The 144179-nt window shown below is 43.3% G+C and overlaps 1 protein-coding gene and 1 pseudogene across 1 annotated transcript; both read right to left on the bottom strand.

Annotated features, from left to right (window-relative positions):
- Positions 1-23793: 23793 nt before the first annotated feature.
- LOC138613370 (NT-3 growth factor receptor-like) lies at positions 23794-118912 on the bottom strand. Its single transcript, XM_069687033.1, has 19 exons — positions 118626-118912; positions 100099-100173; positions 98058-98129; positions 89409-89477; positions 77302-77456; positions 76786-76928; positions 76227-76371; positions 73669-73781; positions 70141-70324; positions 70002-70022; positions 69754-69800; positions 61908-62010; positions 48142-48330; positions 41707-41837; positions 39397-39569; positions 35952-36195; positions 32103-32108; positions 29932-30090; positions 23794-24271 (listed from the first exon to the last, which is right to left on the bottom strand). Exons 1-19 carry the CDS (start codon positions 118910-118912, stop codon positions 24086-24088), a joined length of 2502 nt encoding a protein of 833 aa, XP_069543134.1. The 3' UTR covers positions 23794-24085.
- A 13131-nt stretch (positions 118913-132043) lies between these two features.
- The window catches only part of LOC138613369 (piggyBac transposable element-derived protein 4-like), a 13471-nt pseudogene continuing 1335 nt past the window's right edge, over positions 132044-144179 (bottom strand).

Below are 144179 nucleotides of genomic sequence, written 5' to 3'. Positions count from 1 at the left end.
ACAGTTGCAAACAGCTACAGGAACTTATGTATGAAGTAAAGATATGAATCGTTAATGATCCATGTGTTGCTGTCCGTTTAATCGTTCGTTTATAAACTTTTTGGATGCAGAAAGTCTCATTGTCTTGAGCTCATTTAACTCTGTCAGTAAATATTAAGAACAATTAACAGATTTAGAGACATGTGGAAACGATAAACCAGCCTCACCCTCCTGTTCTGTATGAAATACATCTTCTGCTGTTTGACAGCAAGGTGATGAAGATGGAGTTTAAGTATCTGAATGTCTCAGAAGCTCAGTAACAGTTGAGAGAAATCTCTCACAGCTTGTGAGGAGATGTTCAGAGTGGATCATTTAATATGGGTGGGGAAAAACTCCACGACACACCCTGCTGTGGTTCTTCAGGCATCACATTTCTGTACAGAGTCTGCAGGAGGGAGACAGACAGCAGGGGGGTCACAGGGCAGACAGGGGGAGGAGGAGGCTCCTCTGAGGCCAAATATCACCATATCAGGTTTTTAACAAACAAAATATGAAACTGGAGCATGTGGTCTGAAATGTGTACCATGATTGGGATGAGTGAATTATTTAGTAGTCTGAAAGCTCTCCTACCTACGGTAAGAACTATTACCAGGGGGCTCCGTGAGTCATGTTAATGTAATCCTGCCCAACCCCGGTGACACAGACATGGATATGAAGCAGGTTATGAAGTCATACGATGTTATCAGATCAGACTCACTGTTAGAGACACTCCACCATGTTCACGCTCAGAGACATGCCCCCATGTTCACACTCAGAGACACTCCATCATGTTCACGCTCAGAGACACTCCACCATGTTCACGCTCAGAGACATGCCCCCATGTTCACACTCAGAGACACTCCATCATGTTCACGCTCAGAGACACTCCACCATGTTCACGCTCAGAGACATGCCCCCATGTTCACACTCAGAGACACTCCATCATGCTCACGCTCAGAGACACTCCACCATGTTCACGCTCAGAGACATGCCCCCATGTTCACACTCAGAGACACTCCATCATGTTCACGCTCAGAGACACTCCACCATGTTCACGCTCAGAGACACTCCACCATGTTCACACTCAGAGACACTCAACCATGTTCACGCTCAGAGACACTCCATCATGTTCACACTCAGAGACACTCCACCATGTTCACACTGACAATCCACCATGTTCACACTCAGAGACACGCCACCTTGTTCACACTGACACTCCTCCATGGAGTGTCACTGACACTCCACCATGTTTACAATCAGGTTCACTCCATCATGTTCTCATTCAGAGACACGACACCATGTTCACACTAAGAGACACTCCATCATGTTCACACTAATAGACAGCCCACCATGTTTACGTTCAGAGACACTCCACCATTTTCACGCTCAGAGACACGCCACCATGTTCACACTCAGAGACACTCCACCATGTTCACACTAAGAGACACTCCACCATGTTCCCACTCAGAGACACGCCACCATGTTCACACTGACACTCCACCATGTTCACACTAAGAGACACTCCACCATGTTCACACTAAGAGACACTCCACCATGTTCACACTCAGAGACACTCCACCATGTTCACACTCAGAGACACTCCACCATGTTCACACTCAGAGACACTCCACCATGTTCACAGTAAGAGACACTCCATCATGTTCACACTAAGAGACACTCCACCATGTTCACACTCAGAGACACTCCACCATGTTCACACTCAGAGACACTCCACCATGTTCACAGTAAGAGACACTCCACCATGTTCACACTCAGAGACACTCCACCATGTTCACACACAGAGACACTCCATCATGTTCACACTCAGAGACACTCCACCATGTTCACACTCAGAGACACTCCACCATGTTCACACTCAGAGACTCAAATTTGAATGACTATCAGGAACACAGTGTCTGACTGTCTCCAGTAGATGTGTTCATCCTGCAGGAGTGAAAAAGGCTGTAATGGCTGCAACATAATCCTTGATGGGTCAAAGGTCGTCCACTAAAAGTTTTTGTTGTTTCCACTGACAGATTGTTATTCTAAGTGTGTGACAACATTACAGAAAGGATCCCTACAGAGATAGACCTTTTTGTTACAGAGGAAGATGATTGTTTTAACCACAAACAGACGTTACAGCGCTCTCTGCAAACACACCAGACTACATTCATAAAAACAGTGTGATGTAATGTTTCTGGCACATTAATCTGAACATGTCTCCTGTGACAGATCTTCTGCTTGTTCGATCAGACAGCTGAAGCTGCAGACTTTAGTGATGTGTGAATCTTTGGGTGACACTTTTAATGTGTCTAATTGTTGTTTGTGAGGAGCAGTGTCCTCCGCTGACCTGAGCAGCTTCAGCACAGAGTGATGACATGTTACATTAGTGTTAATTGAAGAGTGCTGCTCTGAATGTGTTGCAGACAGCAGTAATTATATCAGATTGAACAGTTGAACCCTCAGAGGGATTTACGCACACAGGAGGAGACACGCTGACACAAACACAGGATCATGATGAAAAGCCACAGTGAGGTCACACTAAACATCCACAGCTTAGTGAAATCATCCGGAACTCTGTGGCATCGGTGTGAGGACTCTCAGGCTAACAGGAGGGCCAGACCAACAGTGTTGAACAGACTGCATGTGTCAATGAAAACATGTGACAGGCAGCAGCTCTGACTGCAGGAGTCAGCTCTAAGGTCTTCGTGTGTGTGTGTGTGTGTGTGTGTGTGTGTGTGTGTGTGCATGTGTGTGTACTTCATGGTGAGATCCCAGGTTGTTTGTTATTGTGATATTAGAGCTCCACTAATGTGTGTGTGAGGAGCTCAGTGATTCTCCTGCAGATCATTTTCCACACTCGGGTCAGTCGGAGTTTCTAATGTTTCATGAGTTCATCTGGATCACTTTCACTGCACCTGTCACCTCTGACAGACACATATACACTCTCTGCAGTGTTGCACAGTATCAAAGGCATCTTGTAAGTGACAGAGAGCCTGATACTGTGTTGGAGCGGAGCAGTAAATAACAGTATCATCCGCACACAAGTGAAAATCTGCGTTGGGAACATTAGACCTGATACTGTGAATATAAATTGTGAATAACAGTGGCCCTAAGACTGAGCCCTGGGGCACACCATTTATTATTTCAAGGGACCTAGGGGTGATGCCTTCAGCCTGCACACACTGTGATCTGTTCGATAAATCATTTTCAAACCAACAGACAGATTCTTCTGACAGTCCAATACTGAGTAGTCTCGGTTTCTTAATTGCATGGTCAACAGAGTCGAAGGCCCTCGACAAGTCAATAAAAGGGCTGCACAGTGTTCCTTACTGTCCAAGGACTCCAAAAAATCATTGACTACCTTTAAAGCCACTGTGGTTGTATTATGTTTCTTCCTAAAACCTGGTTGATAATCACATAAAATATTGTTGGTCAATTTAAGTTGGTCACTTACAAGAGATCCCAGAGTTTTTGCAAAGACAAAAAGTTTGGAAATTGACCTTAAGTGGTTTCAAAGTGTTGGGTCTCCCTGGAAGGAGCAGGCAGCTTCCAGGTGGCCAGGAGTTAAGCAGGGGAGGAGAACTGCTAATCCAGACAGGTGATATCATTCAGTAATGAAAAGAAAACTGTGAGGAACTCTAACCAAAATGTCCACTGGTGTGAAGGCTGAGTTTGAAGCCTTACGTACAGTATATCCCTACCTTACTGAGATAGTGAAGAAGTGCTAGGTGTAGATGTGATTGCCTGGAGATCCTGAAGGCTTTGGACATTGAAAACAACTACAGTCGGACCTTTGGATTACATTTGGGTATTGACAAAGAGTTAGATCAGAGATACTAGCAGCTGAGTGGAGTTTCCTCTGCAGGGTGTCTGGGCTCGGGCTTAAACACAGGGTGAGCAGCTCAGAGTACAGCTGCTGCTTCTCCACTTTGAAAGGAGCCTGTTGAGGTGGTTCAGGCACCTGATCAGGATCCTCCTGTGTGCCTCACTTTGGAGGAGCCCATGGGGTAGACCCAGTGCATGCTGGGATTACATTATCTCGCCTGGCCTGTGAACGCTTCGGTATCTCTAATATGGAGCTGGACAACATGGCTGGGTTGAGAGAGGTATGGACTAATGGACTGTCTTTCTTCGCATGCTGCCACCGGGACACGGCCCTGGATGAGCAGAAGAAAAGGGACGTCTTTACTTCACTTCCAGAAAATGTACACTGGTCCCCAAATGACACACACATACACACAAAGACACACAGACACACACCAAATCCATACTGTGTGTGAACCTGTGACCCTGACTGTGTAGAGTTACTGAGACACACACACACACACACACACTCATGCACACTCTGCTCTGTAACCCCTCAGTATAGAGTTGCAGGGTAAATGCCTGTCCATCAGTGAACACATGGGCCTGCAGTGAACTAAAGCAGCATTAAGGGCCGAGTCCTCAGGTTTGCTTTCATGAATATTTAAAGGGAGACAGCAGACACTGAGCGACCACAGAGCGACCCATACAGCAGATCATTCAGACGCAGCTACAGAGACCTGTTTAAGACTACTGCTGCTGCCTCTGTGTGTGTGTGTGTGTGTGTGTGTGTGTGTGTGCAGTCAGGCAACATGATTCACATCATGCCAATATTTTTCTTATGAATGACATTTAGTGACTGACAAAAATAAACAAGCTGCAAGCGAACAAAAGGACTTGAAATAAAAGAAACGGCTGCAAATTCAGAATCAATGCATCTTAAAAAAAGATGCAATAATCCGAAACAGAAACACATACAAGCACTTTCATCGCGATGACCTGATGTTTTCTGTTGCAGTTGTTGTAAGTGTGTGTGCGTGTTGGGCTGTGCATTAGTGATGTATTTGCATCCTGTTTGATGTGAGTGCACTGGTTTCAGCTCTGCAGAACGACCATGTTCCGCTGATGTTTTTGTTTCAGACTTTTGTGTGTTTTTAAATGTGGTAAGCGCCAACAAACGAAGCTGAGTTCACACAAAGACAGGGAGGATGACTGATGATGACAGAAACAGTGCAGACTTTATGAATGAGACCATGTTCGGTTTTGCAAATGAGCTAAACAATAACATATTTTGTTATTTGTTTGAGCAGCTAAACTAAGCCTACTTTTAACCTCTCCATTAGTCTTCCTATTTCTAACCTCGTTTCTGCTCCTGATTAAAACATGTAAAACTCAAAGATGCTAATCTTTAGTGTATTACTGTTTTTTCACTGTTAGCAGTGATATCTATGACTAAGTGCTGTTTGTACGTGTGTGTGTGTGTGTGTGTGTGTGTGTGTGTGTGTGTGTGTGTGTGTGCGCGTGCGTGCGAGTGTGCGTGTGTGTGTGTGTGTGTGTGTGTGTGTGTGTGCGCGTGTGTCTGGAGGAAAACTTGTAGTGCCTCACACATAACAGACACTACTGGGCCTCCCTGCCATTAAAGCACTGGGACTAATTAAGTGGGTTCACTCTGTTAAAGTCCAGCAGGAGGATTTTAAAGCCCAGTACCCCACAGTGTTTACAGGCTTAAATTAAAGGAGCCTTACAAAATGGAGTAGGAGCCAGGCGCAGTCCCATATGCACTGTCGACCCCACGCAGGACCCTGCTACCACTGGAGATAAGGTGCAAGCAGAGCTGAAACGAATGGAGGACATGGGGGTGATTTCAAAGGCGATGCAACCCACACCCTGGTGTGCTGGCATGGTCGTGGTCAGAAGCTCAGCCTGGAAAGGTACGGCTGTGTGTGGACCTGTGGACGTTGTGTCCAGCGTCACATGTCACAGATGCTGGAGGGGTGTGAGGGAGAAGTGTGTCATGCAGACGACATCGTTCTGTATGGAGAGGACATGCAGCAGCACAACGAGAGACTGCGTCAGGTGCTGAGGAGGAAGAGAGAGAGAGGGGCTGACTCTAAACAGAAAATGTGAGTTCACAAAGGACAGCATGTTTCTGGGCCACCGTGTCACAGCATATACCCAGCCAAGGTCAGAGCTATCATCATACACACTCATCAAAGATCTACTCAGCAAGAAGAATGAATGGTGCTGGGGAGCGCCACTGAGAGAGGCGTTCCAGAGACTTAAAATGGAACTGAGCTCACCACGGGTGTTGGCCCCATACTCCCCGACAGCAGAGACTTGTGTGTCAGCAGATGCACAACCTCAGCCAACAACAGACAGATGGAACATGGAGACCGATAGTGTACATCTCCAGAGGCCTGTCTGAGGCCGAAAAACATTATGCACAGATCTAAAAGGAGGCTCTGGCTGCTACATGGACATGTGAATGACTGACGCCTTATCTCCTGGGGCTGGAATTCAGGTTAGAGACTGACCATAAGATTCTAGTGCCATTGCTGAGTACCAAGGCATTCGACGAGCCTCCTCCCAGAGTGCTCAGGTTCCAGCTAAGGCTGATGAAATTTAACATTGTGCATGTGCCCGGTAAGCAACTAATAACGGCAGACGCCTTATCAAGAGCCCCTGTAAAACACACACTCACACAGGACCAACAAGACCATGGGGCAGAGTTTGTGGATGCAGTTATCCAAAGCCTCCCTGGTACAGAAGCAAGACTGAAGGTCATACAAGAGAAACAGAGAGCTGACCCTGTCTGTGCAAAGCTCATCAGGTGCTGTAAGACAGAGGGGCCAGAGAAACACGCCCTCCCTCCAGAGCTGGGCCACACTGGCCTGAGAGAGAAACCCTCACTGTGGAGGGAGGCTGCTTCTTAGAGGCCAAAGAAGTGTGATTCCTCACTGCATGAGACAAGAAATTCTCAACGTCCTCCACAGTGGCCACCAAGATATCTTGCAGAGCACAGGCCCACCAGTCCGTCAGGTGGCCAGGACTGTCAGTCAGCTGGTGGAGAACTGTAATGAATGCTCACAGCACAGGGCAGAGCACCGAGAGCCCTTGCTGACCACCACAGTACAAGAGCGACCCTGGCAGAGGGTGGGTACAGACATGTTCATCTGGGAGAAGAAGACCTACCTGCTTGTGGTGGATAATTTCTCAAGCTTTATTGAAATAGCTCACCTGAAAATTGCCAGCACTGTCACTGCTGCTCTGAGAGAAACATTCAGCTGCCATGGACCACAATATAGCTGTGAGCTTTTCACAGACTTCATCACAGAGTATGGACTTACACACAGTACCTGCAGCCCAAGATTCCCGCAGGTAAATGGGGAGGTGGAGCGTGCCACACCTCTGGAATGTGGCTACTCCCCTGCACAACTCCTCAAGGTGAGGCACCACCATACCACAGCTCCCAGCATCCCTTCTGCCCAGATGGCCAAACATCAGAGGATTCAGAAGTTTGAGAAACTACAACCTGCGTCACAGATCCCGCCCACAGCCCGGCCAAAATGTGTGGCTACCAAGAGAGAAGACACAAAGGACAGTTATTCATCAGGCTACAACATCCAGATCTTACATCATTCAACAAAGGAAACCGCACACACACGTGCACAGTTAACCATCCACAATCTCAGATGCCACCTGAAACAGGTGTTACAGCCACAGGGCCAAATAACACAGAGACACGTACAGGCATCATCCCTGACACAAAAACATGCACATACTAATGGAGCCTGTCCAGAAATAGAGACAGATCCTTGGAAGCCCCCATGTGTCCCTCACTCAATGACACTTTACGACTTACAGTAAAGAAACCGCCTGTAGCTTCACCAGGTTTGAAAGACCCTCAGCCTGAACAGAAGGCAACAAGGAGAGCTTATAATAAACATAAAAGACCTCCAGACACAAGGGACCTGTTAAAGGATAGAGACAGTCAATAATAATATGTTCAAAAGAACAAACAGGGATAAAAGTGCAGATATTATTTATTAAATAAATAAAATACTGTGGCTATTAAATCATCAAAGGTAACGCCTCAAACTAAAGCCTGCCTTCTTGTTTCTATTTAATCGTCTTCTATTGTGCAGCCTTACATCTTATTGCCTCGTTCCTTCTTCCCTCCTCCTTTCCGTACATCTCCCCTCTTTCTCGTTGCTCTTCTCGCCCACATTTCAGCCTCTTACAGCTTTACGTCTCTGTTCCAGCCTGACGAGCTCTCAGGATGTTGTCACGTTACAGTTCTAACCTCAGGAGAGCAGAGAGATCACGATAAACCTCCCTGTGCTCCTTCTCCTCTTAATTACTGACCAGGCAGATAGTGGCACAGATCTGAATGCTGATTAGAGGGATCCATTACAGTGTGTGTGTGTGTGTGTGTGTGTGTGTGTGTGTGTGTGCCTCATCAGGACAGGTCTGCGTCCCTGCTCATGAGAGTGAACCTGACCTGTGACTGGCAGAAACATGTAAACGTAGCTACCTGATTGGACACTGCTGTTTACTCCCTGTACATCTGCGTGTCTGCCATAGTGGAGCAGTCAAGATCTGTTAGTTTATGATGATGAGGATGATGTGATGATGGTGGTGATGATGATGGTGATGTGATGGTGATGATGATGTTACAGATTAATTGTATCATAAACCAACATGAACACATAAACATTATCCCTCTTCTGTGTGTCTGTTCATCTCTGAAAACATTTAAACAGCTAAATGTGTGTACATAGGATGCTGGACACGCTGGACACACACACACACACACACACACACACACACACACACACACACACACACACACACACACACGCACACACACATGCACACACACACACACACACACAGATTCACAGTGTTTGGGGACTTTAGTTTGACACTTTACATCTTCCAGCTTCCATTGATATTAATTATCATTTAAATGCACTTTAATTGTTTAGTGTTATTTTCTTAAGACTTTACAAACATCATCACTGTTCTTCTGTCAATAATAATTACAGATAAAGTGTGACTGGTCCATTTACAAACTCTGATCTGTAGAGCAGACCGTATAAAGGGCTGAAAGACAGAGATGAAGCTTTGTTTTGAGAGCTCATCTCAAACACAGAGGTCATTCAAAGTGCCTTACATACACCATTCAACAGGACACACCACTTAAAGTCGAGGTGAAATGAAAAATGTAATTTTAATCCTTTTAGATCACATCCCCGGTAATATTGTGCATCTATTTGACAATATAGGCCAAAAAAACTACAGAAAATCAATTTCTTCGTATTCTTATATCAAAATCTGATCATTTTTTCTTCAGGCAAAACTAAATTTCACGCGTGCTTACGTAAGTTAGCACCAAACAATTTCAACCAATTGATCTGCAACATTTAGCCGCAGAGCACCAAGAACGCTCGGTCAGTAAGCTAGCTACTGCGCTGTGGAGAACGTCTGTCTACGCCCACTTCTCAACGATCAAATCAAATCCCTCTAATGATATGTCCCGCCTGCACGTCCTGTTTCACTCGGATACTCTCGAAATGCCGTTTCAGCTCGACTTTAACTGTTCACCAAAACAAACACACTGACTGTGCTATGTGTCTGTACCACAGACTGTATAAAAAGAAGGCCGACATGACAACTCCCTAAAAGTGAAGCCAAACCCTCTCTGTCGCCCCCTGCTGGCTGGCTGCAGTATAGCTCATAAAGCCCGCCTCCTCCATGTTAACAGATGGGACATGAGTCAAACTATAAAATATCAAATACCTTTTTCTCAAACATGGTTTCTGTCATTATAGTTAGTTCTTACCATGCTGATTTACGTCCAAGTGTTCATTTTTCTGACAAGTTTATTTTTAATTAGTTATTTGATGCTGTCAAAATGATGATTGACAGCTCCGTTGACAAATGGGGTAGAGCCGAGTGGAGGACGAACTGCAAGAGAAAACGTAACTAAAACAATCACTACAGTCATTGAAGTTTCCATACCTGTGAACTTTAACCTCAGACCAACACAAGAAGCTGTTCTGCTGTTAAACATGCTGGCGTGTGGGATCCTTGCTGTTTTTTCGGAAAGTTAAGTGTGTGTTTGGGTTAGCGGAAGTGGCTACGGCCGCTTCACTCGCCGATCTCTACTGGGCAGACTCTGGCTCCATATGACGTCACCATCGCGAGATGGAAGCGCCTATCACAGGGATATTTTTGCATCTGTATATCTATATATACAGGCATTGGTCTGTACACATGAGAGGACAGGAGAGAGAGAGGGAGCAAACATTCTGTTAAAGACAGCCTTTTCACTTTACTGAATGGTGGTCTGGTCTGGTTCCAACCTGGTTAATGTTTAAATCACCTTCATGAGACAATACAATAAGAACACACAGGACAAAATCTGCACTGTGCTTTAATAACTTATCTTCCAACGATACAGACTGTCGTCACACATCTGAAACATCCTCCTAGAGTCAGAGCAGTTTGATTCTCTGAGCACCGGAGCTCCATTCCTCAGTCCTTATGAATCCTTCACACCTGTCCTATACCTCATCATGTTTTTCATACAGGTCAAAGACGAGTGTTTGGGAATATAGGAGGTCATTTATTTTAATTTCAAAACACAGCCTGCGTTCCATTTCTCTAAAATACATGTGTCCTCTGTCCTCGTATCTTTTCCTGCACCTGTCCTCCAGACTTCAGTGGGAGGCGCCAAGAACAAACTGAGGGGAAGCCACATTTACATTCAATTAAATGCCCCTTCATTTGGTCCTGCAAAAGGATGTGATGTCACATGTCATGTGGTTATGGCTCATAATAACTATTGATCAGAGCGATCAGAACTATAAACAGTGTTCAGTGAGTTTAACAGTTAAACAACTTCTTCTCTACAGACGTCAGACTGACAACATCCTCACTGACTCGCTCCTCTTTTATTTCCTCCTTCCTACATTCTCTCTCATCCTCTCCTACACACACACACACACACACTTGCACATCTATACACACACACACACACATGCGCATCTATACACACACACACACACACATGCACATCTATACACAAACACACACACACACACACTTGCACATCTATACACACACACACACACACACATGCACATCTACACACACACACACACACACACACACACACATGCACATCTATACACACACACACACACACACACACACACACACACACACACATCTATACACAAACACACAGGCACGCACACACACACATGCACACAAACACACACACAAGGTTCTTTCCTGAGCAAATTGTCCAACCTGCCCTGACAGAGGCTCATTTCCTAGAGGTCACCTCTCGTCTGTGTGTTGTCTGCTAGCTGAACATCCACACATGAACACACACACACACACACACATGCACATCTACACACACACACACACACACACACACACACACACATGCACATCTATACACACACACACACACACACACACACACACACACACACACACACACACACACACACACACACACAGAAAGCTAGTCTCATCCTTCATATCTGATTTTCTGGGGCTGAGTCGTTGCTGGATGAGGAGAGCGAGAGACAGAATTACAGTTTTTCTCGATTGCTTAAACACAATTTTGATCGTTTTGTTTTGTTTTGCAAAACACTACACACAATTAGCACACCCACAAACCCAATTAGCAAAACACCTCAGATCCTTTGCAAAATGAAACTCTTGTAAAAACTATACACTAATTTATCAAAACCATATTTTGTTACCATATGAAACACACACGTTGCATATGACTTAATTCTGTTTGTACCAGTTACACACTGCTGTTGAAAACCTTAAACACTTCTGGCTAATTCTGCTTCTGAGTGAATAGAGTAGTGTAGGTGAAGTACACAGTGAATTTGCAAAACATCGCCCGGCTTTGCACCACTATAAACACAATGTCTGCTCACACTTTTTGCAAATCAAAACACACAGTGATTTGCAAAACACTAAACACACTTGTGAAGACCAATGCTGCAGACTGATGAAAATGTAATTTATTTTTCTCCATATACTCAATTTAGTCAACATGGAGACTAAAAAAAACAACAAAATATGTCCAGTTTTCATGCCTCTGACAAACATAACATTTTATCCAGTACAAAAAAGAGTACAAAAAAAAAAAGAAAACACAGTACAGAAATTGCTACAGGTCGTCTCCTCGCCTAGCTGGATCTGGCCAGAGAATTTCATCGACATCGCAGACAATATCCTCATTCACAAGACAGCGTGGAAAGAATCGTCTTGAGTGCCGAATCCATCCTTGTATGGCTGTGGGCTCAATCTGGTCACAGGCCTCCTCCATGGCCTGAATGAGGGGTACCCGAGCCTGGGGCTGGAGATCATAAACCCTCCACCGCCATGCCGAGAAAAACTCCTCAATTGGGTTCAAAAAAGGAGAATACGGTAGCAGGAATAGGACTGTGAAATGTGGATGTTGCTGAAACCAATTCTGGACCAGAGCAGAGCGGTGGAATGATACATTGTCCCAGATGACAATGTATTGCATCTGAGGATGTTAGGTGTTCTGTATGGACCCATGTTGGCATGACGGTGGAGGACCCCATTCTGGGTAATTGCAGCACAAAGGGTGATGTTACCCCCATGTTGCCCCGGGACACTGATAATTGCCCTCTGGCCAATTATGTTTCTTCCTCTCCTTCTCACCTTTGAGAGGTTGAACCCTGCCTCATCAATATATATGAATTCATGTGGAATTGGCTCAGCATCCATTTGTAAAACTCTCTGAAATACAGTGAAAGACAAGATTGTGTAGTTCAGCATAGATTTAGTGTACAGTACATTTACATGTAAAAAGGTTATGTGTGCAGTATGCAACATCAGAGTGCTAAAGTGAACAATACATACCTCCACATACTCCGTTCAAAAGACACTCGATATATCTGCTTCATCTGCACCTGATGTGTCTTCAGGATGCGTGCTATTGTGGACAGAGAGACCTGATTCACTTTATGAAAAATGGTTTGGTCTCCAATAATGTTGGCCTGGATTTCACGGAGCCTTATGGCATTATTTGCCAAAACCATGTTCACAATCTCTCTCTCCTGCTGTTGTGTAAAAATGGGCGCCCTTCCTCCTTGTCGTACTCGACCCTCAATCCTATGTAGAACAAAATACATGTAACCTACTGTAAAATGTCACAGGAAGGGGTATCAAAGGTGCTGATATGGTGCATACAATAAGCAGCTGTAAACAGGTTATTTTTTACCTGTTTTCTTGTCTAAATGCCCTTATGACAGATGCCACTGTGTATCTGCTGAGATTTGACTGAACTCTCAGTCCAGCCTCCCTCAGCGTCAATCCATGGTTCACTACATGGTCCAGAAGTGTTGCACGAATTTCATTGCTTAAATTTGATCCTCTTCTTCTTTCAGCTTCACCTCCTCCTGCTGCAGGTCTTCCTCTTCCTCTTCCTCTACCTCCACCTCGGCCTCTACCTCTGGCACGGCCTCTGCCTCTTCCTCCTTCTCCTCCTCCTCCTCCTCCTCCGATTCCCCCTCTCACCCTCACTCTTCTCCTTCCTTCCATTTTGGTTGAAGATAGGTGAACTCACCTGCTGCATATTTATATTGCTTAAACCTGATTGGTGTGTCTACAATTAAGCAATCTCGTGTTTGCGCACCTGATGGCTGTGTTTAACCAATTGGCACATAGGTGTGGTAATTTGACAGTCAGTGCTTTAGAATTGCAAGAAAGTGACATCTTGATGTACGTCTGTGTGTAATGCATACAAGTTTGTTTAGTGTTTTGCAAATCACTGTGTGTATTGTTTTGCAAAAAGTGTGAGCTGACTTATTGTGCTTATAGTGGTGCAAATCTGGGCCGAGTTTTGCTCCTTGAGTGTAAGGTTTTGATAATTGTGTAATACTTTTGATTTTAGTGTTTATTCAATCGTAAAAAACTGTAAACACTTTAGGACGACAGGAGAGATGGAGACAAAGCCAGAGACAGTGAAAGAGCTCTTAACTACTGGATTACCAGAAAAATGTCACTAACATTCACCAAAAACAGCTTCACAATATATGTTCTGCATGTTCAGTGAATAACTATCCAGTTATATTACACGACTGTGTTAAATAGTTCTTCTAATTGATGGAGAAATATGGCGCTGCTCCGCTGGCGACATGGAGGAGGGCTCCTTGATCTAATTCTGATTCATTATTTACGGCATACCGAGGTCTGTTATTTCTCAATAACAGACTGTTGTTATGAAGAACAGAGCGTTGCTAGGGATGTGGCTTTAATTGCACAAGTCAAAGGACTGACTGAAGTCATATCACTCCACACAAAGAAGTCTAGTCAATTTGACGTCGGCCTTTTTACAGATGGAAAAAAGAAAGAGACAAAACAGCGGAGAGGAAGCAATAAACGTTAAACAATGCAAAAACTGAAGGCCACGACAGAGAGATCGACGAAACTGAAGACGGCACGTTAACTAAACATTAAACACAATACAGTATGGGATACGGCATGGTTTAAAGACGGTGACCTCAATCAGGTGCTGCTCTGATTCCTGAGGTCCCCTTCACCGTGTCTTACTTCACCATCTGAGGAAATGTTTCAGCTAAGTAAAAACAGCTAGCTTAGCTCATTTTAATGGGAGTAATAACAGCTAGCTTAGCTCATTTTAATGGGAGTAATAACAGCTAGGTTAGCTAGTTAAGATGCAACTCTCATATTTTTAAACGGAAAATGTAACAAATCATTTTTGAATTGAAAATTTCCAAATCAATACTTTTTGTCTTATAATTGATTTCGTAAATAGCTGTGTAATAAGTGAGATAATGTAGTGGCTTGTACGTCTGACGTCACTGTGATGTTACTGTTTCTACACATTTCATTCTAACAGAGCTGTGAGTGTAGCTGTTCTCCCTCGGGTGCTTTCATTAAAAACAGGATATACAAGGTTGAGGTGACCTAGCTGTTAGCAAGCTAGCGAGATGACTTCTACACATGTTATGCCATGTTCTGGTTTATATATTTATAATAAAAACATTCAAGACTGCTATTAATCTGTGCCTCCATGAAAAACAAAGTTTGGGCAGCCAGGTTGTGGAGGGTGAATATCTGACCGTAGCTCAGAGACCGTAGCTCAGATGTGAGCAGGTCTTTTATTGGTGTAAGTTTAGGTGTAAATTATTGTCACTATGTAGCCTCTCCCTGCTCTAGATTCCAGAGCACTTGTAAATAAAAGGTAAATATGTTATCATACGTAATGTAAGCATATAGAAAAAGTTATACCTCTCATCCATTAAGGTTTACACTAGCACAAGATGCTACTAGGGTTGCCACCCGTCCCTTAAAATACAGAATTGTCCCGTATTTGACAATTAAATGGCGTGTCCCGTTTTGAATCAATACGGGACGGGGTTTGTCCTGTATTTCTGAGTTGTTGTGAACGCAGCATCATCCCACCCGCATTCTGTGAAAAATGTGCACTGGGGATAGGGAAAGACCATCAGGGTCAGAGCCAATAAGAGGCAGAGGAAGGCGGGTCTCTTAGCGGAGAGCCAGTGGGAAACAATTTTGTGCCCGCTAAACCTATGCAAATGACATAAAGACTCTGCCTCGTACTCAAACGCACCCCAAAGTGCAGAACAGCGTCTGTGTGCTCTCTGTGCCCGTTTGCGCGTGCTTCAATGAGTCATGTTATGTAAACATTCGGGGCAAATTTGTCCCTTTTTCTAGGCCTCGTGGCAAAAAGCACCTAGTTCACAAACGCCAGCACTGACAGCAGGTGGTGAGAGCTGCGGTGAGGTATTATAAGGGCTGACAGGCTCAGAGTTTACACTGATCATGATAACAACTCGACATTTTGTGTGATCAGAAAAAAGTATTTGTCTGTAAAAACAATCTGCTAATAATGTTTTGTCATTATTATTATAATCGGGAGACCAATCAGTCCATGGCTGTGCGAGGCTCAACCGTGTTACACGGACACACTTTGTCCACATGTCCGGAGCCGTTATGCAGGAAGGGGATTATTATATGGATGGACTGTATACGCTGCTGCTGCGCGCTCGTTTTAAAAACATAAAGCTGCGTTACAGAGAGTAATACTAGTAAACACCTGTCGAGTCTGGACAGTAAGCTGTTCAAAGAGCTGCCCCCTCCTCTCCCGTCTCCTCATCAATCTGTGCATGCAGTTGAGGTCCGTCAGTGTGCGCGCAGCTGAGAGCGCAGCACCACACAGCAGAGAGTGGAGTGAATTCCCCCCTATGTTTACCAGCTGTTCTGCTCGAAAGAACGACCATAACAAACAGGCAGACTTCTAGCGCAGACCTGTAACCTCTCTATATAACCAGGCCATTCCTTTCAGAGAGAGAGGCGCAATGCACCATGGGTGTTGTAGGAATGTAGAATGAGTTTAAACCACAAGCTGTTTGTACAACTTTCTCCACAGCTGAGGCCAATTTTTTTAAATATAATTGCTTCTATTGATTGCAGAGAACACCAGCTTTGACTGACAGTGGCTTTTTCCAGGGGCGAATTAGTCCTTTAAAGTTGAGGTTTACAGTCGCATTTATTTAATACATGAATCAAAATATTGTGTCCATGTGAGAAAAAGAAACAACTATGATATGTTATGATTACCCAATTTGGAAAATTGCTTCCTTAAATACTAATGGATTAACAGTAGACTATATTAAAAAAACTTAATGAATAAATAAATAGATTCACTTACCAATAATGAAAACTGTGTTTTACTTAAATAGTTTTCTAAAATTTAAAAATGTTTCTAGATATTTCTGTGTAGTTTCACTGTTTGGGTGGCGTGACTGCAAACAATGAAATATTTGAGCCAAAACTCGTGTTCACACCACCCTATACAATGATTCAATTTCATTAACAATTTCTTATCCTACTCCTCCCCTATCTGTTCAGCTTATTTCTAATGTCCACTGGTGATAAAGCACATCAAACTTGAAGTATGAATCTTAATACTTTCTTGAAACTATGTTTTAAGTTATGATTTACCACCACTGGCGCATCACCGGACCTGTGGTGGTCGTGGCCCCGAGGAACAGGCCCCAGCTGTGGTTGGCATCCCTTATTTTTCTGCATGAAAGGTGGCAACCCTAGATGCTAGCTTTACCAATCATTTACAAACGAGTTGAACAGAAGTTGTCTGGATGTAGACTTCCTGTTTGGCTTTGTTTTCCACCTATCTTAAAATGTAGGAGTAAATCTGACTCGTGTAATCAGCTGACCTCAGTCTGACACGGTGGATTAACCGATGTGCTCCTGCTGGATCAGAACAACAACCTGTAGACTGGCTGATAAGATAACCCACTCCTGATAAGGCTGAACGTTTCTATAAGGCTTGTTTTTGCTGTGAACCACAGACTGTATAAAAAGCTGTGAACCCACTTCTTCATGTTTGGGTTGCCAAACATTTCTGTGCTTTTAAGCTAAAGTTAGCTAACGGTAGCATCCACCGCTAAAAGCCAAACATTGTTTCGCCTCATAGTTTATCCAGAGCTGCCAAGCGTCACGCTTTGAGTGTGACAGTCACGCAATTTGACCCATTCTCACACCACACGCCACACTTGACATTTCTCACGCTTATATTTCCCCATTCAATACTCTATATTTATTTTTTTCATGATAATAAACTTTGGTTCTCGCGGCATGCCATAGTTCGAGTAACTCTGATTGACTGACCGAGATAACCAATCCCAGACCAATCCACCAGTCCTTTGTGCCTAAATCTAACCAACCACGGAAGGCACCACGCAATATAAACCAATCAGAAGCAACGTAAGGCGGGTCTTGGCGTCTCTAACGATCTTTCACACACAACAGCGCCGACATTTAAAACCCACTCGACGTTCTCCTGCTTGCTAGAAGACGGACGGTAGGTAACTACCCAATTTTGATCACACAAAATTATTGAAAATGGGTTCACTTTTTAAATATTTTTTACTAGTTTGATGTCGACGTAGGACAAATGTTGCTCTTAGTTTTTATCTGTATTATTATTAGACCCCCCTAAAGGAACCCACAGAGTCCCTGGAATCCACTTTGGCTGTGTCCGAAATCACCCCCTACTCAAACAAAACCAAAACCCGAAACAGTTTGGCTCTTGAGGGAACTCTATCGCCCATCATGACTGTGAAGATGGCGAGCCTTGAGCCACAGTGTTTCAAGTGGGAGCCCCCTGCCTCTGTCATCAAGGCATCAAAATCTGCCACAAACGCCTACAACATGAGACATGTCCCCAGCTAAATGATGGACAGTTGGTTGAAATGAAATATTGCAAATAAATGTATTTTGTCAAAATTCTTGTTACAATTTTCATTTCTAATTTCTGGTTAATTAAGACTAGCATTAGGAGGCCACAGTGCAGGGAGAGCAGCTGGCATGGAGGTGAGGACATCAGTCTTAAGGTATAAATCGACGTTAAAACAGGCCAACATTTTTTCATAACACATAACACTAAAGTCTCACTCTTGTGATTTTCTGAAACTTGGCAGCCCTGGTTTATCTATTTTACCATCTGTGACAACAAACCTGTCAGAGACACGTCACAAACACATGGAGATCAATAAAAGACAACTGAAGGTTTAATTAAGACTTAGTTAACACAGAGAGGAAAACAGCACTGCAGCATAGGAGAAGTTGTAGCGGCTTGGACCCGGAAGGTGTGACGTCACCACGGATAGTGAGGAGGTTGGAACCCCCTCAGGGTGAGTCCTCCTCACCGTGTCTGGGTTCCACTCAACATTATTCCTCACATGTTCATCAGAACAGCTTTTATATCAGCATCAGAAACACTTTCATTATTATTTATTTAGAGTCACATTGAGGCCTTATGTCTGTTAAAGAATAATGTAATTTTTTTTATTGGTCTCCTTCACTGTGATGACTCTGTCCTCACTGGTTTCATAGCTGTGAGCAGGAAACGTTCCTCTGTCCACGTCCAACGGACACACTGGAAACAAAGCAGCACATTGGCGGCGGCTGTGGCTCAGTGGTAGAGTCGGTCATCCTTCAATCGGAAGGTTGGAGGTTCAATCCCCAGCTCCCTCAGGCTACATGTCGAAGTGTCCTTGGGCAAGACACTGAACCCTAAATTGCTCCCTGTGGCATAGCATATGAATGTGATATCCGATTGACAGTTGGGCACTTTATGTAGCAGCCTCTGCCATCAGTGTGTGAATGGGTGAATGTGATATGTAGTGTAAAAGCAGCTTTGAGTGGTGGCATAGACTAGAAAAGCGCTATATAAGTACAGTCCATTTACCATTTACCATTTACTTTATACTTAAACCTTTGAACAGCCTGTTCTGACCGAAGCCTGCTGATTTCCTGGATTGGTTGCTCAATTTGGGAAATCCAGTTTAATGACGCCCTGCAATGAGTCACATAGATAACTTCAACCCCTTTTTTTATTAAAACATAAGGAAGTCTCAAAGTCTGTATGTGACAAACTCTGCAGGGTCACAGCAGAGGGGAGGCAGCTGTCACATTAAAAGCCTGTCTGAAGTATGTTTGTCTGATTAATCCATAATTAACCGGTCTAACTAAAGGTTAAAAGGGTCATTCATATTCAGTTAAGATATTCTAAAGATTATTTTTTGGACTTTTGGCCTTTAATCTACGGGACAGCTGAAGATAGACAGGAAACGTTGGGAAGAGAGAGTGGGGGACGACATGCACCAAACGATCGGCAGACCGGGAGACGAACCAGCGATCAGTGCGACGAGGACTGCAGCCTCTGTACATGGGGCGCCTGCTCCACCAACCCGGCCAAACCAGCTCCCCAAGTTATAAAGATATTCTATCAATAACTTTGAGTTTCTGGTTTTAAGACAAACAAAGACAGAGAGCGGAGGATTCAAAGATGAAGAAACTTTAATGAGTCAGAGTCGCACAGAGCCGCCTCAAAAGTTCACACACATCTCAGCTTTCTACAAAGACCGTATATAAGTCGTCAAATGATTCTAGTACACAGAGTTATAAATGATGTATGGAGACAGATACACAACATGTTATTAAAGAGACACTGAGTTATTATTGAGTAATGATGCTTTAACACATTCAGCTTAAATAGGACGTATGACACATGATGCAGGAGGAGTACATGGGAGGCTCAGGGTGAGTACATGTGGATAAACGCAGAGAGGGAGTGTCGAAGGAACAGCATACATGTGAAGAGAGACAAAGCTTCACATGATGTAGTGTAACTCTGAGACTGTAGAAGCTTAAGGCTGTGATCGTACACATTCAGCAGTGACATCAGTTTGAGCGGTTTCTCATTTTATCCTCCAGGAAGTTCAGATCGAGCAGCACAGCAGGCTTCAAATACGTCCTTTAATAAGAGCGGGCATGTTGTTTAAGAGCTCTCTGCCTCATCTACAGTCCTGCAGGTACAGGTGTGTATGTGTGTTCATCGGGTGTGTGTGTTGGACTTTGTTAGATCCTGACTTCCTGGAGCACGTTCAGAAACATTCACAGTGAGACAGAAAGAAGGACAGAGCCACAAAGTGTTTTACATTCACTCTGTCAGCAGAGTAAAGACATGAAGCTGTGGGCTGCACACAGGAGCTATAACCTTAAATATTCATACAGGTGTAATATAACTGTGTAATGTGGTTACAGGTAAATCAGAAAAGAGTCACACTCCTCTGCTGTGAGAGAACTTCATCCTGTCCTCTTGTTGTGATGAAAGCATGAACACGTGTGACTCTGACGTCGCACACAGGTGACAGCAGGACTCGGAGAAGCTCGGGGTGGGATTTGTCTGTTCAGTCCTGGTTTTATCTCCATCACACCTCTGATGGCAGGTTAAATCTGAGGTGTGATTATCATCACACAAAGGTGCTTCTGAGAGAGCAGTGTGTACACATCAACATCTGATTCATGACAATCAAACCTGGGTATAGGGAGCAGCATGACAGTCGCTAACACAGACGTATCTCACAGCTAGCAGAGCATGCTAACAGCTCTCAGTCTCTCCTTCAGACAGTTCGGGCTCTCTGAGGACACAAAATGAACACAGGTTTGATGTCTTGATGTGAGGTTGATGTGTCCACAGTCACATCGATGCAGGTTTAGCTGCTTGTTTTAAGATGTAAGCTAAAAACCCACTCTTTGACTGAGTATCCAACCTATCACAGAGCAGGTCAGGCTAACATTTCTGTATGTTAAACCATAATGAGTCGCAGTCATAAGTATGTGGGGATGGAGACAATATGGACACTCAGTAAGTGATACATTCATACAGGCTGCTGTGACGGCCTTTCAGAGTAAAAGTGCTTCTCTGATCATGACACCTGGTGTCAGGTAGACGATGAATTTAAACATGGACAAAGAACAGAAAGATAAAAGTCAAACTGAGACAGAAATGATCCTAAAATAAAATATAGATTTAAATAACAGTTTAACAGTTGTTAAAGCTTATCTTGTTCGTAAGACTCATAAGGTGTGTTATTTCCCCTGTGTGGGAGCAAGGCAAGCAGTTTCCTTCTGCTTCCACTCTTTATGCTAAGCTAGGCTAAAAACCCCATCATTGAAAACAGAGATGAGACTCAAAGCACTGTTTTTACCTGTCTCCAGGTGTTAACTGTGGACTGTGAGCTCAGAGCAGCACTTTCACTCTGAGCAGCACGAACATTATAACTCTACATCTTCCTCTCCTGTCCGACACATTACCATCTAATGATCAACTAAAGGTACAATGAACAGAACGTATTTAATTCTGAAGACATCTGATGACTGGATGAAGTAAATAATAAAACTAAACAAACTAAAATGTTAATAAAATATCTGCGTTCACTGAGCCGATAACGACACATCAATAAGCTAAAATAACTCAAGATAAAATAAGTTAACACATCTGAAGACGCAGAGATTTACAGTATATACATTCTTACCACCAGCAGCTTGTTGTTCTCTCACTTCCTGTTTTCAGAAAGCTGTTGTTTTTGTTCAGGGCTTCACACCTGATCCAGGTAAACAACCCACACAGAGAGGCTTCTTCCCAGAGGCTGCCTCCATCCTGTCCGTTAGTGGTTCTTTCTACCCAGCGGCAGATTGTTCTGATGGCTTTGGAGCGTGGCAGAGGTCTACTCTTTGTTCAAATAAAAATAAATACAAAATATAGAGAATATGTATTTTCTAAAAAACAAACTTGAGCTGGGGAACTTCGACAATCGTGTCAAGCTGCAAAGGGTACAAAAGGTTTGTTTTTGTACATTTCTTCAGTATTTTTTAAATCTTTTTTTCCTGTTTTTTTTAATACACAGAGTGCTGAGAGGTTTGTAAGAAAGACGAGGAGAGTTACAGCTAGAGTTCATTTGTAAGCAGGTAAACAAAATGTAAAAGTGCTCTTATTTTGAAATACTATTTTTTGAGTTCCTAGTGTTTAGAAAGAAGTAGGAGGCACTTAGGTCCATCTCTATGGCGACAGACAGTCTCTCAGGCTTCCAGGGTCCGGATCTGGTCTGGGTCTGGTTGAATGAAAAGCTCACATGAGGACAGAACGAGCAGGTGAATCTATGAAGGCTGACAGATGAAAACTGCTGATGAATGGATGAAAGCATCCTGTCTCTCTGACCGACTTCCTCCATGTTTGAATAAACAAAATGAAATATGCAGACAGATGGTGGTGTGAACAGTGTTTTCTTCTCATGTTCACACAGAACTGAACGCTCATTCTCTCCCTGATTGCTGTCTGACATGTGTTGGTCTACTACCTCTGACGTCAGTGTCAGAACAACTCTGGAACCATACAGCTGCTTCAGGTGCAGTCCGGCCGACAGAGGTTCCACTATGAACTGATGCAGCAGCAGTTTGGGTCCTGTTTTCTTCCCTATTATTAAAAACTAATCAAAGATTTTGATCTTCACATGGAAATGAATAAAGTCAGACATGTTTTACCCTCAAACTGAAATATAGTTAACTCTGACAGAACCAACAGAAAGGTTTATTTGGGCTGCCTACTAAGAGTTAAATATTTGATTCATCAGTCAAAAAAAACACAAGTCGACTCCTTTTGTCACCTTTTTAGCTGATCATTGTTCTTCAGGAGCAACATGTCAGGCTGTAAGTCTACAAAGTCTCTAAATGAGCCCCAGAGTTCAGGAGTTTACTGGGAGCTGGATTATCCACAGGTAGGAGGGCTGCTCGCTGAGCTAACTTTAGCTCACCGGCTGTCTGAAACCCTTCACCTGTATAAATGACACAGTAGCAGTAAAGAATGAAACAGCTGTGACTCAAAACAGAAAGTAGTCACCTATAAATGTTATAATGTCCGGCCAACATGAGCGATCATTGAATGTTCTCATAAATGTGCATCTTAAAGGTGAAACCTGGGCCTCATGTGGGCCGATGGAGGAGTTTGGTGTGGAGCTGAAGAGAGTAACAAATAGCCAAAGCTTCAAACTGAACATCAAAAAGAGAGTTATCATTATGAGGAACCAAAACATCAGACATAAAGGCTAACATGTTCTCATGGGGGGAATCAAATCCAATCAGGCCAAGCAAGAATGTCAATCCAAAGATCGGTAAGATCGTAGGCAAAGAGACAAACATCAACAGTGAATGATGATTAACTGCACTGACCAGGCCAAACAGGCCTGTTGTAAAATGGCTCTAAGGTTAGGACTGTTGAAACCTTGACCCAAACTAACCCAGGGACGCTGATAAAAACACATGAGGCCCAGGTGATCCTGAATCCACCAGATCAAACCAAAGCTGCACTGACTTAGGGTGAGATGAGGATGCATAGGTAAGGAGATGATGGTACAAACCATACCAGACCAGTACAATCAGGTTAATTCAGTTCAGTCCAGTTTAACACGATCCAGACTCCAAAGTCGAGTCATGAGTTTTTCCAACAAGGAGCAAGACTGGACCACACGAGCCAACTCTTCAGCTCCAAGACATTCCTTTGATTATAAAGAGACACAATGCAGTGTAATCCAGTTAAATCCATCCAGTTTGTCATTCCTCTTCAGTCAGGCAGCTGAGTGCAGGGTACCATCCATCCCTGATCCACAGGTCCAGGTCGGACATCCACCACAGGTAGTCCATCTCCTTCAGATAAGGTGAAATAACTTCTACTCCATCAGGTCCAACCTAAGATACATAATTTCCCTTCCACGCCTCTCCGTCTCTATCCATCCGTACCAGTGTGTCTCTATCCCAGTATGTTCGCACCAGTGTGTCTCTATCCCAGTATGTCCAGATAGACCGGAGTGGCTTTCATTAGAGTAAACAGCATCTTCTGAATGTCCTTGATGTTGAGGCGTTGCTGCGGCTCCCTCTGCCAGCAGCCCAGCATCATGTCGTAGACTTCTTTGGGACACAGCCTGGGGCGCTCCAGGACCCGGCCCTGAGTAATGCACTCGATCACCTGGAAGCACAGAGACACAGAGGTGGTGAAACACAGCTTTAACTCAAGTTTGCATCACCTTTTATTTGGAATGCTTTATTTTAGCAGGGAGGATCCACTGAGATCTCTCGTCCAGGGTCGACAATACAAGTGAAACAGAATAATATATAAACACATATACACAATTGTTGAGCCATGCCCCCACCCGTGTTTGCACTCTTAACAACTATTGCAAGTATTGTCCTTTCACAATATATTATACCAGCGAGGGCAGCTTAGCTTTAGAAAATGATTCCACATAATGGCTGCAGGAATACCAAAGGAGAGTCCGCCTCCTTTCTGTCCTAAACTTCTGAGTGAACTTTTAGAGTGAACAGTTTAAGATCTGGTTGTTAGTAAACATGAGACTAGTTAAGCACAGAGAGAGTTTACTAATGAGTACCAACAGAGCTACTCGGGTCTCAATGGTGAGTTTGGAATCTGCAGTTTTATGTGTCTCCATAGTCACAGACTGTAGTAGTGTAGCTTACTCACCGTCAGGCAGGACTTATCCCTGAAAGAGCTGGTGTGTTTGAGGGTGCAGGTAAATATAATATTGTGTCATCACCATAAAGACGTAAGAAGGTTGCTTCCTGCTTTATTACAGTGCAGACACTTTGCTGCTCGCTCTCTGCTTGGATAACATTCTTTTGCTGATATCATTTTTTGGATCCTGATCATTTTAATGGATATAAGAGGCCTATTGGCATATTTCAGAAATGTTATGGCCTATGCAGGGCTACATGACTGTGGCCTAACAACAGCACAAGCCTGTGCTGCAGCACTTGGAACGTAGTACACAGCTAAGGCTAATTAGCATAAAGATGCCTCCCTTCTCCACGGACGACTACCACAACTCCTACAAGAGATTGCAGTGCTGGAGACCAAAATTCATCGCCTAGTAGTGAATGTGGAGGTGAATGGCCTGTGTGGGAATGACACCACCGTACCGCTAACTCACAACAGTGGACAAGAGCAAGCTAACACACGGCTAAGGAACACGGACAAAACTACCAAGAAACAGGTGGGCTCTGTATTGTGGAACAAACCTTCGAGTGGTAGTCCTCCTTGGAACTATTTTGAGGCAAAGCCCGAGAGTAAATCAATAACAGGCAGAGCACAGCGCGCTGAGATATGTGATGAGACCGGCTGGCCTTCACTACCTCCCAGGCAGAGCGCCTCTTCAACCCTGGTAGTTGGTAAGACACAGCGGTGTACAGTTGCGAAAGTGAGGGTTAGCAACAAACCTCCCCAACAACCGAGTGTGGCAGTGCACAACAAATCTGCTCCACTGTTGCTGGACCCTTGATCTTCATCTGATGACCTAGATAACCCTCCATCCTCAGGCAGCAGGGTAAGGACTGAAAGCATGTCAGAAAGTAGAAGGCTGCAGGGAAAGCTAAAGCCTGGGCCTCAGACTCTGATTGTGGGCGACACTGCTGTGAGAGATGTACAAAGCATGTGCAGTAAACACATCAAAGTACTCTGTTTTCCCAAGGATGTGGTCTCTGACATGGCAGAAAGAATCCTGCATATTGTTGCTGCACATCCCACTGTGAAAAATATCATGCTGCACATAGGGTCAAATGATACTGCAAAGCAACAATCTGAAGTGCTGAAACAGGACTTCATGGGTTCGTTGAACACAGTCAGCTCTCTGGATGCAGATGTGTTTATCAGCTGCCCCATACCACCGGTCAGAAAAGCAGACAAGAGAGCAGGTTGCGGGCACTGAATCAGTGGCTTTCATCTGCTTGTTCTTTTCATTCAGTGCACTTTATTGAAAATTTCAACATTTCCTGGGAACGCAGACATCTTTTTAAATCAGATGGAATTTGCCTCAACAAGTCAGGAGTAAAACTGTTCACCTCTAACCTAGTTTACTCCTTGCGTCACCCGTCAGGGGTTCACTGACCAGATGAAGGAGCTGGTCAATGCTGGAACTAGATGCACCCCTCGGCCCTCTGCCATTTTCTCTCCCATTAACCCTGCATGGCGCCCACCTCCACCAGTTCCGACACAGCCATCACAGCCACGACGCCCTCCCCCTCCTGCTCCTCGGCTGCATCATGCTCTGTCTGCCCAGCCTGATAAGGTTGATATGGTTGCTTGTGTTCAAAATGTACCAAGCTCAAACTGTGGAGTGTCCGGGCTGTAAGGATAATGGCAGTCATGACTCTTTCCAGGATAAGCCCGGGCCCTGTATGACAAGAGGTTCCACAGTTTCTGTCCTGATAGGTAGCAGAAAAAGAAAGGTGAATCTGCTGCGAAACAAGAAGCACTTATGTGATTCTGCAAATTTAGCATCCATTCCTTGTGAGCCACAATCTGTCCCAATCATGTGGGCAGATGAGGCTCCTCAGACATTAAAGCTGGCTTTATTAAACATCAGATCTTTGGCAGGGAAAACATTTTGCCTCTACCTCAAAACTGAGGTAGTTGTTTTTGGAGCTAAGGAGGAGCAGTTAAAAGTCAGCGCACAGCTTCAGTCATTTGTGTTGAAAACCACTGACCAGGCCAGAAATCTGGGTGTGGTCATGGACTCGGACCTGCATTTTCAAAGCCACATTAAAACAATTACAAAGTTGGCCTACTACCACCTCAAGAATATATCCAGGGTTAAAGGACTTATGTCTCAGCAGGATCTAGAAAAACTGTTCCATGCAATTATCTTCAGCCGACTCGATTACTGGAACAGTGTCTTTATAGGTCTCCCTAAAAAATCAATCAGACAACTGCAGCTGATCCAGAACGCTGCTGCTCGAGTCCTCACTCAGACCAGGACAGTAGATCACATCACTCCAGCTCTGAGGTCTTTACACTGGCTCCCTGTCCGTCAGAGAATAGACTTCAAAATACTACTGCTGGTTTACAAAGCGCTGAACGGTCAAGGGCCAAAATACATTTGTGATCTACTGACACAGTAGGAACCATCCCGACCCCTCAGGTCGTCAGGGACAGGTGTGCTTTCTGTCCCCAGAGTCAGAACCAAACATGGAGAAGCAGCATTCAGTTTCTATGCTCCGTATATCTGGAACAAACTCCCAGAAACATGCATGTCTGCTGAAACACTCACTTCTTTTAAATCAAGCCTGAAGACTCACCTGTTCACAGCTGCTTTTTATTAAACTATTTTAATACATTTATTTTAATAACTGCTCTAATTATTTATATCTGCATTTATATAGCTTTAACTCTTATCCTTTTATATTCTGTATTAGCTGTTTTTATTCTATCTTCACTTTGCTCTTTAATGTCTTATATCTGTTTTATTTTATGATGTGTTTCTTTGCTTTTGTCGTTCTGTGTAAAACACGTTGTATTGTCTTGTTGCCGAATTGTGCTGTATAAATAAACTTGACTTGCCTTACTTATGATGTTCTTATTTCGCGGCTATACCAATGTTATCATTTAAAGTGAAACACACTTTCCAGTTGTGTTGAAATGAAACGCTGCATGTTCAGCTCTGTGAGCACAAAGCTCTGTACTTTTTACCTTCTCAGTGAGTAAAATAACTAGACAACCAGAACTTCTGGGCCCTGGTTATTTGGTTGAAATGGCTCCTGCAGTTGAAAATCCCATGTTGTTGTTAGGCCTGCATGGACGGTTGTTATTAAAGCTCATTATATGTTTCATGATGTTAATGATGGTATAACAGCAGTGATGAGTGCAGTAAACTCACTTTATTCCTGCTGTGATATTAACTGTGTTATTCAGTCATGTCTGCTGCTCTGCTATATGAACTCATGCTCAGCACTTCCTCTGTGTTTCCTCTGTGCAGTCTTTCAAACTGTGAATGTTTCCCTCCAGTGTTTCCATCAGGACGTGAGAGCACTTATTGAGATTCAGCAGAGTCGACTGTCAGATTGTTTCAGCATGACGGGGGGCACATTCTCATTCAGGCTCACTGATCTGTTTTTAAAGACAGATTACAATAAACTCAAATTCATTTTCATCTTTTCCTGAGAGAGGCTGTGAGGAGGAGCTTAGAAAGGGGGAGGGGCTTGGTTTGATGCCTGCCGCCAGCTTTATTCCAGCTGTTCATTAAATGAAGAAACACACAGGATCTGTGCAGAGAGCAGAGGACTGTGACAGGAGATCTATGACATTAACATAATGATATTAGTGATGTGCAGAGCGGATTAAGTGGAACGGGTTTCATGAAGTGACTGTTCCACATGAACCACAGAGTCTGAACCAACAACATGACAGAGCACGGATCGGCTCAGTCAGTCACAGCCTCAGGGTTCAGTAACACATCATCCTGCACAGTTTATATATGAATAAAAACAGAGCCACACAGAATACCAGGCCTCACTGTCACTGTTAATGTTCAATCACAGTTTAGTAACACCTGTGTTCTCTGATCTGTGATCAGGGGCCTACACCACGAAGCGAGTTCAACAGACCCAGGCTCTCTTTACCTGATCTGTTTCACTTAACCTGACACAGGAGATCGCGCTGAGCGGTCACACGACGCTGGTTATCACCTCGATAACTTAACCCAGGGTTTCTCTGACAAGCTCACATAAAGGGCCGTTGTTTGGAGCAAAAGACTAAACTAAACACGGGCGAGTCTGACGTCAGCTGATCGGCGTATTTAACAAACTCAGAGCAAACTCTGATTTCAGAAAGTGATGAAGAAGTTTCACATAATGCAGACTGACATCACTCAGCTGCAGCTGCTGGATGCAGGACGGACAAACAGCTAAAACACAGACTGTGTGAATGTGCAGATATAATCACTGCTCCATCATAAGAGCACCATATATTTATTATAGCACTTGTGTGTTACATCAGATTAATACATTGCACAGGTATTGCAGAGGTATTTTTGTTAATGACAGATTTAGACTTATTCTCTCAGACGTAACAAACTATGGAGCAAATAAACATAAAGATAAAACCACAGTTTAAAGCAGAATGTTTACTGTCATATCTGATAAGTACAACAGTACTTCAGGCTTCATTGTTTTTATCAGTCTCTGTTGTAGGTGTATATCAGTAAGCTCCTGCTTCGTAGTATACCCCCTGATCTGTTCATGTTGTCTGTTATTGATAAATAATGCACATTCCCAACCCTGCTCTCCCTCACTGCTCAAGGATGGAGGACGAGCGAGCTGCTGTCAGAACATACTTTCCCTACAAAGACCTGATGAAGGCACACTCCAGGTAAAATGTGAACTGCTCTTTAAGTACTATTTCTATATTTGGTTTGAATCTCTTATAATTTCTAAACTTCCCTGAAGCATAAATTGTGCATCATTTGCCCCCACTGTGTGCACGTTGTTTGCTCTGCAGCACACTTTAGATGCATTCGACCCTCTGTGTGTGCTTAGATAATGAGGCAATGTCTCTTTGTCTCTTTTGCACAGGTTTAGCGGGAACAAAAGCCGAACAGTCCTTTAGTGAATCCCCCCTCAGTGTTCTGTTTCCGTTTCAGTGCTTTCCTCAGCATCGTGCAGACAAAGATCTCAACATGTGACGGGTCAGAGCTTCACAGGCCCATGGACACGAACGATGACTAAAGCTACAATAATGAGATGTACATTAAAACAAACCTATTTTTATGTGATAAATGACTTCATGCACATATACAGTACACTGTATGTATATATACTATATTTAAAGTGAGAGTGCACCTCGTTGTTGGCGAGCTGGAACCAAGGCTGTTTCCCGTAGGTGAAGATCTCCCACAGGATGACTCCGAAGCTCCACACGTCGCTTTCTGTGGTGAACTTCCTGTACATGATGCTCTCGGGGGGCATCCAGCGGATAGGGAGCATGGTGTGACCCCCCACCTGAGAGCGCACGCACACACACACAAACACACACACACACACACACACACACACAGTCAGCATGGAGCATTTAACTCACAGTACTTCTTTGGGAATATAAACAGCGGTGAAAGAGGACTTTTTTTATTAAGGGACAAATCAAACCCACCTGTGGACACCTGCTCATACAATGTCAGTGTTTAGTAATGAACAAGAGAATCAAACCATCTCAGATTAAACATGTGGGATCAACTGAGGTCTTTTGACCTTTGGAGCTTTTATGAAATTTCCTATTAATAACAATATAAATATTTATCTGTCTGCAGCCTGTTCTTATTATATTAAGGGGCAGCTGTGGCTCAGTGGTAGAGTAGGTCGTCTCTCAGTCAGAAGGTTGGGAGTTCTATTCCTGACTGCTACAGTCATATGTCGAAGTGTCCTTGGGCAAGACACTGCCCGCGGTGGCAGAGCCATCAGGTATGAATGTGCATTGATCTGATTGGAGATTTGCACTTTGGCCTCTGCCATCAGTGTGTGAATGTGTGTGTGTGAATGGGTGAATGGGTGAATGTGACATGTAGTGTAAAAGCAGCTTGGAGTGGTCAGGAGACTAGAAAAGCGTCCATTGGCCACAGTCCATTGACCATTTACACATTTACTGCACAACCTGTTAAAATTATAGCTCACACATCTTACAGTTGTTCCTCCGTCTATCACAGCATGTTATGTCATTCAAACAGGATTTAATGACTTGTTTTTATAGATTATTTTCAACGGAGCTTGAAATGTAGTTTTTTCGACCAGCCTCACTGAAACTGTCAATGATCAAGGATGTCTTCATTATCCCCGAGGGGTAAATTGTTTTACAGGCAGCAGTACCACACAACAATCACACCAACAAGAAGAGGTTTAAAATTAGAACCATATCAATGGTTACAAAAAGGCAATGACAACAAATAAATAAATAAACAAACATCACTTTGAGCTATTTAAAAGGCTGATGGCAGTTGGGACAAAAGAGTGTTTCAGTCTGTTTGTTCTACAAGTCGGTACAATGTAACGGCGGCCAGAAGGAAGCAGCAAGAACATATTAAAAAGAGGATGGTCCGGATCGTTCAGGATTGACTGGACTTTTTTAAGAGTCCTGAGTTTGAACACCTCAGTCAGATGTGTAGAAAGAAAGTGTGTGCTGGGTGATAACATGATGATCCTATAGCACTGTGCTGGGTGATAACATGATGATCCTATAACACTGTGCTGGGTGATAACATGATGATCCTATAGCACTGTGCTGGGTGATAACATGATGATCCTATAACACTGTGCTGGGTGATAACATGATGATCCTATAGCACTGTGCTGGGTGATAACATGATGATCCTATAACACTGTGCTGGGTGATAACATGATGATCCTATAGCACTGTGCTGGGTGATAACATGATGATCCTATAACACTGTGCTGGGTGATAACATGATGATCCTATAGCACTGTGCTGGGTGATAACATGATGGTCCTATAACACTGTGCTGAATGACATGATGATGATCCAGTGACACCCAGCTGGATGATAACATGATGATCCTGTAACACTGTGCTGAGTGATAACATGATGATCCTATAACACTGTGCTGGGTGATAACATGATGATCCTATAACACTGTGCTGGGTGATAACATGATGATCCTATAACACTGTGCTGGTTGATAACATGATGATCCTATAACACTGTGCTGGGTGATAACATGATGATCCTATAACACTGTGCTGGGTGATAACATGATGATCCTATAACACTGTGCTGGGTGATAACATGATGATCCTATAACACTGTGCTGGGTGATAACATGATGATCCTATAACACTGTGCTGGGTGATAACATGATGATCCTATAACACTGTGCTAGTTGATAACATGATGATCCTATAACACTGTGCTGGGTGATAACATGATGATCCACTGACACTGCGCTGAGTGATTACATGATGATCCTATAACACTGTGCTGGGTGATAACATGATGATCCAGTGACACCCAGCTGGATGATAACATGATGATCCAGTGACACTGTGCTGAGTGACAACATGTAGCACACTGATACCTGTGTTTCTCTTTTAATAACAGCCGAGTGATGCTGAGGACATGAGACTCCCATAGCGTGTCCTCTGTCATCCTTCATGTTCTCTCTCCTGCTCACACATCACACAGCAGCTTCATCCTGACTCCTCCTCACCTCCTCTACCTATGCTGTCTGACTCCTCCTCACCTCCTCTACCTATGCTGTCTGACTCCTCCTCATCTCCTCTACCTATGCTGTCTGACTCCTCCTCACCTCCTCTACCTATGCTGTCTGACACCTACTCACCTCCTCTACTCCTCATCCCATGATGTATTGACGTGGAGCCAGGAAGCAGGATCTCTGACTCTGTCCCATATCAGACGGATGATTTGAACCTTAGATCTGACTTAAGGAAAATTAAATGTCCCAAAACAAGGGACCATTTTTTGACTTCCAGTGAAGTGCAGGGTCTGAGCTTTATGGCTACTGTTAGCATGTGGCTAATCCAGACAATACACAGTGTAGCATTTAGCTCACAGGTGAAGACAGGGTTCATAGAGTACGTATTCAGTAGGAAGAGCTCAGCAGATGCTTCATGAATGCTTCGCCCATGTTCCACTTCCTGTTTGAACTCAAATGCAATCTTAGCTTTAGCTAGAATGGCTTTGTTAACAGTGACAGCAGTTTGGGAAAATTCAGTTGCTTCTCTGTGGTGATCAGCTGATTTTACAGAACCAGTGACCTGCCATCACTGACTGTGAGGACGACTGTGTCACCTTTGTGTGGACATCAGAGTGAAACACACAGAACAACGTTCAGCACAGACGTCTTTATATCGCTGTCATAATCTCCGCATATAGACGTGACTGACTCCCTCCTCTCACCACACCTCTCTGCTTGGTTTAGAGTAGACGAGTATCCCAGCATGCATTTCACATCAAGCAAACATGAAACTGACTCACAACTGTTCTAATATTCTTCTTTACACTGATATCATGCTACCTGACAAAGACACCTGCTGGAACATGTTCAGGTAAGAAGTTGATTCTTTATCTAACTGAGGTATGAAGATGTTCTCTGTGGCTGTTGGTTCGTTCCTCGTGTAAATCACAGATTGTTATTATATGATTCATCAAATATCTCAGAGGACGACACTTCTATGTTCCAAACTGAACTAGAAGCAAGGAGTTCACAAACTTTGATTCTTTGTTGGCAGAATGTCGCCAGCTATAGTTTTCTGGCAGGATAAAGTGTGTGAATCTCCAGACAGGAGCATTCAGGACAGAGTTGTGAACTGTGTCTGACCCTGAAGACCTGAAATATTCAGCTGAACCGCTGAGTGTGAGCTCTGTGTGACTGCGGGAGGAGAGGTTCTTTCAGGCTGAGCCTCATGTGACACAGACGATGTGTGTAAGTCATTCAGACGCTCAGACAGAGAGCAGCTGGGAGGGTGTGTGAGTCTGTGAGGTGTGTGAAAGTTAGTCTGTGGATCACCTGCCAGGAGATTAAATAAATCACAAACTACAAGGAAAAGGATGGAAATAAGTCATGTGACCTATGTGTATCAATGAGTCAGAGCCATAGACTGTATAAAAAGATGGACGACATGACAGCTCCCTAAAAGTGAGTCCAAACCCCCTCTATCTCCCCCTGTTGACTGGCTGCAGTATAGGTCATAAACCCCGTCTCCTCCATGGAATATGGGTCAAACTATAAAATCCAAATTCACGTCAAATAAGTGGCTACGACGGCGTCACCCGTCAATCTCTGCTGCACAGAGACCATCGCAAGATGGCAACACCTATCACGGGGCTATTTTGGCTTCAATTCCATACAATGAGAGCAGATGGAGACGCGTCGTTCATCTTTATATACAGTCATTGGTCAGAGCTGGATGAACATCAGCACAGGAAACAGCTGCTCATTCAGTGTTTATGAATGCCAACATGTAGGAAAGGTCTCTAAAGTGCACCTTAAGTTTTGGTAAGTTGGTAAATCTGGTATTCTACTGTTTGTTCCAACAACTATTAGAGAAAGAAGAAGAAATACTTTTGTCTTGACTGATTTCAATTCAGGTAACTTGCTTAAATCTGTGTTTTCACAGTATCACAGTGACCTGATGATATGTGCAGATCTGGAAATCTTACATCTGCTGACAGTCGGGATGCAAACTCGGCTTCATCTTTCAGACTCACAATTTGACTCTTTCAAATAAAAATGTACAACAAATTCAATGTAAACCAACATTTTGCTGCACTGAGGGGGAGCTGAGAGCAGATAGACACTACAAACATGTAGAAATAATGTTAAACCTCACCACTGATTGGAGCTAAAATAAAGAGGTCAGTCAGCTGTGGGTGCTGGGGTCCACAGCAGCCCCTGCACAGATGCTGGAGCAGACATTAAAACAGTCCACAGGAGCTGCTGAGGAGGACGACACCTGATGGACACCTAAATACAAATTATTTCACAGCATGCCGATTACTGTGGCGGGGGGTGGGGGTGGGGGGTTGTCTCATATGAAACCCACAGGAGAGAGCCAACATCTAATCACAGTCCAGAGCCCATTAACACATCACACACACATTTTGAAACAGCTGCAGGCTACTGTACTTAGAAACCCAGCTGCAGACCACTGCACTTAGAAACACAGCTGCAGACCACTACATTTAGAAACACAACTGCTGACCACTGCACTTAGAAACACAGCTGCAGACTACTGTACTTAGAAACACAGCTGCAGACTACTGTACTTAGAAACACAGCTGCTGACCACTGTACTTAGAAACACAGCTGCAGACCACTGCATTTAGAAACACAGCTGCAGACCACTGTACTTAGAAGCACAGCTGCAGGCTACTGTACTTAGAAGCACAGCTGCAGGCTACTGTACTTAGAAACACAGCTGCAGACCACTGCACTTAGAAACACAGCTGCAGGCTACTGTACTTAGAAACACAGCTGTGGGCTACTGTACTTAGAAAAACAGCTGCAGGCTACTGTACTTAAAAACACAGCTGCAGACCACTGCACTTAGAAACACAGCTGCGGGCTTCTGTACTTAGAAACACAGCTGTGGGCTACTATACTTAGAAACACAGCTGCAGGCTACTGTACTTAGAAACACAGCTGCGGGCTTCTGTACTTAGAAACACAGCTGCAGGCTACTGTACTTAGAAACACAGCTGCAGGCTACTGTACTTAGAAACACAGCTGCAGGCTACTGTACTTAGAAACACAGCTGCAGGCTACTGCACTTAGAAACACAGCTGCAGACCACTGCATTTAGACACACAGCTGCAGACCACTGCGCTTAGAAACACAGCTGTGGGTTACTGCATGTGGAAAACTATACAGTGAATCATAATTTAACAGTCAGTCTGCTGCACCTGTAACACAGCAGCAGAATGCAGTGAAGAATGAACCCTTGACCTGTCCACTGCTCACTCTCTCTGAACTTAAAGCAGCAGTCAGTGTCCCGAGAGAAAAAGGAAGCCTCCTGTATCTCTTCACTGTCCCTCACCAAAGACAAAACCTCTGAACGATGGAGGAAACACCTTATAAATAAACTCAAATGATTATAAAAGCCCCGAGAGGCTGGTTAGAAAATATGAATATGATTATTAAAGTTCTGACCTGAAATATTTTATCTCCATGTTTAGGAATAAAAAGGTTGTGTTTGTTGGCCACCAGAGGCTGCAACGTAATCTACATAAAGTATAAATACTGACCAAAACAACAGTTCACACATAAGGAAAAAAGTACATTAAAAGTGATGATTACTGCTGTGGTAAATAAACAGAGTGAAGTCTGTGGACTCACCCTGTAGTAATCTGTGCTGTAAATGTCTCTGGACATGCCAAAGTCTCCAATCTTCACCAGCAGGCCGTTCCCCACCAGACAGTTCCTGGTGGCCAGATCACGGTGCACAAAGTGCTGAGACGCCAGGTAGATCATCCCCGCCGCAATCTGACTGGCAATGTGCAGCATCTGAGACAGACCCAGCTCCCCGTTCGTCTGCAGCGGCTGCCCATCCACCAGGATCATGGCATCTGGCCCGTGGGCTCTGAAGGTGGGGGGACACAGTCAGGTACATGATACGGTACGTTTGTTATTCAGGGTAAAAGACAATGGAATTCAGTGGTCAGCACGAATGTGTGTGTGTGTGTGTGTGTGTGTGTGTGTGTGTGTGTGTGTGTGTGGGTGTGTGTGTGTGCATGCATGCGTTTGTGTGTGTGTGTGTGTGTGTGTGTGTTTGGAGTGAGGAGGTGAGCATGGTGGTTTGGAGGGCAAAGAGTGCTGCTAAATTAGCAGTGTGTCCTGGAAGAATTGATGGCTGCACTTTAATGGAAACACAATTACTGAGCTGAAATTAGCATCCGAGTCACACACACACACACACACACACACACACACACACGGTCAGAGTCATACAGAAGCTTTGGCAGACTTAACTTCCCGGTGGCGGGCTCAGTACTGATGTTTTATTCTGCAGGGCAAAGCAGAATAAAACATGTAATCGCAGCATAACACAGCTCATTAGCTCAACAACCACAGCTAACCACAGCTCACTACAGCTAACCACAGCTCGCTACAGCTAACTATAACTCACTACAGCTCACTACAGCTAACTATACCTCACTACAGCTCACTACAGCTAACCACAGCTCACTAAAGCTAACTATAACTCACTACAGCTCACTACAGCTAACTATACCTCACTACAGCTCACTACAGCTAACCACAGCTCGCTACAGCTAACTATAACTCACTACAGCTCACTACAGCTAACCACAGCTCACTACAGCTAACTATACCTCACTACAGCTAACCACAGCTCGCTACAGCTAACTATAACTCACTACAGCTCACTACAGCTAACTATACCTCACTACAGCTCACTACAGCTAACCACAGCTCACTAAAGCTCACTACAGCTAACCACAGCTCACTAAAGCTCACTACAGCTAACCACAGCTCACTACAACTAACCACACCTCACCACAGCTCACTACAGCTAACTATACCTCACTACAGCTCACTACAGCTAACCACAGCTCACTAAAGCTCACTACAGCTAACCACACCTCACTACAACTAACCACACCTCACCACAGCTCACTACAGCTAACTATACCTCACTACAGCTAACCACAGCTAATCACAGCTCAGGCTGATGCTGTGTGTTGTGCAGTGATGTGTAACTGTAATGCCCCGAGCTGACAGATAACAGACCTCCTCATTTAAGTTAACAATAACACATCTCTTCATTTAAACTAAATTACATTCCTCGGCCTAATTAAATCGAAATGATTTGTCTCACACACCCTGATGAGATTATGAAGCTCTGCAGCAGAGCGGCTGTGGTCTCTGGAGTCATCACAGATCTCTGACAGGGGACGGTGTTTGTTATAGACTCTTTTTAAGGGACAACAAACCCTCGCTGAAGAGGGAGAAACATCCAGGCATTTCTTTTCTTTGTATGAAAATGTTAATTCAGTCTTATGATGATGGTGTTGAATGATGTCACTGTTTTTCATGATTAACACTGAAGATGTCTCTGTCTGTTTCAGCCATAGATCATGTGATGTGTCCACAGCAGCAGCTCTGTCAGACGTTGCATGGAGACTGTTTCACTGCTGTGTATCTGAGCTTTACATAATGCTGTGGGAGGAACAGTTCAGTGTCAGTGTGTCAGTGTCACTCACAGGCTCATTCATCACCACTGCAGACACACTGTATTGTACCACTCTGACTGTGTGACAGAGCACAGGGACATTTATATGTACTGCCTTATAACAGGAGCAACATTCAACTCATTCTTCACACACAGCCTGTCAGCAGAGGTTCACCTTCAGAGGAGGAGAGAGGAGGAGAGAGGAGGGAGAGGAGGATGAGGATGAAGGAGCGGTGTGTAAGGAGCAGGCAGACATAGTCTGGTGATGAGGTTCAAATAAAGAATCAACCTGAGACAGGTCATCCATCACTCTGTGTCTGACCCACTGCTCTGTGTCACACACTCACACACTTGCCAGCTCATCTCAAACCTCTGTAGGACGCCTCTACTTCCTGTTCTGATGACAGGAAGTTAAAAGGGACTTTTTTTTACAGTGTTTGATCTGTTCAGTGAACGTGACACATTACAGTAAACAATGAAAGTCAAAGGACGTCTAGACAAGTGACAGGATAGGATACACCAAGAAAAAAAGATTAATACTCTACACACACATAAAGTGTGAGAACCACAGCATTAGCATGACCTCAGATGTTTAGGTTCAATGGTTAGATTCCTTTTATGTGCAAACTCGATTCTGATTTAGCTGCATTTAACTGCAGTTAGCTGTTGTTGTTGTTGTTGTTGTTAGCTGCAGTTAGCTGTTGTTGTTGTTAGCTGCTGTTAGCTGCATTTTGCTGCTGTTGTTAGCTGCAGTTAGCTGCTGTTAGCTGCTGTTAGCTGCTGTTAGCTACAGTTAGCTGCTGTTGTTAGCTGCAGTTAGCTGCTGTTAGCTACAGTTAGCTGCTGTTGTTAGCTGCAGTTAGCTGCTGTTAGCTGCTGTTGTTAGCTGCAGTTAGCTGCTGTTAGCTACAGTTAGCTGCTGTTGTTAGCTGCAGTTAGCTGCTGTTAGCTACAGTTAGCTACTGTTGTTAGCTGCAGTTAGCTACTGTTGTTAGCTGCAGTTAGCTGCTGTTATTAGCTGCTGTTAGCTGCAGTTAGCTGCAGCGCTGCACACAGACTGTAGTTTAATGTTGCCAGTGAAGGTAGACAGACTGTTGTTACTCACACACACTGGACTGCAAACATAAAGTCCTTTACCACTTTGTTAATCACAGACAGAAACATTCATCACAATAAGGCACAAAGGTCTCAATGTCTGCAGCAGCTGTTTCCAACATTCTGTTAGAGAAAATAAAAGCCATTAGGACAACTTTCTTATGGTCTGATGATGATGCTTGATTTTACGCACTACAAAGTCACATGACTTTATTGTGATATTTCATGTTTATGTGTGTTATGTGAAAACACGATAAACTTAATGTCATGTGTGTTTTTACCTATTTTCCTTTATCATCATACATTTACCTGTAAAACCGCTGACTCTGTCTGAGCTAACAGTGTTTTACCACCACTGCTAACTGCTTAACGGAGCTCTGAGTGCAAACTTTTACTCCAGAGAAACACATAAGTCAACTGAGAATACCCTGCCAATCAGTGATCCTGCTCCCTCTCCTCCTCTCCTCCTCCTCCTCCCCCCTCCTGCGAACTCACCTGAGGAACTTGTTGAGGTCTCCGTGCTTCATGTACTCAAACACCATGATGAGCGGGTCTCCGTCCACACACACGCCGTAGAACTTCACTATGTGCTCGTGCTGCAGGTTGGTCAGCAGCTCCGCCTCCCGCTGGAAGTCTTTCCTCGCTGCCAGAGTCGGGTCCTTCAGTGTCTGAGAGACAGAGAGAGAGAGGGAGGGAGACAGACAGGGAGGGAGACCGAGAGAGAGACAGACAGACAGACAGACAGGGAGACCGAGAGAGAGACAGACAGACAGAGAGAAACAGGGAGAGAGACAGAGAGAGGCAGAATGAAGACAGGAGCTATGAACAGCCTATAGCCTTCACACAGTTCGGCCGTAGCGGTCTGTGCTGTTGGAGTATGATTATTGTGGCATCTCGTTGTACCGAGAAGTGTTTTTTACCATCCCTCCTTTTTACATGTTAGAGTTACACTCTGATGGATCATGCAGAATGAAGGAGTTTTATCTGAAGTATTGAATAGATTGAGTGATGTCTCCTGTCTCCCTGCAGATATATTTATGATGTGTCTGTTTTCCTGCCTCATTGTCCTTCAGCATGTTCTCTTTCGTTAAACACAGCAGAGTTGAGGAGGTCAGAGCTGAGAGAGACGCCATCAGAAACCTACATTCATCCATCATGACAGCAGAAACACATTCTTCTTCTTCCTCAGTGAACTGTGACAGGTCCAACGCCCCGATAACTGTTAATAGCTTTAATAGCAGACCTGTTACCACGGTAACCTCTTGTTTCCTTCATCCTGTCTGTATGATGTCCTCTCACACTACTTATAGTAACAACATACAGCACAGCTCAGCAATGATGTAAAGCGTGATTATTCTCTTTAAACAGACACTCAGCATCACATCAGGAGAAATATTATATTATATATTATATATATTATTTTCACACATTCACCATATTTTATATCAGCTGTTCTTGTCATTCTTAGCCACTAAAATTACTTCATACATGGGACATGGGTCAAACTCTACGGTCAAAATACAGTCACATACATTTTTCTCCAACATGGTTCCTGTCATTAGTTAGTTCTTATCACGCTGATTTATGTCAAGTGTTCATTTTTCTAACAAGTTTACTTTTAATTAGTTATTTGATGCTAAAAAAGGGGGTGTGGCCTCATGATTGACAGCTCTGTTGACAAACTGGGCAGAGTAGAGGAGGAGGAAATTTTCATTATTGTTACGTAAATCTATTTATTTATTGTTTTTTATATACCCACTGTCAGTCCATCAGTAGGCTATTTAAGGATGCAATTTTCCAGATTGGTTAATCATAATAACGTATCATTATTATATTTTGATTTATGTATTAAATAAATGCTCATGTATCCGACTGTGAACCTCAACCTTAATAAACAAATCACATCATAATGTAGCCTAACGTTACTAAAGAGTCTAATTGGCTCTGACCTTGACGGTCTCATCCTATCACAGAATGAGGATGGGATGATGCTGCGTTCAAAACAACTCAGAAATACGGGACAAACCCCGTCCCGTATTCGAAATAAGACGCACCATTTAATTGTCAAATACTGGACCATTCCATATTTTAAAGGACAGGTGGCAACCCTAGGTGGAGATGTGTCAGCCATCTTTGTAGACAATTGTTTTGTGAAAAAAAACACATGACGCGATCACACTGACTGACATGAAAAGACTTCAAATATACGTTAAAATACTCTCAGTCTGAAATGACAGAAAGTCAATCTGATCAATGATTAATATAGTTCTGTGATTCTTATCGCTTACATGTTTAATATTTATAAACACACACACACACGCAGGCACGCACGCACACACACACACACACACACACACACACACACAAACACACACACACTTTGTGTCCTGTATTAAGTGACTCAGCAGAAATTAACTCTGCATGAACACACTCCTGATGAAAACTGATCCTGACAGGGTTGTGTGTGTGTGTGTGTGTGTGTGTGTGTGTGTGTGTGTGCGTGCGTGCCTGCGTGTGTGTGTATGTGTGTCTTGTATTGGCTGGTTATAATGATGAACTGCACACTGCAGAGGGCAGGTAATCCTGCAGTATTAAAGCAGTAGCAGCTGTAATCCTCAGTGAGACTCACCTGTGTGCTGCAGGTGCACGTGTTGGCCATGTTTCATTAATGACAGCTGGCCACAGATCAGCTGTCTTCTACATGTTCACCTGTTCCACTCCAGTCCAGATGGTGGTGGTAGTGTACCTCTAAGCTGGTTTGACAACTGCCACACTTTACACACAGAGACACACACACACTCTAACCTTCACAGCCACCAGCATCTTGTCCTTGGTTGGACTCAGGTTGTAACACTCAGCCAGGAACACCTTTCCAAAGGCTCCTTCTCCCAGCTCCCTCTTCAGGATGATGTCTCTGCGCTTGATGTGCTGAACATCTGACAGACAGACAGACAGACAGAACCTCTGTTAGCATCAATACAGGTTTTAAAAAGATACCACACCAACAGCTGCAGCAGAGCACAGAGCAGCATGAGTTTGTCTACAGAGAGTGAACAGTGAACGCAGGCAGGTCTGAGGAGAAGCTGCAGTCACCAGGAGGAAGCAGCCTGTCTCACTCCATCAGGTCACATACAGCAGCTCTGTCAGCCTTAAAACATGACCTCCCCTCCAGCATTATGTCTGCACGCTGTCCTTAGATCATGAAGCTGTGGTCAGAGTCAGGTGACGTGGCCTGAAGTGAAAGTGTAGAAACGTCTGTGGGGTCAGGTCAGGTGGAACTTGCATCCAGCAGACCACAGTTTGATTCTCGTGTGAACTGAACAGTCAGGAGTGACTTCCTCCTGATAAAGTGACTAAACATATGTTGGGACTTATTTATACCCATCTTCTTCTTCTGGAACATGAACAATCTGGTGCCGAAACATAACTACAACATTAACTTCATTAAACATTAAAACTTATTAATGTGAAATGTTTGTTTTACTTTGAAAGTCTGTTCAGACGTTGCTTATTTGTTATTGCTAAACTGGCTGCATTGTTTTGAAAGTCTTACAGGAAGTTGCACATGTTGTATTATTGCTAACGTTACTGTGAAGTCCTGCAGGAGGAACACTGAATACACAGAGTCACATTTTACATGTCAGGTACAAACAACTGGATCATCATAAGGAGAGCAGACGATCTGAATACAGCTCCAAGGGTGTGTGGGTGTGTGCGTGTGTGTGTGTGTGTGTGTGTGTGTGTGTGTGTGTGTGTGTGTGTGTGTGACATACAGGCTAATTAGTGCAGTTACAAATAGACGGGGTTAATGTTGTCATTAACACAGAGATAGAGGGGGCAGTCTCCTGTCAGCAATAACACACACACACACACACACACACACGCACACACACACACACTGTGTGCAATGTGTGTGTACGCTGTAAAAATAAGGTGATGCGTCTCTGACACACAGAGACAGACCTCAGATCAGATTTATGACATTATTCAGCCCGTCACAGAGAAACCTTTTGATGACCTCTTCAGAGCTGAACTGACGAAGCTCCACGACTCTTCACAGCAGACTCTTTTTATGGGGCGGCTGTGGCTCAGTGGTCGTCTCTCAGTCGTCTCTCAGTCAAAAGGTTGGTGGTTCGATCCCTGACTGCTACAATCACATGTGGAAGTGTCCTTGGGTAAGACACTGAACCCCAAACTGCTCCCAATTTCTCCCAAAGGCATGAATGGGCATAGATCTGATTGAAGATTGGCACTCGGGCCTTTGCCATCAGTGTGTGAATGAGTGTGTGAACCATAGACTGTATGAATAATGGACGTAGCCACCGTGACGTCACCCATTGGTTTCTGGACTGCATAAATTACGCTGAAATATGGCCGCTGTCATGTTGGTTTCCTGGAGCCTGAAGTGACCATATTTGGAAGAGAGGGGGGAGCTGGAGAGTAGCGAGGGGTTATCAAAGCTTCACGGTCTGTGTCTGTAGTTTAACTTTCCCAGGAGGAGAGTCTGTTTGTGACGGTGACTGACGGCAGGCGTTTCACTGCCTGCCTGAGATCCACTCCCCTTCATGCTGAATCACCACAGGCAGCTTTTTTCACCTGCCATTCTGCTGGTCGAGGTCACGTGCAGCGGAATCATGTCACCACAACAAAGTGTCGACGGTGAGCAACATTATAACCCTTCTTATGTTGACATCTCTGTAGTCATAGAGTTGTATCATAAATCATTTTTGAATCAATGAGCCGTTCTTTTGAACAGCTCTTTTGTAAGGAATGCGGCCATAAGACCCAGCTCTCTTCAAAGAGCCGTACTTCCCAACACTACACTACACGAGTACAGCCCATTTACCATTTATCAGCTGATAGAAAGTGAAGGTTTGATGTCACCACAGAGACTCTGAAGCTTCCTGTCTGAACTCTCTCCATCACATCATGGACCTGCTCTCCTCAGCTGCTGCCTCTACACTTTAAACAGTTCTGATAAGATGCACCAAACATTTCTTATGCTAATCATTTATTTCACAATCCTTACATGGAGGTCTTTATCCTGAAACGAAAATCTTTCTGCTCTTTGATCAGATTTGGAGTGGAAACAGTCACTGCAATCAAGAGGGCATCAGGTAAGTGATTAAATATGTTCATGTTTTCATAAACAGCTGGCCTTCATCTGACTGGACAGCAAATTACTAGTTTGCCATCTAAATCTAATTTGGAACAGACGACTTAAAATAAATAAAAGCTGACAGGAAACAGTCACAGCAGTTCAGATTAAGATGAGGTGCAATGTCAGTAGAAGCATGTGAAGGTGGGCTTGGGTGGACTGGTTTAAAGTCTAGCTTCTAATCCAGGTCAGGTTTCCAAACACAACCATCAGCCAGTTCATCCTTAAAGCAGCAGCATCAACAGAAAGCTGTGAAGACGTCCTCTTCACTGAACAGACTGAGCTTCCTCACATGACTTCAGCGTCACCTCTGCTCCTGTGTGAACACCTCCTGAAAGCTTCGTACAGACAGAGAACACGTCTGAGCTCTAACTGATGCTCTCTGTCAGGTGGAGGTCAGCTCTTCACTGTGCGTGCTGTTAGGGCCCAGCCCGTGGGAGGATCTCTGACATTCATACCTGATCACCTTCACACTCAGCACTTGCTGTTGGCTGTTTGGTGTGAACACACTGACGGGTTAGTTGTACATTTCTAATTTACTCCCTGAGAACCAACTCTCACCAACACCTGAGTAGGTAACAACCAGTGCAGAAAACTCCCATCATGCATCAGAGTCAGTTTTGGCTCCTCCTCCCGCAGCTCACAAGGTAAACATGAGCACAGAAGAAGAGCAGAGAAGGAGTTGATTGTAAGTTACGCCTGTCAATACTGCATACTGAACATCTGTACGCATCAATATCTACTTTATCAATATCTATCTTTGCAGCCAGAAGCAAAACTTCAACATTGTCTTAAAACTACGGCTGTCAATCGATCAAATATTTAATCACAATTAATCGCATGGTTGTCCATAGTTAACTTGTGTAAATGTACCTAAAAGAGATATTTCTTAAAGTTTTTAAGCCTCTTATCAACATGGGAATGGACAAATATGCTTCCTTTATGCAAATGTATGTTTATTAGTACTGCAACATTTCAAAACAATGACAAAAACTGTCCAGAATAATCTACAGAATAACCTCAAAGGTTCTGCACACTCAAAGAATCTGCTGAAAGCAGAACATGGCAATCATCGCATATATAGGTGATTTGTGTGAGAAGCACATCACAGGTAGACTTACTCAGTCTGGATTAATCTCTTTCTAGATGCTGATTTCTTCCTTCCACAGTTTAATTGTTCTCTCTTCTTCACCTTAATTCACGTTTTAATTCACAATCTACTTTAATCTGATCACTTTGCTTTGCTTCAGTCCCCCAACACACCTGCACCTCTGCTCTCTGCACAGCTGCTGGCCCCGCCCCCTCTCTCTGTCTGTCTCTCTGTCTGCTGTGTTGACTGTCTTCATCAGCAGTCTGTTTCATTAAGTCACAAAAGTTAAAAAGCTATGAACGCATTAACTTTGACAGACCCTTTTTAAAACATATATAAAATATAATAATGTTCAACTAAAGAAACGTAAACTGTTTGGGTTTCTCTGAAAAAAGACCCTCCCACTGAATCATGCTCTGACCTCCGTCATCGTGACCTCTGACCTCCAACGGCCTGTTAAATTTGCCTGAACTGCTCGTTCTGTGAGTAAACTGCTTTACAGGTGAATGACTGCAGTGTGCGTGCGTGCGTGTGTGTGTTTTTGTGTGTGTGTGTGTGAACATACATCAAAATATAATATAAGCAGGTAAATACATGTACAGCAGCAAGGACACAACAGAAAACACACATCCTTTACTGTACACTGACCAACACACACACACACACACACACAGTTAGCTGACCGTTCCGCCCCTGGATTGCAATTAGTGAGTCAGTAATGAGCTGTGGGATCATCAGCAGCAGACGTATAGCTGCTATACAGGCTGTGTGTGTGTGTGTGTGTGTGTGTGTGTGTGCTCAGGGAGTGTAAAAGGACGTTTCATGATCCTGACATCATCCTCACAGTGCTGATATGAATGTGTTATAAAGTAACAATGCACAAACAGGGAAATATAAAGCACATCATGATGAAGTGCAGGTGACTGTGTGTCTGTGTGTGTTGTGATATGATTGAATCATTTTGACTGAATTAATTTGTTGGTATAAAGTTCAGAAACCAAGATGAATAAAGTGTTAGATCTCAGACTCTTACATTTATATGAACAATCACATGAGGGGAACAAATCGGAATCATGAGATTAGAGCAGCAGGACATACAGGGATAAAACGCATATAATATAAAACATAATAATAAGTACAATATTACACTCTGATACAATGAATAATCTGTTGTATAAACAGTTGTTAAGTAATGTAGTAATGTTTACTAGTCATCTGCTTTATCTTATATACATATACATATTTAATTGAAGTCAGATAACAGTGAGAGTAAAAACACCAGAATGATCCTGTGTTCATGTAAACCTGCTAAATAAACTGACTCCAGGACAGAAAGAATTAAAACACCAACGTTAGTGTTGATGTCAGAAACAAAGGTGATCGTGTGTGTGTTTGTTTGTGTGTGTGTGTGTGTGTGTGTGTGTGTGTGTGTGTGTGTGTGTGTGTGTGTATGTGTGTCTCAATGTGTCAAAGTGAGATGTGCATGGGCTCACATGATGAAGATGATGATTTGTTTATGATCACAGTCACATGAGAGGAAGAAATATACACACACACACACACACACACAGTAGATATATAGCTGGTGATAATCACACAAGGTGACTCTTGTGATGGATCAGCATCGCCATTGGCAATGGCATCATGGTGTGTGTGTGTGTGTGTGTGTGTGTGTGTTGTCTCTGGGGGAATCGTTGAGATTTATGTGGCTGTAAAGCAAAGAGGCGATTTGCTCCACTGCTGAGCAGAATACAGTCTGTGGTTAAAAGAGGGGGGAGGGGGACGACATGGATAACACGGAGAGAGAGAGAGAGACTATTTTTTGTTTTGTGTAGGATAAAAATAAACTAGTTTTGCATTAAAATATTATACACCATCAGCCATAACATTATGACCACCTGTCTAATATTGTGTAGCTCCCCTTTAGCCACTAAAACAGCCCTGACCCGTCGAGGCATGGACTCCACCAGACCTGTGAAGGTGTGCTGAGGTATCTGGCACCAAGACCTGAGCAGCAGATCCTTTAAGTCCTGTAAGTTGTGAGGTGGGGCCTCCATGGATCGGACTTGGTTGTCCAGCACATCCCACAGAAGCTCCATTGGATTGAGATCTGGGGAATCTGGAGGCCAAGTCAACACCTTGAACTCGTCATGTTCCTCAAATCATTCCTGAACCATGTTTGCAGTGTGGCAGGGAACATTATCCTGCTGACAGAGGCCACTGCCATCAGGGAATACTGTTTCCATGAAGGGGTGGACTTGGTCTGCAGCAATGTTCAGGTAGGTAGTACGTGTCAAAGTAACATCCACGTGAACGGCAGGACCCAAGGTTTCCCAGCAGAACATTGCCCGAAGCATCACACTGCCTCCGCCGGCTCGCCTTCTTCCCATAATGCATCCTGGTGCCGTGTCTTCCCCAGGTAAGAGACGCAAACACACCTGACCATCCACATGATGTAAAAAAAACATTATTCATCAGACCAGGCCGCCTTCTTCCATCGCTCCGTGGTCCAGGTCTGATGCTCACGTGTCCACTGTAGGAGCTTTCAGTGGTGGACAGGGGTCAGCATGGGCACCCTGACCGGTCTGCAGCTACACAGCCTCATACACAACAACCTGTGATGCTCTGAGTGTTCTGACTCCTTTCTATCACAACCAGCATTAACTCTTTCAGCAGTTTGAGCTTCAGTAGCTTCTGTTGGATCGGATCACATGGGCCAGCCTTTGCTCCCCACGCACATCAATGAGCCTTTGTTGCAGGTGGTCTGTGAGGTGTACTTACAGGTGGTGGGTGTGTTGCAGGTGGTCTGTGAGGTGTACTTACAGGTTGTGGGTGTGTTGCAGGTGGTCTGTGAGGTGTACTTACAGGTGGTGGGTGTGTTGCAGGTTGGTCTGTGAGGTGTACTTACAGGTGGTGGGTGTGTTGCAGGTGGTCTGTGAGGTGTACTTACAGGTGGTGGGTTTGTTGCAGGTGGTCTGTGAGGTGTACTTACAGGTGGTGGGTTTGTTGCAGTTGTGTCCATGTCTGAAGTACTGTGGGTTCTCGATGACAGGGATCCTGGTCATTCCAATCACCACGGCGTCTGCTCCTCCGTCCAGCGTACACGGGCTGATGATCCCGTGGTTCACATGATGAAGAGGGCTGGCAGAGTCCTCCTCACCGCTGATCACTGCAACCGGTCCTGGAACAGGTAAGACAGGATCAAAATCAGCGTAGAATAAGCCATCTACTGTATGACAGTGGTTAATCACAGCATACATATCCTCACAGCTTAACTAAAATAGGAAAACAACATCCAACAATCAAATGTGTGTTGTGCAGGACATCCTGATATAAGAAACAGGTTTTGACGTTAAAATAAGAAAATATAAAACTTAATTTATCCTAATGGAAACTGTTGTGCAGCAGTTTCAGTATAAAGTAGGAGAGGGTGTAAATCTAACAGTGTAATAATATAAAATATAAGGAATCGTCAATAACTGAGTCTTCTATACAAAATATACACAATTTATAAATTACAAACATAAATCACTCAGCGCCATGCGCTTCAGACTGTGCGCCTTCCGCCGTCTAAATAGGGCCCCAAAGGTTTATGTCAACAGAGCTAAAATAATCTGACCTGCTGACTGCTTTTATTTCTGTGTGTGTGTGTGTGTGTGTGTGTGTGTGTGAGCAGGAGGGGGAGGGCTGTTTTCTGAAGGACACTTGAAAGGAACATGTGAGCATTGACGGACATGTGGAGGCTGCAGGGATCAAACCTCTGACCTCTGTCAGGACAACCTATGGTAATATTTAGGCCGTGTGTCAGGAGCTGACAGGAGGCTGCTGATGGATCAGAGTGACACACACACACACACACACACACACACACACACACACACACACACACATACACACACACACACACACACACACAGGGGCATAAAGCACAAAAGACAGGAAGAGAAATGGTGTCAGAAAGTGTGCAGTAGACAGTTTTCATGGAGCCCAGAGGTCAAAGGTCAGAGGGTGAATCACATCAGTGATGGGGGGGTTAAAGCTTCCTGTCTGACAGTTTACAGTCAGAGTGAAGGTCTCTGCTCCTCCTGAGACAGCGAGAGATCTACACTTGAGTGGCCGGTTAAGGTCAGTGGTTAAACGGGCGGCCCACATACAGAGGCTACAGTCCTCGATGGAGTGGCTCCAGGTCCACTCTCATCCTCGGCCCTTTGCCGTGTTTCATCCACACTCTCTCTCCTCCTGATTCCAACACTGTCCACTGTCCTCTTTCTAATAAAGGCATGACAGGCCAAACAAATAATCTTAATATATATATATATAGTCTACACTTTGATACTTGGTTCTCACAGAGCAGAGCACAAGATGAAACCCTTAATGATAGGTCATGTCATGATGAAACGCCCACACCCCACCCCCCATCTTCAACAGTGAGGGTCAGACAACTTCCTGCATAAACACTGGACGCCAGCAAAACACAAATTAAATGATGATTTATGATTTATGATGATGAATGATTAGGAATACTCGACTGAGACAGGTTTATAAGATATCATCACACAGTGACCAATCACAGTTACTGTTCTGTCACAGACAACAATTAATATCATTATTCATGTCAGGAGATCATGTTGTCCTGGTTAACCTGTTTGTCCTGGTCTAACCTGTGTGTGCGTGTGTGTGTCCTGGTTCAACCTGTTTGTCCTGGTCTAACCTGTGTGTGTGTGTGTCCTGGTTTAACCTGTGTGTGTGTGTGTGTCTGTGTCCTGGTTTTACCTGTTTGTCCTGGTTTAACCTGTTTGTGTGTGTCCTGGTTTAACTTGTTTGTCCTGGTTTAACCTGTTTGTTTGTGTCCTGGTTTAACCTGTGTGTGTGTGTGTGTCCTGGTTTAACCTGTTTGTGTGTGTCCTGGTTTAACCTGTGTGTGTGTGTGTGTCCTGGTTTTACCTGTTTGTCCTGGTTTAACCTGTTTGTGTGTGTCCTGGTTTAACCTGTGTGTACTGATTGATCTATAAATCACTAAAATGTCCCTGTTTCAACCATCACAACCTGTCAGTCAATCAGTGTGTCGTTGTGAAGGCTGTAGCTGCCTCTGAGTCATCGCTGCTCTTTCTGACAGAACCTGTCTGTATGCTAACAGAAAGAGCGTTGCTGCTAACAGTTAGCTGTCATGCTAAAGAGAAAGTCTGGCTTTCAAAGAGCTTTAGGCAGATATCCACATACTGTCTTGGATATGTCTCTCCTCATGTGTGGGGACGTTCTGGTTTTTCAGGTCTGTGTTGGGATGTTGAGCCTCTGTCATAAACAGAGGTAGTGTTACCTCTGAGCAGACTGTGTTCAGGTGCGGATGTTGGTGTTACAGTATGAATAAAAATTAGCTATTTAATAATTCTGGTGTTTTTATTTACTCTTGTTTCCTGTTCCTGTTTCCTGTTCCTCTCTCTCTCTCTCTCTCTCTCTCTCTCTCTCTCAATTTCAATTCAAAAAGCTTTATTGGCATGAATGTAATTGTTACAATATTGCCAAAGCACAATGTAATAAAAAATATATACAAAGAACATTTCAATAATGAAACAATTATAAGCAATATTAAAATAACCATAATGTTGGTTTTGTTAACAGACAGGGCCCAGGTCTGACAGAACTTATGCAGCAGGTTCAGGTGCTGCTGCAGACCCTCTTTGGTTGGAGACAACAACACCATTCAGCGGACCTTTGACCTCTGTGTCATTCAGGCTGTGGCCAGGTGATCTGATCTAATTAGTTTGCAAATCCATTAATATATAGATTGAAAAGGACAGGACTGAGGTCACATCCCTGCCTCACTCCTCTCTCTCTCTCTCTCTCATCTCCTGCTCTGTGCTGATTAAAGTGATGTGACAGACAGTGAGAGAAGCAAACAGAATGTGTTTGACACCTCATGCTAAGAAAATATTTCGAACAGTTTTTAATCCACTGACAGAGAAAAACGCTGACAGTTAACAGAAATGTGATTCATTCAGACTCACTTTGAATACAAATTACACGTAGCAGTAATTATTTTATTGTTAAGAGTGTTCACACCTTCTAATCCATAATATGACATGACTTTAATCTCACAGGCACAGCAGTGATCAACCAGTCAGGACTATACAGACTGATCAGACTGATTACTTACACCAACATAGTGACTCTATAGCCTTATTTTAGTTACATGATCTGTAAGGTAATAAAGGTCCTTAATGGTCAGTACCATACAGTGCAGACAGTGTATGGTATGTGAAGGTGTACTGATGTTGGAAACAGAGGAGGTGATTGATGGGGAAATGCAGTAATGTTATGTTATGACTAAGCTTGTGTTCACAGTTTAAACCTCCTCTCGCTCCTCTCTGTGGCTCTGACAAAGCCAGACTCTACAAACACACTGTTCACTCTCTGTCAGACTGTTTCCATGACGATAAACTGCCATTTTATAGAGATGTGTGTGTGCTGAGTGCATTTCAACAGCACACACTTTGCAACTGACCAGTACTTGTGTTTTGACCAAACTAACGTCACTGTCAGCTCATACCATCTTTTTTATTGAGTATTTATAAGTCAATGTTAGTATGTTAGCAGCATCCCTACACCAGCTGGGCCTCAGTGCAACTTTTAAGTTTTAAAGTCCGTATTTATGCGTCTCTAAGCTGTAAGTACACTCTAAACAACAGGTAAACTGTAAACTGTAGGAACATTGTAGGTAAACTGTAAACCGTAGGCCCACTGTAAACTGTAGGTACATTGCAGTTAAACTGTAAACTGTAGGTAACCATAAACTGCAGGTACACTGTAAACAGCTCACACTGTAAACTGTAGGTACACTGTAAACAGTAGGTACATTGTAGGTAACTATAGACTGTAGGTACACCGTAAGCTGCAGGCAAACTGTAAACTGTAGACACACTGTAAACTGTATGCACCTTGCAGGTAACTGCAAACTGTAGGCACGCTGTAAACTGTGGGTACACTGTAAACTGTAGGTACACTGTAACCAGCTCACACTGTAAACAGTAGGTACACTGTAAACAGTAGGTACATTGCAGGTAACTATAGACTGTAGGTACACCGTAAACTGCAGGCAAACTGTAAACTGTATGCACATTGCAGGTAACTGCAAACTGTAGGCACACTGTAAACTGTGGGTACAATGTAAACTGTAGGAACGCTGTAAACTGTTTGTAAACTGTAAATTGTAGGTAGTCTGTAAACTGTAGGCACACTGTGAACTGTGTGTGCATTTGCAGGTAACTGTAAACTGTAGGTACATTGTGGGTAACTATAAACTGTTGGTGCACTGTAAACTGTAGGCACATTGTGGGTAACCGTAAACTGCAGGTAGACTGTAAACTTTAGGTACAGTGTGAACTGCTGATACACTGTAAACTGTAGGCAAACTGTGAACTGTTGATACATTGCGGATAACTGTAAACTGTAGGCAAATTGTAAACTGTATGTACATTGTAGGTAGCTGTGAACTAAAGGTACACTGTAAACTGTAGGTAAACTTTATGTACATTGTAGGTAAACTGTTGGTATGTTGTAAAATGTATGTACACTGTAGGAACACTGTAAACTGTAGGTAAACTGCAAACCATAGGTGCACTGTAAACGGTATGTGCATTGTAGGTAACTGTAAACAGCAGGCAAACTGTGAATTGTAGTTACACTGTGAACTGCTGATACACTGTAAACTGTAGGTAAACTGTGAACTGTTGGTACATTGCGAGTAACTGTAAACTGTAGGCAAACTGTAAACTGTATGTGCATTGTAGGTAACTGTGAACTAAAGGTACACTGTAAACTGTGGGTTAACTGTATGTACATTGTAGGTAAACTGTAGGTACATTGTAAACTGTATGTGCACTGTAGGAACACTGTAAACTGAAGGTAAACTGTAAACCATAGGTGCACTGTAAACTGTATGTGCATTGTAGGTGACTGTGAACTAAAGGTACACTGTAAACTGTAGGTAAACTGTATGTACATTGTAGGTAAACTGTAGGTACACTGTAAACTGTGGGTACATTGTAGGTGGCCGAAAACTGTAGGTACACTGTAAACTGTAGATAAACTGAAGGTGCATTGTAAACTGTATGTACATTGTTGGTACACTGTACACTGTAGGTAAACTACACACTGTAGGTTAACTGTAGGTACACTGTACACTATAGGTACATTAAGGATTGCTGTAGGTACACTGTGGTACACTGTAGGTATGTAAACTAAGCACATTTGCAAAGTGAAGGGAGCCTTTTATATGTCAGCATGCATCAGCTCATGTTTCATGAAACAAAGCTGTGCAAGTTTTAAAGGAGGCAATCCAACCAACCAGCAAATCCTCTGTTTGCTGTCTGTCATTGACTCCAGTTATAAGCCAGAGTTCGGATCAAAATAACAGAGTGTCTACAGGCTTCATACAAGGCTCTACTGAGAGACAGAACTCTGCCCACACTCTTTCTGCTCCCACAGGCCTCCACTACACTGTCTCTGTGTGTGTGTGGGTAGGTGGGTGCTGAATAAAGGGGCATATTTAAATGTACATTATAAAAGCTCAGAGTGTAATGATGTGTATGTTAGATGGTTCTGTTTAAATGCTAATGAACAGAGAGAGGAGGATGAACACCTTCATTCATTAACAGAGACATATTAATACAGGTAGCGTCTGTAGAGCTGGATCATGAGCTGCACAGGTAAGACACATGATGAGGAAAGACACATGGTGCATTCAGAGTTCAGAGTGCTCACACACGCTGAAACTGTGCAGAAACTATTTAAACCCAGAGACACCAAAGTGAATATGATGTGATGCAGGAATGGACAGACTCTCTTTTCAGTGAGCAGCCTGGCAGAGTTTACAAACCTCTGCTGAGTGCTAATCACATGATGCAAGACCTCATCTAATGTTCATTATAAATTAATGTATGAAGAACTTCTTAATTCATTCATGAATTCATTGAATAATTCATGACTCAGTTGTTGATTTACTGGAACTAAACTGTAAGCAGTGTCTATAATCAACCCAAACTGCCTGTGTTCTGAACGTCACATTAAAGAAGAGGACATGTCAATATTCTGAAAACACAGTCTATGCATATTAAATAAAACAATTAACTTTTACTTAATCAACTAATTTGAACTAATTTAATTAAAAACAGTCTTACAGTCGTACTTAAACCAGCCTCTGGTCAAACAAGTTAAAGTATCGAAACATCTTAAAGACAGAAAACTGGTGATGTTGGAGAGCTTTAAGAATTAGACTCCAGCTTACATATAATAAATGTGGATAAAGCTGTGGCTCTCTGACAGGAGACTGAACAGCTGACAGACACATCAGGGTCAGACTGCACACAGGACAGAGTGCTGGTCAGAGTTTCAGATTAATTATTAATTAATAATTAATTTCATAAATTAATTAACTGTGATGTCACAGCTACATTTACAACTAGTATCATGTTCTGCTGTGTGTCACCTGTACATCTCAGGTCATTCACTCATCTGTGCAACATGATCACTGCATCTGAAATATGATTATTAAATCAGCTCACAGGCATTCAGAGACATGATTAGAGACACGACCAGAGACATGATCAGATACACGACCAGAGACAAGACCAGAGACACGACCAGAGAAACGATCAGACACAACCAGAGACACGATCAGAGATAAAACCAGAGACACGATCAGAGATACGACCAGAGATACGATTAGCGACATGGCCAGAGACATGACCAGAGACATGACCAGAGATACGATTAGAGACACGACCAGAGACATGGCCAGAGACACGATCAGAGACATGATAAGAGACACGACCAGAGACACGACCAGAGAAACAATCAGACACAACCAGAGACACGATCAGAGATAAAACCAGAGACACGATCAGAGATACGACCAGAGATACGATTAGAGACATGGCCAGAGACATGACCAGAGACATGACCAGAGACACGATTGGAGACACGACCAGAAACAGGACCAGAGACACGATCAGAGACACGATCAGAGACACGATCAGAGATACGACCAGAGACATGATTAGAGACTTAATCAGAGACATGACCAGAGACATGACCAGAGACACGATTGGAGACACGACCAGAGACAGGACCAGAGACAGGACCAGAGACATGATTAGAGACACGACCAGAGACATGATCAGAGACAGGACCAGAGACAGGACCAGAGACAGGACCAGAGACACAACCAGAGACATGATCAGAGATACAATCAGAGACACAATTAGAGACATGATTAGAGACACGAAGAGACAAGATTAGAGACACGATCAGAGACACGATCAGAGACACGATCAGAGATATGATTAGACACATGACCGGAGATACGATTAGAGACATGACCAGAAACACGATCAGAGACACAATTAGAGGCACGATCAGAGACACAACCAGAGACGCGATCAGAGACACGATCAAAGACGCGATCAGAGACACAACTAGAGACACAATCAGAGACATGACTATAGACACGATCAGAGACACGATCAGAGACACGACCAGAGACACGATTAGAGACACAATTAGAGACATGAATCAGAGACACGACCAAAGATGCGACCAGAGACACGATTAGAGACACGATCAGACACACGATCAGAGATACGATTAGAGATATGACCAGAGACACGATCAGAGACACGATCAGAGACACGATTAGAGACACGACCAGAGACGTGACCAGAGACACGATGAGAGACACGATCAGAGACACGGCCACAGACATGACACGATCAGAGACACGACCAGAGACACGATTAGAGACACGACCAGAGACGTGACCAGAGACACGATTAGAGACACGATCAGAGACACGGCCACAGACATGACACGATCAGAGACACGACCAGAGACACGGCCACAGACACGACCAGAGACATGATTAGAGACACGACCAGAGACACGATCAGAGACACGACCAGAGACATGATTAGAGACACGACCAGAGACACGATCAGAGACACGACCAGAGACACGATTAGAGACACGACCAGAGACATGATTAGAGACACGACCAGAGACACGATCAGAGACATGACCAGAGACACCATCAGAGACACGATTAGAGACACAACTGGTTGCTAATCAGCACTGAGCAGAGCTGCAGGCTGAGTGTGTGTGTGTGTATGTGTGTGTGTATGTGTGTGTGTGTGTGTGTGTGTGTGTGTGTGTGCGCGCACGTGTGTGTGTGTGTGTGTGTGTGTGTGAATAAGTAAAGCAGCCCTGAGGACTGTGCCTTCTGAATAAAGCAGGGAGCAGATGGTGGATGATCTGATGATCTGGGACACAGACTCAGAAATAAATAAAAGAGCGTCACTATCCTCCAAACTGAATCCTCCTCTCTCTCTGTTTGTCTTCATGTGTTTGTGAGAGTCTCCAGAACTTTAAACTTACAGGACAATCTGCTGCTTTATCCACCTCATTCCTAGCCCCCATGATCCTTTGCATAAATTATGGGAACGACTTCCGTCGCTGCGTCACTGAACCGAAACAACGCTTTCCATGGTAGCGGCTAACGCTCATCCTCTTTTTCTGAGCAATCGGGAAATAAAACGTGGGAACAATCTTAAACACCTAAAACGGGATAATTCCATTATACTGCTGCCCTCTACTATCGAGGGGTGGGAGGACGACCTTAAGAAGTGGCCTCAGATTTCGTACACTCCAATCTTTAGCTACTTTATTAACTCTGTTGCTAAAGACGGTGAAGCTATGAAAAATCTAAAAAGCTCTGAGGCGTACCAGTACCTCCACAGCAACAAGGTCGGTCATGTTTTATAAAGGAGGTGGGACACGACCTCATGTATTTAAAGGATGACATAGAGCCCAGCCAGAGCCTTAAAGTCCCACATCACCGGGCCTGGGTTTAAGTTTCAACGTCAGGTGAAATTCAAACAGCTGGGTGCTCATGTGTTGCAGGACCACGCCGATCTTGTAGCCAAGCAGCTGCAATACTGTAGAAGGTAAAAATGTCTCCTGATTTATTATTGTAATGCCTTTTGTAAAGACAATTTTAAAATGACTTTTGCTTTGATTTAATTGCTGATTGTATTTTACAATGGACATTTTACTCGTAAAGGCTGAGAATGCAGTCAAACAGGGAAAGACAGGGGTATCCTGTACTGATGTGCAGAGGAAGTGCAATGCAGGCACAAGGAAGAATGTAGAGCTGAAAAAGGTGAAGCACATACATTTCAAACGTCATAAAGCACACCACATTCATCCAGGGTCATCAGCATCAGCACCAGATCCCATAGTTGTTTCATCTGCAGAAGCCCCTCCCAAACCTTTCAAGAATCACACAGAATTTAAAACCCATGTCAGTTCCTCTGTGATGGGCCCACTTATTCAGCTTCAGCTGTGTTACAGGTTAGATGTAGAGAGTAATGAGTCCCCTCAGAGCCAGTGTGATCTTCAGATACCCCCTACAGAGGATGGCATAGCGCTGGTCTGTAAAAAGTGTCCCACTTTTTATAAGACCTATGTTCGACTGAGCCCAGCCCAGCTGAAGAGACCAAGGTACAGAGTGCATCCCAACTGTGGCATGATGGAAGCTGCACATTACTGCCAGCACAGCAAAGAGAGTCCCAAAACGGAGCACTACTAACCCACAAAAATTCCTGAATGAACACTTGCATCTGACGTTCACTGGCAAGACAGCCACAAAGTATGGCAAAGAGAATGAGGAGAAAGCCATTCAGCTGATGGAGGCACATGGGCACACTGTGGAGACGAAAGGCCTGGTTCTGTGTCCTGATCATCCCTGGTTTGGAGCCAGTCCAGATGGAATTTTGGACTCAGCACAGCTCCTTGAAATCAAGTGTCTTATAGAGTTCCTTGGTCAGCCAAACGGTGACATCAGATGCTTAAGTAATGGGAATTATCTCATTCTTCCTGATGGGCAACGTGGATACTACCTCCAGGTTGGTGAAAAATATATTTACTTATGTTTGGACTAATACTCTTACTCGTGAACATTAAATAAAATAATTGTAACCCATTTGCTTTAACATTTATTTTTCCAGACCCAGCTGACAATGATGTGCCTGGGGCTGCAGAGCTGCAAGCTGGTCATCTGGCCACCGACTGAGCACCTGGAGTTGGACATGCCATTTGACAAAGACTATGCAGATGCACAGATGAAACACCTACAGGATTTTTATTTTTCGCACATGCTCCCAAGACTAGTGGACGATTGTGTGCAAAGAAGATGAAATATCAAATATTTGGAAAATGCAGTAGTAAGCAGATAACAGGTGTTAAAGGGCTAGTTCAGGTCGTCCCTAGTCAGTGGATTACCTGCAGTAGATGATGGTCAGCTAGCCTCCTGTGAAAAAGCATGTTATACCAGTGTTGGGGCAGAGTATTGTGCTGCTGTAGATCGTATCAGCAGCAAGACATACAGCATTTTAGCCACCTGAAAGTTTAAATATCTGCTATTTTCCTCCAGACAGGCGGCGAGCTGACCATCATTTACTGCAGGTAACACACTGACTAGTACCTTGTACAGACAATCACCAAGAGTGCTGGATGAAGGTACCAAAAACCTTTTTTTTTAGTGTTAATACAAAATCTCCCAGATAAAGTGGGGATTACAACACGTTTTTATAATAATAGTAATAATAATAACCTTTATTTATAGAGCAAAATCGACGTCACAAAGTGCTCTACAGAGGCAGCAAAGCAAAACAAACAGCTCATGAAGTAAAACAGACAGGTCATAAAATCAAAATAACAACTCATTTAACCTTTTAACTTTTACCTTAAACACATTTCATTTGTCTTGTTTTCAAGTGCACTCGTTCCAGTGTTCAGTACCTGATTTTACATAGTTCTTCACAGAAACAGCAATGGTAAGAACAAATACTTTGTTACAGTTTTAAGTAGAGTTTTTGCTTCATTTCCATGACTTAAGTATTTATTTTCCTGAACTATTCATGTTTACTTCTTGCAGTTCAGCACAAATATTTGTTCTTTCTTCTAAATTTGTTTTAAAAAACAAGTTAGTTACTTAAGCAAGCAGGTGGAGTTGGTGATTACTTTTATTTTGCATCACTGCCATCTATTTCATTTCTAAATAGACAATAAAGCCGCTTTCCCACTCATCAAAAACCCACTCGAACATCCTTCCAAATTTGTCAGTCTTAAGTTTGATAAATAGACTGAACGATGTTAGAGCGCTGCTTGGACGGAGATGGGTAATTATTGCCGGGTAAGGGGTGGAGTTTAACGTGTCAACTCGGGTTTTGTGTTCCCATCATTGCCGATCGGAGCTGAGGACGATTACCCGGGTCTACTGCAGAGTCCTTTGACCCGGGTCTGAATTCCGATTGTAACTATTACTTTTGTAACTGAGTAAAGAAAATGAATTAGTACTTCGTCCTGGCGTCTCTTCTCTGGCGGTCTTTCGTTGCCCGGCCACAATGTTGGATGCAGGTTTTCCTCTGTCGGCTTTTTGTCGACGAAATGAAACAAACAAACATAAAACATTTTCGGTGGTCTCGTCAAGTTTAGGTTTTTCAGCCACATTCTTTTGGCTTCCTCATCTGACTGTAGGCGATGGAAACTGTACCTCCAGTCACAGGAAAAATGCCTTTTCCCTGTTTCCTCCTCAGGTGTTTCTCCTCAGGTGTTTCCTCCTCAGGTGTTTCTCCTCAGGTGTTTCTGCTCAGGTGTTTCTGCACAGGTGTTTCTCCTCAGGTGTTTCCTCCTCAGGTGTTTCTCCTCAGGTGTTTCTGCACAGGTGTTTCTCCTCAGGTGTTTCTGCTCAGGTGTTTCTCCTCAGATGTTTCCTCCTAAGGTGTTTCCTCCTCAGGTGTTTCTGCTCAGGTGTTTCCTCCTCAGGTGTTTCCTCCTCAGGTGTTTCTGCTCAGGTGTTTCCTCCTCAGGTGTTTCTCCTCAGGTGTTTCCTCCTACGGTGTTACTCCTCAGGTGTTTCTGCTCAGGTGTTTCCTCCTCAGGTGTTTCTGCTCAGGTGTTTCCTCCTCAGGTGTTTCTCCTCAGGTGTTTCTGCTCAGGTTTTTCTCCTCAGGTGTTTCTGCTCAGGTTTTTCTCCTCAGGTGTTTCTGCTCAGGTGTTTCCTCCTCAGGTGTTTCTCCTCAGGTGTTTCTGCTCAGGTGTTTCCTCCTCAGGTGTTTCCTCCTCAGGTGTTTCTGCTCAGGTGTTTGACAGTGCAGCCTGCCTCAGGCTAACCCTAAGCTGTGTGCTTATCCTGAGGCCTTCTGCTCACTCAGCAAACACAGGAGGAACATGCAGGAACAGAGAGAATCTAAAGCTCTGCCTCTCTGACAGAAACACCTGAATCTGTTACCTGAGCACAGGCTGGATTAATGTTTAAACCTTTGTGTAGATCCCATCATCCCTCAGGAGGATGCAGGTTCACTCTGAGGTCACAACCTTCATCCATGAATGACCCACCTGTCTGAGAACCCTCCTCTTCACCTTCGTCTCCACCTCTCCCTGCACTTCCTGCCCCTGTCCTTCAGTTCACTTCCCATTTGTTCTTCAGTCCACATCCGTGTTCTGGTCTCTGCTCCCTCTGCTGTAACTCAGAGTTAAAGTGAGCAGCCTCAGAGATGTCACGGTGAGGAGAACACTAGAGTCTGAATGTTTGCAAAGCAGTGACCACACAGACGATGATTAAATCTAAAGATGTTCAAAACCCTCGGAGGACCCAGCCAATCAGAGAGGAGACTATGTTGTCATAGTAACAAGCTGTATGTTTAGCCTGGGTTTGATTGATTGGAGTGTTTCATAATGTGCAGAGTGGATGTTGGATGTTTCAGTCTGACAATGTGTCCAGAGGAGGAGGCTGTGTAAGAATATGAAAGTGTGATTGTTGCTTTTACTGTTTGGACCAAAGAGCTGAAGTGTGGAGCTTCATCTGTTCATGCATTCATGTGTTCATGTGTTCAGCTCAGCTCTGAACACAGATCTCTGCCAACAAAGACAGACAGACAGACAGACAGACACTGATCTCTCAGTGCTCTGTGGACCTTTAAATCAGACCACAGTGAGGAATGATCTCCTCCTGAGTCTGTGTGCGTGCGTGTGCGTGTGAATGTGCGTGTGCATGTGCTCAATCATATGATGTTTCTGTTTCTCCTAAAATGCCTCTGAAGCCTTTTAGTCTGAACCACAGAAGGCTGGTGATCATGCTTCTGTAGTTTGGTCTCATGATGAACAATAATGAATGAGTATAAACACACTGCTCATGATGATAAACATGATGATGCACCCCATGTATGAATCAAACATGTAGTGAGTTGCTCTGCTGACCCTGCACGCGGTTCCTCGTGTGCAGCAGGTCGACACCTCAGACACACAGTGATACCTCACAGCCTGCAGTGAGCAGCAGTCTGTGTTAAACACATGTTCATCATCAGGAGCCTGTCACAGGTGATTCTAACAGCAGAGTTTCCTGACTGATTGACCTTCTTATTAATCTCACAGTCTTGTGAGTCTAACTCTCATCACCTTCAGATTTGTTACAAACACAGCTCAGCACTTTCTAAGACTCTCAGAACAGCGACTGTCTGTAACAAACAGGACCAAACAGCCAGCCAGTGATCAACAGATGTTCTTCAGACCAGCTGAAACCTGTAGAGCAAAGGCTCAGATGGATGTTGGGAAACCTCAGCTTTATTCAGGACCAACACCTCCCTCTGATTAAAGAGCAGCCTGATGTTCAGACACACAGAGCTCACACATAAACCAGCTTCTTACCCTTCATTCCGAACTTGGAGCGTCGGCCATACTTGTTGATGAGCAGGAAGAGAACCACCAGCATCACACAGGCGAACCCTGCCAGACCCACGGCTATGGACACCTGAGGAGGAGGAGGAGGAGGAAATAGAGTCAGAACATCACAGCAGATACACTCAACTCAATCCAGTCGATCACAGTAAAAGAAGGAGTCTTTAAAGATATAATCTGGAAGGTTTTCATGTAAATAAATGTCTGTTAGTCTCTCTCTCTCTCTGAATGAGGTAACACAATGGTAACTGAGCCTATGGCCCACTGATGAAAGCCTTTGCATTTGCAGTATATAGTATTATTATGGACTGGGTGTCCCAGTTAGTGACGCGTTTTCCATCAACCAGCAGTGGTTGGTCTGCCAGAGAGGGTAGGCGGAGCTAAGCGGCTGCTTTTCCGCTCTCTGCAAGTGTTGCGAGTAAACAGTAATCTACTATGGCTGAACAAAGGAAAGATGGATGACTACAGATACAACTTCAACAAGAAGTGAAAATCCAGAGAAAAAGAAACATACTCGACGCTCAGATGAAGCAAACAGTCTGAAAAGGAAAGCGACCGTCAGCCAGGAAAATCAAGAGTTACAACCGGCGCCGACCGTGGACGTCACACATGCAGCACTGTCTGGATATCTGGGAAGTGTGCTCCCACAATTACGCCACAGGTGCCACCAAAGAGAACGAACTGAGATCTTCAAAATGACCACATTAACATCAGTGAGCAGCTCTCAGACTGAGGACACATCAGAGGATCAGCTATGAAACTATCTGCTCTGGACTCAAAGTCAGTAAAATTAATGTTGAGTCGGTGTGTGCATTTGCAAAGATGATGTCGGACTCCGTAGTTTTCTCTGGACCCCTGCCCAATCTGACGAGTGATGACATGTACAGCTGCATGTCATCATTCAACCGCTGGCTGTCGAGGTGGTGCCCAGCAAACGATGTGGGCTTCATAGATAACTGGCAGACATTCTGGGTAAAGCCTGGTCAGATAGGAAGAGACGGCATTCATCCCACTTTGGATGGTGCAGCTCTTTTGTCTCGTAATATGGCTAAGTTTGTTAGTCGTAAAACCAGACAAGCCAGAGTTGAGACCAGGAGGCAGAGCTGTAGTCCTACACACTCCTCTGAGCTTCCCTGTGAGCAGTTTCCCAGCCACAATGTTAATGTTATAGAGACTGTGTCTGCCCCCCCCGACCCAGGCCTTTTATTACAGTTAATTCAAACTTAAATAAAAAAGGAGTAAATCAAAAAAATTTAATAAAAATTAAAAAAACAACTGAAGTTATGCCAAAAAATATGAGAATTAAATGTGGTCTGTTAAATATCAGATCCCTGTCATCTAAAGCTCTATTAGTGAACGATCTGATATCAGATGATCATAATGATTTACTCTCTTTAACTGAGACTTGGCTGTGTCAGGAAGAATCAGAATCAGGTTTGTTGCCAAGTAGGTTTACACATACAAGGAATTTCTTTTGGTGGTTTTGGTGCAACAATTAACACAGAACAGAATAAAAATAAGTACAAATCTTAAATAGAGTAACATAAAAAACAGGTAATAAGAACAAAAATATAAAAAGCAATACGTATAATACAAAACATGTACAACAGGTGTGATTAAAAACTGTACAGATGTGCAGGATATTAGTGAGTGCAAAAGCTTACAGTATAAAGTATAAGTTAGGAATACCAATAGTGCAGTGTACAGACAATATAAGAGTCCAGTGTGCGTTAATGTAACACATAGTCTGAATTAGAGTCTTAAACATTCATTAAGTGTTGAGTGACTGAGGGGCTGGATGAGAGTCCATGTCACGTAGGGGGGTGGGGTCGGGCCTTGTTGACGAGGCTGGCAGCAGAGGGGAAGAAACTGTTCCTGTGTCGGGTGGTTTTGGTCCTAATGGAGCGCAGCCTCTTGCCAGAGGGGAGGGTCTCAATGAGACTGTGACCGGGGTGAGAGGGGTTGGCCACAACATTACCTGCACGCCTCAGGGTCCTGGAGGTGGACTCAATGATGGCGGTGTAGAAGTGCACCATCATTGTCTGTGGCAGGTTGAACTTCTTCAGCTGCCGCAGGAAGTACATCCTCTGCTGTCCCTTTTTGATGAGGGAGCCGATGTTCAGCTCCCACCTGAGGTCCTGGCTGATGATGGTCTCCAGGAAGCGGAAAGACTCCACAGTGGAAACAGTTGAGTCGCTGATGGTGATGGGGGCGGGTGTGGTTGCTGTCTTTCTAAAATCCACAACCATCTCCACTGCCTTCAGAGCATTAAGCTCCAGGTTGTTCTCACCACACCAGGTCACCAAATGGTCAGCTCCCACCTGCAGGCAGACTCGTCCCCACCAGAGATGAGTCCAATGAGGGTGGTGTCGTCCACGAAATTCAGGAGCTTGACAGACTGATGACTGGAGGTGCAGCTGTTGGTGTACAGGGAGAAGAACAGAGGGGAAAGAACGCAGCCTTGAGGGAAGCCGGTGCTGATGGTCCTGGAGTCAGAGACGTGTATCCCCAGCTTCACGTGCTGCCTCCTGTCACACTGGAAGTCTATGATCCACCTGCAGGTGGAGTCGGGCACGTTCAGCTGGGAGAGCTTATCCTGAAGCAGAGCCGGGATGATAGTGTTAAAGGCAGAGCTGAAATCCACAAACAGGATCCTGGCATGGGTTCCTGCTGAGTCCAGATGCTGGAGGATGAAGTGGAGGGCCATGTTGACTGCGTCGTCTACGGACCTGTTGGCTCTGTAGGCGAACTGCAGGGGGTCCAGGAGAGGGTCTGTGATGTCTTTGAGGTGTGAGAGCACCAGGCGCTCAAAGGACTTCATTACCACAGAGGTCAGGGCGACGGGTCTGTAGTCATTAAGTCCTGTGGTCCTCGGCTTTTTGGGGACAGGAATGATGGTGGAGGCCTTGAAGCAGGCTGGCACAAGGCAGGTCTCTAGTGAGGTGTTGAAGATGTCTGAACATCGGAGACAGCTGATTGGCACAGTGCTTCAGGGTGGAGGGGGAGACAGAGTCCAGTCCGGTTGCTTTGCGGGGGTTCTGTCTCTTAAAAATCCTCATGATAGAGAGAGTTGTTGCTGAGGTGTGAGGGGAGGGGGCTGCTGAGGTGCTGGGGGAGGTGGAGGTGATAAGCTGTAGCTGTTGAGTGGAGTCGGGGGATGGTGTAGGGGACTTCAATATTCATGTAGATGTTGATAATGATAGTCTTAGCATGGCATTTATGTCCCTTTTGGACTCTATTGGTTTCACTCAAAGTGTAAACCAGCCTACTCACCGCTTTAACCAAACCCTCCACCTTGTTCTAGCTTATGGCCTTGAAACCGAAAACTTAATTGTCTTTCCACAAAATCCTCTTTTATCAGATCACTATTTAGTCACATTCGATGTCCTATTAACCGACTACTCTCCAGTTAACAAAAATGCACTCGCAAGATGTTTGTCTGATAGGACTGTAGCTACATTTAAGGAAACAATTCCAGCTGCTTTTAATTCTATACCACATCTGTTTACTACAGAAAGCTCTGATGCTAATGTTAGTCCCTCTCAGCTTGATCAGTTTGTTGATAGTACTGCAGGTTTGCTGAGAAGTACTCGAGACTCGATTGCCCCCTTAAAAAAGATTATCAAACGATAGAGTCTAGCTTCATGGTACGACTCAGAAACTCGTAACCTGAAGCAAATGTCGTGTAAATTTGAAAGAATGTGGCAATCCACCAAAACAGAAGAATCTCGTTTAATCTGGCAAAATAGTCTTAATAAATACAGGAAGGCCCTACGGCATGCTCGAGGTGTCTACTACTCCTCCCTCTTAGAAGAACATAAAAACAATCCCAGGTACCTTTTCAGCACTTTAGCCAGGCTGACATAGAGTTAGAGCTCCACTGAGCCATGTATTCCTGTAGGCCTCAGCAGTGATGATTTCATGAGCTTCTTTAATGACAAAATCCTAAAGATTAGAGACTCTGTAACCTCCTACCGTTAACTGGTGCAGATGTATCTTTGGAAACTGCTCAAACACCTGATGTTTACACTGTTTTTCTCCAATTGACCTTCCTGAGCTAAATTCTCTGATATCTTCGTCTAAACCATCAACCTGTCTTTTAGACCCGATTCCAACCAAGCTGCTTCAGGAAGTCTTTCCCTCAATTAGCACTTCTTTACTAGATATGATCAATATATTTATTTCAAAGATCCTCGAGAAAGCAGTCGCTAATCAATTATGTGACTTTCTTCATAACAACAGTTTATTTGAGGACTTTCAGTCAGGATTTAGGGTCCACCTCAGCACTGAGACATTACTTGTGCGAGTTTCAAATGATCTACTTACTGCTTCAGACAGAGGACTTCTCTCTGTACTCGTCCTGTTAGATCTTAGTGCCGCTTTCGACACAATGACCATCACATCCTGTTACAGAGACTAGAACAGTTAATGTTCATTACAGGATCTGCATTAAATTGGTTTAAATCTTATTTATCAGATTGATCTCAGTTTGTTAATGTTCATGATGTGTCCTCTATGCAAACCAAAGTTAGTCATGGAGTTCCACAAGGTTCTGTGCTCAGACCGATTCTTTTTACCTTATATATGCTTCCTCTGGGTAATATCATGAGGAAACACTCCATTAATGTTCATTGTTATGCAGATGATACTCAATTATACTTATCTATGAAGCCAGACGAAACCAATCGCCTATCTAAACTAGAAGCATGCCTTAAAGACATAAAGATCTGGATGACTAGAAACTTTCTGCTACTTAATTCAGACAAAACTGAAGTTATTGTGCTCGGCCCAAAACACCTCAGAGATTCTTTCTCTAATGATATAGCTGCCCTAGATGGCATCAGCCTGGCATCCAGCACTACTGTTAGGAATCTGGGAGTTCTATTTGATCAGGATATGTCCTTCATCTCCCACATAAAACAAATATCAAGGACAGCCTTCTTTCATCTTCGCAACAAAAATCAGGTCTTGTCTCAAAACGATGCAGAAAAACTAGTCCATGCATTCGTTACTTCCAGGTTGGATTATTGTAACTCGTTACTATCAGGCTGCCCTAATAAGTCACTAAAAACTCTGCAGCTGGTACAAAATGCTGCAGCACGTCTGCTGACAAGAACGAGGAAGAGAGATCACATCTCTCCTGTATTAGCCTCTCTGCACTGGCTTCCTGTAAAATCTAGAATAGAATTTAAAATCCTTCTTCTTCTTACTCACAAAGCTCTTAATGGTCAGGCACCATCATATCTTAAAGAGCTCATAGTGCCATATTACCCCTCTAGAACATTGCGCTCCCAGGATGCAGGCCTGCTTGTGGTACCTAAAGTCTCTAAGAGTAGCGTTGGAGGTAGAGCCATAGTTATGCTACTATAGGTTTAGACTGCTGGGGGGATCTGATACACCAAGCTCCTCTCTTTCTCTCTATTAATGCAGCTCATTAACTCTGTATCTTCTGGTCCCATTAACATTACTAACCATATATCTTCCCGGGAGTTCTTGTGCTCCCTTGTCTGGTAGGTTCCTGGGGATCGTTGCTGCAGACCACCTGCTGCTATGGACCTGCTCGACTACAACAACTACTAACATCAGTCTTCCCCATAGTATCATTATTGTTGCTGCTAATGCTAATAGTAGACCTGTTGACTTCAACTGTTACAATTACGATTACCTCAGACTTTATCATTACTATGCTTCTCTTGCTAATTTTTTTTTTGCTAATTTTCACACTTGTGTACCACTATTGTTGGCATTGTAACCATAAGTATGTGTCTGTTGTTGTTGTTGTAACAAGGACATATGTTGTTGTTGCTCTCTTTGCCTGTCTCTATCCTGCATCTCCTTCTATCCCATTTTCGGCCCGTCCAGTTGAGGCAGATGGCTGTTCAACATGAGTCTGGTTCTGCTCGAGGTTTCTGCCTGTTAAAGGAAGTTTTTCTGCCAATGAGCCGAATATTGCTAAGTGCTACTCATGGTGATTCATGTTGGGCCTCTCTTTAAATAACATAACAAAGAGTCTAGACTAATCCGATCAAAGTGTCATGCATCGCTTCAAAACAGCAGTGCTGGTTGATTTTCACTCCAAAGTGAAGAAGGACAGCTGGGGTCCGTTTCACAAAGCAGGTTTACTGAAAACTCTGAGTCTGTTAACCCTGAAATGAGGGAAACTCTGAGTTTTCGGTTTCACAAAGGGAGGTAACTCTAGCCTGTTTCACAGAGAGAGGTAACTTAAGCTCTCGGTCAGTTACCGTAGTAACAGACTCTATGAACCTAACCTGGTCGCGAGCAGGTTTTTCTCAATGAACCTCGAGTTTCTCTCTGTCTCCGCCCTCTTTCAGCCACACACGGTATTTGATTTCCTCATTCATTCAGTCAGCAGGCGAGTTTTGGCGTAGCATAGTTCTGCCGTCTGTTATTCAAAAAAATCATTAAAAAAATCAGTCAGTAGGCCTATATTAGAAGTCCAGTAGGCACAGTAGGTGGCGACTTTTTTCACTAACATGGCATGTACTTTTGATAACGATCCCGTGGATGAAGGTGCAGCATTACTGCGCAGAGAATTAAATATTCGTCGGGATATGGTTATCAGACCGTGCATAGATGTTCTAGCATTTCCAGACAATTTTCACGTCACAGTCCATCATCTACATACACAACCTAATCCGTCCTTACATGTGCAACATTACCAACCGTAGTCATGCTCTCACATCCCAGCAGATATTGTGTGTTGCGCTGCGTTTTTTGTACAATGTCGGAGATGCAGAGCACTTGAGTAAGGCAACTGTATGTTTCTATATTTAATCTTAAGCTGCTGTCAAGTGAGCTTCTCCCCCGCAGGATTGCACCTAAATGAAATAAATTAATAGGTTAACCACTGAAGCAGTTTTCCCCTGTAATATTGTGATTGCAAAGGACAACATTTAAACTTACGCATTGACCCGAGCAGCAATGTTCTCCCACGCCGTCTCCCTCTCTTTTGCAGCTGCAGCGGTTTTGCACTTCTTTCTAAAAACATGTTCAAACTCGCTGCATGAGCGCATTAAGATGACCAATTTTAGTGGGGTGAAAAACGCAGCTCCCCTTCCCCATTGCCATGGTGACTCGTCGAATCAGGGCTCCATTGATGCTGTCTTTTTATAGTTGTGGTGCACGCGCTTAACTCTAGGTGAAACTACTCTGAGTTGATCAAACTAACTCAAATCAGCTGTTCTGGAACCGAAAACTCAGAGTTTCCTATCTCAGAGTAGATCAACTCAGAGTTCAGGGTTAGACTCACAGTTTGTTGGACCTGCTTTGTGAAACAGACCCCTGGGCTTCAACTACCCGGACCCAACGCATAATATGAGTGAACCATGAGACAGAGGAGAGTTTGGCCTGTGCAACGGGGAAACACACAGCTGTGGCACACGTGTGGTGAACATTATGTATAATGTGAGGCAGTTTGTGTTGGTAAAAATTAAGAGGCGATTTTGTGTTAAGGTTACTTACATTTTTTGTTTAACCAGAAACAGCTGTTAGATCGCTCTCTTCAAAGTCACCAGACTCCATTAACAAAAACCTCATTTTACCTTGCAGGACACCGGACTGGCTGGTCTACCGCTGCCTCGTTACACGTCATATGACACGTTAGTAACTTTTACACTGATTTATGTTACAGTGCTTCTACTCGAGTAGAATGTTGCAGTACTCTTTTTACCTCAGATGTGACATCCTGCAACATGAAATAGTGGAATGCCCTTTACAAACACAACACTGAGGGACAGACTGAGACACTGACTGATGGAGGTCAAAGGAACAAACACTGAACATGATGAATATTTACCCCAAACGTGTCCTCCTCAGGTTTGTGTGTCTCTGCAGTCGGAGTCACTGAGAAAGAAACAGAGAAACAGGAGAAACACAGAGTTCACTGCAGCTGACTGAACACATCACACGAACACACACACACACACACACAAACACATAAAATCACCCAGATCATCATCATTAAATGAGATCTTTGCGTTGTAAATATATTTTAACTAATCAGCATGAACATTTGGATCCATTTCAACATGAATAAGTACTTACCATAATCATAATCCTCTGGACCTGTAAAGAGCGGAGACAGTGAGATTGGTTGAAGGTTCATGTTTAAAATGTAAATTAGATGGAGTCAGTCCATTCACTGTACCAGCAGCAACTCTACATCCTCTACGTCCTGACTCACCGTCGAAGGGTTTGTCGAGGAAGTGTCCGTACACGATGTTGCTGGCTGTTCCCAAGTAGTTGGTGGCCTCCAGAGTGTAGTTTCCATTGTTGTGGTGAGTGGGGTTTTTAAAGGTGAGACAACCCTCGATGTAGTCCTGATAGATATCCATGTCAGGACGCACATACTCTGTGTGCGTGATCTCCTGACATAAGAGCAATGGACAGACATCATATCAATAAAGAATATAAATAAACCACCATAAAACACCATGAACCACCATAAACCAGCAAGAACCACGGTGAACCACCATACCCCACCATGAACCACCATAAACCACCATGAAGCAACATGAAGCACCATAAAACACCATACACCAGCATGAACCACCATGAAGCACCAAAAACCACCATGAACCACCATAAACCACCATGAACCACAATAAACCACTATAAACCACTATAAACCACCATGAACCACCATACACCACCATGAACCACCATACACCACCATGAACCACCATGAACCACCATACACCACCATCAACCACCATAAGCCACCATAAACCACTATGAACCACCATGAAAAACCATTAACCACCATGAACCACCATGAAAAACCATTAACCACCATGAACCACCATGAACCACCATAAACCACCATAAAACACCATAAACCACCATCAACCACCATAAAACACCATGGACCACCATAAACCACCATGAACCACCATGAACCACCATAAAAGGCCATAAACCACCATTAACCACTATAAACCACCATAGACCACCATAAACCACCATGAACCACTATAAACCACCATGAACCACAGTAAACCACCATAAAACACCATGAACCACTAAAAACAACCATCATCCACCATAAAACACCATAATCCACCATGGACCACCATGGACCACCATAAAACACCGTAAACCACTATGAACCACCATAAAACACCATGAACCACCATGAACCACTATAAACCACTATGAACCACCATAAAACACCGTAAAACAACAATATGAACCACCATAAAACACCATAAACTACCACAAACCACCATGAACCACCATGAACAACTATAAACCACGATAAAACACCATAAACCACCATGAACCACCATAAACCACCATGACCCACCATAAAACACCATGAACCACCACAAACCACCATAAAACACCATGAACCACCATAAAAGACCATAAACCACCATAAACCACCATAAAACAACAATATGAACCACCATAAAACACCATGAACCACCACAAACCACCATAAACCACCATGAACCACCATAAAACAACGTAAAACAACAATATGAACCACCACAAAACACCATGAACAACCACAAACCACCATAAAACACCATAAACCACCATGAACCACCATAAACCACCATGACCCACCATAAACCACCATGACCCACCATAAAACACCATGAACCACCACAAACCACCATAAAACACCATGAACCACCATGAACCACTATAAACCACCATAAAAGACCATAAACCACCATAAAACACCATGCACCACCACAAACCACCATAAAACACCATGAACCACCATGAACCACCATAAACCACCATGACCCACCATAAACCACCATGACCCACCATAAAACACCATGAACCACCACAAACCACCATAAAACACCATGAACCACCATGAACCACCATAAACCACCATGAACCACTATAAACCACCATAAAAGACCATAAACCACCATAAAACACCATGCACCACCATGCACCACCATGAACCACCATAAAAGACCATAAACCACCATAAAACACCATGAACCACCGTGAACCACCATAAAAGACCATAAACCACCATAAAACACCATGAACCACTATAAACCACCATAAAAGACCATAAACCACCATAAAACACCATGCACCACCATGCACCACCATAAACCACCATAAAAGACCATAAACCACCATAAAACACCATGAACCACCATAAAAGACCATCAACCACCATAAAACACCATGAACCACCATAAAACACCATGCACCACCATGCACCACCATGCACCACCATAAAAGACCATAAAACACCATGAACCACCACAAACCACCATAAAACACCATGAACCACCATGAACCACCATAAACCACCATGAACCACTATAAACCACCATAAAAGACCATAAACCACCATAAAACACCATGCACCACCACAAACCACCATAAAACACCATGAACCACCATGAACCACCATAAACCACCATGACCCACCATAAACCACCATGACCCACCATAAAACACCATAAACCACCACAAACCACCATAAAACACCATGAACCACCATGAACCACCATAAACCACCATGAACCACTATAAACCACCATAAAAGACCATAAACCACCATAAAACACCATGCACCACCATGCACCACCATAAACCACCATGAACCACCATAAAAGACCATAAACCACTATGAACCACCATGAACCACCATAAAAGACCATAAACCACCATAAAACACCATGAACCACCGTGAACCACCATAAAAGACCATAAACCACCATGAAACACCATGAACCACTATAAACCACCATAAAAGACCATAAACCACCATAAAACACCATGCACCACCATGCACCACCATAAAACACCATAAACCACCATGAACCACCATAAAAGACCATAAACCACCATAAAACACCATGAATCACCATAAAAGACCATCAACCACCATAAAACACCATGAACCACCATAAAACACCATGAACCACCATAAAACACCATGCACCACCATGCACCACCATAAAAGACCATAAACCACCATGAACCACTATGAACCACCATAAACCACCATGAACCACTATGAACCACCATAAACCACCATGAACCACCCTGAACAACCATAAACCACCATAAACCACAATAAACCACCATGAACCACCATAAAACACCATGCACCACCATAAAACAACATGAACCACCATAAAAGACCATAAACCACCATGAACCACCATAAAAGAACATAAACCACCATGAACCACTATGAAACACCATAAAACACCATAAAAGACCATGAACCACCATGAACCACCATAAAACACCATAGAACCACAATACTCACTAACCGCCCAGATTAAATGATTTTATGTTCTAACAGCCTCACAGGTTTACATGACTCAACATCATGCTTATCTGAATGTGCATTGGTCCACGTCATTCCTCATGCAGCCTAAATGTTAAAACCAAAGTGAAATAAATCTGTTTTTTCCTGCAGTTACAAACCACCATGTTTCAGCCCACCTGTGACTTGCTAGATACAGTGAAACTTCCACTCAGTGGAGACAGTTGGACAGGCGAAAAAATCTCAAGAATAACAGTTTCTGAGTAAATCTAATGTTGTTTTTTACGCACACTTTTCAACCATTTTTTCCATATTGAAACATAATACCTGCTTTGTTTTTGCATGCTGTATTACATGGACAGAGTTTCATTCACACAGGTAAAGACTGAATGTTCAGAGAGACTCAGAAACTGAACCTGACAGACACAATGACGGATAAATCAAACGCACCTTGTCTCTGTAGAACCAGCGCAGGGTGGGGTGGGGCGACCCCCGCACAGTGAACTCTATGCAGGTGTCATGGCGGCGCTCAGGCTCTTTGAGCTTCACGATGGACGGACGAACTGAGCAGACAACAGAGGACAGGAGGACGAGACATGGGAGAGATTAACACTGTCACATGTTCCTGCTCTACAGTGAGGTCTGATGTGATGTCACAGCTCAGTGAGGATATGTGTGTGTGTGTGTGTGTGTTCTCATGTTCCTCTGTTGACTGACACGCAGTTTGCAGTTTCCTCACTCTGTACATTAACACACACGTACACACACACAACTGTCCTGCTGTGAGAAGAAGATGCAGATGCTCAGAAAATACTGACAGAGTTTGTCTGATGTACAGTTTGTGTTTGTATTTAAAGAGGAGAATTCACTAAGACTGAACTGCTGCCGCTGATAGCTCCATAAATTGCGATCGTTTGCCCCCACTGTCGGCTCCGTCTCAGGGTCTGATTCACAAAGCAAACTGCACTGATGATATTCAAGCACAAACACGCGCATAAGTTCCCGCCAGCTTTCTGAAGACGGTAATATTTTCACTCTAACTGCACGGTGCAGTTAGTGCTGCCGTTTGTGAATTAGGGGCTTTTTGCCACTAGGCTCATTTACATAGAAAAGGGGTATTTCTGCATAATGACTCATTTAAATACAGCAAACAGCACCAGAGCACAGAGACGCTGTTTGCTCTGCAGCGGACTTTGGGGTGCATTTAACCCTCTGCGTGTGTCACGGCAAAAGGCCGATGCCTTTAACGGGTAGAGTCTGTGGTTTTAAAGACGCACTCCTAAGATCTTGTTCCACTTTGAATAATTTATTTTACAAAAACTGGGCAAAAATACCGACAAAAACGATTCCAAAATTCTAAATAAACTCAAAAGGTAACAAAAAGAATAAGTTAACTAATAAACTTGTGTTATAAAGAGAAATTAGTACTTGGTAAGTGACAACGAGTGTGTAGTCAAAATTGGCACTGAGCAGCTAGCATCTGACAAAAACCTACACCTCTGTAGAAGCTGATCAAAAGGGTAAGTTTATAAAATTATATTCATAATTAAATACATTTTATCATTAAATTAAGGTAACATTTTAAAGGAAGCAAAAATGAATGTATAAAAGTTTAAATGTATTCTTAACAGAAATGGCTACAACAGTGTGTGCTGGGAGAATGAAGCAGAGTTTGTTCGTCTCATATGCACAGGTTTAGTGGGCACAAAAGCCGAACAATCCTTTAGTGAATCAGGCTCACAGTGTTGTTTTATAGATCACATCTTGGTTTGTGTATTATTGCTGAGTTATGGGTCTTAATGTGTGTTTATGTCTCTCAAAAAGTTGTGTAGCTTAGCTATATGCGGCAGAGATTATCTGGTTTATTTCTTACTTTTCAATTAAATCAAAGGCGTAGAATTGGGTAGGGATGGTAGGGACACATCCATACTGATTATCCATTATAATTAATGGATAAAATAAAGGATAAAACCTATTCACTGCTACAAATACAAGTTACTGAGGTGGAGATAAAGACACAGAGAATGGAGTTCATTTATTAAAGTAATTCCTTCTTTTCAGTTTCAAGCGGTGATGAAACAATAATTTGTTTCTGAATTCATAATTCCTTCAACAGGCAGGAGAGTGTCCTCACTCTCTGTCAGCTAAACTCTTCTGAGACTTCCAGAAGATCTGATGACATGGATCATATTTTAAATAATGCAAGAGAAAAGATAAATTAAATAAATTGTTGTCCCCACCAATGCTACAATGAAAAGTAGGCCCTTGAATGAAATCAACTCACTTCAACGATGTCAGACATTCAAAATATGTTTGATCGACACACAGTGAGTCAGTTTCATGAGACACACAATTATAATCATTATAACTGATCTATTATTACAGACAGAAAAGGCTCTGCAGACTTTTCTCTGCTGGATTAATACTCAGGATTACTCTGGCTTTAAGCCCGAACATGGCTGACTGTGCTGTGAGTGCAGCAGTGAGCTGAGACAGAGACACAGTGCTAGCAGGCTGATGTTTATGAGTCTCACACAGGCAGAGACGACGGAGCTCAATATCTGCTCTGTGTCAGTGAAACACGGAGATGCCTCAGTGTCCAGCTGTCAATCACTGCTCTCAAACTATCACTTTCAAGTTCTGTCAAACCCAGCAGAGTCTTTAAATACAAACGTGTGTGTTAAGCAGCTGCAGTGTGTGTTCACCTTTATAGTGACTATAAGTGTGCTGCTGCTGCTGCTGCTGCTGAGGCCTGTTTAACATGTGACAGGATTATTTATGAGACCTTTTAACGTACGATAACACATTCAGGCAAACAGCTCCTTCTGTAGGTCACATGACTGTAAACACACACACACACACACACACACACACACACACACACACATCCTTATGATGATGGATGGGCCAGTTTACCTCTATGAAAACACTAATAAGAGCTTTCTACAGTGACCATTAAATGGAAAATAGCTGTGTGTGTGTGTGTGTGTGTGTGTGTGTGTACTCACAGTGCACAGTGAGCTGCACTGAGGCGTTGGTCATGCCCACCACATTGGTGGCGGTGCAGGTTAACAGGAAGTTGTTGTCGTCCCTGCTGACGTTGACGAGTGTGATGTTGATGGAGTGGATGGTGTTGTTGTCCAACACTCGGGCCTGAAGAAGACACACATACATACACACACATACACACACACACACACACACATACACGCAGGTGAGTAAATAAAGTCAGAACCAAGGGAGCAACCTGCAGGGCTGAGAAATGAAGCTGCAGTTCCTCTGGTGTCCATTTGAGGCTGCCTCCAGCAGTGAGTCAGTCCCCATAGAGCCCCATGTTAAACTTTACAGCAGAAATAAACATGTTTACAGCCTGGTACAAAAAACAGTTTGGGTCTCTATAGCTCATTTCTCTCTTCATGACAACTGTACGGGGAGAATCTTTATACAACTCACCTGTTTACATTATATTAAGGTTTAAAGTGTGTGTGTGCGTGTGTGTGTGTGTGTGTGTGTGTGTGTGTGTGTGTGTGTGTGTGTGTGTGTGCGTGCGTGTGGGTGGGTGTGTACCTCCTGTGTGTTGATGGAGTGCAGGCCGTTGACAGGCCAGTCCACCTCAGGTAAAGGTGATCCTGAGCCGTTACAGATGGCCATCACTCGATCACCCTCGACCACTGTGAGGTTACTGTGACTGACACTGATGTCAGGCAGGTCTGAGAGAGAGAGAGAGACAGAGAGAGAGAGAATAACTGTTAATATTCTGATTTCATGAAGTCCACATGTAGTGAGACAAAGGTTTCCTCTGATCCCAGCTGGTCCGTGTGTGTTCACAGCTGGAGTTTCTGATGATTCAATACAGAATCATTAGAGTAATAACTGTGTGATGAGGCTGATGATGCTATTGTCTTACTGTCAATAAATCCCAGTGAATTGATCCTTTATAACCAGAGTTACTCTGAATATATCCTCCTGACAACAGTACTGTGTGTGTGTGTAACACTTCATTCCCTCTTATTTCTCCCCATTGTGTATTACTGCGCATCAGAAAGTAGTCCCCAGCAAAAGCGTGTGTGTGTGCTGACTCACCGCAGCTGCTGATGTTCATGTCCTGCAGCGGGATCCTCCTGAAGTCATCTGCACAGTAAAGCTGCTGGCTGCTAAGCCCTGCCTCCCCTCTCTGTTGCCATAGCTGCAGCCAGCGGATCTCACAGCCACAGGTAAACATCACGTCCTCCAGGTGACTGTGCACACACACACACACACACAGAAAGGGTTAAATCATCAGTCACACACAGAGACCTGCAGGAATGAGTGTGTGTCTGTGACATCACATTACAGAGAGCTCCCCGGCAACCGTTGTTAGGGAAATAATGAGTGACACCTTCAGCTGAGATCCAACTGCAGAGTACACACACTCACACACGCACACACACAGAGCAGAGATGGAGGAGTTGTTTAGTACCCTGCAGACACACTGTGATGAATGTTAGCTACTGTGTGTGTGTGTGTGTGTGTGTGTGTGTGCGCGTGTAAGAAATCCACTCCAGGTTCAGATCAACAAATGTTCATTACTTTTACCTCCTTCCCCTCAGCAAACGCTCCAACACACACACACACACACACACACACACACACAGAGTCCCTGCCTGGGATCAATAGGAGCATTTTTACTGTTTTTACATCATCAACATTCAGAAAATGTGTTTTTAGAGACAATGATAAAACTGTGTGATTTTTCAGATTCACCTCATACACACACACAAACACTCTCTCTCTCTCAGTGTGTTGCTGTGTGATCACGTTCAGTGTGTTGTGTTCAGTGTGTCTCATGAGCTCAGCTCGGCATGCTTTGATGTTACCTTCCCAGCCCGCTCTGCAGCAGCAGGATGATTATGAAAGAGGAGAGAGAGTTTGAGTTATCAGCTCTGATGACGACGTCCTTTCATCTTTACTTTGATTAATAATCTGCTTCACTCCTCTTCGTGATGACCATCATCTGATGACATCATCCAGTTAGGGCTAATATCACATCTGAATGTAAAATACTCAATATTATTATTTTTACTATAAGGTCATTTAAAGGCCTTTTTACCTGATTCAGTCCTCTCTGAGTTTAATGCACCTCACATTATATCTGTGTCTGTTTGTAACACTTATTTAGTTATATTAGTGACTGTCAAACTGTAACTAACTGCTTTATAATACGACGTGTCTGAACAGACCTTCTAACAGTGTTTTTGAGTGTAAGTGATGCAGGAATGAGTCACAGTGTGGAGGAGGGAACAGTGTGACTACACCTGCCTGCTCACGTTAGTAAACCTGCCTGTTTCACTGAGAGCTGCTGATTCATCCCAACACGTGTCTGCTCCCTGTGAGCTCAGCTTAATTAAACTGCCTTCATCAGAGCCTGCTTTAAAATCATGTTGTTGCCCCCCCCAGGTGGACCCTCGTTTATCTGACAGCATGCAGAAACACAACCTGTGTCCTCTGACACACCAAAAAGAAGCCTTTGGTCTATCTGTGCAGGAGAGAGAGAGGTTAAAGTTCACTCTGCGCAGGAGATAACCTGCTCTCATTAATACAGCACTGATAACCTCACCTTCATTAAAGTGTAGGGGCAGATTGAACAGAGACAAGAGTACTGTGTGGGGAGGGAGAGATAAATACAGTGATTTTAAACTAAACTACTCAGTTATGATGATTTTATACCACCTTTAAAGTCATCACCTTTAATTTTCTTGTGCTAATCCGGGGCCGGGTCCTGTTGGCTGCAGGCTAAGTGAGTTGACCGAGATGTCCCTCTCCCCAGCTCGTTCGGATTCGAGCTTGTCCTGGAGGATCCCATTCCCAGGCTAGATGGGATATAAAATCCCTACAGTGTGCTCTGGGTACCCTGCGGTTTCATCCCATTTGGACTTGCTTGGAAAACCTCCAAAGGGAGGCACTCTGGAGGATCCTGATCAGATGTTTGAACCACCTCAACTGGCAGATTTTGATGTGAAGGAGTAGCGGCTCTACCCTAAGCTCCCTCTGGATGTCAGAGCTCCTTACCCTCTCTCTAAGGCTGAGCCCAGACACCCTGCAGGGGAAATTTCAGCAGCTTGTATCCACAACCTCCTTCTTTTGGTCACCACCCAAAGCTCATGACCACAGGTGAGGGTTGGCACATAGATCGACTGGTAAATTGAGGGCTCAGCTCCCTCTTCACCACGACAGTCCGGTGCAACGCCCGCATTACTGCTGATGCTGCACAGATCCACCTATTTTACCCTAACTGTGAACAAGACCCTGAGATACTATAACTCCTTCACTTGGGGCAGTACCTCTCTCCCCAATCGGAGGGAGCAATCCACTGTTTTCCAGCAGAGAACTATGACCATTTGATAAAGACAACAGAACCACGTCATCTGCAAAAAGCAGAGATGCAGTTCTGTGGTCCAGAATAGTTTTTTTGTGTGCAAAAACAAACAATACACAACAACAACAACGCAAGACAGGTGTGACATTAACACCAACTACAAGACAAGACGCTTATACAATTAGACAAGAACATAAACACAGTGTAATATGATGTATATATGCACATCAAAATGTGCAATAGCTACGTTGGTCCACGGTGCAAAACATATTAGTTTCACAATAAGGGCTCTAAAATTGTGAGATGCCTTTTTTTCCCTCTATTCTCTTCTGTGGGCCTGCGTCCCGTCACGTGACTGACGGGTGTCCCTCGGCTAAAACAAAAAAAAAATAGCGTACATTCCTTTTATTTTCAGTGGACATGTAATATTTTAAGATCGCTTCGGCATGGAAACGCGTTTTGATGACATTTCTAGTGAGAAATGTACATTTTATTAGCACAATCTTCACTCATTGGATGTATATGATCTTTACTTTGTTAGTTTTTACGAAGATTCTTTTAGCTCTCGCCATTTCCTGTTTTACTTTGTCATCCTGTCTCTCGAGTTGATCCACTTCTTGCCTTTGTGTGCTTCCCGCTTGTTTGATTATGTGCCCTGCCCTTGTTTTCACCTGCCCCTTGATTGTCTCACCTGTGTCTGATTAGCCTCAGCTCCTAAGTTTATTTAGTCTCTGCGCTCCCCTGTCTCATTGTCAGTTCGTCGTTTGTCACAGGTCTGAAGTCATCTTGTATCTTTGTTACCTGAACCTGTTACCTGTGTTTCCTATTTCCGTTTGATTTTTGGTTGTACCTTTTTGTTTTTGGTTTTTACCACAACTGTGACACATATATGTACAGTATATATATGTATATATACAGTACTGTGCAAAAGTTTTAGGCAGGTATGAAAAAACTAAAAATAAACTAAGAATGCTTTCAAAAATATAAATAATAATTGTTTATATATATCAATTTACAAAATGATCAGTGAGCAAACAAAAGAAAAATCTAAATCAAATCAATATTTGGTGTTACTACCCTTTGCTTTCAAACCAGCATCACTTCTTACAGGTACACCTGCACACAGTCAGGGATTTTGTAGGATTATAGTCAGGTGTATGATCAACCAATTATACCAAACAGGTGCTAATGATCATCAATGTCACACGTAGGTTGAAACACAGTCATTAAGTGAAACAGAAACAGCTGTGTAGGAGGCTTAAAACTGGGTGAGGAACAGCCAAACTCTGCTACCAAGGTGAGGCTGTGGAAGACAGTTTCATGTCACAGGTCATACACCATGGCAAGACTGAGCACAGCAACAAGACACAAGGTAGTTATACTGCATCAGCAAGGTCTCTCCCAGACAAAGATTTTAAAGCACACTGGGGTTTCAAGATGTGCTGTTCAAGCTCTTTTGAAGAAGCACAAAGAAACGGGCGACGTTGAGGATCGTAGACGCAGTGTTTGGCCAAGGAAACTTAGTGCAGCAGATGAAAAACACATCGAGCTTATTTCCCTTCCAAATGGGAAGATGTCCAGCAGTGCCATCAGCTCAGAACTGGCAGAAACCAGTGGGACCCAGGTACACCCATCCACTGTCTGGAGAAGTCTGGCCACAAGTGGTCTTCATGGAAGAGTCGCAGCCAAAAAGCCTCCGACATGGAAACAAGGCCAAGCGACTCAACTATGCACGAACACATAGGAACTGGGCTGCAGAGAAATGTCAGCAGGTGCTCTGGACTGATGAGTCAGAATGTGAAATATCTGGCTGTAGCAGAAGGCAGTTTGCAGGCAACAGTGAAGCATGCTGGAGGCTCCTTGCAAGTTTGGGGCTGCATTTCTGCAAATAGAGTTGGAGATTTGGTCAGGATTAATGGTGTCCTCAATGCTGAGAAATACAGGCAGATACTCATCCATCATGCAATACCATCAGGGAGGCGTATGATTGGCCCCAAATGTATTCTGCAGCAGGACAACGACCCCAAACATACAGCCAATGTCATTAATAACTATCTTCAGCGTGAAGAAGATCAAGAAGTCCTGGAAGTGATGGTATGGCCCCCACAGAGCCCTGATCTCAACATCATGGAGTCTGTCTGGGATTACATGAAGAGACAGAAGGATTTGAGGAAGCCTACATCCACAGAAGATCTGTGGTTAGTTCTCCAAGATGTTTGGAACAACCTACCAGCCGAGTTCGTTCAAAAACTGTGTGCAAGTGTACCAAGAAGAACTGATGCTGTTTAGAAGGCAAAGGGTGGTCACACCAAATATTGATTAGATTTAGATTTCTCTTCTGTTCATTCACTGCATTTTGTTAATTGATGGAAAGAAACTATTAACACTTCTATTTCTGAAAGCATTCTTAGTTAACAGCATTTTTTCACACCTGCCTGAAACTTTTGCACAGTACTGTATATTTTTTCCGGACACCTCTGGTGGACCCAGAACCCCCAAAATCAGTCCAGTTGTTCATGGGATGGGACTCTGTCACCCAAAGCCATTTCAGCTTCCTAGCTTACTCCTAAGTGAATCTGCTGCCCTTCAAACACTGAGCACATGTCAGTTTCAGGCACATACATTTTGAACTTTCTGCCCTTGGCCCTCGTCATTAAGCAACATACCTAAGGGCTGTCAAAGGTGCTTGAAAATGACGCAGTGTATGTTATTATAGGTGCATCTGGGTAGTACCGTATTGATGGAGCTCGGTGAGCATCATAAAGGTACTCTGTTGATGCTCCCTTACCATGGAAAATCCATCTGGAGGCTTGGGATAGGGACTGCTTCCAAACAGCAATGTGAGTGAATGAAGGTTGTAGAAATGGAAGACGTGTTTATGAGGTCTAAATTAAATGTCATTTAAACTTTAGTTCATTGTGTTCTAATCTAATATCTAATAATAATATATATAATATAAATAATTATATAGGATTGTGTCGAATAAATGAGTACCTGAGTACCCCACTTTGTTCCTTTTTATGCATAACATGTTACGGAATGACAATAAAAACATCCTTATCCAAAAGAAAGATCCCATTTCATGCAGGTGGGGTCAATAGTTCAGGGCACTTACGGCACCTTCACCTTCTTACTTGGTTTACATCCACCTATAGTCATCTGAACCATGTTATGCTTACATGGATTTACGGTTACTTCTAAGAAAGCAGAGGACCATGTCGTCGTTAAAATATATTTTATTTGTATATAACTTCACAAATGCTTCATAGTGGGAAACATGATACAAACAAATGTAGTGGAAGTGATTGGAGGCTTTTGACTTCTAGGACGACGATTTCAGCAGATTTCAGAAATGTGTAGGCTCATACACCCCATCACCATTAATTGCCCGGCTCATACACCCCAACATACCTGGCCTAATCTTAACTCCATGTGCTGGGAGATAGCCTCAGATATTCATGACGACCAATATATTATTGGTTATATATATATATATATATATATATACATATATATATATATAGGTGTATTGGCTCATTTTGAAAATGTAACAACAACGATTCTGCAAGAAAAAAGCTGCTTCATTCATCATGTATTTATTTTATTCTCCTGTATGTCTGTGTACTGATGTGCTTAGAAAAATGTTTAGCTACACTGAACAAAAAAATAAACGCAACACCGTTTTCATACTTATTAGTTAGTAGTTAGTTAATAGTTGACCTAGATAATCCAACTAGTTTTAAACTGGTTCACCAACAAAAGAAAGAAACGTCAAACATTTGAATTCTCCAAATGTTAAATAAACAGTGATCATGACACTTTATTTTGAAATTTACAATCTGATAACTGACCGTCACATTGAATTGATGCCTCAGTAACCTGCATGTTGTCATTAGTATCATGATGAAATTACTGTACTCACCTCAAAGTAACTCTTCAACAGTTTAACGTCATGTTGGGTGCGGAGGCTTTATTTTAAACACATTGTTTAAATCTAATGTTAAATAGAGTACATTTTGATTCAGTGCTGTGTTCGACTCCCACTCTCTGCCTTGTGTGTCAGCAGCAGGTTTACAGATGGACCTGCTGCGTGTCAAACATGGGACTCTTCAGTCGTCTGCTCACACAGATTCACTCTGCTGTCCTCAAACTAAACCATGCTCATCTGAACTGAAGAGACTTTAACTTCCACATTTCTGCAGGAGGATATTTTCATGACATTTGCTTCAGTCTCTATCTGATGGAAAGCTGCACTTTATTTTTATGACATGTAAAAAGGTTTGACTGGATGGAGTTTGGCAGCTGGATTAAGAAGATGGAGTGAGTGAGTCACGAAGAGGAGGAGCAGAGTGAGCAGAGTGAGGGAAGGACAGAACTCACAGGGATGTTTAATATACTTTAAAATAGCTCTATCTGTAATAAGTGAAGAAGCATTAATTAAACAGCTACATCAGATAGTTTCAGTTTGTTCTCATGAACGTGTCCTCGTCTGCTCCGTGTGTCAGGGAACAGATTGAAGTTGCTCATGGCTCTGTTTCACAGTTCTCACCCCTGATTAATAGAGTTATCATACCAACAGTCCCATGTCCTGCTGAGCTGTAACGCTGCTCGTAGTTTATCAGGACATTACTTTGTAGTTTTGTTGCCTTGTTGTTTGTGCTCCACCTTCCTCCATAGGACGTGACATCACATGACATGAAAGCTGTCTGCTGACATTAACAATAAAGACATGTTGATTCTGCCTCCTCAGATTCACCACAGATCCTTTCTGATAGTCTCTGAATAATCATAAAAGTTTTAGACTTTAGTTTAAAGTAAAGATGAAACGTTCTCCTCTGAGTCCCCTGACTTCACTCCGACATCGGGCCAAAGGACAGAGCTCGAGAAATGTTTCAGTACGCTGTGCTGCTCTCCTCTCTGACTGACTGAACCAGCAGTGATTCAGGCCATGAAGAATTTTTCTTAGAATAATATTTTTATTTGGTCTTATTACTGCATCCTTTTTTGCTTATATATTTTATTTTATATCTAATGTTAACCCTGTAATTGGAGCCTCCCAGCATAAGAATTTCACACAGTTGTCAACCGGACAGAACAGTGCACCTTAATCTGCCACAATAGCAGGTACAGAGTTGATATCTGCTAACCAGTCGCGCTGCTACGGTCTGGATCATCTGCTATCACTACCAACACCACCAACCGGGAGGGTGCTAGGCCAAACGGCCAACCGCTTACCGGAGGACTGACACATCGCAGCAGGCCCAGTCTCTGGGCCTGTGCCGGTAAGTTTCATGCCCTGTAGGGTCACCTGTGTGCTATATTACAAGTCTGCTTTCCGCCGTGGGCTCCCGTTTTGGAGCCCTCGCGGGTAAGTTTCGCCTGGTGTCGCTGCCCAATTACAACCAAAGACAATAACATTACATTTACTCCTATCACAACTCCTTTTACTGGCCATAGCTGTCTTTACTTCCCCAGCAAGAATCACCAGACACCATACATGTCTCCACTCACCTCTCCATCTGGGTGCGACAGCTGTCTCTGTCTGACACAGAAAATCACCGAGCTGGAAGGGAGAATTTTCACCCTGTACCAGATCAAAGAGGATGAACAGCTCCTGGACTCACTGGTCGCCATCGGCCCTGCTGCCACCACCACAATCGCCGGAGAGCTAGACTCAACTGTCCCCTGTCCAGAGGCGGCAGACCGCTGGATCCAGCAGGGAGCTAGACCCAAGGACCCGGTTAGTTCCACCCCTGATCAGAAAGAGCCATGGGCCGCTGTTCGTAAGGGTAAACATGGTGGGAAGTTCCTCTTTCGTTCCCCTCCTCTTCAGGCCCTTCAGCTGACCACAAACAATAAATTCTCCATCCTGGACGAGCAAGAATTTCCACCACTCACTCGCTGCCATATCTCCTCATCTTCTGATGGCCCCTTGTCACCGCCACCACTCTCCACAGCTGTGTCCAAACCGTCCGCATCTCCTGTTAACCGTCGCTGTCAACAGCATGTTCCCTCTTCAAGACCCGGCTGCATCCAGTTCACCCCCCGCCCTGTCACCAGCTCTCTGGTCCAGGTCTCCGAACCGGAGCGGTCTCCCCCCAAATGACACGCCCCCTCCTAACAACCCGGCTGCAGGCAGTCCACCGCAATTTTTAGCCAAATCCTGAATCTTCATGCCTGGCTCAAATCTGTCTGTAATACCCACAACATTGGTTACATTCATAATTTTGATTTGTTCTGGGAGCGCTCTTCTCTGTACGCACATGACGGACTTCACCCTAGCAGGTTGGGCTGTCGCATGCTGGCGGCCAACTTACAGCATGCAGCACTTTCCTTCCCACGTGATTGACTATTTACATCACACACACCTGAACCCCCACCATCATCCCATTCAGGCATAGACTCACTAGCTCCCCCTTGTGCTCAGATGCCTTCAATGCCCATTATCCCAATTGCTAGTCAGAGATCACAGCATAGGACAAGAATACACAGACAGAAAAATCCCACAAATCCAAATAATATTACTGCTATACCTTGCCAAATTCAATTACAACCAGTTATACCCACCACTAACATGGCCCTACTTAATGTAGGATCACTCACCACAAAGTCCTTTGCAATAAATTATTTGATCTCAGATAAGCACTTAGATTTCCTATTTCTTGTAGAGACATGGCTCAGCTCTGATGATGCTGCTGTCCTTGTTGAAACCTGTCCACCCAACTAAAGTTTCTTTCATTCTATTAGGCAGAATAAAAGAGGGGGTGGAATTGCCACCATTTTCTCAGACAAATTCAGTTGCACTAGGGTAAGCTTTGGTGATTTCTCTACATTTGAGTACATTGCATTTACTCTAAAGGCTAAGCCAGTGGTACTTATACTTACAGTGTATCGCCCTCCTAAGCTATGGACAGGTTTTCTCTCGGAGTTTCAAGAACTTATGTCACTCACTATCACTAACTAGGATAGAATAATTGTAAATGGTGATTTCAATGTCCATGTAAATAATTTATCTGATTTCAAAGCCACAAAATTCCTCAACATCTTGGACAGCTTAGAACTCATGTTACAGGCCCTACCCATAACCGCGGTAACACTCTTGATCTCGTTATCTGCAGAGGAATCACTGTCACGGACCCAGTGGTGTCTGATATCAATGTGTCTGATCATTATTGTGTATCTTTTAATGTCTCACTGAACACCATAAGAAATCACTCTGAAACCATGATTAAAAGAAGACATTTAGATACCACTGCAGAACTACGATTTACTGAGCTCACAAATTCTCTAGATCAAAATATCTTTAGTTATCCTCTAAATGAAATGGTAGATGCCTTCAACAGTGAACTGGCTAATATACTTGATAATGTAGCTCCTATGAAAACAAAAAAAAAGGTCTCAAATTAAAGCGCGGCCTTGGATGAACAAAAATATCCGTGCACTAAAGCAGTCTTGTCGGAAAGCTGAACGAATATGGAGAAAAACAAAACTTGAGGTAAACCGTAATATTCTGAAAAAGAAAAAATTGCAATGTACAACAAAAGTGTTCGCTTTGAGAGACAGACCCATTTCTCTAAGATTATAGCTGAGAATAGTGGCAACTCTAGGGTCCTATTCTCAACCATCGATAGGCTATTAAATCACATTCCCTTTCACTCCGAGCAGGTTTCTGCTCAGAGATGTGAGGAGTTTGCCACCTTTTTTAATGACAGCGTTGCCACGATCAGGTCAGACATTAATAGAGCAGCTGATAAGCCTGCTGACACACCCCACAGCCACCCTCCAGCGTTTAAATGTTATCTCTTGAGCCAGTCCCCAGCAATTTCTTCAAACGTGTATATGATAGCTTGTCTCCCTCGATCCTAAAGATAATCAATACCTCCCTAGAAACAGGCATCTTTCCTACTGCCTTTAAAACTGCAGTAGTGAAGCCACTTTTAAAGAAGCCAAATCTAGATAAAAACATCCTCTGTAATTACAGACCTATATCCGACCTCCCCTTTATAAGCAAAGTTCTGGAAAATGCCGTTTTTAATCAACTTAATACCTTTCTCAATGACAACAGTATTTTAGAGAAGTTCCAATCCAGTTTTAGATCCAAGCACAGTAAAGAAACGGCCTTAGTCAAAATAGTGAATGATCTTAGACGTGCCACTGACTTGAATCAAGTGTGGATCCTCATCCTTTTAGATTTAAGCTCAGCATTTGACACCATTGACCATACTATTTTAATAAATTGTCTGGAAAGATGGGTTGGTCTTTCTGGCAGTGCTCTAGACTGGTTCCGTTCCTACATAACATGTTTGTTTGGATGAACATGTGTCTGTAAAACATGACCTGCCGTTTGGTATTGCACAGGGAAGCTGTCTTGGTCCCCTGCTATTTTCCTTATACCTGCTTCCGTTAGGCTACATCATCAACAAGTTCAATACAAATTTTCACAGTTATGCAAATGATACCCAATTATACATTTCTGTTGAGCCAAGCAACCCAAATGGCCTATCTTCTCTGACTGCCTGCTTAGCCGCAATAAAACAATGGATGAGTGACAATCTTCTAAAACTTAATGAAGATAAAAAAAAAAGATTTTTCTTTTAAAATTGATTTTAAGGTCCTTTTACTAACATATAAAGCTCTTAATGGTACAGGACCATCTTATATTTCAGACTTTTTAAACCCTTATCAACCAACGAGAGCCCTTAGTTCCTCTGATGCTGGTATCTTGACTGTTCCCAAAGTGACCCACAAAACGAGTGGGGAAGCTGCTTTTAGTTATTATGCTCCAAGACTGTGGAACACCCTGCCCAGTCACATTAGAGATGCAAACTCTGTTGAAATCTTTAAAAATCAACCGAAGACCTACCTATTTAGGCAGGCATTTAGTTAATGTAATACGTTTTTATTTTCTTCTTACTATCTGCTCTCATTTCTCTGCCTCTTACTGGATCTCCTTTAAGTAACTTTTATTTGTATTACATTTTCCACTGAGTTTCTGTTGCTTTTAATACCATACTGTAAAGCACTTTGAGCTGCATTTTGTGTATGAAATGTGCTATACAAATAAAGTTATTATTATTATTATTATTATTAAAGACAAGATTATGTTTGTAAAGAAACAGAAGTGACACAGGACCAGAGGTTGGTTTAAATGAAAGAGAAGGTGAAAAGAGTCGGTGGCGTTACTTCATGGAGGTGAACTGATATCAAATATGAGCTCAGAGGATTCAGCACCATGGACAGCAGCCACACACACACACACACACACAGTGTGTGATAACAGCAGCATCGTGTCAGAGACAGGAGGGAATAAAAACTCAACATTTCTCTGGAAGCTTTAAATGTAGATGGAGGTTAGCATGTAGCATGTTAGCTCACTGAGGATGATCATCAGGGATGAGGATATAATATGAGGAATAATATTCTATCAAAGATATAATATTATTATATATTATTATTATTATTAGATATTATTATATGTCTATTATTGATTATTGTACTGAAACACTAATGTTTGTGTTTTGTCTTTAAATCTATTAAAGTCAGTCTTTATGATTTCAGTCCATCAGATTGGATTTAAAGGGGAACACAGGAACACAGTACAGACAGGATGTTTAAATTCTCTCCTAACATCTGACACTTCTGTTTTACAGTAACCCCTCCTTTTGTCTGCTGTGGAGCTAGTTACGAGTGTGTTTGCTGCAGCCATTAAGATAACACTGACACAAACACTCACACAGGTCAGCACATCCTGTAAACATCTGTGACTCAATGCAGCACCTCTCTCTCTCTCTGTGTGTGTGTGTGATGTGTCAACTGTATTAAAGACATCACTTACAGTTCAAAGAGCTGCAGGTGTTCAAAGATCTGCCAGGACAGTGAGGTGATGGGATTCTTGGACAGATTTCTGAGGGACAGAAAACAAAGAGATGTTACAAACGTTACTCTAAAAGATGTCATCTCTTCAACATGACAACAGGAACATATGTTCAGGTTGTGCAGGTGTGAAACAGTGTGTGTCATCTCTCTGAGGAGGAAGAAAAGAGACGTGGACGATGAAGAAAATACAAAAACCTCTAATGTTTGTAATTATTCTGACTCAGCAGAGACGACATGTTAAACACAGACAGAACAACATGTGAAACATGAAGAACAGCAGGAACACTGACACACAGGGACACACAGGGACGCACAGGGACACACAGCAACACACAGGGACACACAGGAACACACAGGGACACACAGGAACACACAGGGACACACAGGGACACAGGGACACAGGGACACACAGGGACACAGGGACACAGGGACACACAGACACACAGACACACACAGACACACAGACACACACAGGGACGCACAGGGACACACAGCAACACACAGCAACACACAGGGACACACAGCAACACACAGGGACACACAGGAACACACAGGGACACACAGGGACACAGGGACGCACAGGGACACACAGACACACAGACACACACAGACACACAGACACACACAGGGACGCACAGGGACACACAGCAACACACAGGGACACACAGGAACACACAGGGACACACAGGGACACATAGGGACACAGGGACACACAGACACACAGGGACACAGGGACACACAGCAACACAGAGGGACACACAGGGACACACAGACACACAGGAACACACAGAAACACACAGGGACACACAGGGACACAGGGACACACAGACACACAGGGACACAGGGACACACAGCAACACAGAGGGACACACAGGGACACACAGACACACACAGGGACACACAGGGACACACAGGGACAACCGGAAACACACAGAAACACACAAGGACACACAGGGACACAGGAACACACAGACACACAGGGACACACAGAAACATACAGGGACACACAGGGACACACAGACACACAGGAACACACAGAAACACACAGGGGCACACAGGGACACACAGAAACATACAGGGACACAGGGACACACAGGGACACACAGGAACACAGCAACACACGGAAACACAGGGACACACAGGGACACACAGACACACAGGAACACACAGAAACACACAGGGACACACAGACACACAGGGACACACAGAAACATACAGGGACACAGGGACACATAGGGACACACAGAAACACAGGGACACACAGAAACACACAGGGACACACAGGGACACACAGACACACAGGAACACAGCAACACACGGAAACACAGGGACACACAGGGACACACAGACACACAGGAACACACGAAAACACAGGGACACACAGGGACACAGACACACAGGGACACACAGGGACACACAGGAACACACAGAAACACACAGGGACACAGGAACACAGAGGGACACACAGGAACACACAGAGACACACAGGAAAACAAAGGGACACACAGGAACACACAAGGACACAGGAACACACAGGGACACAGGAACACACAGAAACACACAGAAACACACAGGGACAGACAGGGACACACAGAAACACACAGAGACACACAGGAACACACAGGGACACAGAGGGACACAGAGGGACACACAGGGACACAGGGACACACAGAAACACACAAGGACACATAGGAACACACAGGGACACACAAGGACACAGACACACAGAAACACACAAGGACACACAAGGACACAGACACACAGAAACACACAGGGACACGCAGAAACATACAGGGACACACAGGGACACACAGGGACACACAGAAACATACAGGGACACACAGGGACACACAGAAACACAGGGACACACAGAAACATTCAGGGACACACAGAAACACAGGGACACACAGAAACATACAGGGACACACAGGGACACACAGAAACATACAGGGACACACAGACACACAGGGACACACAGAAACATACAGGGACACAGGGACACACACAGACACACAGGGACACACAGAAACACACAGGGACACACAGGGACACACAGGGACACAGGAACACAGCAACACACGGAAACACAGGGACACAGGAACACAGGAACACACAGGGACACAGGAACACAGAGGGACACACAGGGACACAGACACACAGGAACACACAGAAACACACAGGGACACAGGAACACACAGGGACACACAAGGAAACACACAGGGACACAGGAACACAGAGGGACACACAGGAACACACAGAAACACACAGTGACAGACAGGGACACACAGAAACACACAGGAAAACGAAGGGACACACAGGAACACACAAGGACACAGGAACACACAGGGACACAGGGACACACAGAAACACACAGGAACCCCCGAACACACAGAAACACACAGGGACAGACAGGGACACACAGAAACACACAGAGACACACAGGAACACACAGGGACACACAGGAACACAGAGGGACACACAGGGACACACAGAAACACACAAGGACACATAGGAACACACAGGGACACACAGGGACACACAGGAACACACAGGGACACAGAAACACACAAGGACACACAAGGACACAGACACACAGAAACACAGAAACACACAGGGACACACAGAAACACAGGGACAGACAGGGACACACAGAAACACACAGGGGCACACAGACACACAGGGACAGACAGGGACACAAAGAAACACACAGGGGCACACAGACACACAGGGACACACAGGGACGCACAGCGACACACAAGGGCACACAGGAACGCACAGGGACACAGGGACACACAGAAACACACAGGGACACACAGAAACACACAGGGACACACAGGGACACACAGGGACACAGGGACACACAGAAACACACAGGGACACACAGGGACACACAGGGACACACAGGAACACACAGGGAAGCACAGGGACGCATAGGGACACACAGGGACACACAGAAACACACAGGGACACAGGGACACAGACACACAGGGACACACAGAAACACACAAGGACACACAGGGACACACAGGAACACAGGGAAGCACAGGGACGCATAGGAACACAGGGACACACAGGGACACACAGAAACACACAGGGACACACAGGAACACACAGGGACACACAAGGACACACAGGGACACACAGGAACACACAGGGAAGCACAGGGACGCATAGGAACACACAGGGACACACAGGGACACAGAAACACAGAGACAGACAGGGACACAGGAACACACAGGGACACAGAAACACAGAGACAGACAGGGACACAGGAACACACAGAAACACACAGGGACACACAGGAACACACAGAAACACACAGTGACAGACAGGGACACACAGAAACACACAGGAAAACGAAGGGACACACAGGAACACACAAGGACACAGGAACACACAGGGACACAGGGACACACAGAAACACACAGGAACCCCCGAACACACAGAAACACACAGGGACAGACAGGGACACACAGAAACACACAGAGACACACAGGAACACACAGGGACACACAGGAACACAGAGGGACACACAGGGACACACAGAAACACACAAGGACACATAGGAACACACAGGGACACACAGGGACACACAGGAACACACAGGGACACAGAAACACACAAGGACACACAAGGACACAGACACACAGAAACACAGAAACACACAGGGACACACAGAAACACAGGGACAGACAGGGACACACAGAAACACACAGGGGCACACAGACACACAGGGACAGACAGGGACACAAAGAAACACACAGGGGCACACAGACACACAGGGACACACAGGGACGCACAGCGACACACAAGGGCACACAGGAACGCACAGGGACACAGGGACACACAGAAACACACAGGGACACACAGAAACACACAGGGACACACAGGGACACACAGGGACACAGGGACACACAGAAACACACAGGGACACACAGGGACACACAGGGACACACAGGAACACACAGGGAAGCACAGGGACGCATAGGGACACACAGGGACACACAGAAACACACAGGGACACACAGGGACACAGACACACAGGGACACACAGAAACACACAAGGACACACAGGGACACACAGGAACACAGGGAAGCACAGGGACGCATAGGAACACAGGGACACACAGGGACACACAGAAACACACAGGGACACACAGGAACACACAGGGACACACAAGGACACACAGGGACACACAGGAACACACAGGGAAGCACAGGGACGCATAGGAACACACAGGGACACACAGGGACACAGAAACACAGAGACAGACAGGGACACAGGAACACACAGGGACACAGAAACACAGAGACAGACAGGGACACAGGAACACACAGAAACACACAGGGACACACAGGAACACACAGAAACACACAGGGACACACAGGAACACACAGGGACACACAGGAACACACAGGGACACACAGGAACACACACCCTCGTAAACACACACACACACACACACACTCACACACACTGAACGTGATAAATGTGTGTGTGTTTGTGTGTGTGTGTGTGTGTGTGTGTATGTGTGTGTGTGTGTGTGTGTGTGTGTGTGTTTACAGAGGTGAGGGTGTGTGTGTAATATGTAAATGTGTAAATGTGCAGTGTGTGAAGGTCAACATGCTAACGCTCAGAAACATGTAGTGAATGCTAATTTAACCCTTCAGACTGAAGCTGCAGCTCACTCAGAGACGACACTGATACTACATATAATTTGTATTATTTATTAATGATATTTACATAATTTATAGTCCGAACAAACATCTCATTCACTGTTTTCATTTAAAAACTTCAGCTTTAATTTCATAATAAATAGGTGATATTAGATTTCGTACACAGAGTTTCAGTACTGATCCTGATTTAAACTTCAGGCTTTGTCAACAAATACTTCAAAATAAAAGACTTCACTGGATGACACTAGGCTTTCAAAGTGTGTGTGTCAGTCCAATGAACCCTCATCATCAGATTCAGGGCGCATTCACACCTAAAGTCCGTTTGTTTGGTCCGAATCAAAGACCAAATTGTTACAAAGTTGCATTTTGCCTCCAGTTTGGTTTGTGTTCACACGGCAGCTTTTACCAGTGGACTGAAAGTTTTGATGCGCGAGGAAACTGCTCTCTGATCGGTCAGAATTTCCACGTGGGTAAACTCCCTGAAGTTGAACAGAGGGAGAGAGCACGCTCTTGTGACCTGGATACTCTTCAAGACACATCACCTGTGGTGGCTACGCACTGATTGGTAACCGTGCTTATATAAGCACCGCATGTGCATGGCTTCTCCAATTCCTTGATTTCCATGGTCAAGCAGTCAGACATGTGCGATTCTTGACAATTGAGTTTGCATGTTGTAGCGTGTGTGTTCAACATCAGCTTTTTCTGCTTACCTAGTGAGTAGGAGAGCTGGTCTACAGGCCTCTCTCTGGATCACTGCATTGTCATTTCTACACAGGCCGGTGAAAGCGTGGCAGCTTGCGGTATCGGCTTTGCCGGTCTTCTTGCTTAGCCATTGTCTCCTGTGCAATCCGACCTTGTCGGCAGCGGGCGTGCATCATAGCTGATCGCTACACCACCGTGGCTAAAAGTGGGTTGTGTGTATCAGTACCAGGGCCGTCTTACACACACAGTTTGTAGTACCTTGTCAAATCTGACCTAGTCGAGGGGACAAGCGGCCGTACCTTAGCTGCGGGTAATTCCAAAAGTGAAGAATAAATAAGATGGAAGGATAATCTTTCCACTCAGAGAACCTGGGTTACAAATGTAACCTTCCGGTTTGTTCTCTCGCTTAACACTCTCTGTTTCTGAGTTTAAAGCTCACAACTCTTGCTTTTGTTTCTTTGTAAGCCACAAACACCACTTAAAGAGGGAAACAAGAGCAAAACAAATGAGTGAGGGGTGAATAGTGCCACTTAAGGGCATAATTCCCTTTACAGTTGACAAGCATTCAGGTTTGTGTGGAGAGAAAATGGCAAGCCCAGTAGGCCACACATGTTTGGGCTGTGGGGTGAAAAGGCCAATGGAAGATGGGCATGATCAATGTGTGCATTGCTTAGGGCTGAACCATGCATGCATGGCCAGCCAGGACCCGGCCTCCTGCATGAATTGTTTTATCCCGCCACCTAGAGTGAGGGAGGCTAGGGCTCTAGCATTTTCTCACAAACGTTCAGCCACTGTCACTGAGCAGCTGCAGAAAGTGAAGCAGCCAAGAGTAGTGGTTTGGAATGAGGCCCAAGAGGTGTGCTCGGGAGAATGCTCCAGCAGGGCCGTGAACAGCATCTCTTGACAGTCCCACAGGCTGGGCCACCCAAGCTGGCTCTGGTGACCTAAGGGTCCGTTTAGATGCCAACCGGCGTGGTAGAGAGAAGAACTCAGCCAACGACTGTCCTGGGAGACCCTTGGGGCAGACCTCTGGGTGGTTTCCACCATGACTCAGGGTTATCGGTGACAGTTTCTGCACCTGGCCCCACTGACAGGTCAGCCACCTCTTCAGTGGTGACAGACTCTCAGAGCAGGGGGTTGCTGGCTGCAGAGATCCACACTCTCCTGGCGAAGAAGGCCATTAGGGAGGTCAAGCAGAGCAATCAGCAGGCTGGGTTATATTCACACTACTTCCTCATTCTCAAAAAGATGGGAAACTCAGACTGATTTGGATTCACTCACAGTCCACAGAATTCCTAGGCATGGTTTTGGATGCCAGAACAGGAACTCTTTCCTTAAAGTCGAGCTGAAACGGCATTTCGTTAGTTCTAGCTTCCGTATCATGACGTATTTCCGAGTGAAACAGGACGTGCAGGCGGGACATGTCATTAGAGGGATTTGATTTGATCGTTGAGAAGTGGGTGTAGACAGACGTTCTCCACAGCGCACTAGCTAGCTAACTGACCGAGCGTTCTTGGTGCTCTGCGGCTAAATGTTGCAGATTGATTGGTTGAAATTGGTTGGTTCTAACTTATGTAGGCACATGGGATATTTTTTTTACAGGAAGAAAAAAATATCGAATATTGATATAAGAATACAAAGAAATGGATTTTCTGTATTTTTTTTGGCCTATATTGTCAAATAGATGAGAGGATGTGATCTAAAAGGATTCAAATGACATTTTTCATGTCACCTCACCTTTAACTCCAGGAAGATAGATCGCCATCAGAGCTTGCTTGTCCAAGTTCTGTTTGGGGGCCAGAGTAACCTGGAGATTGTGCCTCCGCCTCTTGGGGCTGATGGCAGCCACAGTGCACATTGTGCCCCTGCCTATCCTGAACATGCGCCCAGTGCAGCGTTGCCTCCTATGCCTTGGACTTTACCCACAGAAAAATCTGCAAGCCAGGGTGACACACAGGCTGTGCGTCTCTGTTGGTGGGAACAACCAGCCAACCTAGCACGGGACAATGCGCTGGGAGCAGCTCGTTCTTCCTCTCGGGCTTCACACACTCATCATGCTGCACTTTGTGCTGTTTTTTCAGCTGCTTCAACAAGTTAGTCGTGTTGCTTTGCGACACAGACGCAGGTTTCATGTCCTCTTTGCTAGTTATTGTTTCTTAACATCACTCGCCCTAAAGCTGAAACACCTCCAAACAAGCAATGACGAATAATAATGACACCAAATCAATCAGAACATTGTTTTCTGTGTTTCATATTCAGTGAAAATCAGAATGCGACAGAAAACACATGTGCCTCCACTGATGACATATAATAAAGGCAAACCAACATACAGGCTGTATTAGACGGATCAGTGTGTGTGTGTGTGTGTGTGTGTGTGTATCAAACATTTCCACACACACACATGATATGTATTACTGTCTGTGGTTCTCTATTAGAGCTGAAACAGCAGGTGAAGTCCTGGTTATGGTCCTTCTCACCTTGAACAGGTCTGTCTCTCACGCGCACACACACACACACACACACACACACACACACACACATACACACACACACACACCTGACTGATGCTCTGTCTGCAGTGAAGGTGAGTAGAAACATAAATCTGGTCAGTAGCAGCACTTGGAGGTGTCTCTGTTCCTCTGAGAGGATCCCAGGACGCCTGCAGACTGTTTTATGAACAGGAATATAAAGAATATAAAAAAACAGATTTTATTTTAAATGATTGAACACGATGATGTCATAAACGACGCATGTCTTCAAACCAACCATGAGCAGTGCAGCTAGTTTTTTATGTTTCCTAAAATCTACTGTCGACTTATTTAAAACTAGATGTCTTTACGCTTCATTCACACACATCTGGAAGAACTTTCACACCTGTTTGAAAAGACTGTGAACAAACAGAGAAGCTGACAGCTGACTGCATGATGGAATGAACACACAGTGAGTTAATGTTCTCCCACAGCAGCACTTTGCTCACAAACAAGTCTGACTGCAGAGTCCTCAGACGTCTCTAAGAGGAGCACACCTGCTCAGCCACCACCTGAGACACACACACTGCAGCTTACAGACGCTGTAAACACATAGCACCATCACTGTGTATTTGTGTCTTACAGGTGACCTTTAACAGGTGCAGACAGGTGTGAGGGTAAATAACAGGAGACATTTCTGATTGAAAGATTTAATCAAAAAGACAACTGGTGTGCGTGCATGTGTGCGTGCGTGTACTCACATGTAGCGCAGGTGGGGGTTCTTGGAGAAAACACGAGTTTGGATGGTATGCAGGTTGCTCCTCGTGATAGTTCTATAACACACACACACGTGCACACACCCAGACACACACACACACACACACACACACACAAAGGAGAGATGAATCAGTTTCAGCTCCATCAATCTGAATCACCGTCAGAACCAGACCGCTGATTACCAGAGAAACAATTCAAGCTTCAGTTATTGATGATCAATAATCACAGACTCAGAGTGTCTGTCTGTCTGACGGACCCCTGGACGAGAGCAGGAGGCTGTGAGGCTGACTGTGTGTGGGAGTCATGAGAAGAGACTTTAACCTGAAGAAGAACTGAAATACAAAGTGTCTCATATTCCTGGAAAAGTGCAAACACATTAACAGTAGCAAAAAAAATGATGAGGTTTACAGTGAAATGAGAACATAGTTGAAATTATCTACCGTCAGCGGATCCCCATGTTTTACAAACTCAGAGAAACTATGATTTTAGAAAAACACGAAGAAGTTAGTCCAGATTGAAATCCACTCAGCTGTAGCTGCTGGACGCAGGAAGGACAACTGAAGTCTGTAAAATCACTGCTCCATCATCAGCACCACATACTGACTATAACACAACTGCTCCATCATCAGCACCACATACTGACTATAACATCACTGCTCCATCATCAGCACCACATACTGCTCCATCAGCAGCACCACACACTGCTCCATCAGAAGCACCACATACTGACTATAACATCACTGCTCCATCATCAGCACCACACACTGCTCCATCAGCAGCACCACATACTGACTATAACATCACTGCTCCATCATCAGCACCAAACACTGCTCCATCAGCAGCACCACATACTGACTATAACATCACTGCTCATCATCAGCACCACACACTGACTATAACATCACTGCTACATCATCAGCACCACACACTGACTATAACATCACTGCTCCATCAGCAGCACCACATACTGACTATAACATCACTGCTCATCATCAGCACCACACACTGACTATAACATCACTGCTCCATCATCAGCACCACACACTGCTCCATCATCAGCACCACACACTGACTATAACATCACTGCTCCATCATCAGCACCACATACTGACTATAACATCACTGCTCCATCATCAGCACCACATACTGACTATAACATCACTGCTCATCATCAGCACCACATACTGCTCCATCATCAGCACCACATACTGACTATAACATCACTGCTCCATCATCAGCACCACATACTGACTATAACATCACTGCTCCATCATCAGCACCACATACTGACTATAACATAACTGCTCATCATCAGCACCACATACTGACTATAACATCACTGCTCCATCATCAGCACCACATACTGACTATAACACAACTGCTCCATCATCAGCACCACATACTGACTATAACATCACTGCTCCATCATCAGCACCACACACTGCTCCATCATCAGCACCACACAATGACTATAACATCACTGCTCCATCATCAGCTCCACATACTGACTATAACATAACTGCTCCATCATCAGCACCACATACTGCCTATAACATCACTGCTCCATCATCAGCTCCACATACTGACTATAACATCACTGCTCCATCATCAGCTCCACACACTGACTATGACATCACCTGTGTGTTACATTACATCTATTTTTGACAGACTTTTTCTCTCAGCATGTTACATGTAGTATCATAGGGTGATCATTGGTTTACTAATACTCACTTCACACTGTTAGAGGTTTAAAACCACATAACCTGCAGGAGGAACCTCAAACCACCTCACCTGGTTTGTTTTTTCAGGTCGTCCACAGAGCTAATAATGATAATAATAATAATAATAATAATAATAATAATAGTAGTAGTAGTAGTAGTAAAATAGTAATAATAATGACAATAATAATAATAATAGTAATGATGATAATGATAATTATAATAATAATAATAATAACAATACTAACTATTACAATAATAATTATAATTATAATAATAATAATAATGATACAGTGTTATTACTCACAGTCTCTGCAGGCCCGTGTACAGCTCCATGTCCACGTCCCTCAGTGTCTGTAGGCCCGTCCAGTTCTCTATGTGTCTGAAACAAACATAAAACTCATGTTAGAATAAATGTCTTTATATTTATTAGTCACTCACTGAACACCGAACAACATTCAAGACATTTGAATGTTTCCTGTGTGTGTGTGTTCATACCCTTAAAGTGAGTTCATGGTAAACTGTTGTACACCATGTGTGTGTATAATGTGTATATCTTTATATTCAACATTATGGGGTCCACATTGGCCCCTGAGCCGCGGTCTGTTGGCCCCATGTGTCTGTCAGCATACTCAGGTACAATACCAAGGTACTTGTTTGGTAAGAACTTCTTTCAGTAATATAAATAATAACTGATATAAATACAGAATGTTTCCATCTGCATCATCAACACGTGTTCACTAGTTTCATATAGAGACATGAAACACAGTCAAACCTTTCTGCTTCACACCTGAGACAGGATGTCAGAACACAAACTAAGCGTGGTGAGGAACTATTTTACACTATAAGACACACACACACACACACACACACACACACACACACAGTCGGAGAGCAGCAGGTGAACATGGCAGCTGATGATGACTGTCGGTGTTGTGACATTATTAAACCTGTTCTAAACAAAAGAACGAAGGAAAACATAAACAGCCTCTGAGCTGGGAACATATTAATACAACCTGGTGACCTCTGATCATTTTGTTTCAGTGCATTATGATGTGAGTTTATCATTTCTTTTTCATTAACAGAAGTGACGGAGAAGCAGCAGACAATCAGGACGGAGAAGCTGAAACACTGTGAAAGAGTCAACAGTTTGTCATCCAGTTACTTGTGAGTTTCTCTGGTCAACATGTTTGTAATATGTATCATGCATTGATTACTGCAGCTCCTTCCTGGCAGGCCTTCCTGCATGCACATTCAAACCTCTGCAGATGATCCAGAACGCAGCAGTGCGACTCAATCAACCCAAAATGGCACGTCACTCCACTGCTCATATCCCTCCACTGTTCATGTCCCTCAACTGCTCATATCCCTCCACTGCAACAGCAACAAAAACGTCTCCTGCCTACCTGAATGCCCTCATCCAGGTCTACACTCCCTCCTGCCCACTAGGCTCTGCCAATGAAAGGCGCCTGGTACTCCCATCACAACAGGGCCTAACTCTTCTCCTCTGTAGTCTCCCGGTGGTAGAATGAGTTACAAAACTCCATTCGGTCCATTCACCTTTAAACAGAAGCTAATACTAAAATGGCTGATAATGTAGTAAAACCTGGTCCTTGTGGACCTGGTACGCCTATTAGATTTTTGTCTTGGAATGTGAAAGGTATGGGACATCAGGTGAAGAGATCTAAAGTTTTTTTGCATCTCAAAGATTTAAAAACAGATATAGCCTTCATTCAGGAAACAAATATGCGCCTCAAAGACCATCTTAGGTTACGAAAGTCATGGGTCAATCAGGTTTATCATTCCTCATTTAATTCTAATGCCAGGGGTTTGGCTATATTGATCCATAAGAGAATGCAATTTATTTCCACTAACACTATTTCCGATCCTAAGGGGAGGTATTTAATAGTTGAGGGCTTGCTGTTCCAGACCCCAGTATTGCTTGTGAATGTGTTTGCCCCCAATTTTGATGATGTGGGTTTTGCAAATAAACCAGTGAGTAGCCTTCCCTGTTTGAATACTCACCTCTTAATTTTTGGGGGGGGACCTTAATTGTGTCATAGATCCACAGTTGGACCGTTCCAACTCCCTCTGGGAAGTCATTTTCAGATTGTATGCTTCAGAATGGCTATGCCGACCCATGGAGGTTCCGAAATCCACTTGTGAAAGAGTTTTCCTTTTTTTCACATGTACAGTGTTCCTAATCCAGAATTGACAATTTTTTGTTGATGGCAGTCTACTTCCCAGTGTGATCACCACAGAATACCTAGCAATAGTTATAAGTGATCATGCCCCTTTGGTTATTGATATATCCTTACCCACACATCGCAAAATTAGGCCTACATGGAGGTTTAACTCTCTCCTCCTCTTAGATAACCCTAATCCAAAACTGATTTGACTTCGCACTCTCTGATATGGGAGTCACTAAAAGCCTACCTCAGAGGTCAAATCATTTCTCATCCTGCCAACCTTACCAAGCAACATAAAGTTAAAAAAGCCAGAATTACTGGCTCTATCCTTAACCTAGACCACCAACACACTACATATCCCACCCCTGAGCGAATTTGACCTGCTTTCAACTAAACAAGCAGAGTGTATGCTTTTACAGTCCCATGGGCATTACTATGAACATGGAGAAAAGGCAAATCGTCTGCTTGCACACCAGTTAAAGCATCAAGCTCTGTCACGTCTGATTCCTCAAATTAGAGACTCCTCTGGAAATTTATTATCAGACCTAACTGATGTCAATTAAACGTTTGAATCATTCTGCTCTACCCTTTATAAATCAGACTGTCTGACAAAAAAGCTACCTGGAAGAAATAATTGAATATTGAATTTTCAGACCACTGGTCGGGTGAGGCAATTGAAAGGATAACCTCTACTACATCATGTGCACAACTAGGTCTTGTTCAGTTCAAAGTTCTCCATAGGATCCACTACACCAAAGCCAACCCAGATGTGGATAGCAAATGTGACCGATGTAACCACACCCCTGCAGACCATTAGCCACGTGTTTTACTTTTGTCAGAAATTGCAAAACTTCTGGGGACTGTATCTGATGTCCTAAAAACCAACTGACAGCTTTATCTCACTGTCTTTGTCAATGTTAATGTAACTATGTATAAAAAAAAAACTTCAATAAAATTGTATGAGCAAAAAAACAAAAAAAAACAAAGAAGAAGCTAAAGACCCAGCTCTTTCATGAACACCTCTGACCTTAATAATATTGATAATGATGACATTGATGATGTTGGTTAGGATATTCATGATGATGATGAAGATGACTATATTGACCTTGTTGATGTTGTTGATGCCCTGTGCACTTCCTGTCAGCACCAATCACACCTGAAGCTGTGTGTTGGCTCTTCCTGACTTCGTTCCCTCCTGACTCTATCGTTGCTTGTGTTGTATTAACTCTCATGTGTACGTCGCTTTGGACAAAAGCGTCTGCTAAATGAAATTGTAGCTTTGTAACATACTGTATGATGGTAATCCACTGGAACCTACAAAAGTCTACCACCTGTCTTATGCTTGAAGTCCTTCACATTTACTCTGAATCCAACTTTTGTGCTCCAAATATGTGGAATTATTCACAATACACTCTCAGGATCGACACTAATTTCTCTCGGACAAATGAAGGCGAAAACCTCAGTGAATTCCAAGGCTTAAGTAAAAGTTTGAATGGATGAATGAATGAATGAATGTGTCTGTGTTGTGTCTGTCAGTGTTCTTCTGCCCTCTGGTGGACAAAAAAAGATGACCATCAATGAAGTTTGGTTCAGATCTGAGACTTACCTGGGCTCAAAGTTCAGTATGGATGAAAAAGTCTGTGCTGATCAGATTTATAGAAAGTGTGTGTGTTACCTGCTTTACACACAGCTACCTTTAATATTGTGTTGTCATTAAATGTATGACAGTGAGCTCACACTGAGTGTTGTGTCCTGTCAGGTGTGAAGCTGTGGATGTAAAAACCGTTCAAACGATGAGAACAACCTGAAGCTGACGGCTTCTTCATCAGGGGTGAAGATGAAGATGTTAGTCTCTGTTTGAACGAATGAAGGGGACATGACCTCAGACTGGAGCTGATCACTGATTGGATACTGACCGGTCACAGGTACCATCAGTCACCTGTCTTGTTACCTGTCCCTCATTATGGGACGTGAGACACTGAACAAGGCTCTGCTGGCTGCAGCCTCTCATTGGACAAAAGGCTTCTCAGAGAGATCTGCTCATTGATTGGCTGAGCTCATCTCCACCTGACAGCAGGCTCCACCTCATGACTGCTGCTGATCGACTAATTGAGTGGCAGATTAACAGATTCAGCGCCAGAAACAGTTGAAGCACACACACACACACACACACACACACACACACACACACACACGCAGAGAGGTGATACTGTTCCAGATAAAACATAGATAACATAATATTTCAGTCTTTTGTAGAGAGTGGGAGAAGGAGGCTCCTCTGTGATAAAACAGATCCTTTCTGCCTGCAGCTGCAGAGTTTCTTATTTTAGATGACAGCGAGGTGTGAACACACTGACACTCAGCTCACAGCACACTGTGTTTATAAGTGAAGCCTCCTCTGTCTATAGATGCAGATGACTGCTTTAGAAAACACAACATGACAACCTGCTGCTTGGAATGAGCTGTGGATTTAATAATCAATTGGTTTATTTAACTTATCAGTGAATCATAAGATAGGAACTGTGAACCAAGTTTCAAACTTCCCTCTGTTGTTGAAATAACTGACCTCCTGCAGAAATTCAAGCCTTCAACCTGTCAGTTAGACCCTCTTCCCAATGTCTTGGTGAAAGCCTGCCTACCCTCTCTGTCCTCCCTAATAACTGCCATCATACATTCCTCCCTTACCTCTGGTCTTGTTCCCTCATCTTTCAAATCCGCTTCAATAACTCCTCTACGTAACAAACCTGGTGCAGACCCCGACAATTTCAATAACCCTCGCCCTGTTTCTAACCCACCTTTTCGATCTAAAATCCTCAAAAAAAACAGCTGCATCTCAGGTTCACGCTCACTTGTCTGACAATAACCTATTCTAATGAACAATTCCAGTTTGGTTTCCGCCCCCTCCATAGTACAGAAACAGCCCTGGTACAAATCACAAACGACCTCCTCATGGCAGCTGACTCCGGACTGTTAACCATTCTCATCCTCCTTGATCTGAGTGCAGCCTTCAACCTCATTTCTCATAACATCCTCCTTGACAGACTAGCCTCCATTGGAATCACTGACACACCCCTTGATTGGTTTAAATCCTATCTCTCTGGCCGCACTCTTGCGTTCATCCAACTCAAAACTTCCAAATCCTAGTCATTTCCAGTCACTACCAGTGTTCCTCAGGGTTCTGTCCTGGGGCCCCTTCTGTTTATCATCTTTCCACTTCCTCTTGGCCATATTTTCCGTACATTTACGGCCATTTCCAATTCTATGCGGATGACACCCAGCTCTACCTGTCCACCAAACCAACATCCACTCTCCCCCCAACCTCCCTCTCTGATTGCCTACAGGAAATAAAATCCTGGTTCTCCTGCAACTTTGTCAAACTAAACAGTGATAAAACGAGGTTCACCTCATTGGCACCAAATCCTCCCTGACAAAATCTGACAGCTTTTCCCTTACCATTGACAACTCCTCAGTTTCTCCCTCCCCCTGGGTCTGGGTGTCATCCTCGACAGCACACTATCATTCAAAGCTCACATCAATAATGTCACTTGGTCTGCATACTTCCATCTACGTAACATTAATCGCCTTCGCTCATCCCTCACACCCAACAGCACCTTCAGCAGCTTCATGGGCTCCTGGTCAAATATCGCATCAATTTCAAGATTCTGCTCTACACTTTGAAGGCCATCCATAACCCCGCTCCTCTGTATCTCTCTGAACTCCTGCACATTAACACACCCACTCTCAGGTCTTCTTCTTCCAGTCACCTCGCTGCATCACGCGCCCACCTGACCACCATGGGGTCGAGAGCCTTCAGCTACTCTGCCCCCCACCTCTGGAACTCCCTCCCACCAGACATCTGTAACATTGACTCTCAGTTTTTAAATCCCATTTCAGAACGCATCTTTTTAAACTTGCATATTCAGTTTGATCCCTCACACTAAACCTCTGTACATTTTATACACTGTAAATTTGTCTTGTTAATTTTGTTGATTTATTGTTGCGTTGTTTTTAGTTTTTAACTCTGCTGTGTCAGGTGACCTTGAGTGTTTTGAAAGGTGCCTATAAATAAAATGTATTATTATTAGAATTCACCAACCTGACTGTGTTTCTGCAGATAAACAGAATAATCAGAATGTGACACTTTACAGAGCCTTTTAATAACTGATAACTGGAGCCGGGCTCTGGCTGATGGACTGTATGTGTGCATGCAGAGAGTTTGTGTTTCATCTTTCATTTATGTTTGTATATTAAAAAAATCATAATCTTCAGAGAACATGTCTATAGAACCTTTACCTACAAAGCATTACTATGTAAACACGAATGACTGACAGTATCTGTGATGCCCACCATCTCCCACTCACTATCTGTTCTTTCTCTTTATGTATCCTTAATCCTTATGGTGAAGACATTTACACCATGTTCAGGTCTGTAGATGCCAACACAAGCTAACTACTCCCCCCTTGTCTTTGCTGTGTGCGCAGAGTCAGACCTCTCACCCACACAGACCATCAATGTTTGCTGCCAGCACAGAGAGAAGCTGCAACACTACAGCCTCCTACACACTCTGCACTAAAGAGAGAGGGGTGGGCGGGTGGCTGGGCATGCATGCTGGGAGGAAACAGAGAACAGGAGAGGAGCTAACATGAGGCATTCACACAAAAACAGACCAATCAAAATAACTCACTGCTCCAGGAGTCAGTAAGGAGTCACCACTACCAGGAGCTGCAGTTCATGTGTCTATTCTCCTTTAAGGCTAATGCTCAGCTATAATCAACATGTTCTCTCCCAACTCATCGAATAGTCAAACAAAATACCATCCTCGTTTCTCCTACAGAAAAACATGAAACAGTCCTCATTTGTTTGCTAAGTTAACATTTTATTATGAGACACAGACTTGAGTAAAGGTGTTCATGCTGCTTCAGCAGAGTGTACAGTGAGCTGCAGAGTGAGCAGTGAGCAGCAGAGTGTACAGTGAGCTGCACAGTGAGCTGCAGAGTGTACAGTGAGCTGCACGGTGAGCAGTGAACAGCAGAGTGAACAGTGAGCAGCAGAGTGTACAGTGAGCTGCACAGTGAGCAGTGAGCAGTAGAGTGGGCAGTGAGCTGCAGAGTGTACAGTGAGCAGCAGAGTGTGCAGTAGAGTGAGCAGTGAGCTGCAAAGTGAGCAGTAGAGTGTACAGTGAGCTGCAGAGTGAGCAGTGAGCAGTAGAATGTACAGTGAGCTGCAGAGTGAGCAGTAGAGTGAGCAGTGAGCTGCAAAGTGAGCAGTAGAGTGTACAGTGAGCTGCAGAGTGAGCAGTGAACAGCAGAGTGTGCAGTGAGCAGCAGAGTGTACCGTGAGCTGCAGAGTGAGCAGCAGAGTGTGCAATGATCAGTAGAGTGTACAGTGAGCTGCAGAGTGTACAGCAAGCTGCAGAGTGAGCAGCAGAGTGTATAGTGAGCTGCAGAGTGTACATGAAGCAGCACAGTGTACAGGGAGCATCAAAGTGTACAGTGAGTTGCAGAGTGTACAGTGAGCTGCAGAGTGAGCAGCAGAGTGTACAATGAGCTGCAGAGTGAGCAGCAGAGTGTACAGTGAGCTGCAGAGTGAGCAGCAGAGTGTCCAATGAGCTGCACAGTGAGCAGTGAGCTGCAGAGTGTACAGTGAGCTGCACGGTGAGCAGTGAACAGCAGAGTGAGCAGCAGAGTGTAAAGTGAGCTGCAGAGTGAGCAGTGAGCAGCAGAGTGTACAGTGAGCTGCAGAGTGAGCAGTGAGCAGTAGAGTGTGCAGTGAGCTCCACAGTGAGCAGTGAGCAGCAAAGTGTACGGTGAGCTGCAGAGTGAGCAGTGAACAGCAGAGTATGCAGTGAGCAGCAGAGTGTATGGTGAGCTGCAGAGTGAGCAGCAGAGTGTGCAATGATCAGTAGAGTGTACAGTGAGCTGCAGAGTGTACAGCGAGCTGCAGAGTGAGCAGCAGAGTAAGCATCAGAGTGTACAGTAAGCTGCAGAGTGTACATGAAGCAGCACAGTGTACAGTGAGCTGCAGAGTGAGCAGCAGAGTGTACAGTGAGCTGCACAGTGAGCAGCAGAGTGTACAATGAGCTGCAGAGTGTACAGTGAGCATCAGAGGGTACAGTGAGCTGCAGAGTGAGCAGAAAGCAGCACAGTGTAAAGTGAGCAGCAGAGTGTAATCAGCTGACAAGATTAGGAAGAATCCACTGATGTTATCAAGCTAAAGGAGAACCACTGCTCCTCACCTCCCCCAAACACAAACACACTTTATTCAACAATACAGATTAACACCTGAAGGAAAAACTGCATGTCTGTCTTATCTCTGGCTATGCTGCAGCAGGTGTTTCAGAGTACTAGATCTTTCTGTAATCTACGACACAGAGATGTTGTCAGCTACTCTGATTGTCACAGGTCTGAGGTGCAGCTTCTGATCTGCACATGTATGTTCTGTATGTGTCCTTCAGAAGTCATCTGTCCGACTGTCTCTCTCTCTACCACCTCTCCCTCACCCCCCCTCTCTGTTATATATTCACGCTCTGAAAGCCCACCTGTTATTAGAAGTGACAGAGCAAGAGAGAGAGAGCAAGAGAGGGGCCTCCTGGGGCTGCTTCACCAGGGTAGCAAAGAGGAGCTACACTGAGAAGCTGAAAAGCAGCTTTTAAACCAACGACCCTGCATTAGTGTGCTGACCTGCCCTCCATCCAGTACCTGTACTGGCCAAGGGTCAGGAAGCGTGCAGGTTACATCACTGCAGACCCCACATCACACCCCAGTCACAAATGTTGAAACTTCTCCAATCCACACACTGTACGCCAAAACAACCAGACACAAAAACAGATTCTTCCCCAGGCTGTCACTCTGATGAACCCTGAACAGTCACAGAGCGTCATTACAATCAGTGTGGAAAAGCCCGTCACCTGTAAATAAGACATTGTTCATCTCATCGTATGGACACATTGTATTCATGTAAGTATCATCCGTCATCTGACACGAATCTATGCAGTTTTTTTACTGTAAATACTGGGAACAAGCTACCTCATGTAAATTAACTCATCTGTTACATCATTACATTTTTTTTCCAAATTATATATATTTCAGCATCGTTGCACTCCTCATACTTGCACTATTGTCTTTCGCAGGCTTTTAGATACTAGTTTAATATTTAATGTTGAATGTAGGCTTGTACATATTAGTTTATTTTTTAATATTTAATCACAAGTGTTCAAAGAGAGCGAAGCTAAACCGGAGTCAAATTCCTTGTGCGTGTACATACCTGACCTGTTTGAAAGAACAATCAGTGCAGATGATTGTGAGCTCAGACTCACGACAGGAACATCTGTCTGTGTGTCTGCTGAGCAGTTTCAAACTACCAGGAGCTGTGCGTGTGCGTGTGTGTGTGTGTGTGTGTGTGTGTGTGTGCGGAGGGCAAAATCAACTGATATGTCGTATAAAAATATCTTTTAATATTCTCTCTGATATTGTCCTCTCAGGTGTTTCAGGTGTCGTGTTGTCAGACTGATTACATCATACATGTTCCATATTTTCATTAAGCAACTGAACCAGTGTGTTTTTCACACGTTATCATGAGTGATAGGATCACACCAAGCCTGGAATGAGACCTGAGTTATGATAAAGATGAAATGGTCCTGACCTGATGCTCTGCTGTGAGTCAAACACACTAATCTGCTCATTAGTGTACCAGTCCTCGCTCCTGGTTTATATCAGGTCACACCTGGTTTATGTCAGGGTCACACCTGGTTTATATCAGGGTCACACCTGGTTTATGTCAGGGTCACACCTGGTTTATATCAGGGCCATGTTTAGGGTTTGGAATGCATCGAAGGGTGTGACATGTTGACAGTTTGTCATCTCCTCTTCCTGTCATGTCTGTTTGTCCGTCCTCTTTCCTTCACATCACACAGTGTACATTAAAACACTGTGACAGCACTGAGCTCATCCAGGTTCCACTCTTCAAATCTCACACACTTTAAATAACATGAAACACACAGAGCTGAATGTGTTCTGGGTTTATTTCAAAGTAAAAGACATGCAGCTGATTTCCTCTTCCTGTTAAACACCAAAACAACACTCCGGTTTAATCAGTGTAAGTAACTATGGCAACCACTACACACCTACGTCAGCATTAAATCAGCTTCCTGTGTTCAGCATCGGGAGAGGAGCTGTCCGATGCTGAACCTCCACTGATACGGCAACAAACCTATGACTGTTTGTGCTGCAAAGAATGATGGGAAATCCTCAGCGTCAACAGAATGATGACATTAAAGTAGGTAACAGGGACACGCAGGTGTGTGTGTGATCACCTCAGAGCATCATGATGAGACCAAACACTAGTGATCCTTCTGTGAGTGTAAACGTGTAACAGTGAGTGTGTGTCTCAGAGGATGAACAGCTGCAGACATGTCCTCCATCATTACCTGGCCATCCTGTCTGCTGTTCTTTATGGCTCTGTGAAGATGATTCAGCCCGAGAGACAGACTGATGATAGAGGAGCACACTTACACTGACACCGTGTCTGACTTTGTAATACTCCTGCTCTGATAGAGAGGTGATGAAAACAGAGGAACGAACAAGTTAACTCTGTTCTTAGTTCAGTCATGTCAGGTTACATTCATGTTCGTATTTATGAACTGCATTAGAGATCTGAGAGCTTTTAAAGGACAAGAAGAAGAACCACAAAGGTCGTCCACTAAAAGTTCTTGTTGTTTCCACTGACAGGCTCAGATTGTTATTCTAAGTGTGTGACAACATCACAGAAAGGATCCCTACAGAGATAGACCTTTTTGTTACAGAGGAAGATGATTGTTTTAACCACAAACAGACGTTACATCGCTCTCTGCAAACACACCAGACTTCCTTGATGAAAACACACACACACACACACACACAATGGGATTTTCTCATGAGAGATACATAAACTGGTGTTTTCCTCTGATTTAAAAAATATAACTTGTCATACATTAAAATGAATTTTGAACCCAGAATTTGATAATTAATCATAAAAAGATGTGAATTATTTTTTCTATTAATAGAACAAAAAAATGTGAGCAGGTTTAACACCTGAGAGGTTATAGTGGAGTCTCTGTAATCACTGTGTGCAGATGAGGAAAGGATTAAACACACTGATGAACACGGTCACTACCTGCTCAGTATTACAGATCTGGCTCTCTGCTTCGTTCACACCTGGAGTGGCAGGAGTAAAGGTGAGTTCACACCTGTGTGTGGTGACATTACAAGACATGTGAATAAGTCCTGAGCTAATCTTGATGTATTGATGTCAAGCAACCATTTTAGAAGTGCTGCAGGTGTTCTTAATGCCCAGAGAAAATACTGTAGTGCTGTGAGCTACATGCTATGTATGCTATCATACTCAATGCTAACACACTTTGGCATGCTAAACATGCTAGAAACAGGTTTCTCAGGTGTGTTTAAAGGACAGACACATTAAAGCAGAAACACCTCAGTGATGGAAACACCTCCACCTGTCCCCCTGTGAGGTCAGCTTACGATCCAGGATGTGTGAGCTCAGTGCTGCTGAGTGTGGCTCTGCTTCCTGTTGTGACTCAGTATGACACACAGCCCACACTCTCTTTAGTAAATACGTTCAGAGAGTAGCTGAACTCTGACTGACAGAGGCTTTTGATAGTTTTAAATGATTTAAATCATGTTGTTTAACCTGTTCACAATCCAAACTCAACACTTTATACTTCCTGACTTTATATATTTAATAAAAGAACATTTATTCCATCAGAACAACATCATATACTTCAGCCAGTCTCTCTGCTTTACCATTCATTCTTATTTAGTTAAATAGTCAATGAAACCTGGCACTTCCTGTACAGATGTTTCACATTAAAAGCCTTCCATTAGCACAGTCTCCTGGTGTGACCTGATATGACACTTAAAACTGTGTTCACACAGGAAGGACAGTTTGTTGTATCTGTGTCAACACCCTGAAGCACTGTGTGAACAGACACACTGGATGTATACGTACAGCAGGATGTGCAAACAAACCTGAGACTGTCTGTCGGGGAACCAGAGCGAAGTTTGACTGATTGTGAAAGTTTGTAAGAAGAGACAAAAGCTCATCTATTATAATGATTGAAACTCTATCAGCTCTCAGGAATAAGCAGCAGGGGGCGCTGTTTCCCCGATCTCCTCACATAATGACAGAGTGAGATCTATATGAGAAACAGTTTGTCTTCAAATGACCATTTAATTTGTTTCTTTTCTTTGTTTTTTCTGTTTTTAAACTTCCATCACCTGTAGTCATATAATTTTTGTTGTTGCCATGGTAACCTCCTCCTCTCTGAGGACCAGTCACTGCTGATTATGAATCAGTTCATAAGGAACACTGACATCTGCAGCTTTAAACAGATTCTGTTAACTCCTTTTGAAAAAGACCAAACATACATTTATTTAACTGTAATATTAAAACTTAATAATAATAAGAGCTCTGATAATTAAACCAGTACACACATTAAACTCAGTGCTGCTGCTGCTGCTGCTGGTGGTCTTTAAACACACACACACACACACACACACACACACACACACACACACACACACACACACACACACCACATACACACACACATCAGACTGTGAGCTGTTTGTGAGGCATAAAGCAGCAGATTATTGACAGTGTCAGACAGCATTAGTGCACTGCTGAAGGAAATATTGACTCTTTTTCATTTTCATAATTGACAACATTTTAATATTGACATGAGCGCAGCATTGATCGGAGGTATTGACAATGTGTCATAAACAGCTCAGTTAGAGACACACAGCCTGTTTACTGTTGGAATGGAAGGGGAGCTGTGTTCACTGAGACTGTATCATACTGTAATAATGTATTAAACTGTATTAATGCATCATACTGTAATATATTATTATGTAATAATGTATGAAACTGCAATATGTATCATACTGTAATGTATTATAATGTAATAATGTATCAAACTATAATAATGCATTATTATGTATCATACTGTAATAATGCATCGAACTGTAATAATGTATAATACTGTAATAATGCATCAAACTGTACCACCGGGAGCAATGTGGGGTTCAGTGTCTTGCCCATGGACACCTCAACATGTACACTGAGGGAGCTCTACCACTGAGCCACAGCCGCCCCCATAATAATGTAATAATGTATCATAATGTAATAATGCATCATACTGTAATGTAATTTTTTATTTATTATTGATGTGTTTAAATATGAAGTCTCCGTGTCAGCATGCAGAGCTGTTTTGAAGGTCTGAACTTTTATCTTCTAAATGACGTCTGATGTTTCACTCATCTTTATATGTATTTAATAAAATACATATATGTATTTAATAAAATACATATACATATATACATATTTCAGCATGAAACTGAATGACATGTATTCGCCTTCTAATTTCAGAGATATTGGCTGTGCTTTGTTATAGGTCTCACAGTGGACAGCTCCTGGTGCTGAAATGAGCTCTGGTAAGATGAAAGACTCATAAAGCTGCATTCACATGGAGTCAGCAAACTTTACTTGTTAAAGACATGGGAGGTTTACAGGAGATGAGGATCACAGTCCACAATTATTCTAAATATCCAGAGGTCTCCAGGTTAAACTTGTCCTTCGTAAACGAGGTGTAAAGATGAAATTACTCTGAGTCCCCGCTGCTCTGGATCTGCTGCTTCATGTCGAGGAGAGAAGATCTGAACTCTGTTATTCTACTCTCATTCAGTATTAAGTCTACAGGGGAACTACATACAGCTGGCTGGATTATATATTATACAACAGACAGACAATTAGACAACTTTGTCTTGTTGACTTCTTCCTTCACCTGTGAGCCACACCTTCACCTAAAGTTTTCCTCTACCTGCTGCATGTTTCGTCACTGCAGCAGCAGCATCAGTCTGTATAGTAACATATCCCAGCATGCATCTGGTCAGAAAGCTCTAATATAATGCTCTAACTGTCCAATATTTCAAGGTTTATTTGGGATATTTTCTTTATCCGTACTCCCTGTTTGAGTGACACATTAATAAAACATTAATAAAAGTCACATGATTATGAAATGTGTTTTTAATCATTAACTCTGATCCGCTGACGAGCACTCAGGAAGGAAATAACTGAAACTCAGCGTCATTAATCGAATCTGATGCTTTACACACACACACACACACACACACAGCTGACATGTCACATTGATGTGGACATAATGGCTGCTAATGTTATTGAATATTAGAGGGATGGACTGGTTCTTTTTCTGTTGGAGTCAAGGTGACCGTCACTGAACTCTCTTCATGTTGAACCTCCCAGAGTTCATTACATTTAAAACTCTTTACATTCTGCTGATCATCTTTTAAAACTACATGTTTATTAAGCGTTTCCAGGCTGTCTCTCTGACAGGAGCCGGATGGTTTGGAGGGTTTAAGGCAGACTTTATTTGCTATTTAAATATTTCCATTATAGCAATAACGTGGCAACACACAGTCATTATAACTAAATATGACAAACCGCCTCAGCCGTTATGTTGCATGTAGGAATAATTTAGATTGTCAAAACATTTATTATATAACATATAAATATTTTGTATATTGAGTTTTTGAGATATCTGTGCTTATCACAGGGCAGAGGAATCAAATGTTCCTGACCTGCTCACTATTCAAAAAGATTTTTATAAACCTCTCAGCTGTGGGTTTACAGAGTTCCTCACCCTGAATTCTGAATTCACATTCAGAAGATTTAAGTCCCTCTGAGTCACATATCTCAACACATCTTATCCTAAACTGTCTAAATGACTACAAACAGTATCAGCAGAGCCGTTTCTCTTTGTACAATGTTTGCAGTACTTCTGTAGCTCCAAGCTGTGTGGCATTTATATTTATCATAGTTAATATATCAATCAAAAATATTACCTATGACTTACGGATCATTTAAAATATTGACACTTCATCGGATGAGAAAGGATTTAAAAATACATGTCAGCTTCCTGTTTCAGATAATTTCAAACTGCACCTTCACATTATTCTCCCTCACTTTATCTCCTCTCAAATTCACCTCCTCTCTCCGTTTCACACTCATGAATCACTCTCTCTCTGTCTCTCTCTCTCTCTCTTTTCCTTCTTCAGTCATTAAATAAAAACAAAGCTTCCTTTTGACACATTCTCTCATTTTCTGTCCATTTCACATCATTCTGTGTGACTGTTGTGTGTCTCCTGCACACCGAGGAAACAGACTCACTGCTCACTCGATAATGAAGACAGGTTTCGTTCTACCTAACAGTCTCACTATGTCTATGATCTGTGTCTGTGTGAAACTAATCGATGCTATAACTGAGCTTTTTCTCCATGAAGCAGATTGAGACTGCAGCTGAGAGGCTTCACACAGCATTGGGACACACACACGCACACACACACGCACAAGCACACGAACACACACGAACACACATGAACACACACGCACACGCACACACACACACACACACACACACACACACACACACACACACACACACACACACACACACACACACACACCTTCTACTACAAGGTGGTGAAAAGGAAATTCATGTAAAGCTGCTGATCTTTTATCTCGACACCCTGTCAACAGTGTTTACACCAGCAAAGCAGAGAGAGATGAACAGAGCCATACATTACAGAAGGTCCCTGAACACAACATCAGACAACACTCAGATTTTTCACTATGATGCAATGAAGCCATTATTTCACATGAGCACACACACATTAGACAACATGCACTGTGCTGTCACACATTTCATTTCTGGGGCTGTAAATGGAATGGTTGATGGACTGTATATATGCAGTATAGCTCTTTTCTAGTCTTGCGACCACTCAAAGCTGCTTTTACATTACATGTCACATTCCCCCATTCACACACACATTCACACACAGATGGTTGTCAGGGATCGAACCCCCAACCTTCCAACTAAGAGACATCGACTCCACCACTGAGCCACGATTGTATTTAAGTATGTCTGTACAACTGTATGACTGCATGAGTGTGGCACGTTATAACTGTATTCAATAATAACTATATAACTGTATAACGTAGAACGATATTGACTGTATAATTGTATTACATTTATAACTGTAAAAACTGTATAACTGTGTTAACTGTTTAACTGTATAGCTGTGTAAACTGTGTAACTCAGTAAACTGTATAACTGTGTAAACTGTATAACTGTGTAAACACAGTGGCCTTTTATTGTGGCCAACCTAAGGCACACCTGTGCAATAATCATGCTGTCTAATCAGCATCTTGATATGCCACACCTGTGAGGTGGATGGATTTTTCTCGGCAAAGGAGAAGTGCTCATTAACACAGATTTAGACCATTTTGTCAACAATATTTGAGAGAAATGTGCCTTTTGTGTACATAGAAAAAGTCTTAGATCTTTGAGTTCAGCTCATGAAAAATGGGAGCAAAAACAAAAGTGTTGCATTTATATTTTTGTTCAGTGTATTTAACTGTATAACTGTGTAAACTGTATAAACTGTATAAACTGTTTTAACTGTATATATCTCTGACGCCTGGTCGCAGCACAGGGCTTGAGTCCTGATGACAGGATGGTGTCATGGCTGACCATGTTGTGGTCTGAGTGGTGCTGAGCTTGTTAAGATCGGCTGGTGAGTTCACATGAAGTGAAGCTGAGAGAGGTGAGTGTATGTTTCATGACTTTGCCTGCAGTGTGTCTGTAACAGGCCGGCAGTATGGCACATGGAAAACTGTTGTTAAACGTCACGGAAGAGTGTTTGCATTGGTACGAGTATCTTGGTTATGAAGCTTCTCCAGTATCAAAGTAAGAAGTAAAACTGTGAAGCTGTAGGACATGTACTGTAGGTTTCACTTTGTATGAGAACCTTTGTATTTGATTCTGGCTGAACTTTATCACTGACACACTGAACATCATACACATTCACATAAAGACCACATTAGTAAATGGAATGTTATCAAAATCTAGTTTGGATGTATTGATGGGTAAAGATGGTTCTGAATTATTCATATAGATCTTGAATACAAGACGCTGAGGCCACGTGTTTGTTAGCGGCTCACTGATATCTTCTTTCTGTCCTGTGCTGAAACAGAAACGTCTGCAGACAAAACATACACAATAATCACAATTACACAACATGACTGTGAGGCCTTGATTATCCAAAGACTCTTCTTAGCTTCAGCTGAACAACTTTTGGATATTTAGAGCAAATCTAAACCTGCTGTAAGAGGAAGGTTGATTGTTATATAGAGGAAGCAAAGGAAGTGAAAATACAGACACACCTCTGGTGGTCACAGAACTGTCTGAACACTTAAGATTTAAACCTTGTGATGGATGTTTGTGTAGTTTTTGTTCTGTCCACGGTAAGTAGAGTTTGTTGGGATGAATTCAGCGTGTCTCTCAGGCTGCCCATCAGAAACAGTCTCAGAAACAGGAACAGGACCCCCCAAAAAAAGTTGGTGGACTGAATCTCTAAAGAGGTTTTGGTGTGTGGTCTGAGCCCACACAGGGAATATCTGGCTTGCACAGATATTTGGGAGACTGGTTGGCGGCTCATCCCAAAGAAAACTAACCTTCTGGAGAACCGAGCCATAGCTGCTTTTAAATGTGGAGATTTCTGGGTTTATTATTTCTCAGGCTGTGCTGTTCATCAAAGGAAGGGAGGGATTCAGGGAGACTCTGCAGAGGGTGACGCTGAGGAGAAGTCGGGATATTTAAAGAGACAAAATCAGGAAAAAATGTAAACTAAATCTGTCTGTGCTGTTTTACATGATGCACAGCTGGAGCCTCCAGAGGTCGAGACAGGACTGAGGACCAGAACAGGTCAGTTCTAACACCATTATACTATTCATGCTGAGGTCCTTAAACTCACATCACATCATGTGTTCATCTCTGAGAAACCTGATCAGGATTCATCTGCTCTGCAGTCGCTTTAAAAACAGTTCAGCTAAAGTTCAGTAAATAATGTTCTGATGTTTTTTAATTTAAAGTTGTTTGTGTTTTTTAATGTTTCTGTTCCTCATCACATTGTTGACACGCCATGTCACGTCAGGTCTGAGAGGAACAAAATCTGTGCGCATCGACTTTGTTTGTATTATTATTGGACGACACTGCAGCCAGATTAAATATGTATCGTACCACATCAGAGTTTATTAACAGATTAATCAGAGTCACTAACAGTGTCATACGTGTCCTCTCACTGGTTCATCCAGTAAGTTAATAATTTCATCGTGTTTTATACATTATCTGTTCACATCAGTCTGGATCTCAGTGCTTCATCATTACTGTGCAGTTTAAGCTCAGGCCCTGGATGTGACAGCTCAGCTCACATTGTATCTGTCATTCACAGAAGACAAACTAAGATAATTCTCCAAGAAATCTAGTTTTAAAGGAATATCTCCCCTTTATGCCTTAATGACATCGTTCTCTTATTGCACATATGAGTCGGGTACCTCTTATTATATCAGAGATATAAAATCATTCATCCTGCAGACACACATGGAGGTGTGTGAAGGTGTGTTTATATCTTAAAAAACCCCATGAAAACAACACACACACACACACACACACACACACACACACACAATAATCTAAGGACGCTATAAGCAGAGGTGTGAAGAGCAGCGGACTCACATGGAGGAGATGTTCTGGAACAGGTCCTCGATGCTCCCGCTGCCGTTCCCGGAGCTCCCAGTGCCCTGGAAGGACAGCAGCGGGAAGATGCTGCTGGTGTCCGACTTATTACAGAAGATCTCTGCGGGGGAGCAGGAGCAGGTGGGCGGACAGTCCGGCAGGGAGCCCCGGTATCCGTGAAAAAAGACGCTGCAGAACAAAAAGAAAACCCTCCAGCACCAAATCCTGCGAGGCCGCCGGGCGCACACCCCGAACCACGCAGCGAACCACGCACTGTACCTCGCCATACCGTCACGACTCAGGTCCCCAGATCTGTCCGCAACTTTACAACCAGCAGCAGAAAAAAAAACACTCAAATCCTCAGTTAAAGTCCGCTCCGCGCGTGCGTGGGAGTGTGTGCGCTGCTCTCACCTTTTTCCTCACAGCGGAGTCCAAACGTTAGAACACACATCTCCCTTTATGCGTGCGCATGACCGTCTCTCTCTCTCTCCGTGTGTGTGTGTGTGTGTGTGTGTGTGTGTGGGTATGTCAGAGGTATTGATGATGCCAGTCACGGCTCTCCCGCTCCTCTAAAAAGAGACGGCTGTGAAGAAAAAAGCAGAAAAATGCAGAAAATATTCCAGGTGTGACATGACAGGAGGCGAGCGCGTGCAGTCCGGGTCTCTTTCTCTTCTCCCCTCTCTCTGCATCGTTTTATGTCATCCCTTCATTTCTCCCACTCTCCTTTTCTTCCCCCTCTCTCTATCCTCTATCCTCCTCTCGCGCGCTGTTGCTGCTACCAGACGGTGCAGATGGAAGGGGGACAGAGAGAGAGAGAGAGAGAGACTCCATCTTCGAGCTTCAGTCCCACCTACTGGCCAGAGAAGAAACTGAGATAGGCTACGTGCGCGCGCACACAGAGGCACGCGCGCAGCCTCCTCAGTGTCTGATGGCAGAGTCACAGTTCACAGTTTACAGTTTATAGATAGATGAACGTCTGTTTCTGATCACTTGTACACTGAGGACTCACCTGAGCTCAGTAGAAAGCAGAAAACTCACCTGCCATGTGATGAGGAGGGTTTCTGACAGTCAGCCCACATGAGATCTGAGAGTGATCTGAAAGCATCAGTCAGTGTGTTTGTGTCAACAGAGCGAGGTGTGAGCTCATGTTAGAGTCAAACATGTTTGTGTTCTACTCGATGAAGACTCAGACTCAGACTTTTAACTGATTCATGGCTAAGTTAAACGGCTTCTTAAATCAGTCTAATGATCTGTTGCTTACATTAAACGGAACATTGCTCTGATGAACACATGAATCATCTGATGCAGGCTTGTGTTAAAGTAATTCACATCTTGAAACTTGGTCACAGTCTTCCGCTCTCTATTTTCTTTTCTTCCTGTCTGTTTGTTTTGTCAGTAAACAGCTAACGTTAAACGCCTCACACTTCTTTCAGCAGATTTAATAACTGTGTAATGAACTCTTTAATTACAGTGCAAACTTCATTCACTGTGTTTAGATCTGAGAGAGTCAGACAGGAAACAGTTCATCCAGATGATTACACCTGGATTATTTCAGAAGCTTCCTGAAGTAATCCAGACCTGAATGGCAGAGAATAAAATGCTCCTTAAATGTTTTTAACATTATTTATGAAATGTTTAACATTTTAACAATTCCACACCAAATATAAAACTTTATTTAAAAGTTGAAGTAGATTAAACATTGCTGGTCGTGTTAGATTCAGACTTCAGCAGAGTGATGAGCCGTGTATGTTTTATTAAAATAAACTCAACAAGTGAGTAATAACAGGAAGCTTCAGTATCACTGTGACCTCGTCACATTACATCTCTTCTGTTGTCCATTTGATTGATTCTTTATTTCCTTTTAAGATCTGCTCTGAAACGTGTTTGATTATCTTCACACGTATTCTGTGTGTGACAAGAAACTACAGTGTGTTTCCTGCTCTGTCCTCTGTTCTGTGCTTTGGCCCCGCCTCTTCACATGACATCACTCAGATGTTAATGTCATGCCTTCTTAATGTACCTATGACCACAATGTATTATGGATGAACCATTGATTCCTAATGGTGTGTTAATGTACTGCATGTGACCAGACGGGGCTTCAATCCATCTCTTGTCATGTGTGTCTCTTTCACACACACACACACGCGCGCACACACACACACACACACACACACACACACACGCACATATTCTTGTTCATTCTTTTTGTTTGTTTTGATTTTCTTTTTAAACTCATTAATTACTGATAGCTTTCTTTAAATATCCTGTAATATTATTAATATTATTATAATATTGTTGTTGTTGGTCTCAATTGACCCTTCGCTAAACCTGTCCCTTGAACAGCCAATGTCCAGTCTACGTTAGCAACCGTAACTAGGCATGGGAGACCTGTCAAGCTTTCAGGTGTCGTAACAGTGTGTATATGGACTCTGTAAGTCCCACCGCATATATCCTCAAAGTTTAGAGGGGGGTGTCACATTTGTTTAGCTTCTTCTTTTTAGGAGAGATGTCGGACATGGATTAAATTGTGGAAGACCTCACTCGCAGCTTAGATCAACAAAAACTCCTTTGTTTCTGCTCCAAGGTAAGACGCTCACTAACTTGGCTAGGTTAGCATGTTAGCAAACAAAGACGGTTGAATGTTATTTATAAGTGAATTCAGATCCAGTGTTTGGATCAAGCTCACGATATGTGAGTAATTTCCTGACGCGCTTTAAACAAAGTGGGATCATTAAGGTTGCTAACAATGAGATAATGAAAGTTATACAGAGTCATAACTAAACTTTAGCTTAAAATAAAACAATAGATTGACTTACCCTGATGTGCAGGAACATTGTGGTTCCTGTATATGATTGTCTTTAACATGAATTGTCTGACGTGGGGTGTCTCACGCTCACATTGGGACCGGTGAGCTTCATGTCCTCTTCATTCTCAGCACTCCGCTGACACATTATATTCTGCATGAAGCTTTCACCTGCGTGTTGTCGTCCTTTCTGTCGACTTCTCTCTGATATTTGGATATTTTTACACATTTGTTATTATTTCCTTTGGAACATCTCTCACTGTTCTAGTTGAAAACGCCATAATATTTACATACTGGTGAAGGGTCAATTGTTGTATGTGATATATTGTTGATGCTTTGGCAATATAGTCTTGACTTTTGTGCCAATAAAGAATAATTACACAGAAAAATTGAGGGGGAGAGAGTGATATCGATGAGGATGGCGTTCCACAAAATGAGCTCTCTGACATGCTCATGCCTCTCTGTGGTTGTCATGGCGACAGAGGACAGCGAGACAGACAGCAGGGGGACAGACTGTGTCCACGGCAACACACACAGTAAGTAGAGAGAGGATGAAGATGAGGATGAAGAGTTCTACGTTCTCTAGCATGCCTGATGCTGCTTCCTGCAGAGTGACTGACAGCTCATCAAGATGATTGACAGGTGTGGGGGCGGGACAAGGCCGTGTGTGAGACAGGCAGCGGAGCTGACAGCACGCTGTCTGTCATCAGAGGAAGAGTTGAAAACACAAAGACACAAAGGTTCAAGTTTCTTCTGTTTCTGAGTAAAAAGTCTTTGAACCCTGAGACTGTGTTCATGTGTGTACGCTCTCCCTCTCTTCTCTACACAGGGATGTGCTCAGAGCAGATCAACACACACAAACACACACACTCCTGGAATAACATTGATTGAGTGTGTCCATCCTGAGGTCACACCTGAGCTCAAAGCCTAACCCATCCTGAGGTCACACCTGAGCTCAAATCGATCTGAACACTGTCTGTTCATTTATCACGACGGACAGCGCTGATAGGACGAGGCTTTACAGAATGATCATGCAGCTATACATGTTAGTGGAACATTCTGGGTCACAGTCATAGTTCCAGTGTAGCACACCTGTCTGCACACGGGTGAGAGGACAGCCTGTGTTTATTTCAGGTGAGTCCCAAAGACATTTAGGTCTCAATCTGTTCATTTAAAGGAACAGTTCACCATTACCCCTTTTCCACCAAGGCAGTTTCAGGGCCGGTTCTGGGCCAGTGCTCAATTTTTTTTAATCAAAAGAGAAACAAATAATGACAATATTGATCGCTTTAACACAAAGAGAACAGGTTTGTTAGACTGTGTAGTTTTGTCACTCGTCCCTTCTTATGTGAAGTTATCGCCATGTTCGCCACATATGTAGAAGTACACAGCAGGTTTCAGTCTGCCAGTATCTGAAAAAGGTTTCATGAGCCGATCTTGCATTGGGTACGCCGGCCGGCCACCGATCAGGTAATGTCCAACATCACAGCCCGAGATGGTCACTTTGTTTTGCCCCAGCAACTCCCGGTCACTGAGGGCATCCAGATGAGAGTGTTTCAGAACTCTGGCGTCATGTACACTCCCTGGAAAACTTAGTAAGAGATTACTGATTTGTTTAATACCCCAGTTTAATCGATGCTAAATAACAAGCTAAATCGAGCTAGTGGGCTAGCAGAGAGGCTAACAACATCTTACGTTCAGTCTTATTAAGAATAGAAATGGGTAGATCATTACCTTTCTTCTCATAAGAAGTCACCATCCATGGAAAGCATGACGAGTAGCACAATGTGTTGGACAGGTTGTCTTTGGGATCTAATGGGATTTCGGAAAGGGGAGCAACAACGGCAAACATACCATGTAGTCCGTCATTGTTATTGTGAGAGAAAGTTGCTGCTGCGAAAAGCGGTCACGTATAGAGTGACGTCATGACGTGGCTCTTCCACGGGCTCCAGCGGGTGGAAAAACAAACCGGGTCCGAGTTGGTTCGCAAGTTGAACCAGCTCCGAACCAGCACGAGCACCGGCCCTGAATTAGAACCAGGTTTGCGTTGGTGGAAAAGGGGTACATGTGAGAGCGAGACAAAGAGGTCAACATCCCTCTCATGCCTGCATGTTGAATACAAGGCTAAATACAGGAGACAGCTAGCTTAGCATCAGGCTGGAAACAGAAACCTCACAGAGTGCGCAGACTCTGGGACGGATCTGGTTCTGACATATTACTGCAGATGAAAAGACAGTTAAAATGTGTTCATCAATTCGCTTTAGATGTTCTGGTAGGTCTTTATGCTAAGCTAACGACTGCAGCTTCTTTTTTAAAGAACATCTACAGGCATTACATCGATCTTCTCATTTAACTCTGCACACCAAAGCAAGTACATGCATGTTTCTGTGCGTGTCCTGAGGCCACAGACACATGAGATGTGCTCTGGCAGCAGCAGATACTGGAGATGTGACTGATGGAGGTTTACTACACTCACATATTTTAGCCCACTGTACCTTCACTGTACAGAGGAGCAGCACTGACAGCACACCACATGTAACGGGTGTTAATTGTTCACAGGCCTTTGTTCATTTCACCTCTTCATCACAGCTCCTGTACTTCAGTAACGTTCCTTCTCTGTGTCTCTATAACATGACCTGGGTGAGCTTAACCGGTACTCCACAGGTGAGCTCCATCAGATACATCTATAACATAAGTTTGTTTGTGTCGCAGGTTGGTTTTTATCTGTTTACTAGCTGAAAGAAATAATGGTACACACGTGATTCTGTCACTCAGAGTTTCAGAGGAAATGTGGGACACTGAACACTCGCCTGTTTACACCCCGACATTAAAGCCCCCTCTGAGTGCTGCATGTTAGAGACAAAGAGACTGTGGTCGTCTTAATGGGACACCATCTTTTATTCATGACAGCCCACATCAATCCTGTGGTTCGAGTCTGTACAGAGGCACTAATGTAACCTGAAGATTAACAACAAACAGATTCTGCTCATCACATTAATTTTACCAGAGACATGAAGCAAGAGTGAAACCTCAGGATCATATTAACCTGGTCACTCTCAGCCCTCCACTTCACTGACTGTCTGTTGGTCTGATTTAGTCACACGCTCACTATATACTGTTATATCTTCATGTCCTACACTGTACTTATTATACTGCATTATATCACTATTACTATAATGACTGTTACTGTTGTTATTATTATATAGCATATTACATTACAGTAATATTAAATACATATGATATGTATCATTATTATTATTATCATTGATAACACATACTGTGTGTTATATTGTACTATTCGGGTGTTCGAGTGTTGCAGCAGCACAAAGACAAAATAGCCAGTCAGTAAATACAGTTTAAAAATAAGAATAGATAGAATAAATAAAAATACGAGGTATAAACAGCTGTTATACAAGGAGGAGTAAGTGACCAGATAAAGTGACATGGTATGCAGAATGAGGTAATACAGTCTGAGCTCTAAGGTTAATGACATGGTACAATATAAGGTGCAGTATTAAAGTGCGTCAGTAATATAACAGTAATGATTGCAATTATAGTATAATATAGTGTAATATATATCTACTCAGATAAACATAACAATCTCAAAAAGATTACATCTAATCCTAAACTGATGGGGGTTTTAAACTGGACAGAGAGGGGGTAGGACAGGTGAAAGATGTCTTTGGGAACAATGGGAAGCTTCTAACTTTTGAAGAGTTGATTACTAAATGTAATATGTCTCGTAAGCAGTTTTTTAAATACTTGCAACTCCGGAGCTTTATCAGAACTAATCAAGATCAATTCATACAGGTGCCTTCACCATCTAAACTGGAGAAAATTCCCTTTGGAGAGGCTATTATACTTGAAGTATATGACAGTATATGACTCTGTCCATAAACTAAATGCATGGAGAGCTGATTTACAGGAGGAACTAACAGTGGAACTGTGAAGGAATCCATGTAAGGTGGCCCAAACACAAATGGGTGATACACGTCTTCATTCTGCAATATAATTGGCTAATGAGAGTGTATATTACGCCAGAAAAACTCAACAAATTTAATACACATATTCCAGACATGTGCAGCAGGTGTGGAGAAGATAAGGGGACATTGTTCCATTGTGTACGGCAAAATGTTTCTGTTCAAAATTAAGGGAATTTTGGGAAGAGGTTAGAGTAACAGTGCAGGAGATCTTGTCAGCTAGATTAGTACTAGAACCCAAGTTTTTTTTACTGGGCTTATACCCTGACAGGCATAATATAAATCATTATGTACAAATCTTTATTACAAGCAAAAAGATCGCTTTAACATGGAAAACGATTGGTAGACGGAGCATTGCCCAATAGTTTAAAGAATTATCCTTATGTTTACCTTTGGAAAGAATTACATACACTCTTGAAGATAAACACGAATTGTTTCATTTTATTCAATATATTAAAAACAATGATTTATCCCTGAAGCAGCGCAATTACACCCTCTGTATGATCACAGTCATAACAAACAAACTGGGAAGATTGCTCTGTAATATTTGGATGGATTCTCATGGACTCAAGTGCCTTTATTGAAAGTACCATGTGTTTTTATTTGTATTGTTTCTGTTGTTTTATATTTCTATTTTTGTAAAACAAAAATTCAATAATTATACTGATGAAAAAAAAAATGTAATAAGATAAAATCATTCTTTATTGATCCCCAGAGGGGAAAATTCGAGTGTTGCACCAGCACAAGACAAAGTAGCAGGAAGGTAACAAATAGAAATAAGATTTGAAAAAATAAATAAAAAATAAAATAAGAGGTATATACAACTGGTAAACAAAAGTGACAGAAGTGACAATCTAAAGTGACATGTATGGTTCACAGCAGCAGCATTTAGCAGTATGAAATGAGGTATAAGGTATAGTACAATATTAGGTGCAATATAAAAGTGGCAATAAAATACAGTATGTTATATAACAGTATGTACATGTGTAGCATGGTTCACTCTGTGTTGTGTAGTTTGTTGTTTGTGAAAGAGGACACAACAACCAGGTATGCCGTTTATTGTGTCCTCAGCCTGCAGGTAAAATCAGGTAAAACAATGGTCAGCCTCGCTTCCAATAACGTGCTCCACCTGCCAACCGCCGACAACACTACTCTCAATATCTGACACAGGTAGAACTCTTTAAAACAGTGCATTCCCACTCTACCAATGGACTCGTGCTGCAGCTGCAGCTAACACACACTTTCAAGGAAATGCATGAAAATTGCAGCACAAAACATTAATTAACTTTAGCTGATTTAAATAGCAACAATGGTAACAACAGAATACTGTTTACACAGTAACCACAAAGCAACGGACCTCCGACCCCCCGTGGGAGAATCCATTGTTTTAATATCTCCCTTACAAAAAAATACTCTCTTAAAATAATAATGTACGCCTTCTATCCATTTATAAGCTAGTGTAACAACAATTCAGTGCTTCATATGTATATAATGTAGCATGAGATGGAATATTAAGTGAGTACTAACAGAGTAATATGAAGTAAAACTGCAATTATACGGAATAATAGTATAATAGTCTGAAGTCAGTGCTGAGAGGAGGATGAGGGACAAACTTAAAGCCATCATGGACAACCCCGCTCACCCTCTCCATGATGACCTGTGGCAGATGGGCAGCTCCATCAGCCAGCGCCTCATCCCACCCAGGTGCAGAACTGAGAGCTCAGGCGTTCCTTTGTGCCCACGGCCATCAGACTGTACAACAGCAGTGGAAGCTACGGACTGTCATCCTGCTGAACTCTAGTACAGGACTCTCATCACTCTCACCTCACTGACTGTGCTGCTCTGATTTACTTATATACCTGCCATATACTGTAACATCCACCAGGTGGTTATATCTTCATATACTGTGCTGTACTCACTACTTACCTCCATATTTTACTGAACCATTTTGTACTATTAGAATTACTAGTCACTGTTATATAGTAAAGTGTATTATATAGTGCATTATTTTTGTGTCTTCTTCGATATTGTTGTTGTTACCATACGGTATACTATATTATAAGAGGCAAGTGGAAGCTTTACAGAGAGTGACTCAATATCTCTCCATGCAGGAGACTCTTCTGCAGTATAGTAAAACATTATTGTTCTCAATTGAGCTGCCCAGTAATACCACAGCATATTAGGGCATTGTAACCCTCCTCCATCAAAGGGCAAATATAAAAGAGACAAAGGAAGTCTGGTGCGTCGAAGAGTATTCATTTTAAGTATATTTATTGTACTGATTAAAGAAATTGAAAGACTCGACCATCTCTCAACTGATTTAGCTGCCATAGATGGATTATAGTTAGCGATCACAGCCTCTTCTAATTTTGGAACAATTTGGATTCCTAAGTAGGTAAAGTTATCCACAGTTTTAAAGTGGTGAGCATGTTTGGGTGGTTAGCCCTCTCCTCCGGGTTAAGAAGCATTAAGGAGGATTTTAAATTATGAATTGTGTTACCATAAAAGCGTACGGATTATTGTACAAAACTTTAACCCAATTACAATATTATCTATTTCAGAACTGTACAGTCTTTCACAATAGTCCATAAATGTCTCATTTATCACAACAGGGTCTGCAATAGTCTCCCCTGTCATTTTTTAGTACAGTGATAGTTCTTTCTATTAGGAGTTGTTTTATACAAATTTTACCCGACTTTTTCCCCTTGATCAAAGACAGACTGTTTAAGTTTCAGTAAGTTACGTGTGCTAACACCATGTGCTAACACCGTGTGCTAACAGTGGTTGCTAACAGTATTTGCTTAGACCATGTGCTGACAGCGGGTGCTAACAGCTAACAGCGTGTGCTTTCAGCGGTTTCTAACAGCAAGCGGGCGTTAACTCTGGAGTCTCATTCAGAGAGGACCTGGTGACAGCAGGGTCCTCTCCGTGGTAATATGACATCACTGCTAATATCACTCTGTTTGAGGCTGCAGGTTTAACTTACAGTGTAATTTACACACAAACACTGAGTTGTCTAAGTTTCTTTTCTCTCTCCTCTTTCTTTTTCTTCATTTTTGGAGGCAATGAGGCTCCTCCTGACACTTCAAACTCATGATAAGCAAAAAAAATAGTTTATGTATCAAATTTTAGATCTTTAATTTTGTTCTTGTTGTGCAAAGGTTGTTGTGTATTTCTTTCATCTAAAACCTCAAAAGCATGTTGTTTAGTGTGTAAGACAAAAACTCAGTATTTCTATCACACACATATACACACACACACACACGCGCGCGCACACACACACACACACACACACACACACACACACACACACACACACACAGAAGTGCAGAAACCACAGAAAAACAAAGGCCTGCAGCATTTTAAATAGAGGCCCATTACTTTGAAAGGAGCAGTAAAACGTGAGCTTCCTGTCAGTCCTCTGGGTCTCTGTGGCTCCGCGATGGATTGTGGTCTCTAAAAGACAAACACATGAGGGCGTGTCCAGTGACCACACACATCACAAACACACACATCTATAACACACACATCACAAAGACACATCATACACACACACATCACAAAAAGTGCTTTTTGACCAAAAGTTCCAGGAACTTCTCTTCAAGGAAAATCAAACTCTCTGTAACATATTTAATTGATTGTTTTGCATCGCGCTGAATCGCATTGTGTTGAACGTATGTATGTATATACAGATATATTCGTATTACATATATATAGATATATATATATATATATACAATATATATATTGCTGGGTATGTATTGGAGTGGACACTTGTTGTGTTGTGAAGCATATGACAAATAAACTCAAACTTGTTCTACTGCAAATATGACACAAATGACAACATTACATAGGCTAACCCATCAAAGCTTATAGTGGGTTAACATTAGCTAGCTTTACTTAGACTTAGACTTAGACTCAACTTTATTGATCCCTTTGGGATGACTCCCTCTGGGAAATTCAGTCTCCAGCAGCTTATACAGTACAATACAATAGGAAAGAATCAGCACACAGAGGGTAAAAAATAAAGATCAAAATATATATATCTATCGATATATATATATATATAAAAGTACAAAATTAGATAACAAAATATATAAAATATACACTCTTAGAAAATGTACAAGTAAACAGTGGGTAATAGTTCAATTAAACTAAATTAGGTTATTGCACTGTGGTATTAGGTTATTGCACTGTGGTGAGAGATTATTGCACATTGACAGATTTTTATTGCACATATGACCCTTTGAGAAATAAATAAATATTACTATTGAATAAAGGAGGATAACTACTATTAACTTTGTGAGGTGAATTAGTGGACATGCTAACATTGGATAGCATGTTAGAAAACGTACGAGTTAGCATACAAACTTAGTGAGTTCTGTTTGTGGTGGATGCTGTTGCATTGCTCACATCATAATACTCATTTGTAAATGATAACTTCATGAGCATCACTCAAAGGGAGTATTTGCTAATCGAGTTCATCATTACTAACTCATCACTTCACACCAGGTCCACATTACTTCCTTGACTTGTGTCCCTCCCAAGTAAAGTGACGTTGTAATACTCATTTGTAAAAGGCCGCATATGGATCAGTGTATGAAGAAACTGTGAGTTAACATCCCTTAATTGATGATCTATTCAATTTAAACTAATGACATAAAGTCACAGTGACTTCATCATTTCTTAATGGACAACAGGAATTCATGATACATCCTGCATTAAATCACCATGAGTCATGCATTACTTAAGCATTACTTAGCTATATAGATTGTACCCTTAATGTGAAGTGTTACCTTCACAGCTCCTGGTTCCGCAGCAGCTGAGGCTCACAGGGTCAAAGGTCACACAGACCGGTAATATTTACAGCATAAAAAGTACATGAAAGTTGTTACAGTATGAAGATAAATGACAGTGTTGTTTTATTATGCAGCTGAAGCACTGAGGGTATTTGTCTCTGTGAGCTTACAGAGCAATGACTGAGCAGCGTTAAAGTGGAACAAAGGTTAATCACAATAACTTTAAACTCTCTGACATCCATCTCCTCTTTATATGACACCTGTGACCTGTGGAGAGCTTCTTCACTGTGTTTTTAAGGTTGGAGCAGCTGTTTAATGACTGATTTTTGTTTAACCACGAAGTCCTTTGACATTGAAATACCTCATCTGACAGAGGCTCCTGTGTTCTGTGAGGTTTGATGACTTTTGTCAGTGGAGCATGGTGTCTTTGAATCAACGATTATGTTACAGCGGTCCTTCCCTTTAACTCCGGTGGTGTCATAGAGAGTCACAGAGCTCTTTCAGGGATCCAGATGGTTCAGATGTTTGATGCTGATGTAAAGAAAGAGGCTCTCTCTGTTATCTGTCGGCTCTCTTCATACTTTTAGCCCAAACAAACATATTTATGTCCACATTATTGGATTAATTCATTTTTATCTGAGACAACAGAGAGCCAGCAGGACAGAGGAGTCCATTTAGGGAGTAATGGTCTTATGTTGTTCGGATCTGTTCTGTCACACACACACACACACACACACACACACACACACACACACACACACATACATATGCACACCATTACTGTTGTGCCCCTGGCGGTAAAAGCCATCGGCCTTTAACAGAGTTTTTATGGACCAGACCACCAAACATCTTACTGACAAAATCTCAGATACATTTTCTCCTCTCTCTCCTCTTCCTCCTCCTCCTCTTCCTCCTCGTCATTATCATGTTCATCATCCAGATCTCTTAATGCCCCTCTCTTCCTCCTCTCAGACCACATCCATCCCATTAATGTTTCTAATCGGCACCTGGTTGGTTTCCCTCCAGCTCCACTCGTCTCCTCCTCCTCTGTAGCACTGATCACAGCACACACACACATACAGTACACAGATTGATGCAGATACATGTGATGATAAGTTTAATATAAAAACACATAATCAGTGATAATCAGGGGCAGATCTAGATAATTCTTAATGGGGAGGCAAGAGGAAGGCAAGAAAACTTTGAGGGATGCCAGAACAGATACATATATATATACTACCAGTCTACCATAAATTAGTTTAATGTATCAGTGAGTTATACTCTAACACATCACTGAGTTTGAGGATGAAACTCGCCCTTCTGTGTGAAAACTTCTGAAACATAAAGTTTGTTTTTGTGGATGTTTGTGACAGAGTTTGCACCCTGATGTTTGTGCTGTTTAATTCTGTATTCTAAGATTTTTTTATAGTTTTATTAACATGTTTATTATCTTCATGATCCTCAAACATAACATGAGAACTGTTAATGGAACCAGTGTGGACCCCTCCACGCTGTGATCAGGTCTGTGTAGAAACTGTATCAGAAATAGAAGAAGAAGAAAATAAACTGTTTTAAATGTTTAACAAAATAAACGACTGGATGTATATCATGTGTTTATTAACAATGAAACAATGCTGACCCCTGTGACATCATATACACGTGTGTCAGACTGAATCTGTCTCATTGATTCATAAGTCAGAAACATTATCAGCATCGTTTTTACCAGCAAACATCTTTTCATCCATTAACAGCGATTTCCTCCCTGTGGAAGCTTTTCCTGGAGCCGGGTCAGCATCTGTTTCATTAACACACACGTGTGTGTGTGTGTGTGTTTGGTCACTTTCCTCCCTTTGTTGGGGCAAGACCCGCACTAGCTCCTCCTCCTGCTGGTGGCACTACTTTTTTTTCTTGGTTGTCCTCTGGGATTTGTAAACTTGTCACCATGGCACTGGCAGCTGCTGTGCGGGGGAGGCGCTGTTGCCGTTGCATTTGAGGGGAAACAAGCCTCTTCCCCAGCTCCTCCATGAACAGCCTCTGTTTAAATGTTTTGTCCTTGTTCCATAAAGGATCCACTCCTGTCCAAAGCACAAAAGTGTTGAACGCTGAGACATCCAGCATGTTATGAAAGAGAGCCAGGTGTTCGTAACAACAACCAGGATAACAGAAAAAAACGACAAAAAAAAAAAATTAATAAATGACCACACATAACTTTCATTCTTGATACAAATGAAAGACATACTGAAAATAAAAGCACTTAACTCAGACAAGAATAAATTACAATATTATTATCATAAATAACAAGAAGTGTGTGCATAATGATTCATACCTTATCTAGGTTGTCGACCCCTCCCCTGCAGCGGTTGTAATCCATGATGACATCTGGTTTCTTGTGCGCAGTGTCAGACACAGATGACTCTCTGTGCTTGGTGTTCAGAAGCAGCACATTTTCCCCCGTTTCACCAAGTATGACACCACTTGTGTCTAAATGCAAAGAGGGATGATTGGAGTACTCTGTGCCTTGTCTCCAGCAGTTGAGGGGGGAGCTCTGGCTTGTTTCTGGTTCCAACCAGGGCCACCTTCCGTTTCAGTAGCTCATTTGCCAGTCCATTAGAAGTAAAAAATTGTCACATCACAATGTTTCCCTGGAGTCCCTCTGTCATCTCCAGGACCACTCTCTTTCCCTGGTTAACTTCAGCTGCGCTGCCTTTATACAGGCAGGTCGACTGTATAAATTAGCATTTTCCATGCATAAGACATGCTGACATCACAGGCCACCCACACTTTAGTCCATACCTTGCGGGTTTGCTGGGTATGAACTGTCTGAACCCGCAGCGCCCCTTGAATGGGACAAGCTGCTTGTCTACACAGACATACTGTCCTGGGTTAAAAAACAGGGGAAGGCGTTTGGTCCATTTTTTCCACACTGTCAGAATGGGAGCCAGTTTGTCATGCCTTCGGCGGGCAGGTCATGTAAAATTGCAGATTTGAGCTCACCAGATTGAATTTGGTATGGGACATGGTGGCCCGAAAGATTGCACACCCACTGCGGTCCTCCCATAGGCTCCGGGTCGATCTGTGGTTGGATCTGTCAACTCCTGCCAGAATCAGCAGGCCGATAGATGCCTGCAGGTCGGTGGTATCCAGGTCCGTCCAGTCAGAATTGGTCTGTCTGTTATGAAGAGTTCGAAGGAGCAATATCTCTCATTGTGATCTGGGCGACAGCGTGCAGTGTGAGACCCGGGCTTGCATAGGCGGCCGGAATATAGCGGAGCATCTCATTGTGAGTGGTTGCCCAGGCAACTTGGCCATTCTTGGATTTCCATTGGCCTTGTTGCACTGTCTCCTCCGCAGTCTCAACACACATGGAGTCACTAGATGATTCAGAGTCAGTCTCCAGGGCCAAGTCCACCTCTTCCTGTGACTCTGTGTCATCCTCATTTTCGGAGCCCTTCTCACTGGTGTCCCCCTCACAGGCAGAAGGCTGTGTAATTTTCACAAGAGCTTCTTGTAATGAAAATCATTTCTTCATCTTGCACGGTGCGACATGACCAGTCCCCAAAGCTCACTGTACTTATGTAGCTCATTGTAAGTTCAAGAAGGCAGACTGTTTATACTCATTCATTCATCCATTAGTCATCATTCATCATGTCTTGTTCTGAACTGCGGTGTCTTTTTGTACTAGTGGGCCGCCAGGCCACCAGAAATGTGTGTGGGGGGGAATTGTGGGAGGGAAAAATCGACTTGCCGGCCGCAGCCCGCTACTTCAAAAAGACACCGCAGTTCAGGCTGGCTTACAGAGCTTCTGAAAGGGATAGGATTGCACCAGAGCGCTAATTGGAACAGCACAACGGGAACGGTCTGCTGTCTCTTCAAAAGTAGCCCAACTCTGCTGGAACAATGGACCTGGCAACCCAGGCTTTGTATCACATGAGGTGAAACTTTGTTTGATCATGAAGCCCAATGTTGCTTGACATCTCTGTGTTTATCAGTGAAATATATGACTACACAGCATACGGACATATGACAACCTGCGGAGAAAATGTTTATACTTTAACTGTGCGCAGAAACACGGACAGATCGCAACGTTATTGATTCAGGTACAGAGCACCAAAACACACACAGGTCTGTGTCATATCTGCTCCTCTCCTAACGTCTGTCTCCTCCCTGTGCTCATGATAACTAAACTACACCTGGATCACCCCCTGCTCATCTCATTCACAGCTTGTGGATTCAATCACATGCACTACAATTCCATATCACACACACACACGCACATCCGAATATGTGTTTTGTATTACAATGTGGTTAGATATTTGAATTCAGAATAGGAGATGAAAATTCTGACACAGGAGGCATTTTGGGACCGCAGCGCAGCGGAGCGCTGGCCCAAGCAGCCAGTTTAGCGAGATCACAAGATTGCGTGAGAAGTACATTATTGTGCGTGAATTGCGAAATCACGCGATAACATCAACGTTAAACAGAGCAACACATAAGCAACAGTTCAGTTTGCACCTCCGGGGTTGATTATCTGCTCATTTGGATTTAATTCTGTGATTTTCTTTTGCTTCTACCATGGCTGAGTACACTACCTAATCCAAAACTACTTAAAATCTGGAGTCTGTACCTGGTGTTTTCCCAGTTCTCCCAGTAATGAGATAGTTGATGAACCGTGTTTCTTCCTGTTTTCTTCAGAGTCAGAGTCACACTGACCCTAACCCTAACCCCCTTAGTCAATCACATGACAATAGTGAAAATAATTAGTAAGGTGATCGGTGAGCTGTTTCAGTCCTCGTTTTAACACGCCTCTCTATGACAAACACTGACCACATTCACTTTTAATTATTCATTATTTTAAGTTCAGATAGTAAATCTTTGTATTTATCCTGAGAGAGCTTCTTTGTGTGAATGTGTGCTTTGTTTAAGAAGTAGTTTTTAGTACATACGTATGACTCATGAGGAACTAAGACATAGCAACTAAAAAGAGTCATGATGATACACATACTGAATAACACATGAATTACTTTTAATAACGTCTGTCTTTGTTTTATTTTAAATTTGATCTCTCTTTTTTGATACCTTTGGTTTGATCTGAATTCTATAAGATGTCTTTAGAGTAGTTACAGTATTTCTCAATTGCTAAAACACTAAACCCTATTGTCTGAACCAAATTCTCAGTGGCCTAAACTAATTTTTCGAATCAAACAATCCTTTGGCCAAACCTTTAACACTGTTCAGGTACTTAGACACAATTTGCAAAACTCATCCGCTCTTTTTTGCTAAACCTTAAACACATTCTCAGTCACTAAACACATTTCACACTGTGATACACTTGTGTTGCAAAATTGTAAAAACTGGCAGTAAAATGTGAACACAACTCCAACACAGCTGTCATCGTTTACACACAACAAGTCAAAATTGAACACACATGTTTCTAATGATGTGATCAGACCAATTAAGCAGGATAAAAGTCAGTTCAGAGTGCACAGGTGGCCCATGTGCATCCAACAATGGACAGAAACATACAGAGAGGCAGAGGAGTTCGTATGAGAGGTGGTGGACGAGGAGGAAGGGAACAAGGAAGAGGCCGAGGAAGACCAAGAACAGTCATTACTGATGAAATTCGTGCAACTATTGTACACCATATCATTGTTCATGGGATGACAATGAGGGAAGCAGGACAAAGAGTACAACCCAATTTGAGCAGATTCTCTGTGGCCAGCATCAACAGGACATTCAGAGAAGAGAACAGGTAATTGTTTCTTGCTGTACAACATTTGACATACAGTATACTATACTGTAAGTACTGTAATGTTCATTACAATACTATTTTTACTGGCTGTATACGTTTATAAGTGCATTTTCCCCTTTGTAGAATCGAAAGACGACCAAATGAGGGTGGAAGGACTGCTCTTTTCTCCCAACAACAAGAAGCACTCATTGTTGACATGGTCCTTCAAAATAATGCCATCCGACTCGGTGAAATCCAGCAGAGAGTGATTGAAGACAATGTCAACTTTGATGGAATCAACAGTGTGTCTCTGTCACCTATTTACCGTGTCGTCAAACGCAACAGACTTAGCATGAAACAAGTGTACAGAGTACCCTTTGAGCGCAACTCTGCAAGAGTCAAAGATCTAAGATATCAGGATGTGCAAGTAAGTGTAACCTACACACACTTTCAGCACTGATGCTTCCAGTACAAGTCTATGCTCATAGGCCTACTACTGTTACTGTAGGCTAGTAGTTGCAGTTGCTACTTTTACAGTACTGTAAACTATATTGTAATGTACGTAAATCTGGAGTGCATATACTGTAAATGCACTATTGCAGAAGTCTGTCTTTTTGTATCACTTACTGTACTAAACTATCTATTTTTTACAGAGAGCGTTTGAACTGGATTCCATGGAAAGGCCTCATGAATACATTTTCATAGATGAAGCAGGGTTCAATCTGGCGAAAAGGAGGCGGAGAGGCAGGAACATAATTGGTCAACGTGCCATTGTGAAAGTCCCTGGCCAGCGTGGTGGCAATGTCACCCTTTGTGCAGCCATAAGTAACTGGGGGGTTCTCCACCGTCATGCAAACACGGGGCCATATAACACTGAACATCCCCTTAGATTTCTGGGTGGTCTACAGGATATTATGGCTGTGCGTCAGCAGCTGGATCAGCAAGCAGTTCATACTGTATATGTCATAGATGGGACAATGTGAGCTTTCACCATGCTGTCCTGATACGTGAGTGGTTCATCAACAACCAGGGCTTGATAAAGGTTTTCCTTCCACCTTACAGCCCCTTCCTGAATCCAATAGAGGAGTTTTTCTCTGCGTGGCGGTGGAAGGTCTATGACCGACAGCCCTACACCAGGGCAACTTTATTGGAGGCAATGGAACAGGCCTGTGATGATATAACTGTGGAGTCTTGTCAAGGCTGGGTTCGGCACACCAGAGGGTTTTTCCCCCGTTGCCTGGCAAGGGAAACTATTTCCTGTGATGTGGATGAAGTCCTCTGGCCGGACCACGCCCAAAACATGATGGAGAATGAATCTCAGTGACTTTGTGCAGTAATGTGCTTTTCATTTAGTTTTTTTTGTTATGCTGAAATGTAGATGTCACTTTGACTATGATCATTTGCCAAATGCGTTTACAATAAACATTTTCTGTTAACTACATGCCCTGGATGCTGTGTCCTACATTATTTTATGTAGTGTTAAACGAGTGCTCTGTGGTGAATATATTTTAACTTGCTGTGTGTATGATCTGAACACATTGTTTGCTTTTGAACACAGGATAACTGGTTTTGAGGTGATGGTTTGATTTTGACAGAAAAGTCTGAGGTTTTGTGAATGTAGCTTGAATTTTTGGATTTGTGTTTAAGGTTTTGAAAAAATGGGTGGAGGTTTCAAGAAATGTGTTTTAGCAATTGGGAAAAACTGTAAGTGGAGGTTTGGACCATCATGGAGGGTGGGCCATCATGGAGGTTTGGACCATCATGGAGGGTGGGCCATCATGGAGGGTGGACCATCATGGAGGTTTGGACCATGATGGAGGGTGGACCATCATGGAGGTTTGGACCATCATGGAGGCTGGGCTATCATGGAGGGTGGACCATCATAGTGTTTGGACCATGATGCAGGGTGGTCCATCATGGAGGTTTGGGCCATCATGGAGGTTTGGACCATCATGGAGGGTGGACCATCATGGAGGTTTGGACCATCCTGGAGGTCTCTACCATCATGGAGGTTGGACCAACATGCAGGGTGGACCATCATGGGGGTTTGGACCATGATGGAGATGGGACCATCATGGAGGTTGGACCATCATAGAGGGTGGACTATCATGGAGGTTTGGACCATTATGGATGATTGGACCATATTGAGGACCATCTGCAGGTCTGATGACAGATCTCCGAGGTCTGCATGGAGGGGGGAGTCACTGCAGTTCACTAACCAAGTGAGGAAGAGGAGGATCAACCTGATATTCTGGACAAAACAACAAGACAATGTATCCATTCAAAGATACTGAGGATGAGGGCCACCGTCAATTGGGGGAAGATCGGCTCCGCATCAATGCATGCCTTGATAATATTACTGCCCCACACAACAGATACAAGATTTATTGTGCTAACACAGAAACATTTAACACAGTGAGTGAGAAGTGGGAGTGAGAGTACTCTTCTCCCGCTCGAGCCATGTGACAACCAGGAGCGAGAGATAAATGAAGGACTGGACATTTAAGCATGGGCCTAATCAGGACACTGCGGTGGGGGTACAGAGGGTCCCTCCAGGGACAACATAGCTGCTGAGGGTCACATAAAGACATTTTTTATGCTGATTCTCATTGGTTCAAGCCCTGTCAGTTAGCCTCTCTGGACAGACACTTGTCCGTGAGTCTGTCTGCATATTGGAGATTTCCCTGTACACATATCACCCTGAATACAATAGTCAAAGAACAGTCTGATCAGCATCACCTTTATTATAGCAACATATCTACTGCAGACTGTTTATTAATCCTTGATCATCATCTCCTCAAACTGACGTGTCAGCTAGTTTTTTGAAACAAAATATATTCAAGCTTTCTAATGGATTTTTCCCCTTATCTGGACACATTCATGGACAACTCCTCACACTTTTTCAGCCATTAATGTATTCAGTTTCTTTCTTATTTTCAAATATATTAGAGAGCAGCCTCCGTCTCATTTAAGTGGATCTTTATCATGGCTAATTTGAAGAAAGTGCAGAGGGAGGCGTAAACCAATCCTGACAACCTGATTATCTTCAGCCATTTTATCTTTTAGGTCGTCAATACAAGCATTTTATCCTGCCTTTACCGGCTACTACAAGACAGCATGTTATGCTGTTAAATTGATTCATGGACACACACACACTCACATTTTATATTCACCAGTGTCCCACAGCTCGCACACGCACATTCCCAATCGTACTCCCCTCTTCTCGTTCAGGCACCATAATGGAAGCAGACCACAGACCAGTTTTAAATCCCAATGTTAACTTCCAACTAATGCTTCCAGTTTACTAATGCTCCTCAGCCACAAAGCCCCCGGGTCCACACACACACACACACACACACACAGGTTGCTGTGGATCATAAAGTGGCATTAAAGCCTCTCTGGCAGGTTATTCTGACTTCATGGCACCACAGCAGCATTCCACAGTCACCATGTAAGACTCTAAGTCGCACCGCAGGTTTCACTTCACAAACCACCCCTAATGCACCGCTCACCATATTACAGCACACAGGAGCTCAGTATATTACAGCTGAATACATCAGGAGCTCACTACATTACAGCACGCTGCACCAGGAGCTCACTACAATACAGCACGCTGCACCAGGAGCTCACTATAATACAGCTCAATGTACCAGAAGCTCAGTATATTACAGCTCAATACATCAGGAGCTCATTATATTACAGCACACTGCACCACAAGCTCACTATAATACAGCTCAATGCACCACAAGCTCACTCTAATACAGCTCAATCACCACAAGCTCACTCTAATACAGCTCAATGCACCACAAGCTCACTATAATACAGCTCAATGCACCAGGAGCTCATTATAATACAGCTCAATGCACCAGGAGCTCACTACATTACAGCACGCTGCACCAGGAGCTCACTATAATACAGCACGCTGCACCAGGAGCTCACTACATTACAGCACGCTGCACCAGGAGCTCACTACATTACAGCAGGCTGCACCAGGAGCTCATTATAATACAGCTCAATGCACCAGGAGCTCACTACATTACAGCACGCTGCACCAGGAGCTCACTACATTACAGCACGCTGCACCAGGAGCTCACTACATTACAGCACGCTGCACCAGGAGCTCACTATAATACAGCTAAATGCACAAGGAGCTCACAATATTACAGCACACTGCACCAGGAGTTTTATTTTAGTTTCTTGTAAAATTGTATCATAACCATAAAATACACACAAGATTAAATATCAAGAATCCAGAAATCGAGAAGAGATTAAAGAGGTTGAGTAGTGAGTGATTGTGAGGAATATTTCAGATAAATTAAAGCACTATAGGCCACCATCTCTCCACATACATCACATCTGATTCTGTGTGTGTCTTTAATAGAACGACCACAGGGCTTTGTTCTTTTTTAAAGTCATTACAAGGACATCTCTTACCCAGCTTATCACACACACACACACACACACACACACACACACATTCAACAAGTGCAGGAGAGAAAGTGAAGACAAAGATAAAGCGCTATTTCACCTCAGGCTCTTATTCCAAAAATATAGCACATAACTAACTGTTATTTTTCTTCTCTTAATTCATCCTGAAATAACTGCTGAAGGTTAAACTGGATATTTTTGTCAGCCAGCATACGTACATGTAAGAAGTGTAAATATTAACATGTACATGTCAGGTCAGTAAACTTCCTTGATAAGGGAAAGAGCTTTGTTTCCTTGGTGGTACTTAAGGACAGGGATGGACTAAATGAAAACTATGAATACGGTTACATTTTTTGTGTGGACACTGTAGAAAAACACTGTGGAAATGCTGTGTGGACGCTGTGTGGACACTGTGTGGACGCTGTGTGGATGCTGTGTGGACACTGTGTGGATGCTGTGTGGATGCTGTGTGGACACTGTGGAAACACTGTTTACACTGTGTGGACACTGTGTGAATGCTGTGGATACAGTGTGGATACAGTGTGGACACTGTGTGGATGCTGTGTGGACACTGTGGATACACTGTATGGATGCTGTGTGGATGCTGTGTGGACACTGGATGCAGTGTGGACACTGTGTGGATGCAGTGTGGATGCAGTGCGGACCAGTGTTGACACTGTGTGAACACTGTGTGGATGCTGTGTTGACACTGTGTGGATGCTGTGTTGACACTGTGTGAACACTGTGTGGATGCTGTGTTTTTTGTGGATTTGACGGTTTGTGCAATGTGGTTAGTTTACATAAACAGAGGACAAATTAGCCCCAAATGTCTGCATGATGACTCATTTAAATATGTGCATACAGTACTAGAGCACAGAGAAGCTGTTTGTTCTGCAGTGCAGTATAGGATGCATTTAACCTTTTGCATGCGCTTTGAGACTTAGACTGATTACTTTTCTCATTTGTGACAGTTTGGCAACCCCTAATTTCATGCCATCTTTTTATGAATTTGCTCTTAGTTTCAAGATTTAAAGTAAACTTAAACTAATTCTGTATATAATAGCTAGCACATTTTGATTTAACTTTACTTTGTCTTGTGGTAGTGCTGATGTGTCAGTGGTGATTCAGTTATTAAATCCAAACTTATTGATAATAATGTTTCAAAGTAATTGAACACATGGCATCCATAGATATTAGATATTAATGTGTTCACAAAGGCTGCAGAAAAAAACTGCTGTGAAAAAAAAAAAAAAGTGAGAAACCAAAACACATAAGTAGGCAAAAAAAGAAGTTACAGAGTTATTGTTGTCCTCTCACAGCTGGTTGTGACAGGACAGAGGGAGGGAGATGTTGCTACCCTCAGAGCTCCCGTTCACTGAAGTAGGATGTTCTTTTTAAAACTGGTATCTCCATCTGGATGAACAGAGCATTGGGACCATCTGTTAAAGGTGTAAATATGATTGTTCCACCGCAACACTGCAGCTGCAGAGCTCCTCTTCAGAAATGTCCATTTTTTTTTTACATCCTTTATCATGTGTAGCTTTCAAATGTGGTGGAAATCTGACGCTATGAAAGTCAGACTAATAATCAACTTCAGTGAAAGGTTCCAGTATGTTCTAGTTTATTCCAGGATTGCAATCCAGTCCAACATTAAATAGAAAAAATAAGCTGCTTGTATTGGAAGATTATGATTTCATATTTCTGTATTTTAAGTCCATAAACTGTTCATTAAAACTGAGCGTAACATGAGAACATGTTCTGTAAATTGTCACTGTGTCTTCCTCTGAAACTGTTGAACATTTTTCAGTCTCTGTTTTGTTAAGAGTGAAGTCAAAGCGCCCTCTGCTGGACAAACATATGATGGCCGTTTCTAATTCACTCCAACACCGTCTGCTCTGTGCTGTATGAACAAAGGGAAGCTGCATGTTGGACAACGTGCTGACACTGGTTTTTACCAATATAAGTAATCAACAGATAATTAATATAAATGATTGTTCATAGATTTCATATTGACTAGATATATAAAATATTGATAATGTATCAGACACTTCACTGTCTATGTCCTGATGTAGCTTACTGAGACATTACAAGGTAAGGTGTTGAAATATGTTGAAATAAGTAATGTAATGTTAACTTACAGTTGGAAACTTCCCTCATCAATGAGCTTCGTGTTATTATCAGATGAATCCTATTACGACCTTTTCACATTTCTGATTGATCCACAGCACCGAGAGCAGGAGGGCTCCTCTTCTTCTTAACTAATAATAATAATAATAATAATAATAATAATACTGTGTAGGAAACAATGCCTGATGTGAAACAGAAGCTACATGGAAACACATTCATTTCTGTCCTTATCTTTCCTTCTGCTCCTGAAACAATGCTTTGAGTGGTGTCGTGTCAGCAGGTGTCATGTGTCAAGTCTGCCGGTCCTGCAGGTCTCAGCAGTGACCCCGACATCTGTCAGGCCGCTGCAGAGACTCTGACCCTCTGTGAGGATTACTGACAGACGGTCAGATCACTGGAGCAGAGCGAGCTGCTTCACATGGGAACTTTGAGCCCTTGACCTTCATCATCTGTCGAGGAGTTCTGAGTTTCAGGATCCAGTTTCAAAGCATCCCAGACGTGAGAGACCACACTGAAGAGAGCTCAGAGAGGATCATCACATGGATCATTATGGCTACATATACTGTCCAGGTATATTTATGTTTTATGATTTAAAATCTAAATAATGTTTATAATGTGTCAGACATACACACGCGCGCGCACACACACACATACACACACACGCGCGCGTGCGCACACACACACACACACACACACACACACACACACACACAGACACCTGATGTAGCCTCTGAACCTTATTATTGATCAGTTTAAGGTCAGTGTTAAGAGTCTGTCTCTCTCTCTCTCTCGCTCTCTCTCTCTCACACACACACACACACACACACATAAGGATGAGCAGGTTTCCTGATGAAATATCTTTTAACTACAGTCCATAATGTATCTGCATTATTTTTTAAACAGCAAAAGATATCTCTCTCTCTCTCTCTCTTTTTCTTTGTGTGTGTGTGTGTGTGTGTGAGAGAGAGATACAAAACATGCCAGTAGAGGAAACAATGGCTGGATCTCAAGTCTCTTATTTGATATTTCTTCGTTCCTTAATCCTCCCTCAAACCAGAAGGGGAGGGTGGAGCGAGGAGCGAGGAGGGAGTTCTCAGGAGCGAGAGGGGAGGAGGGAGTTCTGAGGAGCGAGGAGGGAGGAGCAGGTTCTGAGGAGCGAGAAGGGAGGAGGGAGGAGCAAGGAGGGAGGAAAGAGGAGCGAGGAGGGTGGAGGGAGGAGGAAGGAGTGAGGAGTGAGGAGGGAGGAGGGTGGAGGGAGGAGGAAGGAGCAAGGAAGGAGGAGGAAGGAGCGAGGAGGGAGTTCTGAGGAGCGAGAAGGGAGGAGGGTGGAGCAAGGAGGGAGGAGGGAGGAGAGAGGAGCGAGGAGGGAGGAGGGTGGAGGGAGGAGGGAAGATACACGAGAACAGTCTCCACAAAAGACCGTCAGCTGAACGTTATAAAAGCTCCGCCCCCACATCTGGCACGTGTGGCATCTCACTGATAAATCCTGTTTAATGTCTTCTGGGAGATCAAAAATCCCCCAACAGGGGCAGGGACAGACGGGGGGAGGCCACAGCAGGATGGCTGTAGTTTTCCCTCATGCATGAGGCCATTGGTGGGGCAGCCCTTTATTGAGCCACCAACCTTGATGGACTTCCGTGGGTTAAAGCCATAAGCCCCAGGCTGCTGTGGCTTCCAGAGGTGATGGCC

Source organism: Semicossyphus pulcher, unplaced genomic scaffold, assembly GCF_022749685.1.
Source record: "Semicossyphus pulcher isolate SPU_LCO1_2020_fin unplaced genomic scaffold, fSemPul1.0.p SCAF_8, whole genome shotgun sequence".
In the NCBI taxonomy this organism is placed as follows: domain Eukaryota; kingdom Metazoa; phylum Chordata; class Actinopteri; order Labriformes; family Labridae; genus Semicossyphus; species Semicossyphus pulcher.
This window is presented reverse-complemented; position numbering and strand designations above follow the sequence as displayed.

What these genes read in the sequence shown, in the direction of transcription:
- LOC138613370 (XM_069687033.1), bottom strand. Translation starts at nt 118,912, where the DNA reads ATGGCGAGGTACAGTGCGTGGTTCGCTGCGTGGTTCGGGGTGTGCGCC. An exon ending in CATGAACATCAGCAGCTGCG is followed by an intron (nt 76,929 to 77,301) that starts GTGAGTCAGCAC and finishes TCTCTCTCTCAG; the next exon opens with ACCTGCCTGACATCAGTGTC. An exon ending in TCCAGCTCGCCAACAACGAG is followed by an intron (nt 24,272 to 29,931) that starts GTGCACTCTCAC and finishes CTGTGCTTCCAG; the next exon opens with GTGATCGAGTGCATTACTCA.